At 33.8% G+C, this 123765-nt stretch overlaps 4 protein-coding genes across 4 annotated transcripts in view; 1 reads left to right on the top strand and 3 right to left on the bottom strand.

Annotated features, from left to right (window-relative positions):
* Positions 1 to 6011, bottom strand: part of LOC148622967 (stress-induced-phosphoprotein 1-like) — an 18044-nt gene extending 12033 nt beyond the window's left edge. Inside the window, exon 1 of the mRNA XM_088573355.1 lies at positions 5952 to 6011. Coding sequence (XP_088429481.1) covers positions 5952 to 5970 — 19 coding nt within the window. The 5' untranslated portion in view covers positions 5971 to 6011. The remainder of the gene's footprint in view (positions 1 to 5951) is intronic.
* Positions 6012 to 11353: 5342 nt separating this feature from the next.
* On the top strand, positions 11354 to 47973 carry LOC148622966 (uncharacterized). Its single transcript, XM_088574152.1, has 16 exons — positions 11354 to 11402; positions 11749 to 13040; positions 13624 to 13723; positions 14397 to 14447; positions 16251 to 16442; positions 17073 to 17243; positions 17774 to 17944; positions 18346 to 18516; positions 20946 to 21116; positions 21668 to 21838; positions 27009 to 27179; positions 27730 to 27900; positions 44978 to 45148; positions 46583 to 46779; positions 47021 to 47186; positions 47724 to 47973. The coding sequence occupies exons 1-16, from the start codon at positions 11354 to 11356 to the stop codon at positions 47792 to 47794; spliced, it is 3486 nt and encodes a 1161-aa protein (XP_088430278.1). The 3' UTR covers positions 47795 to 47973.
* Positions 47974 to 62516: 14543 nt separating this feature from the next.
* On the bottom strand, positions 62517 to 83265 carry LOC148622965 (uncharacterized). The gene is made up of 3 exons (XM_088573354.1): positions 83215 to 83265; positions 80631 to 80937; positions 62517 to 64260 (listed from the first exon to the last, which is right to left on the bottom strand). The coding sequence occupies exons 1-3, from the start codon at positions 83233 to 83235 to the stop codon at positions 63536 to 63538; spliced, it is 1053 nt and encodes a 350-aa protein (XP_088429480.1). The 5' UTR covers positions 83236 to 83265; the 3' UTR covers positions 62517 to 63535.
* Positions 83266 to 94583: 11318 nt separating this feature from the next.
* LOC148622964 (gonadotropin-releasing hormone receptor-like) lies at positions 94584 to 96226 on the bottom strand. Its single transcript, XM_088574151.1, has 2 exons — positions 95728 to 96226; positions 94584 to 95291 (listed from the first exon to the last, which is right to left on the bottom strand). The coding sequence occupies exons 1-2, from the start codon at positions 96211 to 96213 to the stop codon at positions 94584 to 94586; spliced, it is 1194 nt and encodes a 397-aa protein (XP_088430277.1). The 5' UTR covers positions 96214 to 96226.
* Between the last annotated feature and the right edge of the window lie 27539 nt (positions 96227 to 123765).

The raw sequence follows: 123765 nt of genomic DNA, 5'->3' as shown, positions 1-123765 counted from the left end.
TCACTAATTTGCATATCATTAAGTGTCAAATTGGTTGGCAAATAAACAACTAAATAAACAATTGACAATTTCATGATTAGAATCCCAATTTTCAAAACTTTATAACTTTGTTATTTTATATCCAATTTTGGTTCTGTAAAATGTTTCATTTAGATAAAATAATTCATGTTTTGTATTTGAATTTATAACTGTTTTACTTGAAAAAATAAGTTTGTAGTGATATTTATATGTAAACCTCTTTAAAATTATAATTAAAATCTAATGCACATATACTCTAATTACTGAATATTTATTTAAAAATTCCATGGATCAAAAGAATTTTATTTGCAATGTTGGGAACCAAAAGAATATTTTAATTACTTTAAAAATGAAAAAGTTATGATGATTTAAAGTTAATACCCTATGCCACTCAATGGATTTTTTGCCAACCAAAACTAAATCACAGGTAAGTGATGACATCACAAAGAACTCTCCTATATAAGAAAAAAACTTCTGTCTGACCCCTATATTCTATTTTTAGTAATGGTGGCCATGTTTGTGGATGAATAAACTAGAGGCTCTAAAGAGCCTGAATCACTCACCTGGTCAAAAACAGTCTTTATAGCTTTCTAAGCTGGACTCTTGACCTTACTGTACTATTGTCACAAAAATCATCAAATCAATACTTAGGTATCCATCCAGTTATCATACAGTACAGCTCGCAGCATAGTCTGATAAATACCGGGAATGCCATTTATTGCTTATTGGCCCTTAATTAACAAGACCCCATCCTCCATCACCTGTATCCAATATACAACAGGAAATGACTAATTAACTGAACAGATACATGTACCTGCTGGTGGTTTTACCTATACAGTTAATTATCACTCACAGGTAGCTCACCTCAGTATTTTAGAATTAGTATACAAGTAGAATAAATTAAAAATAAGTCTTTTTTAATAAAATATAGTGTTTGAAATTGTTAAATTTGTATAATTAGAATTACAAAAATATTTAGTTCTTGAGAAATTTGCAGATGATTTAGTGTATTTACCAGTATTTTAACTAAACATACAGACCTTTCATTAAGAGGCGGTAGCAGGTATATTATAACTTTCAGCCTTCAAAACTACTGAAAGCTACCTCTAGAATTTTAAAATTTCAAATAGTTTTATAAAAGAAAATGATGAAAAGTACCTTGTACAAGAGAAATGGTACCTGAAATTGCCAAAAAAAATTAATGAAACCCCTGAACATACATGTATATTTAGAACTCATTGTCTTTGATAAGTTTTGTCATTTTAATTTAAAACTGAATTATATTATGACATGTATATGATAATTTAAATATTTATTATTTATCATTTTGAAATATTTTGAAAAAATTGTTAACAGTTTAATTATTTTGAAAATTATAATAAGGAAACTATATTTCTGTTTAATGATACACACATTTTTCTGCTTTATGATTTAATATCAAAATTTATTTGAGATGAATTACTGAAACAAGGATATTTGTTTGCAAATTAAGGTAACAACAACAACAAAAATGAAGACTGATTGATTACAGTGGAAATTGTTGTATTTAACAACACATAAAAGCTACCAAAATGTTTTATTTATATTTTTTAAAGTTTACGACATGTCACTTTGTGAATATACCATATATGATAAAACACCTCTACAAAATTTCTAAGTTAAAATAAAACTTTCACTGTGAAATGATATATGTTATAGAAAATAAATATGGTGTTGTTTATTGGTAAAAACCTTATATGACATTATGATAAACAATTAATATCATTTATTATTATTTTTTTTATAAAGTTTTTACTTTAATAGTCTATAATATGCATCTTTTTTCCTAAAAAAATATAAAATAGTCCTGAGTGACATTGTTAGCAATATAACATAGTATGTGAAGTCAATCACACTACTGATTACATGTATCAATCACACTACTGATTACTTTCTATGTACTCTTAATGTTTCCTTGGACATTTGATTTTTATGTTAACTGAAAAAAAAGTCACAGGAAAAATATTGATGTGTTACAATACATGTACTTGAAATCATTCTACATCTTAGTAAGTATGGTTTAATGCACATGTCAATTTTAGCCATATTTTCTCAGCTATTTGCATTGAGGTGTGTAATGACTATTTATTAGCTGTAAAGCAGTCATATTTCCTATGCAGATTGGATCCTGGATATTGTCATCTTCTGGTAGATGTGGCCTCCCCCTTCTTCAATACATGAAATAGATGAATTAAGAAACCAAATGGCTTCCTTGCCAATAAAACAAAACTGTTTTGTTATCATATTTCATATTTTTCATTAATTATTTTTGGATAAAAATGAAACTTGCAACTTTTCAGACATGTATGCAAATATAATATAAAATTATTTAATTTCAGTATTAAATGATATAAAAGGAATGATAAAATACACGTTTTTATCTTTTACAGTTGATATTTTACATAAAACTCCACACTGTACATGTACAAGTATAAACAGTAACTTATTAATATTTCCTGTGACTTTTTCCCTACATTTGAAAAAGGTATTGGAGGTATGCCAGGTATTTATCAGACTATGCTGCGAGCTGTACTGTATTTTAAAATAAATCTCTTATTTTAATTTTTTCTCTTCAAGGGCAATAACTCCAACACTGAGCAACAGATTTTGATGAAAATTTTGGCATAGGTCAGTCTCACTATGTTGATCAATTCCCCCCTAGAAAAGGTTTTCACCAGTTGTTTAATTTTAGTAGTAGTCACCATGTTGTTGACGAATAAAATAAAATGTTATGGATATCCTAACAAATATTCATGCAATGTTTGGTTACAACTTGTCAAAAGGGAGATAAAAGAAAAACATTTCAGGACCAAAAACTCATTCATTTGTCAACAGAAACTTTTGAAAATTTTGCCATAGGTCCATCCCATCATGCTGAACAATTTTACCCCTACAAGATGTTAGCTAGACCCAACTGTTTTTGAGTTATTTGCATATTTCTGCAATTTGACCCCTATGACCTATTTTTAGTAACAGAGGCCATGTTTTATCGCAAGATCAGAAATCTCCACACATATATTGTTAAACATGTTGTACATAACATTCATGCACAGTTTTGTTTCAATCCATTAATTTGTTTTAGAAGAGAAGATTTTTAAAGTTGGAAATGTAAAATCAGGAAATAAATCCATTTCAGGACCCATAACTCATTCATTTGTCGATGGATCTTTCTGAAAATTTCAGCATAGGTCCATCCCATCATGCTGAACAATATTACACCCCCCTCCAATATTTTAACTAAACCCAACTGTTTTTTTATTTGTTTTTTTATTTATTTGCATAATTCTGCAATTTAACCCTTATGGTCTACTTTTTACTAACGGTGGCCATGTTTTTTTGTCAGATCAAAAATCCCCACACAAGGATTGTTAAAAATACTCTAAGGAACATTTATGCAAAGCTTGGTTACAATATATAAAGTAGTTTCAGAGGAAATGATGTTTGAAAAAATTTACAGACGAGGAAGAAGAACATATAGTGATAGCCTTTTGGCAAGGTGAGCTAAAAATCCCCACATCAGTTTATGCCGAATACCCTTCCGAACATTCATATCAAGTTTGGTTCTAATTGGTCTAGTAGTGTCTGAGAAGAAGATTTTTGAAAGTAATATCATTTAAAATAACAAACCAAACCTAGAAAAAGGGTTTTAACTCCTACATTACTAAACAGATTGTCACCAAAATTTGACCAGAGATAGATCTTATCATGCTTAACACTTTCACTCTGTCAAAATTATTAACCAAAACATGAAAACAGGAAACAAAGACAATCTTCATACACAATATACACAAAGTAGACAATAGAATAAAATACAATTATATACAAATGCATTTAAAACTGAAAACAAAGAAAACTGTGTAAATGAAAGTCAGTATTTCAGATATTTAGAGCCAGTGGATGAGTGCCAATATATTCTATATATATTGAGAGATTTTTAAAAAAAATTGTCAGTGATAACAAGATAAATCATGGTTTGAAATATTCAAAAGTGTGAAATCAGGGTTCGACGTTAACTTTTATATCCACTTGTCCAGTCGGGCAAGTGACATATGTGATTCACTTGCCCGAAATATTAAAATACTTGCCCGGAACTTTGTGTCACTATATAGTGTTTATTACAAGTAATTTACAAGTATTCATGTGAGTTTTTATTTCACATCTTTAGTTTAACAAATGGACAACAATAACTATCTTCAATAGAATTTTATTTCTCTTTTTCTCTCATATTTTCGAAGTTTTCGATACAGATTTCTTACAGTTTTCCAAAGTAAGAAATTCCATAAATAAATCGCGATGTTCAATTGGATAACGAAAATAGATGTACAATTGGACGCATCCGATTGGTCGACATTAATATCATACGATCTATTTTTGGCAAAGGGAAAATCAGAAAACTATCCAATGATAATCTAGGTCAGCAAGGTCGGGAAGAATGGCGAACTATACAGAAGTAATTTTCGATGTTTTAGAGCTGCGATGATCAGAAATAATGTAATTTGGGCACATATTTTTTTCACTTGCCCAGTCGGGCAACTTTGATGTCGTTTTTACTTGCCCAGACCGGCGATTTACTTGCCCCGGGCAATCGGGCAACCGTTAATGTCGAACCCTGGATATAAACATAATATTTTCAAGTATTTAAGACAATCTGCTTTTGAAAATCTTGGTGTCTCAGTTAATGAGTGTCAGAGATAAAAACATGTAGATAATCAGTATAAGTTTACCTACATGTACATGTATGGTATGAATGTGTACTGCAGTACAGCAAATACTGAATTATTTGTGCTAGTTTGTGTACTTTTGAAAAGACCGTAAAGTAGCACTATACAGATGGGATTGTGGTGCACTGATTCATACACTTAAAATAAAAGGTGAAACTTGGTGGAAATATTGATTGTGGGTACTAGAGCATTTGTACATGGATGCAATACTTGTGAAGTTAAAGAGGTGTAAAATGCATGCTTTAAGCTACCTGGAAAGATTCAGGTGCTTGCCGGATTGGGTTCTCTTCACTGCACCAACTGGCTGTTTTTCAAAAATGCAAGATTTCTAACTTCAAGAAAATCATGAACCAATGAGCAGAATAAGGTACACTTTTCATTTGGTTCTCTCTTTTTTTCACAATAATACCATGCCCGCTTATTTTTTATGGTAATTTTGAAGTGCCTGATATTTTAAAAACATGTTTTTTTTTAACAATTAATTTTGGGAAAGCACCCAAAATCTGTAAATAAAATCAATATATTTTTTATTATGTGACCATAGCTACAGGTTTTCAATACAAAATAGGAAAGAATACCTATTTATTTTTTCCATGGATCTCCATAATGTAAGGTTTTGAAAAATATATACTTTCTACAAGGAAAAAAAAAGACATATTTACACTTGTGGCTGCCAATGACAAAAATATATTTTCCCATTGTTTTCTTACTGAATTTTCCTTCAACTTAAAGATTAATGACATTCCAATTTAAAATTACATTGTTTCATTGATGTCAAAAAGTTATTCGGAGACAAATCTGGTGTCATTCAGATCAAAATGACAAGTGTAAATTAATGTATTGTTGTATTTGCTTGTTTAAGTGTCTCAATATAGCTTTATTTCCACAAATTGTCATAAAGTTATCTACAGTGACCTATCTATATAGTGGAACAAAATGTAGCAGAGTTACTTTTATGACCATATCGGATAAAATTTTTGAACTTAACAGGTCTGAAACACTTATTTTTATTCTCCCTCAATGTCCCTGGTCTCATCTTCATCATGTTCATATCCTCAACAGCTATGAAAACATACCCCTGTCATAGAAGCTTATTTGACAGTTTACTCAACATACATACGATGTTTAATTGCATTTTTAGAAGACGGAGAGAGTGGAAGAGAATGAGAATACCTGCCTTTTCTTTAGACATTTTACTAAATAATATATGTAATAGTTGTCCCCCTTGTTGCGGTGCGGTGCCGTCAATAAATTTCCTGGGTCCGGCCGGATATAAAATGTTGATGTATAGAGGGCCGGAGGACCCAGAATGTTTTAAAGATTTTGTACCCGCTTGTCTACCCCCGTATGAGGATTGATCCGGTCAAATAGTCTTGCAATAGATCAAATTAAGTACATAATATAAGGGATAAATCATTTATTTATTTATTTTATTTATTTATTTATTTATTTATTTATTTATTTATTTATTTATTTATTTATTTATTATTTTTTTAGGGGAGGGGGCTAGGATCAAAGTGCAATAAGCGAATAAATGCAATATTTGCTGTATTAACACATGCTTTCGTGATTGGTCTCTCTTAAAAAAAAATCCCGACCCAAGTATATATATATATACATATACGCTTCCGTTGATAAAACTCCTGAAGTTATTATAATGTAAATGATGGCTAACTTGACATTTTCTGTTATATAGATATAATGTATGGTTGAATTAGTTCATTTGCACTATGAAAACTGATTTATTAAACGGGTCATAGTTATCCTTTCCTCGTTTGTCTACCTCGGATTTGACTTTTTATGAGCAACTCGGCTGGTGTTTCTAGAAAAGCAGAGGATGCTTACCCTACCGGTGCACCTGGTCCATGCAGTTTTTAGTGGAGTCCGAGTTGCTCATTTGCTTTTGTTACAAAATCAAGTAATATGTAATTGATGGTATGTATGTTTTTTTCCTATAGTTTTAATTATAACTACTGTATGTATGTATATCGTGGCTATACCATTAATCATGTACATCTTTTTTTCAGGAACCCAAAGAACGGAAACGGACACTGCTTGAGATGCCTGAAGATGAATAATTGGACTGACAAAACCTATCTTTGAAATTTCCTTTAGTCTGTTGCTACATCTACAAAATATAAAGAACTTTTCAAATTTCTTATCTCATGTTAGACCTGTTGTATGTGTATGCAATTTTTTGCATTAAAATATTCATAATTAAGATTGTTTCGAAAAAAATGTTATTAAAAAACATTATAATAACATTATAGTGAATGGTTATTGAAAAAGTTATTATAGCATTTCTGCAACCATATATTTTTACTTTTTAAAAACATTTCTAAAAATGTTTTCAGTCTTTTTAAGGAAACGTTTCTAAAACATTTTTATTACGTGTTTGTGCTAGTTGGGAATGCCTTTCAGATACACATAAGGGAAACTGGTTAAAAAATGATAATAAAGTTCTGTAAGATTCACTGTTACAAAAACGTTTGAATTTAGGAATTCAAAGTCAATAATAAAGATCGACATATTAGGAAAATGGATATGGTGAATATGTCAAAGAGACAACCATCCTATCGGTATGAAAAAATTGTCAGCTCAAGGCCACTCACGGGTCTTTAATGAACGACGAGAAAACCCCATACACTGTAGCCGGCCCAAAACAACATTATACAAAGGTACAGCAAAATAGTTGCCCCTACATAAAGTAAACTGAAAGTGAAAACTAAACAATAAAATACAATAAAACTGCTATTTAAACGCTTTGACAACAATGTCATAACTATATCTCTAAAGAATTAGCCTACTCAACGGTGATTAAAAGCCAACTTATTGGAGGAGAATTGAACTTTCTGTGCTTTCTGAAAAATATTACCATAAAATATAGGGCGGGAGATAACCGCATGTATTAATCGTTTACAAGTATATATGTATTTGAGAATCAGTTTCTTGTATCGGTTGGAAAAAAATGTAAATGTTTTTTAGAATACTTTATTTGAAGTAAAGAATACAAATTTGATATACCAGATCAACAACAGCAATCTTCATTCTCACTAACTATTACTTTGATACAGAGGCACATAACAATACAGGCTATACAACTATCAGTATATGTAAATATGTTACACAAACATGCATTACTATAATAAAGGGGTTAGTCACAAGCTTAAAGCTGCTGCTACTCTTTGATACCTGGATCCGTACGGGGCAATACAGGAACAACAAATTAAAAGGATAACAGAGATAATCGGCCATGAGTTACATAGCATCAGCTAACACATACTGATGCAACAAACCAAAACAATAAAAACTAAGACAAATAGAGAACAAACTAACTTCACAAACCTAAAGCAACACTAGCATATTTTTTTTTCTTCCAATGAACACCCCTTAAAGAACCTCAAACATATCTTCATCAAAACATTTTCTAATTAACCAACATGTACAGGTACATTCCTTATCAAAACATTCCCAAGTGTCCAACATACATTTTTAACTTTTTTTACCTGTAATTGGCAAACGTTGGACAATCGGGAAGACACCGTTTTCTTTTTGTTTCAAGTACCAGACAAGTCATAATAAAATGGTATTCTTCCCCTATTTCTAAGTTACACAAATTATAAAAGCGATTTTCCCAGTATCATGTGCAGAAAATAAAAACGCTTTTTCAAAGATGTAGAAAATCAGGAAGGGGTTATAGGTTATGTTAGGAAGCAAGTACTTATACTCGTTCCTGATCAACGTTATCTTTCACGTGTTTTGGAAATTCTTGCTCTTTTCACTCGGTCCGCTACGCTCCACTCGTAAAAAGAATTCAATTTTCAAACCCGATCTTAAATCTTAACTCACGTACGAAAATATTAGTCTTGTGTGACAAACACGAATGATAGAGGCGAAGAATCGATTTAAGACATCATTACAGTTATTGACTAAGGTGTGGAACATGACCTGCAGATGAGATTGGTTTAAAAGTTGAATAAATCAATTGTTTACTCCTTTTACAATTTGGTGTATGTCACGCTACCGGCAACCATTTTTACAGACAGCAACAGTTAGTTCAAGTAAATGCTTGAAACAGTGTCAGTTTTTCGTATGATTTACTGCTATGTTATATCAAGTTCATGATCAAATGTTCTGACGTTTTAGTTGGTAGTATCCCATGTTTCTTGGAGATTTTTTATTAGTTTAATTCAATTTATCTACTTTATATAATTTTTCACCATTTCCGCGTTATTTACTTTATTTGCATGACGAACTTGATATGATATATTCATTTCGCCCAAGTGTGAACTGTTTGCGATTAGACCCTTTTGTGACTTGTGTCACGAGTGTGGGGCTGCATTACTGTTGGTAGACTTTTACCGGATTATACTCACTTGCAGTATGACGGGTGCCGATTGCGAGTTTTTTGTCTGGCAACTTGTTTTCTTTATCTTCAGGTTTTTTTTTATGTTATACAAATATATATATATATTCGTTACATTGTAAGTGTATATTGTTCCCCATTCCATGTACTTGGATTTTGACGGTTTTGAATTGTTCCATTGCTGACGCTGTGTTATTTTTTAGTCGATATTCAGAAATATGCTTATCCGTTTTAATGCCTCACTCTGTTGACCTTGGTTTGGGTGTGAACAAGGCCAGTAATAAAAAATGATTTAATTAGATTATATTGTGAAAGAAAGTTCGTTTTTTTTTTAATTTTCGAATTGAGCTTTGTAAGATTAACATAATACTTTGATAATCCTTGGTAATTCGTTTATGTTATACTGTAAATCAGATTAAGTCTATCTAGTAGGCCTTGATTAATATAAAACTACTATTGGAAATTGTTCTTAACCTTTTTTGACCTTATTAAGGACATTTTACAACGATAGGAAAGACGGAATTGGCTTGGTAAGGGAACGATCATTTGAGTCTAAAAAGGGGGCGGATGGCAGTTTCGGTCGGGACAGAAAAAAGATCTCGTGGCAATTTCATAAATTAATTCATGCCCACCGTAGATATAAGAGTTCAATATCACAAATGGTTGATATATTATTTGACCTTAGAAAAAAATGAAAAGAACTAGAAAAGAATTTTGTTTTTGCCCCGGCGGATAAAGCGGCTAATAATGTAGTTACAGGTATTATATGACGTGGATGTGATACAGAAGTACTTCGGAACGAACTAACCAACTCGAGCACTTTCCAGTTAATAAGTTCTACAGAGCGTGAAGTAACTAAAGAACATCATGAATGAGATGTGTTCTAATACCGATCACATCACTGACCTTTTTACTGGATACCAAAACTTCGCAAAAAGCCGTTCAAATCACGTTTTATTTCATCTTCCAGCAAATGCTTTACAGTTAATAACCCTACATTAACATCTCTTAAATAGTTATTATCAATTATTGCAATTAATGTTATGGTGTAAACTATTTTCTGAGTGTTAAACATTCATTTGAGGTATTAGATGGTCCATTACTCTCAAGATTCGTATGATTTTGTTGATTGTTATTTCTTTTCTACTTTATATACAACGCTGCCATATATGAAAGAACTATGAGAGAAAAGTTGTCATATTTAATTGAATGGTCCTTTGACAAATCTGGCTCTCAATTCGTTTCTTGTAATTTTAGCTCACCTTTCCCAAAGGGCAATGTGAGCTGTGAGCTATTGCCATCAATTGGCACCCGTCGTCGTCGTTAACAATTATTAAACAATCTTCTCCTCTGATACTACCTGTCCAATTAGAACCAAACTTGGTATGAATGTTTATTAGAGTATTCTGCATAGAACTGATGTGGGGATTTTTGATCCGTCGAAAAACATTACCGCCGTTACTAACATAGAATATAGGGGTCAGACAGAATCATATATCTAAAAAACCGTTAGGTTTAGGCAAATTCATACATGAATAAACATGTGCAACATGATGCGATCTTTCTGTGGTCAGATTATCATGTAAATCTGTCAAGTCATGCTGGAGAAGAATTTATATCCAAGAAAAACATCGCCTTTTTTCAAAAATAAAAAGATGCTTATCAAGCCAAATGAGCGATTTAGGCTCTTTAATAATAGATATTTTGATGAAATTTGGCCGTAAATAATACTAACTTCGAAAACTATGTTCAAGATATCCACTTTCTGTCAATAGTAATATGTTTCGTTCAATGTCCTGATTTTTTTCTGTTAGACGGTTCGTTGGTAAGTATGTTACATATAATGTAGGTTTCATCCAGGCCAAACAATAACCTTTGATGTTAAGCCAATACCTAAATTTAATTCTTAGTAAAGTTTGTTTAATCTTTCTATAATACGTCAGGAAATTAATTAATATTAAATGTGTGTCACTGGACCACTTCGTAATTCAGTGTGCAACAGTCTGGCTGCTCATGTATGTGAGTATAATTTAAGAGGAATAAGATGATTGAAGATCAACTGTATTGTTACATGCAAGAAAACAGAAAAATATTTTTTTATCACGTTGTTAATAATAATGTAACATTACAGAAACTTGTATTGTGTTAATATCCATGTTTATCTAAGCATGTTTCTTTACATTTTCTGCAGGTTTCCGAACAGAGCAAGATGCACTTACGGTTCCTAGTATTACTTGGGCTTGTGTCCACTGTTAGTGGTACGTTTGCTATTTTTTTTCCAAGATGAATTCCCTCATAAAATGTTTAATTATGACAGTCATGTTTCCAGCCCTCATTATAGCAGAAACATGGTGTTGATGGCGAATATTCAAAGTGATTTTATTGTTCTTTTAATTCCATTGTATATAACAATTGGAATGATCAGGTTACACGACATAAAAATATAAAACATGTAAAACAAAAAACTAATTATGTATTACACAAACATTCTCCAAATCTTTAACTGTAGTGAAAGATGATGATATTAAGATTTCTTTTTGACCGAATAAGATAAGTCTTAGCATACTGAACAATCTCATTTCGATTTTTTCAATTGTCTTATAGGACAAAATGCTCCAGATAACAGAGGAACTGAGTTTGTAATTGCTTTTATGGACAACTACTTGTCAGATTTTAAGCTAGAACTTTTCGTTACGACGTCACGTACAACAACAGTTAACGTTGAAGTCACGGCTCCAAAGTGGACAAGTCCGAGAGTAAACGAGAAGTTTTCAGTTACCGCTGGTCAAGTAAAACAACTATTTATTGACTTGAGACTGCGTTTAGAGGGTACTGTTAAACAATCAAAGGGTATACTTGTCAAAGCTGACGATGAAATAGTCATATATGGTGTAAATAAACAGAAATACTCAAACGATGCCTTTCTAGGTTTCCCTGTTGATGTTCTTGGCACTGAATATTACACTGTTACCTACTACCCTCCGTATCGTAAAGCTCAAATTTGTGTTGTCGGTGTTGAGGATTCAACAACTGTCAAAATCAAGCTCGGAAGTTGTCAAAAATGTGGAAGCGTTTCATACGGTGGGAAAACGTATTCCAAAGGACAAACACTGACAGTAACCCTTAACAGGTTTGATGCAATCCAACTTCAAAGTTCAGGAGATTTATCAGGTTGTTACATATCTAGTAACAAACCCGTTACAGCATTTAGTGGTAACCGGAAAACCAATACAGGAAGCGGCGGTAGTCAGGACCACTTGGTAGAACAGCTTATCCCTGTTGATACATGGGGGAAAACGTTTGCAACTGTTCCAACACCTGCAAGAACCACTGGTGACTTCTACAAAATTGTTCCAAGTGAGGATAATACTAAAGTTACTTACAAATGTGACAAATCAGGAAGGCAAATCAGTAGTAGTTTTACCATAGCAACAGCAGGCGACAACAAACAGATATCAATTGATTCCAAATACTTCTGCTATTTCACGGCGGACAAGGCTATTATGCTGACTTACATCGTTAAAAGTCAGCTTTCTAGTTCAGAACCTGCAGATCCCGCCATGATTATTATGCCTCCCTTTGAACAGTATGCCGCAGACTACACATTTACCACACCAAAATATTCTGGTGGCAGTTACACCAATTATTTCATGTTTGTTGTGAAAAAGTCCGAGAAAAGCGGTCTCCTTCTTGATGGGAAAGCCTTTCCATCGAACACAGTTTATAACGACATACCCGACACAGATTTCGTTGGTGGTTATACATATGTTTCTGATGGTTCCCACACAGTTCGACACCAGTCTCCCATATCAATCTTTGGTGGCTTCTTATATGGGAAGGCAAATTTGGAGACATATGGCTTCACTACTGGGATGAGAATGGCCAGAGTCAATGCGGTATGTTTTGAAATTATTAAAAAATCATAAAATGTGTATTAAGTAAGGAAACGTATCAGTTAACAATATATAAAGTAATTAGCTTGTGCCTTGTATCAGGAAGTCATGTCCTCGTTGTATTTTTTTTTCCAAAGTATCTATTTATTATTATCAAGATAACTACCGAGTTTTTATGCGGATTTGTCAATGCATACCTGTCGATTTAAGCACAGTAGCCACACACCTTTTTTGAAAAAAAAAGTTTGTCTTGATTTGATTTGAAACACTTGAACAACAAAACTGTGAGAAAATAAATCTTTTTCATAAATTAAAACACTGTAAAATATTTTGAGAAGCGCTAAAATAACCGCGCCAATATTTGCGCATGCAACAGTTTTGTTAATTCATGCATATTTTGTATCTTTCGACGTTTTTGTTCATTCTTGCTTATTTTGTATTTTTCAAACGTCTTTGTTTTGCTTCACATGTATCCCTTTGAGTTAATCGAACTTCTATTTATTTTCCACAATATATATAGGAAACTTAAATTGTATCATTACATAATATAATAATTGTTCTGTCAAAATGCTTATGTCCTCTGTAGGTATGTGTTCCTACAAGTACCGTCGTCGGTGACGGTGTTGATAACGACTGTGATGGCCTAATTGACGAGGAGTTGTGCACCACAGAAAATAAAGGCAAAGGTATATATATGGTATCGAAACAGTAATAAAATGACCACAAGTAGGACAAGTTAAAAAGAACAGTTTAAATGTCTGAAATTTTCATTGAAAATTGTATAAAAAAAACTCAGTGTTTCTTAATTTGTAATGCAAACTAATGTAAAATCAGAAGGAAAAAAATGCAAGAATAAGTAACAGATAATCGAAAAATTGTATATTTGATATTACGGTCTAATATGAACATTTTCAGCCGAACATTTCCATAAAAGCAATTTTCGTTTATTGAAAAATATTGTTTTTTTTTTTCACATTTCGCGATTATAAAGAAACAAATCTTTGTTATCGGAAGGCATTAGTGAAAAGGTAAAAGACATGAACAACATACATTTTAATGGAAAATGAAGAGAGAATGGTCTGTGGCACTTCGTTGTTTAAAAACTGATTTTCCGATTGGAACCTTCAGTAATGATGTTTAATCTTAGTTTTGACATACGATTTATCCTACCTGTTTCCAGCGACAGTTCGTATTTTCAGTATACATTTATAATGAGGCAGTATTGGTCTAGAATAGAATAACAAGGAAACATTTGATTAAATCATGAATTTTCGAAGTAAATTAAATGCAGTGAGCTGCAAGATTCAAATAAATATACATGTCAAGCATGGAGTAATTTTGATAGTTTTTATCCGACAGATGACGATGGAGACGGCGTAGCAGAGGAAGACTGTGCCAAACCACCGCCAAGTGAGTATATACAGTATAATGGTATCTACATACGAGGTTTACAGATGATCAGTGTCATTTTTCAGTTGATATCGGAAAAATCTTACATACCTTTTTCTACTTCGTATCTAGGTCTTATATCTATATAACACGTAATTTAATGAATAACTTGACGATTTTTACTTCCCAATCGTAAACTTCCATCTGCCCTTATCGTCAGTATACCAACATCCCCAACCTATGTAGTATACATTTCACAGTTGATCCGTTACTGTCATTCATGTGATTTGTTGATATCATTACCAGTTAAGTTTTTATTGTGATTGACTGATATGAGGTTATCTTCTAATAGATTTCACCTCTTACCGGAATGACAATCTACCTTACCAGGTTTTGGCTCGGGTTTCGGTCACCTGTGTGATGGATGACGGAGCACAAAATATGTAAATTTCTTGTGGTAATCGACGTCATTCACGTTTTTGTTTGTGGAATTCACATTGTAAGGGCTTTAGTTTTTTTTGTGTGCTGTCTCGTTTTTCTTATCATCAGTTTTTAGAAGTAATTATATTTTATTATGTTGTCTACATTGTATGTGTAGATCGTCGCTCTGGTTCTATTTTTATTCACGTTTTGAATATGTACTTTGATTTTGTTGTATCTGAACTGTCCTATTTTGATGCTTTTCAGTGTCTAAACCTCCCTACACTGTCTAAGCCTCCCTTCACACACAGTCAAAGCTTCTCTTCGCTGTCTAAGCCTGTCACACAAGCTTCTCTGCAGTGTCTAAGCTTGTCTTTGCTGTCTAAATCTCCCACCATTGTCTAAGCCTTCCATCACTAACTAAACCTATCATCACTGTCTAAGCTTCCCTTCATTATCTAAATCTTACATCACAGTCTAAGCCTCCCTCACAGTCTAAGCCTCCCTTCACAGTCTAAGCTTCTCTTAACTGTCTCCGCCTCCCTTCACAAGCTTCTTCACAGTGTCTAAGCTTTTCCTGGCTCTCTAGACCTGCCATCATTGTCTAAGCTTCCTATCACTGTCTTAGCCTTCCTTCAAAGTCTAAGCTTCTTTTCAGTGTCTAAGCCTCCCTTCTATACCTAAGCCTTGAAGTTCAATCACTGTCTAAACGTCCAGTCATTGTCTTAAGCCTCTCATTAATTTCTAAACCTCCATTCACAGTCTAAGCTTCTCTTTCATGTCTACGCCCACTTTACAAGCTTCTCTATAGTATCTAAACCTCCCTTCACTTTCTAGGCCTCCCCTCATTCTCTAAACCTCACATCACGGTCTAAGCGTTCCTTCACAGTCGTAGTTTTCTTCAGTGTCTAAGCTTCTCTTCACTCTCTTAGTCTTAGCTTCTCTTCGCTGTCTAAGCCTTCCATTACTGTATAAGCCTCCCTTCAGTGTCTAAGTCCCCTATCCACTTTGTAAGCTTCCCTTCACTGTCTAAGCCTCCTTCACTGCCTAAGCATTCCTTCACTATTTAAGCATTCCATCACTGTCTATAAGCCTTCCTTCACTGTTTAAGCATTCCGTCACTGTCTATAAGCCTTCCTTCACTGTCTAAGCCTTCTTCACTGTCTGAGTCTCCCTTCCCTGTGTAAGCCCCCCTTCAGTGTCTAAGCCTCCTTCAATGTCTAAGCCTTCCACCACTGTCTAAGCCTACAATAAATATGCTTTCCTTCACAGTCTAGATTCCCCTGCACTATCTAAGCTTCTCTCAGCGCCAAAGCTTCCTTTCAGCTTCAGTGAATCAGTTTTTTCAAAAACAAATCGCAGTTTTACTGTACCATATTAGCCGATTTGTTTTGTATTCTATAGTTGATGGTCAATGGACTGATTGGGCTAACTGGGCTACATGCTCTGTCACGTGTACAACCTCTACAAGTAGTAGTGGAACAACATCCCGAACACGTTCCTGCACCAACCCCGCTCCTAAATATGATGGTAAACAATGTTCTGGTACCGGGACAGTAGAGACTAAAACGTGTTCTACCACATCACCTTGTCCAGGTAAAATACAGATAATTAGTAGTAATACACTGTCGATCTTTTTATTAACAAAAACTAAAAATCCAAGGGAAGGTTCAACATTATAACAGAGAGAAACAAGTTCAGTCATTCGTCTTTGTTTTTAAGGATGTTAGCTGGTCATGTTCAGCCATTTTTGTCAGACTTTCGGACTCATCTAGTTTTATCCATTTCATAGTATTAATATTTTTTGCCAACTTTTCTTTTCATAATTTCATTAACCACACCTTAAAATGTTATTCGGGAGTCTTTATAACATCCGTGTTAGTACAGTTGTTTTAAAAGATAAAATTTACTAAGACAAAACCCGTGGATCCTTTCCCCGCTATAATTTCAGATGCTTATATCTCACAAACGAGTACACTGACCCATCTATTCTTTCTTCTTAATTTTTTCTATTGTGAATGGTCTTAAAAGATTTTTCATAATCCTTTGAAATCCTTTTTATTATCAAATAGACCAGCGAACACCCTTAAAGATATTTAATTACCTTACAAGCTTACATAAGACTAAGGAATGAGACGTTAACTTACTGGCTAACATAAGTAGTGTAGCTTTAAAGTACGAAACATAAACAATGTTTTACTTAAAATATGAAAACAATTCGTTTAGTAAATGGAAATTGGGCTACGTGGTCGTCATGGGCACAATGTTCAGTGACATGTGGTAGTGGTCAGCAAACAAGAACACGAGGTTGTACCAATCCAGCTCCAGCTCATGGCGGAACATCCTGTAGTGGGTCAGGATCACAGAGTATCAGCTGTACAATGCCTTCGTGCGCAGGTAATGGCATTAATATTTACGCTTTGTAACCATTTTAATGACACGATTATTGTTCTCAGTAGCATACGAGAATTTTTATATAAGAAATAAAGGAATATCTATTTTTTTGAAGAATGCGAAAGGATAGTCTAGTTTGACAAGAAGTTAACATCAACCGTTTTCGGCACAACCATAAAATATCTATGCAGCAGTATATACAGTGGCAATGTGACTACCAATAGCAGTCTAAAGTATTTTTTTTATATTTAATTTTAAATATCCAAAATTATTTTTCGGAATTAGTACAAAAACAAAAACAAGTCATACCCATACGCCTACAATGTAAATCTAAGGATCAGGCATTGTGATAGTGGATAAGCAAATAGAGTTTCTTAAAAATAATTAAATGTAACTCAAAAAGAAAAAACAAATAAAATAAATCAGTTATTGATGTACCAAATCAGTAAACATCGCAAGAGAAAATCGTTTTGACATTGTAGGAGCGTGTGATTACAGAGAACATTCAATATTTCATTGATATCTGGTTTCAGTACATGGAGGTTGGGGTCAATGGGCATCTTGGGGATCTTGCTCAGTGACTTGCGCTAGTGGTACAAAGACAAGAATAAGACAATGTGACAGCCCAGCACCTGCAAATGGCGGGAACTTCTGTTCCGGTTCAGGAACTGATTCCATACAATGCACAAAAGTTGCTTGTCCAGGTAAATTCATCTTGCACAGTTCTTAATGTATCAATTACTACTTAGTCATGTCTTAAATAAGGAAATAGTTTTGAAAATCATTTGAAAAATACCCGATTGCAGACAAGACAAGAATACAAAGATGAATCAGACACAAATATATTTGCAACAATCGAAATTTCAAGGGACTTCGAATTTTATTTTATTGTTTGCAATACTGCCTTGAAAATTAACATAAGTCAAAGCTAAAGCCGTCAAGTTGTAATTTTATATTAATTAGATTTAATATGACGTCAAAACTAAGCTTGCATACTGTTGTGATAAGTGTATCTCTAAAAGGGTTGGGTTAATTCCAGTAAAATTTATACTATCAACAATAAACTATGCTATTAACAAAACATTTGTTTCTTGTTTGTAAAAAGTTGATGGAAACTGGGCAAATTGGGGTTCTTGGGGAAGCTGTTCTGTGACCTGTGCTTCAGGTACCAAATCCCGTTCTAGAAGCTGTAGTAACCCAGCACCTGCTCACAACGGGGCAAACTGTGTTGGCTCTACGACATCAACTCAGTCATGTACAATGGTAGCTTGTCCAGGTTAGTATTATTATTTCAATTAAGATTTATGGCAATAACTGATGTGGAATGATATAGTAACTTCTTGCCTTTCTCAAAATTAATAGCCATTTAATAAACACTAAAGTTTGAGGATGTGTTACAACGCTCTTTTTGTCTATGAACATTTACATAATGAAAATGATAAAATAAGGCTACGTTGACTTTTTAACACAGTGGATGGGATCTTGGGCATCATGGGGTACATGTTCAGTGACTTGTGCCAGTGGAATTCAGCAGAGACAGAGGTCATATGACAACCCAGCTCCCGCTCATAATGGAGCTCAATGTTCAGGGTCCACTACCGCAACAAAGACTTGCACTAAGGTTGCATGTCCTGCAATGTTATTTATTCGCAAATATTTATAAGTATATAATAGTTGTTTCTGTAGAGAGCATTATCATGGTACGTTGATTGGGCCGTGGGAAAGTGATATTGCCTGAAAACGTTGACAATGCATGGATCCGAAATGTTGCAGGCAAGGGTAGTCAATTTATTGATAATACGCATTCTTGACATTTTAAGGCACATTTATGAACACTGCATGACCATGTTTTAATCAATACAAATATCCTGCTTTTCTCTATATGAAAATATATGTACATGTTAAACCTAGTTTGTTTAAGGCACCGAAGAAGGTCATTATTTTACTGGAAAATTAGCTCATTTACATTTTCTAACATACTTACGTTATCTTCTTTGTGTCAAATACGATCCAATGAAGCAGTGGATCGAATAGTGTCGTCACATTCTGAGACGTGTATTTGTGTGAGACTCGGAATCGCGATGTGACGCGGAGGTACGATGATCGCGCGAAGTGTGATGGTAAGTGCGTTTGTGATCACGAAACACTGCGATTGTTGACTGTCTATAGCAACGCGGAAATGATTTGGCCATTACACGGAGGTGCATTTTGAATTTCTTTTTGTACTTCGCTGAAATGATTTGAATCTCATGTTTTTCCGTAAATATCGTAAATATACGAAAATCTTAAAATACCTTAATTAATTAACAAAATGATTCTACAGGTAGGATAATAGTCTACATGCAACTAGATAGAACTTTACTTCCATTCTTTTCAATGGCATACTTCCAAATAATTTAGAAAATTATAAAAGCAAAATTTATACTAATTGTACTTTCATTTCTTACTATACTATCACTAAGGAATACTAAAACAGTTACCGAAAAATCCACGATTTTATGTAAATGTCCAGCCAAAATTTTCTTAAACTTTATCTAACTTGATAGTCGTTCCAGGGCACCATGTTTTGATTTTGCGTTCTGAAAATATCTTTTGGTGAAAAATGATCGTATAAAGGCTAGTGATACAGAAAGGAAGTCGTCGATTCCAGTAATATAGATCTTCCATTTACAAAGCTTGTGCACGTACAATTTCGTGGCATCGTTGAATGGGATACCAACGTAGTTCGCTCAATATATTATAAACGAACGCACTTCCGTGTATTATCGTTACACAGCCAACGTACTTCAGTGTTGACCATCGCAGAACAACGCGACCATCGCACTTCGGCGTACCTATCACACATCCGAGTCTTATATATATATATATGTATATGAACCATATGAAAGTTATCAATCATAAAATGAACTAGTATATATATATTATTAGATTATTTAATATTTTTTCAACGAGAGGGCGTTTCTCATGCTTTTCTCGAGACGAAATGAGCATGAGAAATTCCCGCGAGTTGAAAAAAATATTTGATAATCTGTTTATCGCTGTTTTGCTGAAGTGTAAGGTATTAGTTTTCTTTTCTTTTTTATTTTCCTGACCTTAATATATAAGTTTTATAAGCGCTGCAGATTCCTTTCGGGGCTATTTTTCGGAGACGTGCTACGTGACGTTACGTATGTTGTGCATCATTTGAGAAAAAAAATCGGTTAGCTATGACGCTCGCGTTTAAAATTTGTGGAATATTTTAGGGATTTATCAATTCTTATCGGGTAAGTTACTGTATATAATCATTTTCCATTATAGACTAGAAAATAATGCCACAAATTAGCATTTTTTCATTCACACTAAACAAACAGACGGTTAGTTAGGTCGTCAAATATTCCTACGCTGTTGCTTGTATATCACGCGAGGACATAGAAACTAGCGATAATTTTCATTCTCACTGGACTGGCGTGAGATGGAAAATTGTTGTATAGCAAAACAAAGGGATTTTAAATATATACTAGCTCAATTTATGATTGATAACTTTATGGTTATACATGTATGTTTTTTTTCATATTTTTTTTTTATCAATACTCACCTTCACAACGTAATACCGTATACCGCGATTTCTAATTTGATAAGCCATTATTATTAATGGACAGACGCCTATCATTATTTGGTCCATCATATAGGACAATAATAATAGTTACTTTTATTGTAACATTTTAGTTGATGGTAACTGGGGATCTTGGGCATCATGGGGGACATGTTCAGTGACTTGTGCCAGTGGAATTCAGCAAAGACAGAGATCATGTGACAATCCTGCTCCCGCCCACAACGGAGCCCAATGTGCAGGATCTACTACCTCAACAAAGACTTGCACTAAGGTTGCATGTCCGAGTGAGTTATTATAAAATTATAAATGAATATTCGGTTGTTGCTGTATAAGTAAGACTTAGTCTACTAATGCCGTTTAGGTCCATGTCTTCTGTTCTTATGAATAGTTTCTTTTCTTGTAATTCGAGTTCATCAGAGTTTTAGAGTTCGTTTTATTGTTGTATTTTTCCACCACTGTCCCACTTTAAGAGAGGGTTGGGTGCTCACTAACATATTTCCCGCCACATACTTTATGTGCCTGTCCACGTCAGGAACCCTCAGTCCAGTGGTTGTCGTTTTCTTATGTTCATTGTCATTCTATATGGTCAATGTCTATTGTGACGTCATTTGTTTTTGCCCATGTAATCTTGATGCTTGAATAAATTGATCAATTTTCACACTTGAACATTTTTGACCGCTCGACCATGGGTGATTACATACCAATAATTGACTCAATCTTCTGATTTACAACCCACGCAAAGTACTTTATTCTGATTCTGAATACATTCGATATATTTGAGTTTTGAACTATTGATAATGTTTTACCGTTATATCTTTTGTCTATTATTTATCAGTTGATGGAAACTGGGCTAACTGGGGATCATGGGGTAGTTGTTCAGTAACATGTGCTACTGGTACACAGGATAGATCAAGGACGTGCTCTTCTCCCGCCCCTGCTCACAACGGAGCTAATTGTGTAGGATCTGCCTCGTCTACCCAGTCTTGCACTATGGTACCTTGTCCAAGTGAGTAAACTCGTTTATATACTGCTAGAACTACTGAAGAAAAGATCTTGCTAAAGGCGTTACTCAAGTAAGAACGGAGCTTAATACATAAAATATACACAGAAAAAAAATATTAAAAATATTCTAAGAGTGAACTTAACATTTGTTATTATACCTCTAAATACAGGGCGCCGATGGGACTCTTGTGGTTTCGTACTCAAAATTCAATTTTGTACGGACAAAAGTGAATTTTGTTCAACAAAAATAAGTTCAGATTAACAAAATTTAAAACATTCAAGGAGTTTGACTAGAAATATCCTTGGTATGAATTATCGAAAATTTTTACACTGGGAATATTCGGTAAATCACTGCTATCTATATAAAAAATTTTGATATCATAATCTAGGGTACACCTAGATTTGGTTTAAAATGGCAGCCGATGTTGACGGTATGTGCGACAGCTCCCAGATAATTCCAAATTTCGGAGATTCAAACGCCTCGATAGCTACGGACATAGGTTCGAATGGAAATATATGTGATTTCTATGAAAAGGAGACATCCTTCAGGGAGTATTCCCCTCAGAATAGTGAATTTCTTCATGTGTTGACCAATCCACAAACCTCGAAAATGTAAACAATGAGATATGTACCTGTAATACATTGACTGATTTAAATGACTTACCATTGTCTCAAGAGTTCGTCCCAAATCAAAACTTTATTGCTAATTTAGACAATGAACTGTTAAACCTCCCAAAAGACAGATACCTTTCTAAACTTATAGAACTTACACATGAATGTGAGAACACAATTACATGGTATCGAACAATACTCGCCAATCGTGCAAAGTCATTTGATGGGTGTTCTGAAGGGTCCCTTTTTACTAGAAAAAGTACAACAAAAAGCACGTCTACACAAAAGTACGCACGGGATTGTTTCCTTCTGTGCATGTTTCTAAATGGCGACAAAGGTAACATTTATGATGTTTTTCGCAAAGACGAACACAAACAGGCAAATGAGACCCCTCGTCCGAATTGCAACTCTGTTTTGTCTGACATTGAAACTAGAGTTAATCTACAATCAGTACTACAGAGACTTAATGATTTGGAAAAATCAGATCAAGGCAATAAGAAAACATTAGACATCCTAAAGAAACAGAACAACAAACTAAAGGTAGAACTTAGTGAGTTAATCGGAAAGGTCGAAAACTGCAATAGGAAATTCACACGGTATGATGCAAGCCATAAACTTTTGAACCAGCAGTCAAAATCCGTTGGAGAAGAATTCAGTTATCAAGTGTACAATGCCTTTGCCCATAAAGTTGATGATGAACTTTCTCGTCACAATAAGCGTTTTGTTATATGATTGTATCAAACTCATACGCAAACAGTTTTCCCTAAAAGAACCCAGTTAAAGAAACTACTCAAGACGTGAATAGTAATACAACTCGGACCGTTACACCTGATCGTGTTACACATGAGCTCACCCCTTTACAGTTGTCTAGCCCATTGATCGCTAGTAGTAACCCGAAGTCTGATAACGCCACTGATCTTGACGCTAATTCTAATACAAGTACTCAAGCCAATACATACAACATACCAGTTCGAACAAACGGAATTACGGTAAAAGTCATTGCGATCAACGAAGATTCATTCACTGGTGTTACTAGAAACCGAACCGCACGTTATTACTTGTATGGCATCTCGATGAAATCAACTAGAAATGGTATTTGAAACTATATATTTAACCGAACGCGGATTCGTTGCAATTTTTTTTTAGAATATTTGATCCGAAACATGACTATTCTCGTGTTTTCTCAGCTACACTTAATGTTACCTTAGACAGAGTACAACTTGTCGAAACACCAAGTTTTTGGTCGAAAGGTGTTAGTTGTAGGAAGTGGTTGAGTAATCGCGGATGGTACGGTGAGCAAGATAACAATTAAACATTACATCGTGATTTTTAAGCCTTATATTTTTGATTAGTTATTCCTGACTGTATTTATAATTTTGGTAACTATTGGTAGTATCAATATTATGACCTGGAATGTAAGAGGCATAATATCTTCAACTGCATGCCTGTCTAATCTACTTGAAATGTCAAATTGAGACATTTTTATTATAACTGAACACAAATTGAAACCAAACTCATTGCAATATTTGTCTTCTATAGATAATAGGTACAATTGAATTAGTAAAGCTGATGAATTACCAAACTGTTAAAGAGCTATTCATGGAAAAGGTGGTGTTGCCCTTTTATACAATTTAACAATTTCCGAAACGTTCAGCGATATGCATCCAAAATTTTTTGCTAAAATCATTTGATGATATTAATGAAGCAGCAGACTATGATATTCGTCTGTTTTGGAAGTTAATGAAACGTTCAAGGTCTACATCGAAACGAATTTCCCTGAAATAGTGTTCAATGACAAACTTGGTAATACTCCGGAAACAGTAGCTGAAGCTTTCAAGGAATGATTTTACAGACTTGTATAGCGAAAGTGAAAATGATAACTTTGACGCTGAAAACAAAGGTAGGGTAGAAGAGACTTATGAAAACATTCACAAATCTCTAGTGCGTGGTGACACTCTTCCAGGTGGTTCTATCAGAGAAGATGAGGTAGCCAATATAGTTAAAAATCTTAAACGAAGAAAAGCAAGTGGTATTGACCGAATTCAATACGAACATATTTTGTATGGTGGTAAAACTACTATTAAATTTCTAACCTGTTTGTTTTCAATAATATTGTTGAAACCGCTGAACTACCTACAGCTTGGAAGCATGGACTGATTGTTCCACTGTATAAAGGCATCAACAAACCGAAATATTTACCGGATAGCTACAGGCCTATTAGCCGTCTTTCCTGTACTCTTAACATATTTGAACGTGTCTTATACTCTCGAATTCAAGATTTAGTTTCAGAAAACGTTACCTTTCCCAACCCTCAACAACAGGGGTGTCAAACAGGGCTTAGTTGTCTCACTGCATCATTTAATTTGCAAGAAACTGTGTATTTTAACTTAGAATTATCAAGTAAAGTATATGTAGCCTTTATGCATAGTCAAAAAGCCTTCGACTTTTCTTGTCAATGAAGGTTGTTTGACAAGGTGGTGTCCTTTCAGGTTTACGATGTGTAGTGTTTATGTGTTTATTAATGATTTGCTAACTGATCTTCAGAATGTAAACTCAAATACTGGGGTTAATAATGTTGTAAGTTGTGCCCCATCATTAGCCGACGATATTGCTTGTATTTAGTACAACCTTCGTTATGTTACAACGTATGCTTGATGTCTGTTATAAGTTCTCACGAATGTGGCGATTTACATTTAACGCATAAAAGTCATACTTTGTGATATTTACGCTTAACCCGAGGTTGGCTACATCCAACTTCAACTGGACTATAGGACAGGATTGTACTCTTACTTCAGACAACGTAACCCATCTTGGTATAATCCTAAATGCTTACATGCAGACTCACGAAAGAACTATTAAAGCCTGTCAAAAAGGAAAGAACTCGTTTTTTGCATTAAATGGAATTTCTTCGGATACAACAAACCCGAGTGTTCTTGTTAAATTATATTTTGCTGTCATCCTTCCGTCTACATTGTGTGGTTGTGAACTTTGGTCCAACCTCAAAGCGCAAGACTTGTTTACTCTTAACCGATTTCAACACCTGATAGTCAAAAACATTCTGGCACCGAAGAAGGTCATTATTTTACTGGAAAATTAGCTTATATACATTTTCTAACATACTTGCGTTATCTCCTTTGTGTCAAATAGGATCCAATGAAGCAGTGTATCGAATAGTGTCGTCACATTCTGAGACGTGTATTTGTGTGAGACTCGGAACCGCGATGTGACGCGGAGGTACGATGATCGCATACTTCCAAATAATTTAGAAAATTATGAAAGCAAAATTTATACTAATTGTACTTTCATTTCTTACTATACTATCACTAAGGAATACTAAAACAGTTACCGAAAAATCCACGATTTTATGTAAATGTCCAGTCAAAATTTTCTTAAACTTTATTTAACTTGATAGTTGTTCCAGGGCACCATGTTTTGATTTTGCGTTCTGAGAATATCTTTTGGTGAGAAATGGTCGTATAAAGGCTAGTGATACAGAAAGGAAGTCGTCGATTCCAGTAATATAGATCTTCCATTTACAAAGCTTGTGCACGTACAATTTCGTGGCATCGTTGAATGGGATACCAACGTAGTTCGCTCAATATATTATAAACGAACACACTTCCGTGTATTATCGTTACACAGCCAACGTACTTCAGTGTTGACCATCGCAGAACAACGCGACCATCGCACTTCGGCGTACCTATCACACATCCGAGTCTTATATATATATATATGAACCATATGAAAGTTATCAATCATAAAATGAACTAGTATATATATATTATTAGATTATTTAATATTTTTTCAACGAGAGGGCGTTTCTCATGCTTTTCTCGAGACGAAATGAGCATGAGAAATTCCCGCGAGTTGAAAATAATATTTGATAATCTGTTTATCGCTGTTTTGCTGAAGTGTAAGGTATTAGTTTTCTTTTCTTTTTTATTTTCCTGACCTTAATATATAAGTTTTATAAGCGCTGCAGATTCCTTTCGGGGCTATTTTTCGGAGACGTGCTACGTGACGTTACGTATGTTGTGCATCATTTGAGAAAAAAAATCGGTTAGCTATGACGCTCGCGTTTAAAATTTGTGGAATATTTTAGGGATTTATCAATTCTTATCGGGTAAGTTACTGTATATAATCATTTTCCATTATAGACTAGAAAATAATGCCACAAATTAGCATTTTGTCATTCACACTAAACAAACAAACGGTTTTTTAGGTCGTCAAATATTCCTACGCTGTTGCTTGTATCTCACGCGAGGAGATAGAAACTAGCGATAATTTTCATTCTCACTGGACTGGCGTGAGATGGAAAATTGTTGTATAGCAAGATCAAAGGGATTTTAAATATATACTAGCTCATTTTATGATTGATTACTTTATGGTTATACATGTATGTTTTTTTCATATTTTTTTATCAATACTCCCCTTCACAACGTAATACCGTATACCGCGATTTCTAATTTGATAAGCCATTATTATTAATGGACAGACGCCTATCATTATTTGGTCCATCATATAGGACAATAATAATAGTTACTTTTATTGTAACATTTTAGTTGATGGTAACTGGGGATCTTGGGCATCATGGGGGACATGTTCAGTGACTTGTGCCAGTGGAATTCAGCAAAGACAGAGGACATGTGACAATCCTGCTCCCGCCCACAACGGAGCCCAATGTGCAGGATCTACTACCTCAACAAAGACTTGCACTAAGGTTGCATGTCCGAGTGAGTTATTATAAAATTATAAATGAATATTCGGTTGTTGCTGTATAAGTAAGACTTAGTCTACTAATGCCGTTTAGGTCCTTGTCTTCTGTTCTTATGAATAGTTTCTTTTCTTGTAATTCGAGTTCATCAGATTTTTAAAGTTCGTTTTATTGTTGTATTTTTCCACCACTGTCCCACTTTAAGAGAGGGTTAGGTGCTCACTAACATATTTCCCGCCACATACTTTATGTGCCTGTCCACGTCAGGAACCCTCAGTCCAGTGGTTGTCGTTTTTTATATTCATTGTCATTCTATATGGTCAATGTCTATTGTGACGTCATTTGTTTTTGCCCATGTAATCTTGATGCTTGAATAAATTGATCAATTTTCACACTTGAACATTTTTGACCGCTCGACCATGGGTGATTACATACCAATAATTGACTCAATCTTCTGATTTACAACCCACGCAAAGTACTTTATTCTGATTCTGAATACATTCGATATATTTGAGTTTTGAACTATTGATAATGTTTTACCGTTATATCTTTTGTCTATTATTTATCAGTTGATGGAAACTGGGCTAACTGGGGATCATGGGGTAGTTGTTCAGTAACATGTGCTACTGGTACACAGGATAGATCAAGGACGTGCTCTTCTCCCGCCCCTGCTCACAACGGAGCTAATTGTGTAGGATCTGCCTCGTCTACCCAGTCTTGCACTATGGTACCTTGTCCAAGTGAGTAAACTCGTTTATATACTGCTAGAACTACTGAAGAAAAGATCTTGCTAAAGGCGTTACTCAAGTAAGAACGGAGCTTAATACATAAAATATACACAGAAAAAAAATATTAAAAATATTCTAAGAGTGAACTTAACATTTGTTATTATACCTCTAAATACAGGGCGCCGATGGGACTCTTGTGGTTTCGTACTCAAAATTCAATTTTGTACGGACAAAAGTGAATTTTGTTCAACAAAAATAAGTTCAGATTAACAAAATTTAAAACATTCAAGGAGTTTGACTAGAAATATCCTTGGTATGAATTATCGAAAATTTTTACACTGGGAATATTCGGTAAATCACTGCTATTTATATAAAAATTTTTGATATCATAATCTAGGGTACACCTAGATTTGGTTTAAAATGGCAGCCGATGTTGACGGTATGTGCGACAGCTCCCAGATAATTCCAAATTTCGGAGATTCAAACGCCTCCATAGCTACGGACATAGGTTCGAATGGAAATATATGTGATTTCTATGAAAAGGAGACATCCTTCAGGGAGTATTCCCCTCAAAATAGTGAATTTCTTCATGTGTTGACCAATCCACAAATCCCGAAAATGTAAACAATGAGATATGTACCGGTAATACATTGACTGATTTAAATGACTTACCATTGTCTCAAGAGTTCGTCCCAGATCAAAACTTTATTGCTAATTTAGACAATGAACTGTTAAACCTCCCGAAAGACAGATACCTTTCTAAACTTATAGAACTTACACATGAATGTGAGAACACAATTACGTGGTATCGAACAATACTCGCCAATCGTGCAAAGTCATTTGATGGGTGTTCTGAAGGGTCCCTTTTTACTAGAAAAAGTACAACAAAAAGCACGTCTACACAAAAGTACGCACGGGATTGTTTCCTTCTGTGCATGTTTCTAAATGGCGACAAAGGTAACATTTATGATGTTTTTCGCAAAGACGAACACAAACAGGCAAATGAGACCCCTCGTCCGAATTGCAACTCTGTTTTGTCTGACATTGAAACTAGAGTTAATCTACAAACAATACTTCAGAGAATTAATGATTTGGAAAAATCAGATAAAGACAATAAGAAAACATTAGACATCCTAAAGAAACAGAACAACAAACTAAAGGTAGAACTTAGTGACTAAATCGGAAAGGTCGACAACTGCAATAGGAAATTCACACCGTATGATGCAAGCCATAAACTTTTAAACCATCAGTCAAAAATCCGTTGGAGAAGTGTACAATGCCTTTGCCCAAAAATTTGATGATGAACTTTCTCGTCACAATAAGCTTTTTGTTATACGAACGTTACAAACTCATAAGCAAACAGTTTTCCCTAAAAGAACCCAGTTAAAAAAACTACTCAAGACGTGAATAGTAATACAACTCGGACCGTTACACCTAATCGTGTTACACATGAGCTCACCCCTTTACAGTTGTCTAGCCCATTGATCGCTAGTAGTAACCCGAAGTCTGATAACGCCACTGATCTTGACGCTAATTCTAATACAAGTACTCAAGCCAATACATACAACATACCAGTTCGAACAAACGGAATTACGGAAAAAGTCAGTGCGATCAACGAAGATTCATTCACTGGTGTTACTAGAAACCGAACCGCACGTTATTAATTGTATGGCATCTCATGAAATCAACAAGAAATGGTATTTGAAACTATATATTTAACCGAACGCGGAGTCACTGCAACTCTTTTGAGAATATTTGATCCGAAACATGACTATTCTCGTGTTTTCTCAGCTACACTTAATGTTACCTTAGACAGAGTACAACTTGTCGAAACACCAAGTTTTTGGTCGAAAGGTGTTAGTTGTAGGAAGTGGTTGAGTAATCGCGGATGGTACGGTGAGCAAGATAACAATTAAACATTACATCGTGATTTTTAAGCCTTATATTTTTGATTAGTTATTCCTAACTGTATTTATAATTTTGGTAACTATTGGTAGTATCAATATTATGACCTGGAATGTAAGAGGCATAATATCTTCAACTGCATGCCTGTCTAATCTACTTGAAATGTCAAATTGAGACATTTTTATTATAACTGAACACAAATTGAAACCAAACTCATTGCAATATTTGTCTTCTATAGATAATAGGTACAATTGAATTAGTAAAGCTGATGAATTACCAAACTGTTAAAGAGCTATTCATGGAAAAGGTGGTGTTGCCCTTTTAAACAATTTAACAATTTCCGAAACGTTCAGCGATATGCATCCAAAATTTTTTGCTAAAATCATTTGATGATATTAATGAAGCAGCAGACTATGATATTCGTCTGTTTTGGAAGTTAATGAAACGTTCAAGGTCTACATCGAAACGAATTTCCCTGAAATAGTGTTCAATGACAAACTTGGTAATACTCCGGAAACAGTAGCTGAAGCTTTCAAGGAATATTTTACAGACTTGTATAGAGAAAGTGAAAATGACAACTTTGACGCTGAAAACAAAGGTAGGGTAGAAGAGACTTATGAAAACATTCACAAATCTCTAGTGCGTGGTGACACTCTTCCAGGTGGTTCTATCAGAGAGGATGAGGTAGCCAATATAGTTAAAAATCTTAAACGAAGAAAAGCAAGTGGTATTGACCGAATTCAATACGAACATATTTTGTGTGGTGGTAAAACTACTATTAAATTTCTAACCTGTTTTTTTTTCAATAATATTGTTGAAACCGCTGAACTACCTACAGCTTGGAAGCATGGACTGATTGTTCCACTGTATAAAGGCATCAACAAACCGAAATATTTACCGGATAGCTACAGGCCTATTAGCCGTCTTCCCTGTACTCTTAAAATATTTGAACGTGTCTTATACTCTCGAATTCATGATGTAGTTTCAGAAAACGTTACCTTTCCCAACCCTCAACAACAGGGGTTTCAAACAAGGCTTAGTTGTCTCACTGCATCATTTAATTTGCAAGAAACTGTGTATTTTAACTTAGAATTATCAAGTAAAGTATATGTAGCCTTTATGCATAGTCGAAAAGCCTTCGACACGGTATTATTAGTCAAATTAGGTAGATTAGGTATTAAAGGTAAATTATGGCAATTGATAGATAACCTTCATAATAACACATATAGTGCAATTATTGTAAATCAATTCAGTCTGACTTTTTTCTTGTCAATGAAGGTTGTTTGACAAGGTGGTGTCCTTTCAGGTTTACGATTTGTAGTGTTTATGTGTTTATTAATGATTTGCTAACTGATCTTCAGAATGTAAACTCAAATACTGGGGTTAATAATGTTGTAAGTTGTGCCCCATCATTAGCCGACGATATTGCTTGTATTTAGTACAACCCTCGTTATGTTACAACGTATGCATGATGTCTGTTACAAGTTCTCACGAATGTGGCGATTTACATTTAACGCACAGAAGTCATACATTGTGATATTTACGCTTAACCCGAGGTTGGCTACATCCAACTTCAACTGGACTATAGGACAGGATTGTACTTCTATTTCAGACAACGTAACCCATCTTGGTATAATCCTAAATGCTTACATGCAGACTCACGAAAGAACTATTAAAGCCTGTCAAAAAGGAAAGAACTCGTTTTTTGCATTAAATGGAATTTCTTCGGATACAACAAACCCGAGTGTTCTTGTTAAATTATATTTTGCTGTCATCCTTCCGTCTACATTGTGTGGTTGTGAACTTTGGTCCAACCTCAAAGCACAAGACTTGTTTACTCTTAACCGATTTCAACACCTGATAGTCAAAAACATTCTGAAACTCAAAATTAATACTCGTTCGGATATGTGCGAAAGTATTCTAGGCTTCCATCCTATCACAAGTGAGATTGATAAACGCAAATTATTCTTTCTTCAAAAGCTGTGCACTTTGGGCAACAAATATTTATCTACAGCAATCTTCCTGAAGCGATTATTTTCATATTTGATGGACCCCAGTCGTAAACATCTTGGTTATATTCCTGATGTAGTAACCTTACTTCATAAATATAGTTTGCATGAATATTTACTTGGATTAATTCAAGATGGTCACTTCCTCTCAAAACAAGAATGGAAAAGAATCATTAAACGGAACATGTCTAACGTACAAACCAGCGAATGGTCTACAAGCATAAATAACGATAGTGACTTCGTTAAATTTTGCGAAATACATAATACTCTCACATTTGCAAAATATTGGAGAAACTCAAAAAACAATAAATGAAATAAAAAGGTCATACTTTATAAAAAAAAACTACTGACGGACGTTCCCAGTGATTCACCAATGATATGTTTAATATGTAATAGACAATACGTAGACATTTTTTGCCATATTTCTTGTACAAGTTCTGCAACCAACGTCTTGAGACAAATCTGGTGGGACTTGATAATCGAACACTTCGACCTAGAACTGTTTACAAAACTTGACTCATACTCCCAGGATGATCTTTTTTATTATTCTACTCGGGAAATACCGAACATTATACAAATGATGATGCAATCAACTTCACTAAATTGTGCCACGCTCATGTTGTACAATGCGCCGCAGAATACAACCGCCAATTTAGACTTGTTCATGATAACGTTAACGTGGATTGTATTAATACAGACATCCCCGATTGCATGTTTCATGAAATAATTGTAAATATTTGATATCTTTTCCCTTTTTTTACATGTGATAATGTTTTGTTATTTGCTATATATATAAACTGTTCATATATTTCATGTATTTGAGGAAATAAAGGTATGAATGAATGGTTTCAAACTATCATGCTTAATTGTGATGCAAAGCTCCAAGGAGGGAATCAATATTCCTTAAAAAAAATGCCATCTTGATTGACTTGATAAGCACAATGTGCTACTCTTGTAAATAAGGTTTTACGGATTATGATTAATTTATAAGATGAGTATTAATATTTTTGTGCTTTGTAAAGAACATTACCGTAAAAATGGATGAGAAATTCCTGAACTTATAAGATGTCTGCAAGTAGTTTTGAATTTAGGAACGATGCTTTTGTATCGACGGTAATTTGTGTTAAATATTTTGACAAGAAAACCTAGTATTTTTCATTAATAAAAATCCCTTTAGAGATTTTTATCGTTCGGTCTAGACAGATGTTATATTTACCATTTATCCGACTTTACCCGAGTTATATCCACTTATCTAACTTGACCTGAGTTATATCCACTTATCAGACTTTACCTGAGTTATATCCACATGTCTGATTTTACCTGAGTTATATCTACGTTTTTTACCGAAATTTGCAGTATCACAAAACCTCTTAAACATCATGGTTTCATTACATGTACTTGTATTAACCATGGTAGATCTTTCCGGTGCTTGATTTTTTTCTTATTTGGACATTTTTCCTTTTTATTACTTCTTGTTATAAATTTTTCGAAACTTGATCTTTTTCTGTACTTTTGATGAGAAGACACGTGTACAGCACAACAAAATTGGAATAAGATTTGCATTTTGTAAATAGCGCAAGTTTCAAAGACTGACAAAAAAAAAAAAAGAAAAAAAGACGGAATTCGAAATTCACTTTATCAAGTAAAAACGTTTTAATGAGTTTATTATAATGTAAATTGTTCTATCAGGCGTAAACTTATTTACAAGATATTGTACGTGTAAGCTTTTATTCCGCCGACGGAGCAAAACATACTTAATACCCTTCCAGAGCACCTGATGTCACTTCTGTTTTTTGTGGGAGTTCATATTGCTATTGCCTTAGTTTTTGGTGTTACATTAAGTGTTTTCTTATCTTAAGTTTTGATATATAATTTTTTTTCGGTTAGATACGTTGTGTTAGTAGTTCGTCTTTGTTTCCTGTTTCAACGTTCTGGTCATGTATTTGAATTTTGACGCATCTGAATTGTCCCATCAATGTTCACGCTTCGGTTTTTTTTTACCCATATTTTCCCATACTTTACCACACACCAAACCACGAATGTTTATGTAAATATATGTTAGAACAGTACACCGGAAGAACTCAACTGACCTTGAATTTTATTTTGCGCATATTTGGTAAAAATTTTCGCATCCATGAAAGCGAGTAATGTGTTAGGTAATAACAGCGTAATCAAAGAAATGAAATCAAACCCAAACTATTTTCAGGAAAAGATTAATCGTTCACAGTTTCAATATTAACGAAAAATCGTAAGAAAAAGTTTCGTTAAGGTGTTTTATCAAACTAGATCTTACAGATGTATAATAATTTGAAAAGTGCTTTTACTCGTATGTCAATATCAAGTTGAAAATAACGTTTTAGCATAATAAAATATCTTTGCCGAATAGTAAAGTGCAAATTAGAAGTTCAACTTCGCCTTCTTTCCAGCAAAAACAATGTTTTAAAGCTTCTTGCTAAACGTTTTATAACCAGAAAACTATTGTCACCTCTCCAAATTGTTTCATTTATTCTTCGTTGCCTAAGAATAATGTATTCTAATGGTTGGTGACAAAGGCCAAAAAGATAAATAGAAACAATAAATCTATATTGTGATGCATGTTATTTGAATCTCAGGTTCATTTATTAATAAAGGTTTTTCATAGAAACGTCCCCCCTACATCTGTGAATAATTACCTTCACGGGATTGTACGTATGTACTCCCTAAAGTGTGTTTTTTTTTAATCAATTTTGGTCGAAGATCGGAATTGATATAGCAGTTCCTAGGGCCTTTAGATTTGTAAAGCCTGATAGTAACCGTAATTATCGTACTCTACCGCAGAAAATAGTCCCATTGGCATATTCCACTAAGGTTCAAATGCAGATAGTTAGGTCCACTTTATAGGTATTTCTAATATATAAAAATTGATTATATATTTTACGTCAATAATCAAACCCAATAAACAACTTTAAGTGCGAACTAAATATGCTGATTAATTTTGTCTGTATTAACCACGGTCCAATTGAAAAATAGTTCACTCCTATACTCTTATCGGTACCTGTTTATTTCTATGCATTTACCCGAATAAACCAGTCGTCGATATATTCAAGTTGCCTATTCATTTTTAGAAGCTTCAAGAAACATCTGATGCTTATCTAGAAATGAAAACCCTGCGAGATTATAAATAGTCATCAATCATATAATTGAAATATAAGGAGGAATGCTGAGCTGAGTACCAACTGGAAGAGCTGTCTTCAGATATTTCATGCAGGCCCTGGCGGATAATAGGGGCAGTGGTTACGATCAAGAAATTTGTATAAAGAAAGGGGTTTCAGGATATTATTTGCCACTTATCTTTTGTCCATTTTGTTTTAAAGGGAGCATGAATTCTGGTCATAATGGCACTTGTTTATAACGGCACTTGGTCAAAATGGCACTTGGTTAAAATGGCACTTGGTCAAAAAGACACCTGTATATAGTTAAATTGGCACCCGTCATAAATGTATGGTTAATCATTTAATGATATAAAACAAATCCTCTAATATAATTAGTAGTCTTCCTGGTATTTTTTGGAGGTCTTTATTTTGGATAGACATAAAATAAAAGTCTTTTTGCAAGACATATCATGCATTACTTGCGATGAAAAATGTTTTATAATTTCACCTGAATAATTGTTTTTTTTTTCATTTACAATATAAATATGTTCACACACTTTATATATCATTTTCACTGAATTATTTATAAAAATGGGAAAATATATAACGCAATAAAAGTACTTTTTGAAATTAAATGAAATACCCCCCAAAAAATAAGGCGTGAATTATATCACAAATAAAAACTAGATTAAAATACAGAAGTAGATATCACATTTATTACTTTGTAAATAATCTTATAAAACTTATAAATTTTACAAAAGTAATGTTGATATCAGGACATATCAAGATGGTAATTGAAGAATGTAGGACGGAAAGTCACAGGACAAAAAGTCACGGACGAAAAGTCACAGGATAAAAAGTCACAGGACAAAAAGTCACAAATCATAAAATGTTGATAATTTTTAAGGCAAATATGAAATAGAAATATTTTATTTTAATTTTTGGGGGGATTAATTTTTAGTTTTGTATTTTTTTTTCAAATATTTTTTTTTCAATTATGGTAAAATAATAAGAGCTTTGCTAAAGTTTACATTCATTCATTCATTCATTCATTCTTTAATTCCTCAAAATAGAGATTACATGAATTGCAATTACATAATTACAAATTAATTAACACACAAATAAGAAGTATTAAATAATAATAATAATGAATTGTATTATTAATTCATATCTATATACAAGTAAAGTGAGCAAGACATGTTCGTGTACTGGTGACATTACATGCATTAGCTACAAAAATGTATTGCAACAACGTAAGCATCTTAAATATTCGCCTGTTGACTTTACAATATGGATGTAGCAGAGTCGTCTGAATTCATCTATATCGGAATCACAGAGTTCAGTGGAAGTTTTTCTACCGAGGAGAATTCGGACAAGCGATTCATCATCATACTCGCTTAGTTCTACGTACAACTCTAGATGAAAATGTTCAATTATAAGGTCCATCCAAACATTAAACAACTCTGAAGTACTTGTACGGTTTTGCGTAGCATGGACAAGCATGTCGGTGAATATTTGATCACATAATTTACATGATTGTTCGATTAGGTTTGGTACAGAGGAAATGTATTTAGCAATAATGTGAGCGGTACGCAGATCAAAGCAGTTTGTAGGGTACTTCCCGATGTCAGCAACAGCAATGGAATTGTGGATTTCTCTGAGTGGACTAAAGCCACTATGTGAGTCTATACGTGTTTTCCAGTCATTATCATGTTTTGTATGAACCGCATTTACCACCATGTGTTTCCATTCTAATTTGCCAGGAAAGTCACCGTCTCTGATAAAGATCGCAAGGCATTCGTACAGGTTATATTTGATTAAGATATCTAAAATATCCGGGATAAAGTCTATGCGATTTCGGTTGTCTGTTAGGCATGTAAAAAGTCTGTGTAGGACGATAGTTTTCGCCAAGCAGCTATTATCCAACTTGCAAAGTTTGCCGAAGAAATAAAGTTTGCGTTTTTCGATTTCACTTGTTATGCTGCGTAACCCAACCATACTTTCGCAAATGTCCGATCGTGTGAGTGTGCTGAACTTTTGTGCATGTTTTACAACAAAATGTTGAAATCTATTTAGAAGTGCTAGCTCGGTATTCGTTAAATTGTTCCATACTTCACAACCGTATAGAACGGTGGGTATAACAACAGATCAATATAATTTTATAAGCACTGACGGATTTGTATTTCCACATCTGATATTGGCAACTGCAAAATAAATGTTTCTACCTTTCCTACAAACGTTCGTTGTCCTTGAGAGAGACTTAAATTTACCATTGAGTTCAATCCCTAAATGCACATGGCTTTCTAAAATTGGAATTATTTCCTGGCTAACTGTCCATTTTAAGTCTGATTTTACGAACGATTTAGAAAATTGTATCACACACGATTTCTTGCCATTGAACTGAAACCGCCACTTATTCGCATATTCGGTGCACACATCAAGCATTCGTTGTAATGCTTTTGGTGTTGTAGCAATGCATGTAATATCGTCAGCAAGCGAAGGGGCACGACATTTTATACTATTTACACCTGTTACCTGATTAGAATTACACAGCTCATTGATTAAATCATTAATAAACATAAGGTATAAAAGACCAGATAACACACCACCTTGCCTTACACCTTCATTTACTTCAAAATACTTCGATTTGCATTGATTTACAATAACCGAACTTTGTGTATTACTATATAACATATTTATACAGGACCAAGCTTTACCTTTAACACCTAAGTTACAAAGTTTGACCATAAGTGCTTTGCGCCATACCGTATCAAAGGCTTTTCTACTGTCTAGGAATGCGGCAAATACTTTACTGTGTTGTTCAATGTTATTATAAATTGTTTCAAGAAGACAAAAGGACGCAGTCAGACAACCCAGACCTTTCTGAAACCCGTGTTGTAGTGGATTTGAAAACGTTCCTGGTATTATCACGAATGTTTGTATACGTTGGAGTAGGAGTTTTTCAAATGTTTTCAACACACTGGACAAGAGACAAACGGGTCGGTAACTGTCAGGGTGTGACTTAGGCTTGCCACCATCTTTAAATAACGGAACCAAAAGACCCTTTCGCCAATCACTGGGTACTTTACATTTAGATATCATGGTATTTAGAAAAACTGTGAGGCATTCAATTAGTTTCGGTCCGCCAAAAATTAAATGTTCATTTTGAACCAAGTCATTTCCACTTGCTTTTCTACGTTTTAATTGTTTGATAACCGCCGCAACATCTTCGTCAGTTATGATACCACCGGGTAAGTATTGTTCTTTAACAACGTCACACACAGTTTCAATGTCGTCATACATTTTATTCACTTCACGGAATGTTGATTCGTCAAACATAGAAGTATCGGACGGTGTATATAAGTCTTTGAAGTAACTGGCAAACGCATTACAAACCGATTCGGGGGTATTATGAACAGTGTCATTAAAGTTTATCTCATGGCACACCTTTCACTGTTTTGGTTTCTGTCGCTTTATAAGTTTCCAAAACAACCTTATATCACATTCATCTGCATTGTTTATATCTTCATATGTCTTCCATATATTGATCATGAGCAAGTTGCTGTATATTCCTAAAATTACGTTTCGCTCGTTTATAATTAAAGTAAGACGGATATTGCATACCCCTTGGTCTACCATCCTGCAACCATATTTTACGTATTTCACGTTCTTTACGATGCGCTGTTTTAACGTCTGCATTCCAATACGGTTTCGTATATGGATTGAATCTGTTACATGGTATTGATTCTTTTGCCGCATCAAGTATCGTAGTCACCAAATCCGAATAAAAGGAATCTATGTCTGTCGTTGTGTTGAAGATCGTGTATAAGTCTATTTAACGGTTCACGAAGACTGTCTTGGTATTTACGCACATGCTGATCGGTGACTTTGTGCCATGATGGCAACTTCGAAAATTTGTTTGACTCAATATGCATATTTTCTTCTAGCACAACGGATGCAATAACGGGCAGATGATCCGATGTCGAACTGAACGTTCCTTCTTCGAGAATTTCGTATTGTCTTAATTGTCTGACTAGCGTCTCTTCAAGTAAAATATAGTCTAACATGGTGTTCATTAAGAGAAATGTGAAGTCTGGATCTTTCCGCAAAGCTTTAAATGAATCAGTAAATGGGTGATATAGAAAATGTCTTTTTACGAAATTTTGTAGTTCTTTTGATTTTACTGTGTTTGTAAGATTCATGTGTTTACTGATGCAACTAGCGTTTAAGTCTCCTGCAACAATGATTTTACCATAATTAGTGTAAAACGAACACAGGTCATCAAGGGCATTCAGCTCTTGCCTGTAATTATCAACTGAACTATCTGCAGGTAAGTACACGCCAAAAATAAAAATTGATCTAGAATTTTTGCATTTCACTTCAATACCTACAATTCTATCAGAGTTTGTATCTACAATTTCTTTAACTGAGAATTGTAAAGTAGATTTATACATTAAAGAGATACCACCTTTTCCATGTGTATAGTAGTATGGTTCATGTAACTTGTCAGTTTTTGATATACTACGATACCTTTTATCAATACTTTCCATATACGAAAGAAAGTTTGGTTTAAGTTTATGCTCACATATAATTGCAATATCACAATTTGTATGATTAAGTAAATTTGCCAAGCACACAGTGGATGACATTATACCTCTCGCATTCCATGTTAATATGTTAAGGCTCATTATAGCAAAAGCAATACAACAAATATTAAAAATAAACATTATGAACAACATGGGGACTAGTTTATTGTATATACCAGACTAATTTTCTGGACTTTCACTCCATTTCTGTTGCCAGTCGCGGTTGCTTAACCATCTTCTACATCGTACACCGGACGGCCAATGAGTATTGTTTTCAATAAGGTCAGCGCAATCTTCTGATACGTTCAATTTTGCGGAAATACGAGACGATCCATATTTGCCATGGAAGAGTTGTAAAAATGTAGGTTTTACTCCTTTTAATTCGAGAAATCGTAGAATACCAGACCTCATGGACTTATTGTCAATTCCAGATAAATAGAACCTTGCCGAACGTTTTCTGGGAGACACACCAACGAATACATCAGAGTTGGTCGGTTTTGTTTCCTCGGTATTTCCATGCACACGAACAGGAATTCTAAAATTTACTTGGTCTTCATTCGTATTAATTATATTTATATTGTTCGATTCGGAGTTTAACAAAGTTAGTTTAACACCACTTGATTCTGATGGTAGCATGTCATCGCTGTAACTTACAACTTGATTCGTACCGTTACTTTTGCCGGAAGATATTCTTGTGTCTAACTGTTTATTGATCTGCGGCGAAACTGTACTCACTTTTTCGTGTGTATTTGCCGACGTGTTTTTGACATATAAATCCGTAGAGGCTCGCTCCGGGGACAACTTCGAAGCATAAGACGGCTTGTTCAACACTTTTAACTCGTTTAATGTTTTTTGCATCATAGCTTGTAGCTTGACATGTCTATCCAGATCTGAGTTTATAAGATCTATGTCCGTTTTAAATTTGTTTAAGTCAAAATCATCCAGTGGTTTGATTTGTTGTGAGATTAATTTAAATTTAGTGTCATTTTGTATTGACTTTCTTTCACATTCACTCAAATGTGTATTGAATCGATCTTTTAGATCGCACAATTCTGAACGTAGCTTACTGTTTAACAACTGTAGATTCTTAATTGTTTTTTCTTTCAATTGCTCGGATTTTTCCAAAAGAGCATGTAAACTAACACGCATCTCGATAATTTCAGTATTAAGGGACTCGCTAAAAGTTTCGGCAACAATGGATTTACTGTGACCATCGTCTTTTCTGAAAACTTCTTCAATTTGAGTTTTATCGCCTTGTAGAAACATATATAATATATGACAATCTCTAGCATACTTTGTTAATGAAGAGCTTTTTGTAGTCGTTTTTCTTGTAAATAATTTCCCCGTGGGACACCCTTGTAATGATTTTGCTCGACTAGCAAGCGAACTTCGATACCATGTAAGGCAATCTTCCGAATTACTTGTTAGTTCAATAAGTTTTATTATGTATGCATCTTTAGGGAGATCTGCAAGATCCCGATCTAGTTTTGCAATGAATTCTTGTTGAGGAACATAATCCCTTTGAAAAGTTTGGTTTATGGTGGAGTTGAGTTCATCTTGGCCATTGTTTACCTTTTGTTGACTTGGTGTACCAATGTCGGTGAAAACTCTGATAAAGTCAGTGTTTTGGGATGAATACTCTCCAGAAGTTCCATTTAACTGAGAACTATCAATAACACTCTGATCCATGGGAAGAACAGGCGATGAATCCATAAATACATCCATAGTTTGACTGATTTCAACACCCGGGCAAATGACATGTCCACCACTATCGGTAGCCATCTTTGTCATCAATTTTTATGAAAAAGGTATTAAGATTGTTTTGAAGTATTATTTTTTTTTTCTTTTTTGTTGGATATACATTTGTAGAAGTGAAATTTCCAGTAGTTTTCTAATGACCAATGAATGTGCTACAAAATCTGTATGACTTGATAGGAGGTGCATAGTGAAAGTTGTGAGTTTTGTTTGACCAATCAATGTGTGATTTTAAAGATGTATGGCTTCCAAGGAAATGCATGAACATCTGGACAGACCTGTATGTACTAATTAAAACAACAATCTAATTGCTAAATAAACAATTTGGGGGTGATAGTTAGTAATTAGTTTTTACAACATTTAACGATTTACAATCAGTGGGATAATTTAGGGCTCCTCTAGAAAGGAAAACAATACAGAGGAAACAGCTAACTTTCATTTTTTCCAAAAATATATCTCTGTCCATGGTATGGCTTTTATGAGTAAATGTCTGGCTTTTTGCAAAATTGGCATAAAAAGGACAGGCTTTGTTGCCTCGTCACTCAGTTCCAAATGGAAATCCTAAAGAGCAACAAAGGCGGTTCAAAGCTTTGCTTTGAAGGTTACACCTACACAAGACATGCTTTACGCAAGACCAAACAGTGGTGGAAGTGCACCTTAAAGTCCAGTCAGGGGTGCAGAAGCAGCCTGTCCACAGACCTACACAATGAGAATCCAGTACCAAGTCAACCACATAACCATGCACCACAAGAAGACTCAGCAAAACTCATAAGATGTCGCAACAACATGAATCACAAAGCAGAGTCCACTTTCAACAAGCCCAGCCAGATCTTCACAGAATGTGTATCAACTACATCCAATGCAGTAAAAGCCATGCTTCCTACAGAAGACAACGTTAAAAGATCCATCAGACGTCGCAGACCTCAATTTCCTGTTCCAGCATCTCTACAAGAGCTTACAGTGCCACCTGAGTTAAAAGTTACAGTAACTAAACGCAGACCAACAACCTCAGCTGACGATGCGCCGTACACCGCCTATGTTTCAGACTTTCAACAGTGTTTGCTAAAACAGTGACAATAGTGAAAATGAACTCATGTGTTTAAACAAAATGCTCAAAGTGATATTGTGTGTTTAAAGAAAACCTTGCTAAACTTTTTATTTATTGACTTTCTGTGCTTATATTGTTGTTTGTTTATTGTTTTGTATAAAATGTCTATGGTGCTATATAAAGTATTGTGACTTTTTGTCCTATTCATGATTTGTGACTTTTTGTCCTGTGACTTTTTGTCCTATTCATTATTTGTGACTTTTTGTCCTGTGACTTTTTGTCCTACCGAAATTGTGACTTTTTTCCTGTGACTTTTTGTCCTTTGACTTTCCGTCCGTTTACCTAATTGAAGTAGTGAAATAATCTAATTAAATAATTATAATACCTGTATCACCTATTAAATATACATAGCCATACATTATAGGTAATTAGCAAAGCCATAAATCATAATCCAATTCCCAAACTAATTTGCTTGATGAATTTGCAATCAAAACTTGAATGATATTTTATTTTCTTAATGAAATTAGCTCTTCAAAATAAATAATAAATAAAAAATATTTTATTGGTAATATTTATGACTAAATATGTGTGTGTGTGTGTGAATCCATATTAGTATGTTTAATGAAAATAAACATTTATTCTGTCATTGGTCATTTTTTTTTTCAGCTACACTTCAGTTGATTGTGTTCATTGCTTGTTCTGTTTATTCTATACAGCATTTAATAATAAGATAAACAATGTCATGATCAGTTATTTTTTTTTTCATTCAAAAAGTAAACCAAATAAATGCTAATTTGACTATATTAGGTGCCATTTTAACCAAGTGCCATTTTAACCAGGTACCATTTTAACTATTTACATAGGTGCCATTTTGACCAAGTGCCATTTTAACTAGCACTGGGTAGCATGACCCCCAAAACCATCCTGACGTATTTTTATTACGATTACCGCCTCGTGACATCAGAAGCCCTGATCTGACGAATAAAAATGAAACTTTGCATAGACGATGCCATTGAAATTTTGATTGTGCATTTCTCTTGAATTGTGTCATTTTTTTGTCTGTTGTTATTGTTTTTTGCAAATTTATAATCATTCTATCTGGCTAATTTGGTCATGTGTATGTTATTATAATAGAGATGTAGGTGCTCCATGGCCCTAAATGTTTCCTGCACCAGCCACGATTGGTTAAAACATATTCAAAGACTTTATCGGTAATATTAATGTATGAGTCTCTGAAACTAGGTGCCCAGAAACGAAGTGCATTTACACATAGGCGTCTATGGACTAACTTTTAGAACTTGAGTATAAAGCTTATCAACCGAGAAATGTAGCTAGTTTAGAAGAACATATATCTAAGGATATGATTTATTTCAATGTTTGTGGCTTAATTTTGAATGACTTAAGAGACAGTTTCGACTTGGACGTAAATAAATTGAACATATTTCGACCTGAAAATTTAAAAACTGGGAATGACCAACTAGTAGTTTGTAGTTCAAAAATGTACTATGTCGGAGAGTTTTGAGTTCATTCATCTAGGTGCTCCATGGAAACCGATATAGAACTTGAATGTTACGCAAACTGGCGCACTGCTACGATGCATCATGAATTTTGGTGTGTGTGTGTGTGTGGTTTTTAAATGTAATTTATAAAGAATGGTGAAATTAAAAATAAAAGCAAAGAGTTCAATATTAACCATTTATAACAATAAGCTTGTGTTAAGATACGTTTGAATTCGATCCCCGTACTTTCCAGTTATCCTATATTTTGCAATTCGACGATTATTTGAGGCGTAAAAATTCAAACGATCGATATAAATTGATTCAGTACATGAGTACTTTGATTCTAATGAGGTAAACACGAGAGAACAAGAAACATAGATATTATGACATACTATACCAAATTCTCTGAATGGTCAACGTTCAAGTCAAATTTTCAAGTCAAATTTAGTAATCGCGAGTCTCGTAGACGCAGGTTTCCGATTACTTCGAGCAAGGACATATCGCATGGATGATGATCTAATTTGCAAAAGTAATACCTAATAAAGTATTACATGTACTTACTTTTGCAGAATAGCGCATCAACCATACGATATGCCCTTACTCGAAGTAATCGGAAATCTGCGAGACCCGCGGTTACTATATCCAATGAGAGGCCTTATTACAAAATCGTAATGAGAGAATTCATTTGCATATCCGAAGAATTCTGTAAACTAATTTGCATTCAAAATTGAAATATATATATATTTATAAAAAAAAATATAAAATTGAATTTTGTGACACAAAAATAAATTTTGTCTCACGAAATTTATTTTTGTGACACAAAGTTGACTTTCGTCTCACAAAATTGACTTGATTTTTGTGACACAAAATTGGCTTTTGTGACACATAATAGATTTTTGTTTCACAAAAATGATATTTTATTACAAAAAGATCAAGTCCCATTCGGCGCCCCGTACTGCAAAAAATTTTGGGAGAAATTCTGGTATTACCCCGCCCGTGTGTCTGCCGTCCGTCCATCCGTTCTGCTATCTACATATCTCTATAAGCGCAACTCCTCCTACAAGGAATCAAGGTTACGATCCCTTGATGGTAGTGTTGTAAAATTTGTGTCAACAGTAAATTTCCCTTCCTTTATGTTTAAACTTTGTTTATTTAGTTGATGGAAACTGGGGTAGTTGGACATCATGGGGAACATGTAGTGTCACGTGTGGTGGTGGACAACAACAAAGAACGAGATCATGTAATAATCCGACACCAATGTATAATGGTGCAACATGTCCTGGTACAAACCAAGAGGCCCAAAACTGTAACACTCAAGTCTGTATAAGTAAGTACTCAAATATGTAACACTCAGGTCAGTATCAATACATACTCAGGGTTGTTAAACTCAAGTCTTAAACAATACTTACAAAGAACTGTAACACTCAAGTCTGTAACAGTAAGTTATCAGGCTTGGGTTTAAAAAAATCTAAACTTTGAAATATGTAACAATTAAGACTGTAACAGTAAGTGCTCAAATATGTTACACTCAAGTCTGTATCAGTTAGTAATCAGAATTGTGACCCCGACTCCTGTATCAATAAGTACACAGAGTGTACAGAATTTGTAACTCTCAAGTCGGTAGTAGTTTGTACTCAAATATGTAACACTTAAGTCTGTATCACTAAGTACTAGAATCAGTAACTCTAAAGTCTGTATCAGTAAATACTGAAATATGTAACACTCAAGTCTGTATCAGTAAGAATTTAATATGTAATACTCAAGTCTGTATTAGTAAGTACTAAGATCTGTAATGACCAAGTCTGTACGTAAATAAGTATTCAAAATTGTTACACTCAAGCCTGTATCAATAAGTACATGTACACAGAACTGTAACACTTAAATATGTTACACTTCAGTCTGTATTATTAAGTCCTCTCATACGAACTACTCAAGTCTGTACCAATAAGTACTCAGATCTGTAACAACCAAGTCTGCATCAATAAGTACTCAGGACTGAGACATATAAGTCTGTACCAATAATTACAGAGAACTGTAGCACTCAAGTCTGTATCATTAAGTACTAAGGCTGTAACTCTCAAGTCTGTATAAGTAAGTGCTCAATTATGTAACACTCAAGTTTGTATTAACAAGTACTCAGGACTATAACACACAAATCGATATAAATTAGTACACAGAACTGTAAAACTGAAATTCAGGTCAGTGTCAGTAAGATCTTTGATCTTTAACAAAAAGTCTGTATCAATAAGTACTCTGAACTGAAGCACACAAGTTCCTATCAATAATTTAGAGAATTTTGACTCAAGTCTGTATCCGTAAGAACAAGGGCTGTAAAACTCAAGTCTGTATAAGTAAGAACTCAGATCTGTAACAACACAGTCTGTGTCAGTAAGTACTCTAGACTGTAACACTCAAGTCTGTATCAATAAGTGCACAGAATTGTAACATTTAAATCTGTAACAGTAACTACTCGAGACTATAACACTCTTTATATGTTGGTACACAAACGGTAACATTCAAGTCTCTATCAATGAGAACTTGATATACTCAAGTCTGTCTTAGTAAAAGTACACAGAACTGTATAACTCAAGTCTCTATCAATAAATACTCAGAAATGTGCCTGTCCAGTAAGTTAAAAAGAGCTATAATTACAAAAAGTAATATCGTTAGATAGACGTTTTGTTTTAGAAGTTTGGCTTGTATTATTTTTTCTATAAGTATGCCAATGTTATGGACCTTTAAAAGGAATACATTCTTCCAGTTGACGGTAGCTGGGGTCAGTGGGCAGCATGGGGCACCTGTTCAGTCTCTTGTGGAGGAGGGAAGAAAATGAGGATGCGAGTATGTGATGACCCAAGACCACAGAATGGCGGTCTACCATGTTCTGGAATATCATCTGAATCAGCTGACTGTAGCACACAATCTTGCCCAACAGCAGCACCAGGAGCTTATGTACAGGTAAATTATATTTGACAGTGTTTATATATTTTGAATATTACTATAAAAACGAAGACAAGTGAACAAGAACTGAAAACTAAATTATGCGAAAACAATATCAAATAGTGTCATATTCATTTTCGAACACCAGCATTTACGAGTATTCATAAACAAGACTACATTAATAATATTTATACCTAAAATATGAATTTGGACTGGAAATTTCAATGTGTCATGTTTCATATCTGTTAATTATTTGCAGAGATGTCCTACTGGATATTTTACCTGCCAAAGAGGAGCTGTATCGTGTATAGATGAGGCATTTAAGTGTGATTGTGAGAATGATTGTGATGATGGTAGTGATGAATCTGTATCCTATGCAACTTGCGACCCTCTTGTTTTGTCATCGTGTCCAAGTGGTGCTCCAAGTAAGTATAAAATTTTTATTTGTATCCATCGAAGGATCTCCAAGTTAGCCCAATTGTGCCTTCGACTCCATTATATGGCAGGTGTCTCTTGCAGAGCTTTTTGGAAGTCTTAAAACATTTCATGGTAGCTTATGTGCCATAGGACAATTAATCAATTTATTAGTCAATCAGCTTTACAACCTGGCTACCTATTACTTTATACGGGACCAATCAATCAATCAGCTAGTCGTATACAACCTGGTGTCCTATTGACGGGCAGTCCACGGTCAGTTATTCCACAACTGTCTGTTCCCGGTTAGTTCTAGGACATATGAGAAATAAGATTGTTGGGTGTCACCGATGATTTTATAGTATATATATATTTAGCAATGGGGTGACAATGATTGTAATGCTAAATAAGCCAGCTTGACATTTTCAACTTATTTCAATTCTATCTGCAAAAATAATTACCACACTGCATTCATATCCAATGATCAATTTTTAAATGTTTTGTATTATAATAAGTTTAATAAATAAATATGGATTATTTTTTTTTAGAATTGACAACAGTATCAGTGACAATTTTTGCCATCATTGGTGCGGCTCAAGTGTTGTTTAGGTGGATATAATAAAGAACAACGAACGAACGAATTTAAAGCTGGACTACGGTACTATGTTTTATCCATATTTTCATTTGAAATCTGTTTTATTTCATTTTGTTGTTGTTGTCCTTTTTATTGTCGTTGTAACTTTAAAATGTATGTTTATCAAATCTTTCATTAAATATGGCAAGCAATGCTTAAGTTCATTTATGTATTATTTAAAATGGATTTCTCAGCTGTTCATGCTTTTATGGAGACCGGTAAATGTCGGATATGTCGGAGGTGGTCGGGAAAACGTTCGTTTGTCGTGCAATAAAAAACCGTTCACAGCTAAATGTGCGTTTCTTTATATCTTTATATTTTGCAGTCGCATTTGGAATTAGGAGGATTCAAAATCCAGGCGAAGGAAGCTTATAAACAACCCCCCCCCAAAAAAAAACAAAAAAAAAAAACAAACAAAAAAAAAAAAAACAAAAAACGGGACTACCTGTATGATAATTATTATTTTTCACTGATAGTTATCACGATTACACACTATCTTTATTATTTTATATTTAACGCACAAGTCCTATATCCTTTTGATTATGTCTGTTTTTTTTAACTAAAAACTAAAGAATGAATGACCCGTAGAGTAAACGACCTCTGCTTTTCTAGAAACTCAAGAAAAACAGAGAAAATGTTCAAAACGAACGGGGAATGTGATAAAGAGACAGCAAAACTAGAGCTTGAAAAACAATTTAAAGGTAGTTTATGGCCCTTCAATGAACGATGAGAATTTTCTCATACCCGGGATCTGCATTCAACTGGACCTTAAAACGACAAAATGTACCACTTAGCGAAACGAACATCACTCTATACCAAAAACATTCAGGAAACAAAATTCCTAATCACACAAGATTTTGGAAACGTCGTGTTATCGTGTTAATGCGTTTTGAGATACATTTTATTTCTTTTGAAATCTTCATGTAAAATTTTGTCCTATATTAATTTTTATTGCATGATTTATTGCTTTTTGAAATTAAGTTCAAGATCTAATTCCGGCGGTTTAAAAAGATAATATTGATAATGGCTTTTTTATTGTGATTTTGTGTTATCTTAATTTACCTTATTTTGATCCATTTCGGATATGCTTCCATGGAGTTATTTACTCCGTTCACATCATATAGTGTATGATTTCGTCCAAGTGTTTGACACGTATCAGGGAGTTGCATATTGTTGCTAGATTATTACTGGATTATACTCACTTGCAAAGGTGTGGCTGACGGAGCAGGACATGCTTACTAACCTTCTGGAATACCTGATGTCACTTCCGGTTTTTGCGGGAGTTCATTTTGCTAGTGCTTTAGTTTTTTGTGTGACGTCTTGTTTCCCTTATCTTCAGTTTTAATGAGTAATCTTTTTATTCGGTTGGCTACATTTTGTATGTAGATCGTCTCTGTTTAACATGAAGGCAATATTTTTGGACTCTTATGTTTATGAATCAACTCGATGCTGGCGCTTCGGTATTTGTTTTTGCCCGTATTTGTAAAGACCAGAGATTCCTGACTTAACTGACTTACAACAGTCGCAGTTTAGCTAGTTTGATGAAGCACAACTCTTCCCTTCGTATAACAAATGCAGACAATAAATCATAATGACGCAGAGGTCTAAAAAGGTCTGTGTCCAATATAAATTATTGAACATAAAGAACTAAGCATCAAACATAGGACTACTGGCAGTTAATGGAATGCTAACTCCATATATTAACTGAATTGACCAAAAGATTAATTATGCCTCAACCATCACATCTTCTTGTGCGTCAATTCAAATTGGAAATATATCAGTTTTCCCCATGTCCAGAAATGGGTTTAAATTAGTCATTTTCAAACTGTTAGAACAGGATAAGGTCATGTAATATAATTAAATCATTATTATTCACCGTCTTGCAACCGTTTATGGAGGCCTTAATCTTTATTACTTTACAGCTCTATGGAATCCCCTGAATAATTCTATAATCTAAGGTCAGTAACATTAAACACTGCACTAGTTTTTTGCTCTAGAGATTACCCAAAAGGTGGGCAATAAAAATCGATTTAGTACAATAGCTTCTTGAAAACTACTCCATAAATTGTTACTAAACAAATGGGCCGGTTATGATGATAAAACGTGGTCGCCATACAAATTTGGGAGTTCAGAATGTTCTGTTTAACCTACTCTCCTGAAATAATAATAAAAAAAACAACGTCGTTTAGCACTTTTTAGTTAATATATTGAAAATTAGTAAGAAAGGAAAAACTTTTAATTGATAAAATGATGCTTGTTATAATGCGTGCTAAGTCTCACTTAGGTTGAAATTGTACGTCGGCCACACCACTCCATTTACTACCACTGAAATGCCGAAAATGACGATTTTTAAGATTTTTAGGTTTTATCATGAAATTAATATTAATAGTTTTCTGTATTTGTTGGAAATGATGTAATGAGATATTTGATTTAGGTAAAGAAAGACCACAATATGAAATTTAGAGGGAAGATTACCTTTCTAATTACTCAGGTGGGACTATATATTGTTACATGTATGCACTACTCTTAGAAGACTTGCTTAGTTTATTGCTTCATTGCTTTGACAATAAAATGAGTCAAAGAAAAAAGCCGAGACCTGAGAAAAAACTCTTTGATGGCTTTAGATAGGAATATTATTTCCTATGAAATTTTAAAGTTGCAATGTGTAATAACTCATTACATTCCATAATAGATCGTCATAGACGTCCTATAAGTGAGATGGATGGATCAAAATTGTTTTGTTGGAAGTGAAGTATTTGGGAACTGATGTAAGCAGTCTTTCTACGCAGGCGCACGGGGTGTGTTTTAGGAAATCTTGCGTATTCCCGTGGCGGATCCAAGGGAGTTGGGTTCTGGGGTCGGAATACATACAGTGCGTGTCATAGATACATGTAATCTCGTATATTCTCGATGGTCTAGACATCACAAATAACAAAGTCGGTATTCAAGTACAAGTTGTTTAAGTATAAGGTCTTTGTTTTTACATTAGTTCTAGTTAAACAGTTCTCTATCAGAAGAGAATAAAAATGCCAAACTGTAAAGTTTTCCCACTTACAGTTACGTACTCAACAGAAAACATTAAAAATTCTTATGAATCATAATTACGATACCGGTATATGAAGGACTTTAAGGCTAAATTCATCGATACTGGCTCACAGTTTACACTTCAAAGTCAATATTCAACTATAAAATCTTGTATCAAACAATTTTATCAACTCCTAAATAGCATGAAAAATGTTTCCTATACCATAGTACTTGTTTTTCAGCCGTATACAATATATCCAGAGGCACTGCCAGTATTATTTGGTTTCAGAACCAACATAACGTGTATGTACATTCAGTACTTCACAATACTCACAATACTGTCATTTACTTTAGAATCTGTATTTCATTAAATCATGTAAATCTTCTTCACAATTTAACAAAATTTAGTTATTTTAACGTGTGTAGTATCAATGTCTTGATAATAAGATCCTAACCCTTTTAACAATTGTTCAAGTACGAATATGACTAAAATATTTTTATGTACATGTACAAACTTTACTTCATTGGCATGAAGTCATGAACAAAAAATGGTTTAATCAAAAATCATATTAAGAGTTGTCAGTTTTGGCAGTCTGACATATACGTATATAGCAAAACTAAAAATGGTTGGAGCTTCTCAGGAATGTACTTACACGTACACTGTACTTCTACGTGTACATAATGTCTATATGTATGATTTGGAGTCCCCGAAACGTCATGTTACAGTAATGGGCAGCTAATTGGACTACCCCAACTCAACAGATTTCTCAATGCCATGTGTTTTACAACAAAATAGCTTGCCAGACAACCTCTAACACTGCTGGAGTAATAAATAGACCTTCCTATTAGGCCTAAAATATGTTATGATCCGGTCACCTTACCGACCCTATTTCAGACCCCCTACTCAAAAGTTTTTATTTATTGTTTTGAAAAAAAAAATTATAAAGTCTGCCGATTGTCTTTCAGAAAAAAAGTAGAAAACAATGCCATAGATGTTTTTTTTCTATCCTAGATGGAAAAACAAAGAGAAATATTGGTTGTTCATATTGTTGTAAGAGTAATCAAATGAACCAAGGTTATAGAGGTAATCAAAAGAATGTAATCCAGAGACAAAGACCAGACATGGAAAACAGACATACACAACAAAGAACATAAAGTAACTAAAATCATATATACAAAGTAACAAAAGCAAATGAACAACTCGGACTAAAACTGGGAGCATGGACCAGGTGCACTGGTAGGGTAAGCGTCCTTTGCATTTCTAGAAACACTCGCCAAGTTGCTCATAAAAAGTCAAGTCCTGGGTAGACAAACGAGGAAAGGAAAACTATGACCCGTTGAATAAATCAGTTTTCATGGTGCAGATGGATACACTATAACGATCCACAAGTTCATGATGACGACCATAAAACTTCTGACTTCAATTACCATAAAAATAAACAGAAAATCTCACAAGCTAACAAATTTGGGAAAACTTCCTACCTTATGTTGAAAAAAATATTAACAATTCAGCTGAGTATGCCAGATAAGTTCCCGTTTGATGGTATGATGATATAAATAGTAAACAAAACGAGAATATAGATCGCCTGCAACATCGGAAAACAAATATTCCACTGCGCAAAGATAATATTAATCCAAGTGTGTCGTAAGTATAACGTCTCAATTATATTATTTGTTTGTTTGTTTGTTGGGGTTTAACGCCCGAGCAGCAATATTTCAGCTATATTCAGGCGATGAACATGAAGTGGATGATAAAATGAACATAAAATGATGATGAAATGAAAAATGGGATGGGACACAAGGATAATGGGGTCGACAAATTTTGATTGCCACTGGAAATGGGGAGAGATGGGTAGGGTCGGGCAATTTAGCCTCCTGTGGCGGAGTCCTATGGTTCTTACTCCGGGATAATACCACAGTAGGGTTTTTTACTAACGTGCGAGGAACGTGGCATCTTTCCCAACACGGTGCACAACTATAGTTTGCGGTCAGGTTTTCCGTATTACCTAGTATATCAAGCAGTTTTACTAGTAGTAGATTTTAGATAAACCCCCTTAAAGAACCCCAAACATGTCAGTCTCTTTTTGGACATGTTTGCCACTTTTTGGATTTGATAATTAAGACAGTCAGATCGGTATTCAAGCTTCGGTTCCATCGTTTTAATTAGATAGAAAAAAATAATATTTTGTGTGGGATGTTATACCAATATTAGGTTGTCTATCTAGTAGTTCTTGATGGACTTTCTTCCTTAAACTTTAATATAACAGTATATGTGCAGGTCAGTTCAGCAAAATTGTATCAATAGCATCCTTTGTGCTGTTTCAAAATGGCGTCAAGAAGAACTTCATTGGACATAAACAATTCAGGTAACTGGACTATATCGAAATTAAAGGAAGAGCTAAACAAATTAGGAATAGTAATTAGTGGTTCTATTAACAATAACTTGTTCAAACGAATTTATTTGAATAATGTCAACAAGGATTGTGCCATCAGACGATAACCAGGCTAGTGTCCCTCAGACTGATCAAGATGGCATTCCATCCATAGCTAGAGACATTTCTAACTCAAGAATAGAAATTTCGGTGAAATTGCGACAGCGCGGATGAATATAGCAAGTGAGACAACACCCGTAGTCAATGCGCATGCTCCTTTCAACATGGCTTCGCATGAAAACAACAGTATTTCATAGAGTCTCCTGCATAGTACTATTCAATTATGCAAACAGTCGTTACAACAGTTAAACTTCAAATCAAACGATAGCGACCGCAGTTCACGTTACGACTTACAAACTGCGATTAGATCATTAAATGCTTCAGCGGTGACTTCTCTGCCGTCTAGCCATCTATGCACATGGCTAATTTGCATTACAGCTGTGTGCAAACATTGCCGATTTATAGCCCTTAAGTTACTTTTGTCATGAAAAAAATCATTTTTGTATCACAAACTTTCCTTTGTTACCTAATTTTAATATTGGGTAACAAAAGTCAGTTTTGAATGGAATTAGTTTAGTTTGGATTCCGTGAACTAATTTGCCTAAAAAACTGAGGAATATTATGACAAAATTAAATTTTGTCATAAAATTCAACTTTATGTTTAAAAAATTGAATTCAGTCATAACAAAATCCCTTTTGCTTGCAATTTAACACAAATTCAATTTTGTGTTATAAAATTCAATTTTGTGAGACAAAATTGAATTCAAAATTGAAGTAATCATAAAACAAGTCTGTATCACATCATTTTGTACGACAAAACTTATTTTGTTATGACGGAATTCAATTTTGTGTACACAAAATTGATTTTGATCACAAAAAAGATCAAGCCCCATTCGACCGCCCGTTCATACGGGTATCTCTCACGCTTTACGGTTATATTCTACACAAAGCATGGAAACTCGATACTCGTCAAATAAGTTAACTAAACCGTAGAATAGGTTCATTTGTAAGGGATATCGTTGTCCAATCGGTAAGGATAGCATTTTTTGGTATCAAGATTGATTCGCTCGTAGAGTTTTCACACAGAAATTAAAACACTATATTTAAAAGCAGTTTTTGCAAGCCATGGGTTGTTTCCTTATTGTATGACTTAGGATGTACCGTGGTTCTCAACCCTGCATGGGAAGAATTGAGATTGATTTTACATACGATCGGGACATAACTTTTTGTAGCTTTAAACAGGTTTGGAGCTGAGTTAAATGTAAGTAGCCCTTAGTTTGTATTGTATAATTGTTATTCAGTTTCTTTATTTCCGTTGTAACAAGGGACTCTTTCGTTTTTGAACTGATTTTAAGGTGTGATTAATTTGTGATATTTTCCCCACAGTGACCAGATTTTGAAGGGGGAGGTTTGGGATCAAAGTTCTTTAGCTCCACCGCATTTTTTGCGCCTGTTCCAAGTCAGGAATTTCCGGCCTCTGTATGTCTCGCTTCGTTTTCACCTTTAGTTCATTTTTATGTCACTTGAGTATATGAGGGCAAATGTTTCGCTGTACCTATGTATAATGATGTTTTGGGTCAGCAACAGCCTGCCCTGTGGTGTGAGTGTTTACTCTTCGTTCATTGAAGACCAATGGGTGACCCTGGGCTGACATTCCCATTCCAATAAGGTTGTTGCCTCCTTGAAATATTCACCATACCTATTATCGTTATATGAAACACGTGCCTACTGGATTCGCTTGCAAGTTGTAGGCCTTGCATTGGATACTTCAAATTAACCTGTTGTGAACCCATAAACATGACAGGCAGCCACTGCAATCCCCCCTCAAAAAGGTCACTCATTGTCACATCTGTAACCAAGAGCTTTGTCAAGATCGAGTTCGAGACTATTGTCACGTGACAGGTACGTTTAGAGAGGAGCGGCACATAACAAATGTAATTCAAACTATAAATGTACAGGTAGAATTCCTGTAATGTTCCACAACTTACATGGTTTCGATTCTTATCTTATAATGCAAGCCATTTGTAAAGTTACCAAACAACTCAAGTGTATTCACTTTAACATGGAAAAATATGCCAATTTTTCTCTTGGGTGCATGGATTTCATAGATTTATTACAGTCCATGTCGTCTTTATTGGAAAACTAGTGGGAAATTTAGCGACTGAGGGATCCAGTATATTCAGCCATATGAAGACCTAATTTTCAAAAGACAAGATTGAAGTATTATTAAGAAAAAAAAGTCTAACCGTATGATTACTTTGTTTCCGAAAATATTTTTGAAAAAACAACATTTATCAGCCATTTCCGATTTTACAGCATTTTATCTGGAAAATATATTTCATATCATGATTATGCACATGCTCAGACGATCTGGAAAGAATTCAATTTGACAAATCTTGAATAATACCACGATTTAAACGTTGTAACAGACGTCATAGCCTTAACTGATATGTTTGAAAATTTTCGAAATACTTTTCTGAATTATTATGGATTAGATGCTCTAATTTTATATCTCATCTAGACTTGCTTTGAAAATGACATCGACATGCATTTATTCATAGGAAAAGTACGAGGTGGGGTCTCATTTATAACTTATCATCACGCGAAAGCCAATTACAAAGACATACCCGATTACGATCCATCTGGACCAAGTATATTTCGACACCAAAAACCTGTATGGATGGGCGATGATACAGGCACTTCAGATGAGGAAGTCATCCAGTCATTTACTGACGACAGAGACAATGGATACATTTTAGAGGACCAGAATTACATGATTACCGCAAAATGATGGTCAGAGAAGACATGCTTTTTGTATATGCAAATACATTCTAGAAGACTGAAACCTCAAAGGATCGACAAAAGATCGACGAAAGAAATATATGTAGGTCACTTCAGAAATTTAAAACAATACCTGTCTCTTAGACTGCATTTAACTAAAGTTCATCTAGTTGAACTTTCGACAGAGTCAGTGGCTGACGACATATATTGATTTCAGTGCAGAATAAAGAATGTTGGCGAAAAATGACTTTGAAAAAGATTTTTTTTTTCAAATTTATGATTAATATCGTCTTTGGAAAAACCATGGAGAATTTAAGAAAGAGAATCGACGTTCAGCTCGTAAACAACCAATCAAAAGCAAGAAAATTGACCAGTAAACCAAACTTCCGTGCATTCAAAATATTTAACGAAGATCTAGTTGCAGTACATATGCTCAAGCTAAAATTGTATTTATACAGACCTATAAACGTTGGATTTTCAATACTGGGTGTATAAAATTTTCATTATAATTTCACCCAGCTTCTATTCACCCACACAGACGCTCTTTGTTATAAAGTGCTAACCGAATATATATATATATATATATATATATATATATATGCAGATATGCTACACGATAAACATTTGTTTGATACCTCAGAATATAATACCAAACACCCACTCTACAGCACTGACAACAAGAAAATTTTCGGTAAGGTGAACGACGAGACCAAGATCTTAAAATAATTTAAAATCCAAAATGTACTTACTGATCTTTTAAGGAGACAAATTAAATCAGAAGAAGACAGCCAATGGAATTAGGAAGACTGTCATCAAATATCATAGCAGTCACAATGATTAAAAACAATCTTAAAGAATTCATATGGTATCCATGAATAAGATAAGATAATATGACCACCAGCTGTACAAAATTTCTATCAACAAATAGGAGTTTGAGAAGAGGTACATTTTAGACGACCAGTAGTTTGGCGTATGGACATTGGAGAATATGAATTACAACAACATATTAAGTCATTCTACATCTGGTAGTTAGACATATTTAATAAGCTATTCAAAAACATGTTCAGACCGTAACATGGATTTTTCAGAAGATATTTAATGTTGAAAAAAGAAGAATTGATTGCATCTAAGGGTATTTTTTTGGGATGAATTAGGGCTTGTGTGAAAAGAAGGTTATTTTTTCAATAATTCACTGATAAATTGAAACAAAATTCACCTGTAATCTATATCAAATAATGAAAATTAGATCTCTAACATAGATGTTAGTACTACAATCGTCCACACACACACACACACACACACACACACACACATTCAGCAGTCATTCTGTGAACATTACAAGAAAAACTTTATTGATTATGAACTTTACAAAACTGTGTACAGAATTCAAATATAAGTAAAGCACGTATTATGCAGATAAACAGTATTGACATAATGTAGTAATGAACTGCATGACTGTTGAGTATTTGTCTATATCTTTGTCATATTGGTAAGACAGCCTTTTAATATACTGAACTTACACTTTTCTTTGCATTAATGTCATCTCCACCATTTCTGCATTTTTATCTTTTACACCAAGCAGCTTCATGAATTAGTTGGGGTACAGCAGTATCATCAAAATTTCTTGATAGCCTTTATAAGTTTGCCATTTGCCTCACAAACGTTTTGTTTGCAGTCTCCAGACTTCTTTTTTTTTCTTCATTTGACAAATTCTTTTCACTTTCTCTTTCTATTTTCCAACTTTTTATTACTGTAAGTCAACTTAAGAATATTAAAACAAAATGTGAATCATATTATCTTAACTGATTATGGTGCAATTCATTAGGTAACTGCTGAATCTATTTGCTCGTGACTGTATAAGCAACATCCAGTAGATATTAAGCAGTGTCTGAAAGTGCTTTAGCTAAAAATACATTAATATGATAGATATCTGATTAAAATGTTTACTACAACTGAACAAAAATACAGAAGTTTAAAAAGTAGGAACTTAAATTATAAATAAGGCAATTTTAGGGCTACCTCAAAAAAGGAGAAAAACGATTCTAAAACATCCATTCACCATGATTTTGGCTAGGACAACCGGTTCCGGAAAAAGTTGTTGGATTGATATGGTATTGACGCGTGAAAAGACTTTGATAAATCCACCACCTGAGAGGATCATATGGCGTTATAAGAGATGGCAACCGTTGTTCATTAAGATGTAAAAACGATCTGAAGCGTATTGTTTTGCGAGGTGTTCTTGACAATCTGAACGATGATTCAGTACGAGAAATCCGAGTTTAATCGTCATCGATGATCTTATAAGAGATACTAGTAAAGCCTTATGTGATCTGTTTGTAGAAGATAGCCATCACAGGAATATCAGTGTCGCATGCACTATTCCGAATGCTTTTGCTAAAGGAAGAGAAAGCAGATCAACAGTCAATACATGGTCTTGTTCAAGAATCCACGTGACTAGATTTGACCTTCCATAATTGTCAGACTGATGTATCGAATGTTTATGCTCAGGTATGTTTAGGCTACCAAAGCATCTAATGAGTATTTATTTATATATCTAAAACAGAATACACCGAAGGAAGACCGAGGCTAGAAAGCACAAGTTGCAAGATCTACCAAAATAGTGATATGACCGGTGGCACAATAAATAAGTATATAAATCGAGATTCGTCATATTCTTATCAGTTTGAAGATAAGTCTCGAAGTAAGCAAATGTATTTACAAGAGGGAACCATTAAAACATCTTCAACTACGCCTTCTAGTGACGATTGTGGTTTAGTATTTGAAAGTGCAAAAGACCTGGCTAGACATATGAATCGCTGATAAGAAAGATCATCTACATTTAAACAAACCACAATTAGAAATAGAAGATGACGAAGACGTAACGTTTATGATATTAGCTCACTTTGCTAGGGAAGTCAATGAGGAATTGTTGAAATTACATCGACGATGACTTGTAACAAGCCGTTTTAGAAAGCAAAACCGAGAAAAAATTGACAGAGGAGGACATGAATAAATTAAAAACCAAATATGGAAGTTGCTTAAATACTTATTACAGGTACAAAGCGGTAAAATCCATTGAAAGGTCTTACACTTCTTGAGACGTTTAGGTTTCCCGCACGCAGGATACCCAAAACGCACACCAAACGCACGATAAACGAAAGCTTCTATCGTGCGTTTAAACGAACGCGTCTATTGTGCGTTTATCGTGCGTTTAAACGAACGCAAAGCGATGTGTAAACGCACGATAAACGATGCACGAACGCTAAAATGGGAAACGTGAACGTCAAGGAGTGTAACACTTGTCGAAGAACCGACCTTTGAAAGTATTAATTATAAAAAAAAGTAATTAAAATGGCAACACTAAACATTACCTTTAAAGATATTTGGACGACATAAGTGAGGACGAAGAAGAGAACAGCGAAGACGAGCAAAGTGAGGAGAACACAGAAGATGGGGAAAGTGACGAGTAAAGATGGGGAAAGTGAAGACGGAGAGAATTATGGAGAGGATGACCAATAAATAAGTTTAAGCATGTCTTAACATTACAATACATCTGCAAACTTTATATAATACAGACGGCTACATATGAAAGATATTTGAATAGAATTTATTACGACCCGTTTAGATCTACTACTTTGCAGGACCAGGCAATGTATATAGATTCTTTCGCAGAGAATGAAAAACTCGACCTTAGTAAATATACGAACATGTTTACAGTGATAAGAACCATGAAGTCTGCGGCGACCACTGAAGCGATATTTTTAGCTATACGACAAACGCAATAACTTTTCATTCCGTATTGTCAACTTTCCTTTCATCTGTGGCAACATCATTTCAGCGCCTGCGTATGGAGTTTTCATATCACAACATATGATACATTATGCAAGAGCTTGTCGTAACTACGCAGAATTTGTGTATCGCCGTAGAATTCTTACAATTAGGCTGCTTCTGGAACAAGGTTATTTTGTTACAAGATTGAAGTCATCACTATAGAAGTTTTATGGTCGCCAATATGAACTCGTGGATCGTTACGGTGTATCCATCTGTATCATGAAAACTGATTTATTCAACGTGTCATAGATTTCGTTTCCTCTTTCGTGAACCCTGGACTTGGCTTTTTATGAGCAACTCGGCGGGTGTTTCTAGAAAAGCAGAAGACGCTTTCCGTACCGGTGCAACCTAGTCCATGCTCCCAGTTTTTAGTGGAGTCTGGGTTGCTCATTTATTTTTGTTACTTCGTATGTATTATTTTTTGTTATTTTATGTTCTTTGTAGTGTTTCCCTGTTTTCCATGTCTGGTCTTTGTCCATGGATTACGTTCGCTTTGATGATACCGTTTATCGTCAATTTGTTGGAATTTCCATGGAGACAAATTGTTCACCACTCATTGCGGGCCTTTTTCTGTATTGTTACGAATCACAAATTATGGTTACTACTGGTGGGTATCTCCCACCCTGTATTTTATGGTAATATTATTCACAAAGCACGGAAAGTCGAATACTCATCATACGAGTTAATTGACTAAGCCAATGAATATGCCCATTCGTAAGGGATATAGTTATGATATTGTTGTCAGATCGTTAAAGGTAGCAATTTTGTTTGGTATCAACATTTGATTAACGCATTGGGTCTTCACATAAAATGTCTATATTTAAAAGCAGTTTTCGGCATGACATGGGTTGTGTCCTTCATAAATTAATGCACCGCGGTTCTCAACCCTGCATGGGAAGAATTGGGATTGATTTTACATTCGATGAGGACATAAATTTTTCCTAGGTTTAAACTGGTATCGAGAAGGTATGTCAGTTAACTGGTGGTAGTCCTTGGTTTGTGTATTTGTGTCACGTATAATGTTTCTTTATTTCTATTTTAACAAAGGACTCTGATTTGCACCGATTCTAGGTGTGTTGAATGTAAAACATTTTGTTTTCACAGAGGCCGGACTTAAAAGGGGAGGGTTGTGATCACGCCAAAAAACTTTAGACCCGCCACACTTTTTTGTTCCAGTCCTAAGTCAGGAATTTCTGGCCTCTGGAAGTCTTGTTACGTTTACATATTCAGTTTACTAGTATATTGCTGGCGTATGTAGAGGCAACTTACAGTACCTATGTGTTATGTGGTTTTGGGACCAGTTGCAGCCTGCCCTGTGGTGTGATATTTCCTCGTCATTTAATGGATACCCGAAAGTGGCATTTTCCACCCCGGCTCGGGGTTGACTCTCTGAAATTGTCATATCCATTCTTGTCCAGTAGTAATCTAATTGCATATTGCTCTAAAATAATTAACGAGCGGATTTAGACAAGACGTAGTCCTTGGACTATTTCCGTTCAATGAACAAATTTGATTGCACTGTTGCAATGCGTATTAGTGGCTTTTTATTCGGTATTTTTTTTCTTTAAATAAGTACTGACTTCAAGCTAAAGATCTATCATCTTATATATTCTTATACTTCCATATGCTGCGCTTACTTCAATAATGAACTGATTCATTGCCACAAGTTAAATGTATTAAATGTTTGATAGAGTAATCAAGGGAACCAAGGTTATAGCGGAAATCAAAAGAATGTATTCCAGGGACAAAGACCAGACATGGAAAACAGACATACACAACAAAGAACATAAAGTAACTAAAATCATACATACAAAGTAACAAAAGTAAATGAACAACTCGGACTCCACTAAAAACTAGGAGCATGGACCAGGTGCACCGGTAGGGTAAGCGTCCTCTGCTTTTCTAGAAATACCCGCCGAGTTGCTCATAAAAAGTCAAGTCCGGGGTAGACAAACGAGGAAAGGAAAACCGTGACCCGTTGAATAAATCAGTTTGTTTTCATGGTGCTGATGGATACACCATAACGATCCGCGAGTTCATGATGACGACCATAAAACTTCTGTAGTGATGACTTCAATCTTGTAGCAACATAACCCTGTTCCAGAAGCCTATTCGTTAGAGTTCTAGCGCGATACAAAAAGTCTGTGTACTTTCGGCAAGCTCTGGCATAACGTATGAGTTGTAATATGAACACTCCATACGCAGGAGCCGAAGGGATGTTGTCACAGATGAAAGGAAAGTTGCCAATTCTGAATGAAAAGTCATCAAGTTTGGTCAATAGTTTTCCTTTACCATCGATTTCTAAGTGTAAGTCAAGATATGAGGCTGATATGAGTATGTTGCACTTCCATTTATCCGGATTATCAAAATACCTATAGCGCCAATATGTATCTTACATATCGGCGATAAACAAAACAAAAACGGATACATGGGATTACTATGTGTACTTTATATCTTAAGAAATTTTCCTTCTAACACTTTACCATTGTTGTATGATTCTTTATACTTAGCCTGGTCCTTTTGTCTTTTATCAACAACATAATTCAAAGGTTTCATGCATTATTGAATACATCAGTGGGTTGAAATACACAAATAGTCTACCCTCAAACTGTAAATTACCATACTCTTAAACAGTGTAACTAGTTTTTAAAAACAGTATTTATTTTCAGGATAAATCCAATCAAAATCAAATTATTTATTGGATTAAGCAAAGTAAGCATAGTCAGTTACAGTATACACAGTAGTGTTTTCCAATACATTACAGAGATACATGTTCCTGTAAACATACATAATAAACATAGAAGTCATTGTCATTTCACATTCAACAATGATAAGTAATGTGGTACTACTCTCTTGTATCCTTTATAGTAAATACACATTTTATTATTATAATTATTTGAAAAGAATTTAAAAAAAGTCGAAGCATTTTTTTAAATAGGAATCCCTGTGTGAATAAGGTTCTTTTAAATACATTCAAATGTGCTTAAGAGGAACTTCGGGCTGAGGAGAGGGATTCATCGAATAGAGAAATAAAGATTTTCCTAAGTTTTCGACTATTTTCAAATTTCTAAATAAAAAAAAAATACTTCAGTCTTGAAATTTAAAAAAAAAACTCATTTAATACTTGTATTGATTGACTGATTGATTGATAAAGTTACAACGTTCTACAGTATATATTTCAAGCATTTCAAAATGAGAACGGGTGACCACTCGAAGAAGATCCTGTTTTGTACTAGTCCAACAGACTAGGTAAGATTCATTGCACTTTATTGCACTAGCTCACAGAAGCAACAGACGACAGGTAGGCATACCAACCCACTTGGACACATTATTCTGACACCGAGCCAACATTATATTCGCTAATTACTGCAGAGAAGCAGTGACTACCAATTTAGACAAACGAGGAAAAGAAAAATATGACACGTTGAACAAATCAGTTCTCATGTGCTGATGGATACACCGCAACTGAATATAATCTTAATCTGAAATTACTATTAAGTAAATAGGTCGTTTGCTGTTATCGTAAAAATATTTTTTTCTCCAGTAGAAATGTTAATTGCTATTATTAATGTCCTTTTGAAAAAAAAGAGGTGTTTCATCAATTCAAAGGGTCCGTTAACTATGATGGAAGATCCCGATGTACTTTAGTAGTTCTAGGTTATTTTTTCAGTTGACTGTACATCCAATAAACAGCCGTAACCATATCTCCAACCATTTTCAATAAATAATTTACCTGAAATTTATCATTCTTATCTGGTGCATAAAACTTGTAACTAGGAAATTCTTTCACAAAAAGTCTATTGGTCCTTACACATTTCACCATATAAACAAGACTAGCAGTTTTACAGCAAATCTGTAACCCAAAGATTTCATCCTGCCTCGACATATGGGATGCCATTTCTAACTGCAACTGCATTAAACTTTCTTCCTGAAATCCTTTTTTAATAGAAATTATCATTAAGATTGATGGTGGCTCTGAGAGTGTATAATTTTTACAGATAATAACATCGGGTACAAAAATCTTCCTGGCATATGAACAATCCATAGTCAAAGGTGTGCTAAGTTGTCTTGTAGTCTGTGGCACAACAAGTGGGGTAAACTTCCTGATGCACGCTTCAGCTGATTCATTTTTGTCCCCTTCACCTTTACCTTTTGGTGAGCTATAATCAGATGAAGATTTCACTTCGAATTCTAAATCTATGATTTCTCCATACCTACTTTTTTTTGAAACACCACCAAGCTGAAGGACATCAATGTCTTGTATGTTTATCATGTCAAGGACTTCCCTACAAAGTTCCCTTAAAGCTATTTTCCCCTCTGAATCAAGCATGTTTCGCTCAAAAGCTATCAGAAGAAACTTTGCAAGTCTGTCTGATGGCAAATCTGAAACGGAAGGAAAATGTACATAAACTTTAAAATAAATTTTATGTCGCTTCTAAAATTGTGCTGCCAATTAACAACCATACATAAAGATTTCAGTGGCCAAGTAAAAACATTATATGGCATAGATTTTTCCAGTGAAATTTAAACAGTGCAGTTTATTTTGCTTTATGTTCTGCTCAATTGATCTGTATCTTAAAGCAGGAGACAACAGAATAAGAACTTAGTCCGACCCTAAGCACTGTCGATGATTTTATGCATATTCAGACTGTGCAATCAAGTTGGCGTCTTAGAATTTAGAATTGTACAAAAATGTTAAAAGGAAAGTCGCAAGTAATAATTCATTTAATAACGTTGTAACATGAGGAAGGGTTCATTCATTGTCTTCATAAATGGTTTTGTCATTAGCAGTTGGCCAAAGGTCAAAACAGGTAGACATTAACTTTGAAAGATAAAAATGATTTAATTTGGAGTAGCTTTCAGGTACATACCATTTGCTTCTTAAGGCGGGCATGGAATTTAACGAGGAGTCTGTTTCGCGCAAGCAAGATTATTTTTTTACAGCAGCAGCCAGACTTGAAAATCTACACTGTGAAATAATGGTGGAAATATTGAATCAATGGTTTGATTTCTGTCTGTGGCAAAGTAATTTTTTTGGGCCATAACTTAATTTTTTTTCTTCAAATAATCAAATAATAGGTGCCTAAAACAATAAGCCCCAGACAAATAAAACAAGAGACTCCCAGGAGCCTGAATCGCTCACTTGGTTAAATGTTTGCTTTTCAAGGACAATAGCATGAAATTGTTCAACAATTTGGTTCCATGAAGACTGGTAGGACTTATCATGAGGATCATTTCATCAATCGAAAGTTTCATTCTATCTATTATAATTTCAAGATATTGACTGAAAACTGCAAAAAACGTAACTTTTTGCCCTTCAAGGGCAATATCTCTACTATGGAGTCGTGTGACAACTTTGATCACTGGAGACTTTTGTAGGCCATATAATAAGAATCATTTCAGCAATTGAAAGTTCAGAAAAAAATAACAAAAGTCAGTGAACCATGAAAAGACTGATAAATATGTGGACCTAATTATTTGTGGATACTGAGAAATGGACCCAAACAAAAAACACTGAGGCAAAGCTGTCACTTTTCATTTCGGTAACTGCAAGCAATACTTCCATTGTTTGAGTTTGTTTTCTTGGCACCAGGACTGATCTTATAGAGCAAGTTGATTTTTTTGTCCCTTACATATTCAGAGCAGTCAACGACCTTTAGCTAGGAATTTTTCTTTTTTCAAAATATCTGAATGCGCTATTTTGGCTCTTTTTTTAATTGGACAGTGATCATCATTTAAATCTTAACACTCCGTGATATTTTTTTAAGCTGGTTATATTATAAAATAGAAAGTATCAGAGGGAATAAGCAAGGACGGACTCGTATTTTTGTTTCAAATAGGAAAAGCGACGATTTTTGTTTTTGAGAGAAAATGAATCTGAAAAAAAGTTTAATTAGCGTGACACCAAAGATAGTAAACGTGAGGGTGTTATTTTGTGCTTGAAAGTGTGACTCTCACGCTAATAGCGTAAGACTTGACAGGTTTGCATACTTTATGTTGTTTTGTTTACTGTTCTCTTGTTCTACAATGACTCAGATAGGAGAGGAATGACTTATTCACAAAACTATTTTAAACTGCCACATACATTTGTGTCCGTCCTAGGTTGTCCACGGCCTGAGAGGGTCTACCATGCACCCCCGCTCATCAACTTCATGGCGATTCTCAGGTACATAATAATTATACCTCCCATTACCAAATTAATTTGTCCCCAAAGAATATTCTCGGATTCTTTTTCAGTACAAGATATAATTGTACCCAATTGACACAAAAAGCCATGATTTTTATATTCAATTGTTCGAGCGCCCAAGTCCTCCTAAGACATCATGTGTAAGGAGATTGAATATATATAGGTACCATCAAGTAGTCACATTTCTCAGCTTTTAAATGTTACCAATTAATGTGCTGTAACATTTAGGCTTTTGGAGAAAAGGGAAAAAATGCAACCCTAACCTACCGAAAAATCGCTTAAATTGACATATTTCTCAATGTCAAAGATTAAATAATGCTAGTCTTTGAGAAAGGGAGGAAAGTATACAGACATTTTGAGACTTAAAAACTGATATTTTTCATGTGAAACGGTAATCAAGGGAACCAAAGTTATAGCGGTAATCAAAAGAATGTAATCCAGGGACAAAGACCAGACATGGAAAACAGACATACACAACAAAGAACATAAAGTAACTAAAATCATACATACAAAATAACAAAAGCAAATGAGCAACTCGGACTCCACTAAAAACTGGGAGCATGGACCAGGTGCACTGGTAGGGTAAGCGTCCTCTGCTTTTCTAGAAACACCCGCCAAGTTGCTCATAAAAAGTCAAGTCCTGGGTAGACAAACGGGGAAAGGAAAACTATGACCCGTTGAATAAATCAATTTTCATGGTGCAGATGGACACACCATAACGATCCACGAGTTCATGATGACGACCATAAAACTTCTGTAGTGATGACTTCAATCTTCTAGCAACATAACCCTGTTCCAGAAGCCTACATGTATTTGTTAAGAGTTCTAGCGCGATTCAAAAAGTCTGCGTAGTTTCGGCAAGCTCTGGCATAACGTATGAGTTATGATATGAACACTCCATACTATTGATTAATACGTATAAAGGGTGAAACTATACAAAAAACATGCCAAAAGTATAAAAGATATACCAATACATAATAAAATTCAAATGGGGTCAACAGAGAATGAAACAAATTATAACCACATGCTTGTACAAAATCAAAAAGGTGTTACATGTACATATGAGATACCTGTATACAAAAATAAGAATACAACCATTAAGATGACAAGTGTACATGAGGAAAATGGTAGCTGTAAATGTTCTTATACAAATCATATGGTAATATCAATAAATAAATGACAAATAAAAAGAGCGAATAAACAATAATAATAAATAAATCATTATACAGGAACAGGTGGTTTCACCAATACATACATGTAGTAAGCTCACTTGGCGTCCGTCGTCGTCGTGGACAAATTTTCGAAAATCTTCTTCTCTGAAACAACTAGACCGACAGGATGTAAACTTGGCATGATTGTTTCTTAGAGTATTGTGCACAAAATGACCGTTGGGATTTATCACCCGTGAAAAATCATGGCCCCCGTTACTAAAAATACAACATAGGGGTTGAAAGCATTTTATTTTTTACAAAAACTCAAAAGTCGGTGCCTTTAGCAAAATTCTGGCAGGATAATATTGTTCAGCATCATAAGAGGCCTATGCCAAAGTTTTCAAAACAATTCATTTGATGAAAGAGTTACGGCCCCTGAAACAATTTTGTATCATATTTAGCATGTACAACCTTGAAAATCTTCTCTAAAACCATTGTACAGAATTCAATGAAAGTTGGCACATTTGTTTCTATGCTATTTCTATGATATATTTTTAACCTTTACTTTAAAAAATGAAAATATTCCACTGACAACGTCTCATAAGCACTTAGGGGTTACTTATAGCCGCGATGGCAAATGGAATAATCATATTGAAAATATATTATCTAGTATAAAAAAAAACATGTGAATATTCTTCGAAAATTAAAATATACACTTTCTAGGGAAAATTATATCCTGCTTTTATTAGACCGATATTCGAGTATGCTTGCGAAGTTTGGGACAATTGCGGGAACAGAAATTCAGTATTCAAAGTACTACCAACTACCCCCTTCGGAATGGACAAGATATTATTGTACCATTCTGTAGACTAACACTATCTACTGAATTCCTTCAACTATAAAGCAATGGAATCAACTTGACCCAATATTAAGAAGGGTAGACTCAAAATACAAATTTAAAAGTGGATTGAGAAAAGATAAGCCAAATGTTTCATCGTATTATTCATTTGATCCCAGAAAGCTTAATATTATTTTGACACAGTTAAGATGTTCTGCTTCTTTTCTAAACAACGATTTATTGCGTTGTAATATTATAGCAGACCCGTCCTGTAGTTGTGTAGCTGTAATTGAAAACGTAAAACATTTTCTATTTGTTCAATATATGATATGCAAAGAAATACACTAATAAACGATCTAAACTGACTTCCAGAAAACTCTTTAATTAATGTTGAACTTCTAGCAAAAGGTGATATGAATTTAACAAATGACCAAAACAATAGAATTTTCAAACTAAGTCAAGACTATATAAAAGCATCAAAAAGATTCCTTGTAGTGTAATATTCTTTGTGTTTTGTTTCAAGTATTTGCTCACCTATTGTTTCTAAAAATATTACTACATGTATTATACATATGATGCATGCACATGCATGCTGTAATTATTATATTGTATATTGGAGAAGACATCCAAAGTGTGATTCACTTCTGTCTAATCTGTTGTGCTTTGGGCAATAAAATATGTTTAAACTGAACTAAACTAACCTGTGAAAAAAACAGGGCCACCGTGACTAAAAATAGAACATAGGGGTCAGAAGGCAGTTTTTGCAAATAAATCAAAAACCGTCGCCGTTAACAAACTTTTTGCAGGGGAAATATTGTTATGCATCACGACACCAAATTTTCGATACGATTCGTCTACTGATGTAGGAGTTAACTAAAGTCTCCTGAAACAATTCTTAAATTTTTTTCTCACATGTACAACTTTGAAAATTTCCTCTAAAACCATTTCAGATCATTTAATGGAAATATGCATATCGGTTCTTTAGTGTATTGTACTCGAAATGACTTGTGATTTTTAATCCGTGAATAGATATGGCTATCTATACTAAAAATGGAATATATGGATCGGAAGACAGTTTTTTTTAATAATTCAACAACGGTTGCCTTCAGCAAAATTCTGGATCAGGTCATAAAAAATGTTATTAAAAGCATTTCATGCATTTGACAATTCAGTTAATTTTAACAATTCAGTTAATTTTAACTTAGCCCGTCTCTTTCCTCAAGTGTTTTTTCAAATAAGCAAATAGTAAAGCAGGTGAGCGATTCAGGCTCTCTTGAGCCTCTACTTGTTTTACATAATCATTAGGCAAAAACATGATGGAAACGTTTAATTGTTTTCAGAAAGTTTATTAACTTTGGCTGAGGAAGCACTTGGAGATCTCCCGTGGGAAATTGATGAACGTGAAATTTTGGAATTTTTATTGCTGGTTTACTAGAAGATTGATTGAAAATTCTGCTGATTTTACAATAGTGTAAAGAGTGCAACTTAATAGAACAACATTTAAGACAACGATTTTCATAAAGTACAGTTCAGGTTCATCATTGGCCTCAGTCGCGTTATTCTAATGCTAGGAATCGCTCTGACAGGCACGACAGGCGTCCTTATAATCACGATGTTGATCATGAAGAACCCTTACACGAATCCATTTCAAATGAGTAATAAGTATAATAAGTTTGGACATAATACGAGATTTTGTAGATCTTCAACTGCAATTCAATGACAGGTCAACCTCAAAATTTTAGAAATAGCTATATAGACGAGAGGAGTTTGTACAAAAAGCAAATGTATCTTTACATAATCAGAATTTCCAAGACCACAGATTCAAAAATGGGTCAGATGTTCCTTTAAAAAATTCAAATGTCCCTGCTCAGATATTCCAAAATCAGACTTCGTTAAAATGCTATCGATGTCAGAAACCTGGTCATATTTCCACCAATGGTCCACTTCCACCACCTCAGGGAACTCGGTTAAACTAAAACCTTCTCTTTATACTGGAAGCGATAAAGGGAAGAAAAAGCATGTAAAAAAATTTAAACAAGAAGCTCCCTGGAGCCTGAATCGCTCACCTAGTAAAAGTTTGTCTTTCACGGGCAATAAATTTAACAAGGAGTTGTCCAACAATTTTGACTCATAAGACTTTGGTAGGACTATCATAAGGATCATTTCAGCGATTGAAAGTTTCTTTATATCTATTATAGTTTTCAAGATATTGGCTGAAAATAAAAAAAACGTCATTTTTCATCTTTCAAGGAAAATAACTCTTACAAGGAGTCGCCTGACAACTCTGATCCCTGAAGACTTTTGAAGGCCTTCTAATAAGGGTCATTTCAGCAACTGAAATAATTTTGTTTAACCTAACAGTTAGGGGATATATGCAAAAAAATACTGTCTGACCCCCATGCTCTATTTTTAGAAACGGTGGCCATATTTTCGACAGATAAAAAATCCCCACACCAGTTCTATGCAGGATACCCTAAGGAACATTCAAACCAAGTTTAGTTCAAATTGGTCAAGTAGTGTCAGAGGAGAAGATTTTTGAAAGAAATAACATTAAAAATAGCAAAAACCGCCGAAGAAGGACGATAACTCCAACATGGCTCAACAGATTAAAATGAAAATTTGACCACAGATAGATATCATAATGCTGAACACTTTTTTATCGTCGTTTTATCGTCAGAATTTGGCTAAACCTTACGGTTTTGGAGATACATACAAAAAACTACTGTCTGACCCCCATGTTCTATTTTAGTAACGGCGGCTATGTTTTTAAAGGGTTCAAAAATGCCATTCATACTAAGTTTTTTTTCCAACTGGTCAAGTAGTATCAGAAAAGAAGAGTTCTGAAAAATTGTTAACGACGACAACAGACGCCGATTGATGGCAATAGCTAACATGGCCTTCGGCTAGCTGAGCTAAAAAATTGAAGGTTCCAAATTTTTTAAAAAATTATTTAGCGGGTACACCAAGTTTATGTTTAATTCGAATTCCAAAATCGTTATCTTCGTAGTCTTACAGACACGGAAGCTCACACTTCCCCCTTTTATTCTAGAATTGGGAATAGTTTAGTTCAAATACGTAAAAGTAGACGTTTTCCAGTTATGATCACGAACAATACAAATCAAACGGTACATCATACACGTGGGTGTCTTTGGGGGTTACGCCCATCCAATATCCGATGAAATTATATCGGAAACGGACATGTCAAATTTTGTACCACGGTGCGAGCCGGGTACACATACTGAAATCAATGCGGTTAGCAAATCTGAATAAGCGAATCATGTCCATGTATCAGACGAATTTAGCGATTTAATTAATGAATTGATTATGGCTAATGAGGGTGTGTTCACACAAACTGATAGACGTAGCGTACGGTGTTGGTGTCATTTTTTGGTAACGTCGAAATCGGCAAAATTTGACGTCTTTTTTTTTATATTTCGACGTACATCGTTCTATAACTGTTACGTGTAAAAAGAAGTGTGCTTATTTAATTTTTTACATATAACACACGCGAGATGTTTTATTATTTAATTATCCGATTCGATATCAGTTTTCCGTACGTTTGGTCAATTGGAGTGATCAGATTACATCCTGATATGGTAAATAGTTTGGCATTAACCATTTAAAAATGATTTGAAGGAAATTTTATCCTATGAGAAAAATGTTAGGAGTTATGAAAACAAATTTCGTGATGCGCTAAAAAAATTAAAACACCCTCACTAAAACAGTAAGCTAACAAACCTACAAGCAAAAAAGTCAGTAGCACCACCCCCCGGTTTAAGTTTGGCAACGCCTAAAAACATTTCCATAATTTTTTATTGAGGGGGTCCGATTTCGATTTTTTTTTTTTATTTTATTGGATTCTTCATTGGATTAATCATTAATAATCCTGCCTGCATTTGTTAATCTGATTTCGGATATCTCTTACGGTTTTCGATTTATAAGGGGTCAAAAAGGCTACACCAGAATAAATAATTTATTTGTTTTGTTTTTGGTGCGATTTGAAAAGAAATAAAAAAAATAAAAAAAATATTTTTAGCAATATTTGTACCGCTTTTTATATCTTATAGCTAAAACAATTACCAAGAGGTAAGTAGACGATCATTAAATACGTAGATTTCACAATATTTCACTAGCGCACGTGCAAGCGTGTGTCTACACATTTCAATATACTTTGATGCATGCACGCTGATCCCAATTTCACCAGGACATCATTGCATATGAACAGACAAGAGTGCGCGCAAGGCGGGGGGGTTTCGTTTCAAAAATGTTGTTTTCTTTTCAACATTTCTTTCATTATTTTATCAGATTCGCTAAAACGTTTTTTTTATTCATTACGTCCACAGTCGTAATAATTTAGTATCGTAACTTTTCAATACTTTTTTATTGTTTTTGAAAATTGACGTTAAAAGAGTTTTTACGTCGCAAAACAGAACGTTACTTTGGAAACGTCAAAACTGCGCTTTGTGATATTTTTGTTAGACACGGTTTTACATATAAAACCCATTTGTTAAGCCAAAGAAAAAATGGAAGGATAAAACCATAGATGAGGATGAATACATTCTTAAGTATATGAAGAAATCGACTCAACAAAATTTGACTTTTTAAACAATTCGTTCGAATTTCGCTTGGTGTGCGCGTGAATAAATAAAATCTACAAATTTTATATGTTGTGACATTTTGGTTAGACACAGACAAAATGCTGCGCTAAGATACATGTTCAACCAAGTACTATTATTTTTAGAATATACTATCTGCAGCATATATATATATATACATGTAAAATTTTAAATTTCATAGTTATTAGTTCGCTCAAAGCTAACGAAAAAAGCTTTTGATAAAGACCGGGTAGCACGCAATGTGTAGAAAACGTCGGGAAAAAGACAACGTGACATAACATCTGTGCGTATTTATCTACTATTAGACAATAAAACTCAGTATTTCTTAGAATAAACATGATATTCTGAATATTTATACAGTCCTTTAAGCGTGAATATACATTGGTAAAAATACTATTCGTTGTTATATTTTACAACCGTATGCAAGAAAGTAGCCAATGGCCAACGTCGAAAAAATTAAGATTTGTGACGTAATTGAAATACGGACAAAAAGGCTTTAAACAAAAAGACTGATTGAACATTTTATATATTTTTTCATTGGGGTTATGTAATAAATTGTCAAAATAGTCAATAAAAGTCCCGATTAAAAAAAGCTGTTCCCATAACTTAAAAAAAATGTCTAACATTTTGTCTTCAAATCGGTTTCTTTCCATTTTTACAATGTCCACACCAAAGGGGAGACATTTGTGATATCGTAATACCCTTTGATCTTATGATTACGTCATGAAAATTATGACATCGTCTGCAGCACACACTGCTTTTTCCAAAAAAGTTTGTTTTATCAAAATACGCCGAGAAAAAACTTAGATATATAGGCAAAATGGGAAGCAAGCATTTCTTAATGTTACCCGTCCACATATGAAAATGGACGTTCTTGTGATCGAATAATGCTTTCCCTCCACAATTAACGGCATCTTTCAAAGATTTATGATTGTAATCCGCTGCTGGTGGATTTTGTCCCCGAGGGTACAATCAACCCAGTAATATAATTTTATGGTTTTAACGAGGAATGGAAGAAAAACTAACTCGAACGTCGCCCAGTATAAAAAAGGTCCGAACCTGACAGCAGATCGGACACACTGTTTTCTTGTAAGACTGTGGTGTCCTCAGATATGAATCTTAGCACGTTCACATCTGGTATGGATAGTGCCCCGACCATTCCAACAAAAAGTAGCCAATCACACGTTCAGTCTGCAGACCATCTATTCCAGTACAAACAAAACCTTCCATACAAGAAGTCACGATGACTTATCAACAAACTTAATATATGGATTAGAATGCAACTTATGCAATTTAATATGTCGGTGAAACACAAGAACGATTAAACAATAGGTTCGGGAATAAATACCACCAAATTCCCGACAGTTTATCAACATTTTAATCAACAAGATCATTCAATCCTCTCTATGAAAGTTCGTATTTTAGAAAAAAATTTACCATCTACAGAAGAAGATGTTTACAAAATGCTTGAGTTTTTAATAGAAAAACATATTTGTTTTTCGTGTTGTGGACGCGTTTTTAAACAAACGGTCGGCATTCCAATGGGAACAAATTGTGCTCCTCTACTGGCTGACCTATTCCTTCACTCTTACGAGGCTGACTTTATAGCTCATCTGATCCGAAAGAAAAAAATATCGTTTAGCTAGATCCTTTAATCTCAGTTTCTGCTATACAGATGACATATTATATTTAAACAATCCTAATTTGGGGGATCTGATACATCGCAACCACCCCAAAGAACTTGATATAAAGGATACTACAGACACTGTGGAGTCAGTCTCATATCTTGACCTACACTTAGAAATCAATGGTAAAGGAAAACTATTGACCAAACTTTACGACAAACGTGATGACTTTTTATTCAAAATTGTCAACTTTCCTTTCATCTGTGACAACATCTCTTCAGCACGTACATATGGAGTGTTCATATCACAACTCATACGTTATGCCAGAGCTTGTCGAGACTATGCAGACTTTTTGTATCGTGCTAGAATTCTAACATATAGGCTTCTGGAGCAGGGTTATGTTGCTACAAGATTGAAGTCATCACTACTAAAGTTTTATGGTCATCATCATGAACTTGTGGATCGTTACTGTGTACTCATCTGCACCATAAAAAAACTGAATTGTTCAATGTGTCATAGTTTTTCTTTCCTCTTTCGATTACCCAGGACTTGACTTTTTATGAGCAACTCGGCGGGTGTTTCTAGAAAAGCAGAGGACGCTTACCCTACCGGTGCACCTGGTCCATGCTCCCAGTGTTTATTGGGGTTCGAGTTGTTCATTTGCTTTTGTTACTTTGTATGTATGATTTTAGTTACTTCATGTTCTTTGTTATGTATGTCGGTTTTCTTTATCTGGTCTTTGACCCTGCATTACATTCTTTTGATTACCGCTATAACCTTGGTTCCCTTGATTACCCTAAAACAACAACCATTTTCAAACATTTTGATATCAATATTGCCTTTGATATCTCCACATCCTATTATCAATATTTTGGTTTTCGTAACCAGCCCCAGTTTAATTGAATGTGACACCAACAACGTACGCAACTTCATAGGGATTAAGGTAGGACTAAGACTTTGAAAATGTCCATACACTTTCCTCCCTTTTTCAAACTAACATTATTCAATCAAGAATGTCTAACCACTGTCCTATCACAGAGAGGTATAAGGGTACCTGAAAATCATATTTAGGTTGATGAATGGGGTGAGGTGCACAAGGGATATCTCAGCCCACATACTAAAGTCAGGATCTTTCGTCAAAGGTTGTCATTTATTAGATACTTCATTGTCTTGGCTAAATTTATTCAATTAAAGAACTTAAGTGAGCACGCTCACATACCCCACGCATCCCGATGTTGGATACTCAAGTAAATTTGTTCATAAGAGAAATACATGTAGAAGAACCACAATAAAAAGGGGAATAAGAATGTTTTTTAGGCTTTAGACCTTTATCTTCTAACTAAATTCTACCACTCAGAATGGAAGTTTCCACTCCAGACTGTGATTTCTTTAAGTTTTAGTTTATCCAAAGTAAATATCATCACAGCAGAACACAACATTCACTTGACCTGTAACTTATCTTGGTGAACTTACATATCAAAAATCATGTCATAATCTGCAAGTGTTTAGAAAAAAAGAAGTCCAAAAAATGGTTATTTCTGTAAATTTAGCTAAGTTCAAGGCCTGTAATTTCGGTAAAAATCATCAGAGCAGAACGAAACTTATACTTGACCTATAACTTATTATGGTGAACTTATATATCAAAAATCATGTCAATATCTACAAGCGTTTAGAAAAAAAGTCTGGAAAAGTGTTATTTCTGTGAATTTTGTTAAGATTAACGCCCATAATTTCTGTAAAAATCATTGCAGCAGAACGAAATTTAAACATGACCTATAACTTATCATGGTTAACATGTATATCAAAAATCACGTCAATATCTGCAAGGGTTTAAAAAAAAAGTCAGGAAAAGTGTTACTTCTGTGAATATTGTTAAGTTCAAGGCCTGTAATTTTGGTAATAATCATCGGAGTGGAACACCAGACCTGTAACTTATCATTTTGAACTTATATACCAAAAATCATGTCTATATCTGCAAGTGTTTACAAAAAAAGTCCTGAAAACTGAAGATGGATTGACTGACGGGTCAAAAGCATTATACCCCTCACAACTTCGTTGCGTGAGATATAATAATTTTCATTTCAGGGGCATTTAGAGCTTGCAATGAATAAAATGCTTCACATGACACAGCTTAATATGACTGCAGAAGTCGAAACCTGAAAAATTGGAGAAATTTTTTACTAACCATTCCAACGTGATACAGCTTTGAATTTTGATTATTATTAGATATTTGACAAATGATTGAAGCAGTCTCTTTTTGGCCTCTTATTCCTAAATGGTTGAAATCAAAACCTCTAAAATCAATCCAGACATTCCTTTGGTGTATGGCACTTGTGGAACAGCACAGCTCCCAGCATAGTCTGATAATTACCTTACCTGGCATACCTCTAATACCTGGTATGCCAGGTATGCATCCTTTAAAATTAATTATGTTACTTGTAATATACAACTCACTAATTGATAAATAAATTCTGGTGTCTCAAGTAAAATTCACTGTCCATAAGGACAGCTGATAGTAGAAAAGTAAGGTAAAATCTGACTTTTAATTAGTTCTTAGAAACACACAATTGTGTATATAATAATTAATATAACTTGTTATTGGTATTAAATTAGTAATTAGACTGATGCATGTTTTACTGAAATACATGTGTACATGTGTTCCACCTTAAAAGGACTTTTTAAATTATACATTTAAGTTAAAAGAATACAAAAAATGCAGTTTCTGGTGTTCTTTTCTAACATGCAAGAGCAATCAAGGGAACCAAGGTTCTAGTGGAAATCAAAAGAAAGCAATCCAGGGACAAAAACCAAACATGGAGAATAGACATACACAACAAAGAACATTAAGTGATTAAAATATTACATGCAAAGTAACAGTTTATACATGTACAATGTATTTGAGGCTTTTATGGAAAATATCAACTGTAAAAGATAGAATAATGTATTTTATCATTTATTTTAAATCATTTAATACTGAAATTATATTTGCATACATGTCTGAAAAGTTGAAAGTTTCATTTTTATATATAAAAAAAAAGTAACAAGAGGCTCCAAGGAGCCTGAATTGCTCACCTGGTAAAATTTTGCCTTTCAAAGACAATTAATTTACAAGAAGTTGTCCAAAAATTTTGAATCAATAAGACTTTAGTAGGACTTATCATATGGATCATTTCAGCAATTTAAAGTTTCTTTCTATCTGTCACAGTTTCCAAGATAATGGCTGAAAACTGTTAACAAATGGTCATTTTTCAGCTTTCAAAGGCAATAACTCTTACAAGGAGTCATCTGACAACTTTCATCCCTGAAGACTTTTGTAAGCCTTATAATAAGGATCACTACAGCTACTGAAAGAATTTGAATAAACCCTACAGTTTTGGAGATATAAGCAAAAGAACTTATGTCTGAACCCTATGTTCTATCTTTAGTAATGGCAGCCCAATTTTTTTGATGGACCAAAAATCCCAATATCAGTTCTATGCAAGATACCCCAAGAAACATTCATACCAAGTTTTGTTCCAATTGAGTTTTGAAAAATTGTTAACAACAATGACAGATGCCAAGTGATGGCAATAGCTCACATAGCCCTTGGCCAGGTGAGCTAATAAAAAGAATGAAATATGAAATATGATAACAAAACAGTTTTTTTTTTATTGGCAAGGAAACCATTTAGTTTTCTTAATCCACTTATTACATGTACTGAAAAAGGTGGAGGCCACATCTACCAGAAGATGACAATATCCAGGACCAGACCTGCATAGGAAATTTGATTGCTTTACAACTAATAAATGTGCATTAAACCATATCTCAAGGATGTAGGAGAAAATATGGCTAAAATTGACATGTGCATTAAACCATACCTCAAGGATGTAGGATGTTTATGACATGTGCATTAAACCATACCTCAAAGATGTAAGATGTTTTTGACATGTGCATTAAACCATACCTCAAGGATGTAGGATGTTTTTGACATGTGCATTAAACCATACCTCAAGGATGTACAATGTTTTTGACATGTGTATTAAACCTGAAGGATGTAGGATGTTTTTGACATGTGCATTAAACCATACCTCAAGGATGTAGGATGTTTTTGACATGTGTATTAAACCTCAAGGATGTAGGATGTTATTGATTATTATGTATCATTGTAACACATCAATATTTTTCTTGTGACTTTTTTTCTTATGACCTTTTTTCAGATATTATAAAAATCAAATTTCCATGAAAACATTAAGAGTGCATAGAAAGTTAATACAGGTAATTAGTAGTAATTGACTTCTCATGTAAATATTAAATGATATATTGACTGTTTATCATAATGTCAAATAAACAAAACCATATTTACTTTCAATAACAATATCATTTCAAAGTGAAAGTTTGATTTTAATTGAAATCATTTTGTATACTGCATGTAGCAACTCAAAGTTAGGTAGAGGTGTTTTATCATAAATGGTATATTCAATGTTAAATGTACCTTTAAAAAATGTAAATAAAAACATTTTGGTACCTTTTCATATGGGAATCTTTTTGTGCTGTTATATATGAAGATTTCCAGCGTAATAAATCAAATTTATCTTTAATTTTTTGTTGTTGTTACTTTAATTTGTAAACAAATATCTCTGTGTCAGTAATTATATAAAACTGAATTTAACTACATCTCAAATTAATTGTAATACTAAATCATGAAGCAGAATAATGTGTTACTACAACTGAAAAAGTACCAAAATATAGTTTCTTAATTATGATTTTCAAAATAATTCATTACACTGCAAAAAAATTTTTCAAAATATTTCAAAATGATAAATAATGAATATATAAATTGTCACATACATGTAATAACACAATTCAGTTTTATATCAAAATGCCAAAACTTATCCAAGACAAAAGATTTTTACATATACACATATGTTCAAGAGTTTCATTATTTTTTTCAATTCAGGTACATTTTCTTTTGTAGTGTACATTCCATCATTTTCTTTTATAAAACTTTATGAAATTTTAGAATTCTGGAGGTACCTTTCATTAACTTAAAAGGGTAAAATTACCTGCTACTGTCTCTTAATAAAAGGTCTGTATGTTTAATTAAAAACTGGTAAATACACCAATTCATCTACAAATTCCCTAAGAACTGAATATTTTTAAAATTTTCATTATACAAACTAAATAATTTCAATCCCTATATTATATAAAAAAAACTGACTTATTTTTTTATTTATTCAATTTATATACTAATTCTAAAATACTGAAGTGAGCTACCTGTGAGTGATAATTAACTGTATAGGTAAAACCACCAGTAGGTACATGTATCTGTTCAGTTAATTAGTCATTTCCTGTTGTATATTGGATACAGGTGATGCTGGGGGATGCAATGAAGAATTGGATGCCAGGTATGAGGTATGCCAGGTGTTTATCAGATTATGCTGAGAGCTGTACTGTACAATTTACATTCCCTTTTACTAAAATTATTCAATATCCAGAAATTAAATAATAACTTGTTTCTAGTCCCTGTATGGCCCCTTATTCTTACTTAGCTCAAGTCACAACCCAAAATCAATCCCAGTCGTCTCCCTTTGGTGGTACATGTAAGACACCTTGTGGTGAAATTTTAATGACATCATTTTTAATCAATTATTGTCCTAACATAAGAAAAATGCTTGTTTCAGACCCCTTTTAGGCCCCTAATTCCAAAAGAAAATCCAGTTAAAACACTAAAAATTCAATCCCAGCTTTCATTAGGTGGTATGGCACCTTGATATACAATTTCAAAGCAATCCATTTATTAATAGTCAATACTGTCTGGAGATCAGGAAAATGCATGTTTCTGGCCCCATTTTGGCCCCTAATTTCTTAAATGTTAAAGTCAACCCCCAAAATCAATTTCAGTCTGTAGTATAGAATATTGTGAAAAAACATCATAGACATTCATATGCTTTTACTGGACTTATACCAATGTATAGCTAAATTCTATGAAATGCTTGTTTTAGCCACCCTTAAGGCCCCTAAACAGTTGGATCATAACCCCAAAAATCAATACCAACCTTCCTTTTGTAGTTTGGAACCTTGTCATAAAGTTATATAAAGTGGTGCACAACGGCATCATCTGATGAAGAATGTGTGCAAGTACCATCAAACTGCATTCAGTGGTTTCAGTTGAATTATGGATTAGAGGATGGTCCTCCCAGCTGAATCACTATATACCTGTACCTCCAGCTTTTTATGTTGAAACGGGGGTTACCCCCCCCCCCCCCACCAAATACACACATACAAAAACATGCGTCAAAGACCATTGTGGCATATGCATAATGCCTGAAAACTGGTCAGCTGAATGACAACACTTACTATCATCTGTTGAATACCACTTCAAAAATCTCATATGAAGATCTACTGGTATATGTAAAGTTGACAGTGCTTCTAATCTCTGATAAAGTATTTCCTTCTTCTCTTTACACATTTCTGGAACTTCAAAGTCAAAAGTTTCTTTTCCAAAATGTATCCAGTGCAAAGTCATCTCTTCTGACTGATTATCTGGATTTTTGTAAGATAATGCAAATGGTTTCATATGGATATGTTTTTCTTTACATGCATAGTAGTTTTTTTTAATAGTTCCTTGAACATACACCACATCTGATTTTTCAATGGACCATGCCTAAAAATTAAACAAAAAACACAGTCTCAGTAACATTTTCAAGAATGTAAAAAAATATGTCTTTCCAATGTTGAGAAAATTTGTAGAGGCAAAGTATAAGTAATAATCTTCTATCAATTCTTGTCTACTCATGACTTTGACATTGTTTGTGATAACTACAGAGAATGCTTGTACAAAGTTTTTATGAAATGCTTATGGATTATGAGAACAATTAGTCCGACACCATACAAATGGGATATTTGACAAGACGCTCCAATAAAACAACATACACTATTCAATGTTAATTTTATCAACAAAATTATACTTTTAGATCTCAGTGTACACAGGAATTTACTTGTACACTCAGGCCAAAATAAAGTAAAGAGCTTTGTCCAGTGCAGCATGATACAACCACAACATACTGTTCATTTGGGGCAAGTGCGGTCACATTAGTTTTTGACACACCTGAAATAAGGGACTTACAGTTCATTGTGGACGCAATAATTGGTTTGGATGGAGTATAGCACAATATTTTGAAATTCAATTTAATTCAGTAACAGTATGTAAGGGTATTGACCACTTCACAGTTCAGAGTTTAAACCACTTTGACTTAGAAACACTAAATGTTTATTATTAAGCCTCTATAGAGAAGAATAATAAGAAACAAAATCTCTAAAATCTGATGGGAAAATAAAACTAGAGGTTCTAGAGAGACTGAATGCTCACCTGAGCAAAAATAGTCTTCCTGTGGGGATATGGCAACTTGTAGCACAATTTCAAAGCAACCCATTCCCTTTCACTCAAGTTTTTGTCCAGAAATCATAAAAAAAATTGTTTCTGGCCCCATTGTGACATTTTTTTTCTTTTTCTTTCAATTTTATTTTTAAAAAATGCAACAGTTTCCATTATCTTTTAAACAATCCTAATTTTGGGATTTGATACATCGCATCTACCCCAAAGAACTTGAGATAAAGGATACTACAGACACTGTGAAGTCAGCCTCATATCTTGACCTACACTTAGAAATTGACTGTAAAGGAAAACTATTGACCAAACTTTACGACAAACGTAGTGAGTTTTCATTATGAATTGACAACTTGCCTTTCCTCTGTGGCAACATCCTTTTAGCACCTGCATATGGAGTGTTCATATCACAACTCATATGTTATGCCAGAGCTTGCCGAAACTATGCAGACTTTTTGTATCGCGCTAGAATTCTATCAAATAGGCTTCTGGAACAGGGTTATTTTGCTACAAGATTGAAGTCATCACTACAAAAATTTTATGGTCGTCATCATGAACTTGTGGATTGTTAGGTGTATCCATCTGTGCTATAAAAACTGATTTGTTCAATGTGTCATAGTTTTCCTTTCCTCTTTCAACTACCCCAGACTTGACTTTTTATGAGCAACTCGGCGGGTGTTTCTAGAAAAGCAGAGGACGCTTATCCTACCGGTGCACCTGATCCATGCTCCCAGTTTTCAGTGAAGTCTGAGTTGCTCATTTGCTTTTGTTACTTTGTATGTATGATTTTATTTACTTTATGTTCTTTGTTATGTATGTCCGTTTTCCATGTCGGGTCTCTGTCCCTGGATTACATTCTTCTGATTACCGCTATAACCTTGGTTCCCTTGATTACTCTTTCACTGACATTCCTTTTTGCTGATTTATCTAGAAAGACCTAATTTTGAACTTAAAATATTAACAATCCTTTTACTTTAGATAAATAAAAAATACATGTTGCCACTCTCCAATCCTTTATCTCTAATGTCATCAAAATCCATCCAGTTGATTTTACAAACATCCTTAGCAAAAATACCCTATTTTCAACAGCTAAATAGCAATGGAAGTGTTATATAGATTATCACTAGTGACTTCTCCCTCTAATATACATGTACACTCCCTGCTGATACCAAGGACTTGACTGCAAACACCAGTATCAAATACTTTTTGCAGCATCCCAATGTTACTTCGAAATTTTGTTATCATTTTCAATATTGTTTTCATTTCCTTTCCTTGAAACAAAATCTTTTTTTCAAAAGATATAACGGGCGAACTGACTGAAAGGGCGTATGGACCTGGGACGAACGAACACATGGGACGAACACGTTACTAGGACGAACGGATCCGATACCAAAAACGTTTTTAGCGATGCTCTACGCCTCTAGTTTGATTATTCGTAGAAGCAAATCTAACTCAATATCTGAAAGTTTATATACGACTCATACGCAGTAATGAACAAGCGTTCCATTGTGCGTATTTGTGATTGTTATTAAGGTTAGTTTTGATTTTATTTACCTCAGCTTGCCTTCTCGCCATCTTGATGTTTCGGTTTATTGCAAAATCGGCCCATGACAAAATCGACCCACTAATTATTTATGACCTTTCTTTTCATAAAAATGATTATGTATGTTTTTATTACTTTGATATAAAATTCCCTTTTTATTTACATGTGTATATATATAAAAGACTACTATAACAATAAAGTTGAAAAAGATAGCACTTTCCGGAAATCCGCTACACCCATAATTTCGTGCATAATAAAGTTAGGACATCGTTGCTTCCAGCAACTAACTAAAATTATATCACTATCAATTATTATATTTTCACTTCACCTTCGGATATTCACTAAACCACACCCATTTGACTCTAAAACGCATACACTATTTGGCAATATAAATCACACAGTTCTTTCTCCTTCTGGGTCCGACTGGTTGTCCTTGGCTCTTCTCTATCCAACTTGGCATTTTCCTCCTTTACATGGTCCAATTTCAATTTTATGTTCACTTTTCAAATCGTGCAGTAAATTTGTATTTAATAACCATTTCAATAATTCACAATTCATATTTCCTTTTTTTTCATTACAATTTTCTACTAAACATTTCTTTATTTACATTTACTTTTATTATTTATTTATCAACTTATTTATTTCTTTTATTTTGTTAAAAATACAATTAAAATAAATATCAAATTATTTAAAGCCCACCAAATTGGGCTGTCCATGCGAGACCCGACAGGGTAGTCAAGGACGTTAAAAACCCCCTTAGTATTAACTTCTAGCAAATAATTTATAAGTCCTTTTGGATATAAACCACTAAAATCCCGAAAAAAATCTTTCGTTACACAGTGTTAGCCATCAGCTGCACGATATGAGTGAGGCTGACCCCTACCCAAAAGTTTTTCGCTGTGATTTTGAAAATAAAATAATTAAAAAGTCTGCCGATTGTCTTTCAGAAAAAAAAAGAAGAAAAAAAGGCCACAGATGTTTTTTTCTTCTATCCTAGATGAGAAAACAAAGAGAAATACTGGTTGTTTATAGTTATAATCGATTGTAAAATATTCATGCCGTGAGTGTGCTTTTGGTCGTGGATTACCTCTTTAGGGATTCGGTGCTTGGGATATTTTTTTTGTTTTGACCACCACCGTCAAAATAAAAAATATCTCCAGCGCCAAATCCCAAAAGGGATTAGACCGTGGACTAAGTCTATAACATGTTTAGTCTGCAGATTTGGTTTTCATTGTATTCTGAGTTTGGTGTCACTATGACTTATTTCATTTTAAAATTTAAATAAGAATAAACATAAATTCCTATACCTATCGACCCTGCAAAATTTTAGAATGGTGATCGGAAACATAACATTATGTTTTCGGCCTTGGAGATTTCTCAACAATTGACTGGCATGCACCAATCTGTCTTACGTGCACTGGAAAGTGTTGATTTTATCCCGAAAAGTATTTTTCTGGACCAAAAGATTCGGCAAATTAATGTTGTAGGCTGTATAACGTGCAAATCACAAATTGGATCACTAGGTCACGGTGTAACCACTTGATAATGCATTTAATGAATGAATGAATGAACGTGGTTACATGATTACTAATAACTAATTTACCCGAATACACCATGGCCCACATTCATGTGTATGGCTATGCCCGGTGACTGTGCAACACGCTTTGATGTTTTACACCGTCCGTGAGGGACCCTAAATGATAGCCAAGGCGCGCGTGAAGAAACCCCTCAGTCGTCATGTATTACAAATACCACATATAAGTGCAAACAGAGTCTAACAGTATTGAGTATATTTAAGAAATAATTTGTGGAGTGGTAAGATTTGTACTCATTTTAACATGGGTACGGCATTAATATCCGATTATGAGAATATAAATGGCAAACCCATGTTAAAATGAGTACAAATCTACCCCCTCCACAAATTATTTCTTCTCTAATATGACAAATACGGTAATTTTTGCGAAAAAAATCCATAGGCATAGCCAAAATAACGGCTGTAACAGTTCTATTTAACCTCCCCCGTATGGAAGCTGGATTATATTTGTATATTGATATCATCGTATGTGTTAAATGTGTGTATTTATATAATTGATTTCAATTAGGTAACCTCTCAGCCGTTAAATCATCGCGTAAACGTTTTTAAATGAGTTTTTTTGTCTGGAAGCGACAGCGAAAGAAAAGAGACAGTGCGCAGGTGCTAAAGGTGGGGTTGTACCGACATATACATGTACTGTTTGACGATATGAAGACGACCTATTAGAAATGTTAGCACGAAAACGACAATTAAACCAAGTATAGGATCAATCAGCTGATGGTCAGCCTCGCTCATATTGTCTGGCTAACACTGTTACGAAAGATTTTCTTTGGATTTTAGTGGTTATATACAAAAAGACATAACTTATCTGCTAGAAGCAGGGATGTCCTAGCTTTATAATGCATAAAATGAAGGTTGTAACGGATATACGGAAAGTGCTATCGTTTTCAACGTTATTGTTATAGTGTTACATGTATTTAATTATTATTTCTTCTTGTACTTGACGCATCTTCCAACCAAAGTTAAAGACTTTTTGAAGCTCGTAGCTAGGATTTACACCATGTTTATTGTATTTGGTTCTTTTTATTTTCAATTATTTATTGTTCATCTTGATAACTGGTTTTACCTATTATGACTGGTAGCAATTTAATGCGTGTTGAAATATACCAGAAATAATGAACCGTAGTGGAAGCGGGATTTTAGCGCTGTGAAACCTGGTTTAATCCATTTTTCATTTGAAATGCCGGTCCCACGCCGGGACCATTGCGGTGATTTTCTAACTTTCCAGTTTTTGGCCTGATATTTCCATTTGTTATACGGACTTTCCTTTTAGATTATTCCTTTTGACTACTGTCTGGATTTTATCAGTTCGGTATTTTTTTTTACTACCCTTCATTTATCATACTTTAAATAGGAATCTGAACTGAATCTTTATCTGATTGCCAATGATTTATGTCTTTGAATATTCATATATTGAAATGTCCTATTGGAATTTTTGCATGCCAAATAGGAACTTTATATCTGTGTAATTGTGAGAATGATTGTGAGACGGTAGTGATGAATCTGCTTCCTTTGCAATCTATGACCCTTTCGTCCTGTCAACGTGTCCAGGTGGTGCTAAGATGCTCTTTTTTTTAAAAAGATTTTTTAAACTAATTCTCTAATTCTAATTGATTTTCACATGTCTGGTCGATATGGGAAGACATTTCTCGTCTCTATATTAAGATTTAAGTTCTCAGACGCTGATTGGTCAAGTACATAGATGTGATATATTGTCGTGTGATTATGTCTAAAGTATACAGATAAATATTACAACAAATATATCAATGATTCAGTACCGATGATATGCAGCATTTACTGCAAATCTTAAATATTTGCAATTTGTTTAACAAAACGGGCAATAAAGATTCCTTTATAAACCTTAACACTGTAGATAAACAACAAGCCAGCCATTTTAATTACATATACATGTGGATTTATCGTGTAATAAGCATATACAATTTTATTAAATTAACTAAAGTCTCATTTGTACATGTAAACAATAAATGAAGTTTATCACCTATACCATTGCTACATAGAGTACACATGCTTTCTTTATTGACATTGGTCCATCTTCCTGTTTTATTGGAATTTTCAAATTTGATGTTCTCAGCTTTGTTATACATACCCTGCTTTTTTCCCCAGGTAATCTAATCAAATAATTTTCAAGCCTAAACTCTTTTTTGAATAAACGATAAATCTGAGCACAGGATGAGTTTGAAATTTCACTAAACCATGAAGTAATGAATTGATCAAATAAAATGTTATTAGTGTAAGTTGTTCTTATCGAAATATAAACTTAAATATAAACTTTTTTCTTTTTGATTTCTAAAGGCAACCCCTCTATATTTATAAAATAATCCTCAGTTTCATTAAAAAATATGGAAAAAAACATTATTAAAAAGATTTTATATCTTGATACATATTGAAAATTGCTGTGAAGCATTTTCCCCATATGTTATTTATCTGTATTTTTTGCCACAAGGAAGATCTGGAAGAAGTATCAAAAGCTTCAAAAGAAAAAAAAATACCGCATGAAGAACAAAAATGTCGCCGAACGTTGACTCTTTTCTTAACACCTGACTGATTCTCAGAAATAATTGAAATTTATTTCCCAAAATATGTTAACTATGTGTTTATATTTACCCAGACAACTTAATCAGAGTGATTGGTCTAAAATTACGGAGATCAACCTTTCTTTTACAAATATAGTAATGACACGACTTGTCCACGAATAGGGAATGATTCAAACACAACATTAAATAATTTTAAATAGTTGGAATTAGATTTTTTCATGAGTCCCAGGAAATTTGTTATCTTTAAAATTTTAAGTACTTTTAATACCTCTACTCTGTAATAATTCCATTAATAATTTCATTATTAACAATCCTCACAAGATGTGACATTTCATACGTTATACTCATATAACACTGGTGACGCCATAGACAGACAATAGCTAGAATTTCCACCTTTCAGGTAGCAAATAAACGTCTAAGCTATTATGAATTTTACTGGTGACCTTAATCATCCACGAAGCTATTAGTAAAAGAGAAAATGTTTGAATGATGTCTGTTTGAACCCTAACACAATCTATTGTTGTTATGTCAATAATAATTAAAACCAATGACTTCAAGTTAGTTTTTTTCCAGATTATTTTCTCCGAAATTGATTGATCATCTTATAAAGTCTTTCCAAACAGGGGTATTGGTATAGAACTTTGATTTTCTCGACATTTTACAAGATAAATGTGAGCCCAGAGTGCCCTAAGTTTATTGCATTTCTATCAATCTTCCAATGCAATTAAACCAATATTGTAAAATACATGATAACCCCTTGAATGGCGTCCTTGGTCTGTCAAATGTAGATTTAAAAAGGTTATAATAATTGTGACTTGCTAGAGTTATTCACTCCGAATGTTTTCAGTCCTCGAGAAAAAGTTAATGTACTGTTTCAAACGATTCTTGATATCTTCCAAGTCTTAGACAATGTCATGACTCTATTGTTATTTTGTTATTCAGTAAGGAACAGGTTGACTTGATCAGTTAACTAGCTTTCCTGCACTATAACTACAATAGGTTTGTATGGTAACAAAATAAACTCAGTTTAAACAACTTTTTAATTAAAATTGGCCCCCATGCACCGATTTGCTCATCTCAATACATCTGAAGGAAGACTTGATTGCTGTAAAAATATTTTATGTACCAATCCTTTGATACAAGACATGTTACGTGTATGCATATCACAGCCGGATTATATACATCCCTGGCTTATCCGTGATTATTAATGACCCCAAAACTCGGTGTGTGTTATACATAATCACTGATTACTGTAAGAGACTGTAAATTCTCATGAAAAATAAGACTATATTATGCGTATTTTGTAAAGTGAACATAATCGCAGGTATCAATTTTCTCAGTTTCAGTACAAGATTAGCATTAGTATATAAAGTAAATTTCGCTGGTAATATTTTTTTGCAAGAACATAACAAAAACTTATTCACCGCGAAAATTAATACTATTACAGTATTTTAAGGAAAAAACCTTGGATTTAAGTTAAAGTATAAGAAGGAAAATAGCCATGGGAAAATAATATTCTTATTTTTACATTAAGATGCATCTTAAAGGTCATGATTTAGAATGATATTCTATGGATAATTATTTAATCATTCATAATCAAAATCATCTGAAATTGAACGAACCTGTTGATTTAGATTACTTTCAAAATATCCTTCAGTCAAGTTCCTTAATAAATGAATTTTGATACTGTTACGTGTACTGAAGCATGGGAGCAAATTTAAAATCAGAGACTGAAGTCTTGGAAGTCGCTAATCGTCAAATATTCTCTGTCAATGATTTTGGCTTACTTTCAACATCCAAAATGGCACGAATGCGCTATGCTTTAAAATCGGGCGACTTCCATTAAAACATTGGTTCCCTTGATATGATTGCGTACCCTTTTGTAACCGTGATGACCCAAATGTTTTCAATCACCGGAACAAGATTAAATAACTGACAATGGCTATATATATACAGATATCGTGGTCCTGTTAATATATATGACCTATAAATATATAGTCAGTTGTAAAAAAAACAAAAACAAAACAAAAAACAAAAACAAACAAAAACAAAGCAAAAACAAAAACAAAACAAAACAAAAACAAAAACAAAAACAAAAACACATAGACATAGACATATAGTCATGTGTATGATATGTCTTGCTTAGGATCTTCATGCATATTTGATTTTAATGCTGCTGATGTGAGGTTACTCCTTGAAACACGTGTACAGCATATCGAAATTAACAATATATAAACTGGTATTTTTTGTATCTTAAAAGAGGTACGTGGTAGCGATCTTCGGATTTCCTATGATATTTTTATCTCGTATGAAGCTAGAACTATATGATGCTATAGCAGTAAACACGGCGAAGATCTGCAACATTACATGGCGTATGACTATATGTTTATGCAAATCATATGCGAATATTAAGTACTGAAATTACGAGTGCAAGAAGTCGCTAACAATTTTAGCGACTTAAAAGGTAGATTTTAGCTGCGTTTATTATCCAAGTCCTTGAATATTAATTGTACCTAAGATTTTTTTTTTGAGAAATAAGGTAAAAGAACTAAATATAACAATTCAGGGTTTTTGTATGATTTACTTTACAATGTACAGTGATTATGTAAAATTCCTGACTGTTTTAACGATTATAAATAATCTAACATCATGAAAGATTATACATTATTTCTGAAATTTTCATTATACTTAACCCTTAATTAGAAAGGAAATCAAGGGAACCAGGATTTAAACGGAAATCCAAAAGAGTATTTATATAGGGATAACGACCGGATAAAGACAATAGACTCAGCAAAGTACATTTAACATAACCAAAATAACTCGCTCATAGGAACAAAAGTAAATGAACAACTATACTCCACTAAAAACCGTGAGTTTGGACCAGATACACCGGTAGGATAAGCGTCATCTGCTTTTCTAGAAACACCCACCGAGTTGCTCATGAATTGCAAGTCTTGGATAGCCGAAAAAGAAAAGCACATAATTATATACATCAGTAAACAAACGGCTTTGACGTATTTCAGGAAACAATAACCTTACACAAACTTTTTTTGCACTGTTGTATCACACCACAAATGCGTGTATCGTTATGGTGTATCCATCAGCACCATGAAAACTGATTTATTCAACGGGTCATAGTTTTCCTTCCTCGTTTGTCTACCCATGACTTGACTTTTTATGAGCAGCTCGGCGGGTGTTTCTAGAAAAGCAGAGGACGCTTACCCTACCGGTGCACCTGGTCCATGCTCCCAGTTTTTAGTGGAAGCCGAGTTGCTCATTTACTTTTGTTACTTTGTATGTATGATTTTAGTTACTGTATGTTCTTTGTTGTGTATGTCTGTTTTCCATGTCTGGTCTTTGTCCCTGGATTACATTCTTTTGATTACCGCTATGGCCTTGGTTCCCTTGATTACTATTTCTAAGAATGAACAGACAAATAAGAAAATACTCGGTTGGGAATATTAGTGGTATATAATCGATTTACTTGTTATAATAACGTACTTTGTGACCAGCTAGTCTTTTAAATTATTTGTCAATCGTGCGATACTATTCTGAGGCACGTTTAGCATCATAGGTTTGGTAATGACAGTTGTTGTATCATTGATTTGATACAGGAAGGAAGGAATGTCCGAACTTATCATGACGGTTATACGTGACAAAGTGACAATGAATGTCTCTGAAAAAAAGAAAAAAAAGTGTAATATTTATTTGGCTAGTGAGATGAAGGGTTGTGGCAATGGATTAAAAAAAGAAGACATATCCAAAAGTACATGAGATTGTTTGGCACGAATGTAAGATTTTGTGTAAAACTACTCAAGTTGTTTCACACAATTAATTACTCATCAAAAGTTTCATTTTTTTCGTACCATTTGTTAGTTATCTAAGATTCGCTTGTACTGAATGAATGTTTCTTTATTCTTCATTTATTACCGGTTTGTAACACGTAATACTTTATTTTTTTTAAATTTTTGATAGATTGTGAAATTCCATGAGGACTATCATTCCTCAAATTTGACTATCAAACATTTCATTTTGTTACAAACATGTGTAAGTGTCCTTCGCTAGCAAGGAAAAGTCACACACGCCAAGAGGACAAATATCTATGACAAATAAAGGGTGTTAGTTGGATTGATGAAGAAGGAGAAGAAGAAACTTTATTGCATCAGCATAAACAGCTAAAGCATTTAAAAACATATCAATCATAAGCAACATGACATAATATGAATAAAGAAAAGACTTGCGTTTAAGAAATGTTATACATTTAATCAATTATACAGTGTGGTTAGTTTTATTTACATACACATACAAGTGGTTGATCGTCTAAAACTGCGCTTGTCATACATTTCAGGAAGGTTTCATCGATGGAATAAAATATAAAGAAAATTATAATGTAGAGAAAAAGAAATAAGATTAAAAAGAGCGAAAATTAAAAACGTAAAAAAAGGGCAATAAGTCCCAACTTTGTACAACAGATTATCACGAAAATTTGACGTGACGACAGATAGATCATGTTGAACACTTTTACCCCAGAATTTTGCTAAACCTAACTATTTTGAAGATTTATGAAAAAAACAAGGTTATATTTTTAGTAACATCAGTCATGTTTTTTTCCCACAGATCAAAAATCCTTACATCAGTTCTATGCACAATACCCATACACTCATACCAAGTTTCTTTCTAATTGGTCCAGTAGTTTAAAAGGAAAAAAAAACAAAAGAAAGCGAAAAAAAAAGCAACAACTCTAACATTGCGCAACAGATAAATACGAAAATTTGACCAAAGACAGATCCCATCATACTGAACACTTTTCTCCAGTGTGAATGTGATTAAACCTGACAGTTTTGGAGATATATGCCAAAACTGTCTGTTTGACTTCTATATTCTATTTTTAGTAAGAGCAGCCAAGTTTTCCAATAAATCAAAATTCCCCACATCAGTTCTATGCTCAATACCCTAAGAAACGCTCATATTTAGTTTGGTTCTAATTGGTCGAGTAGTTCTAGAGAAGATTTTCTGAAGAAATAAAATTAAAAAGAGCAAAAAAAAAAAAAAAAAAAGAAAAACGAAACGTTTAATTTTTAGTAACGATGGCCATTTTTGTTTTCATGGATAAAAAATCCCAAAACTCATTTTGTGACGATATCCTAAGTAACAATCATTGAAACCTTAAAAGTAGTGTTTGAGGAGAAAATGTTAAAAAATAGTAACATCATAATTGAAAAAAGTCCAAAAAGGGCAACGACTCCAGCATGAGCCTACAAATTTTCATAAACATTTGACCACGATAGATGTCATCGTGATAAACATTATTATTATTATTCTATGTCAGAATTTGGCTTAACGTAACAGTTTTGACAGTATATGCGAAAAACTGCTGTCTGACCCCTATGTTTTATTTCAGTAACGGTGGCCATTTTTTTCAAGGATCAAACATCCAAACGGTCATTTTGTGCACGATACCCTAAGAAACCATACCAATTTTTACTGAAATCTGTCCAGTAGTTTCTGAGGAGAAAATTATGAACAGACGACGATGGACGCCAAGTGATCTCCGAAGCTCAACTGGCCTTTAGTTGCAAAGCAGTTGTTTGTAATTTCTTCAATTTTTGTATTCAGATTTTGGTACTGTGTGTTTAATTACATTTAGGTTATCATGGATAAGACTAATGAACGGCATTTTTGTTTTTGTTTTGATAGAAAATGAAATCTATTAAACAATTACAAAGATAAAACCTCGTTGTTATACATGTGGAGACTGTGTATTTAGCTAAATCAGATGATTACAGTGTTTCGTATAAACATGTACATCCTTTCATATTTAAAGAAACTTAAGAAAAGTTTATCTAGATATTCCATAAAACGGGCGTATGACTATCTAACTTATTAAGCATTTTACCAACAACATACCTTAGTACAGCTGTTTCTCCGCAAATTATTATAAATTATGATCAATATTTCTTTATAATTGATCAGGAAGTTAACTGATGTTCGTATGTTTTATTCTGTGTTGAAGACATCCCTCACTTTGAACAAAATATCGTATTAGAAATTCAATATGTTAAGTGATGTTTGTTTCATGTGATATCAGTTGTACGTTTTTTTTATTTAGCAAACTGGAAAAAAATCTTCGGATGTTTCTTATTTTCTTTAACCCGGTAGATTTACATACATATATAATTTTTGCTGGAGTGTTATGTTCAATTTTACACTGAATTTAATCTTAACTGCATGAGAAATAATTATGTATTTGTAATTATTGTGATGATGTGACATATAGAATAAGAAAATAAAACATGATAGAAAACATTTAAAAACGATTAAGAATTTATTGACGTTATTGACGAATAAAGCAAAAATGAAATATCTCAAAAATACCAAAACTCGCATAAACGGGTCTAATATCGTGATTTATTGTAATAAAGAACATAAATTTGACTGATAATGAGCACAGTGTTCTGTGATCATAGCAAGGTTAACCTATAATTACCAACTGACATTATTCTAAACCCTACTACACTGACTAATAATTTATATGGAAAGCATGCTATTTGTCATAAAAGTGAAAATGGTCTATAATTAATTTAATCTGCGAAATTCCGATTGCAGGGTAAACCCTCTGATCATGCTGAATTATTTTAATAGTTTGTTCTAATGAATACTTCGTTCTTCTAAAGTATTTTTGTGCTCAGACACAGGAAAAAATGTAACACACGCTTTCAAATGTTTTAAAACATATGGAAACATATAATTAGGACCGATATGGCGATAGACAATTTTTTGCCTGTTTAGTAACATGGACACAATTTTTGCCATAATTATAGCAAAACAATGTATTTTCCTTAAATTAATTTTAGTGAAACTTTACTACCATATGATGCGCTTATTTTTCATGAGTTAATTTTTCAATTCTAGACGACGGTTTTCATGGCGGTCCTGAAAATATGAAAACACATGAGAAATATTTGTTTTTCAGGTTTTTGCAACCTATGAAAAAAATATGTTGCAATTTTTAGAATTTTAATTATATACTTTCTGAATATTTTAAGTTTTTATGGTGTTATCAAATCAAAGTTAAAAATATTATTTTCAGATATAATGAAAACCTATTCTCTGTCATAAAAAAGTTTTATGGAAGAAAGCTTGGGAGTGATATCCAAAATAAATTCAACAAACATAATTACCCTTTCTCAATACTTAGTTTCAAATAATTACATTCAACTGTTGAATGGTTTTACTCCCTTTCAAACTGACTCTTTTCACACATCTCTATGTCATTTTCCTTAAAAGAAACCCATTTGTAATTAACAGATGCAGGTTTTGAATCGTGCACTGTCCGCGTGCTCACTGTTGAATACACACATATGTTCTGCATCGCATTTCGATCCGAGGAGTTTCTGTCTAAGTACGACCCAGTACACTTTATGTTAAAAAGTAAAAAAACGTACGGGTTAGCTACGGAGTTTGCTGCTGCCAGTCCTCCTAAAATACCATAAACAAAGGGAGAGATGATACAGTGATCTCCGTACGACATTATCATCTCGGCGATAAAATATGGTAGGCCGCAAACGGCGTACACAAGCACAATGACAAATGTCATTTTTAATGTCTTAGTTTTCGCCCTGGGTAACGAATTTGACGGTGTGCTTTTCAATTGAATTTTGCCAGGTTTCAATGCTTGTTGTGATTTCTTTCCTTTTGACGCTTTTTGAGCAATTTTCAGAAATATTCGTGTGTAACAGAATATTAAAATAAAAATGGGTATTAGAAAAACGATAATAGCAACATATGTCAGAAATGCTTGTCTATGTGACTTAGGTTTTGTTCGGAAGATATTTTCACATTTACTGCTGTCACCATAATCCACCAAACGAAAAACGTAAAACATCGGTAATGATGCAAAACCTGCGATAGACCATGCACATCCTGATATCTTCCAGACCTAAAATGGAGTCATAAAAGATCTAAATTAAGACAACATCAATAAGAATAGATAAATTCATGTCACATCCAAACAAGTTAACAATCTTGTTTTAACTTTTAAAGGTATCTAAATAAAACAAATGTAATTATGTCTGTTAAAAGAAAAAACGGTTAATAAAAATCATTACTATTTTCTATATTAGTTACGATAAAGGTTGATTGTCTAATTTAATGATGACAGCAGTGTTCAACTGTTGAATGTTGTTATGACCGCTTTAAAATCGATTATCAAATCTTGCGTTAAAATTTAAATAACTTTTTTATAAACACACCCAAATCCCTGGAAGAAATTAATTGACGTTTCTCGTGAGGAAATGTGTACAAATTGTCACAATATGGCATGTACTTTGTATATAAACAATTTTCAGACAAATCTAATATTCTACAATATTTACCGACAGCTTCCGGAGCGGAGTCCTGATGGCTTGATGTCTATCCACTGCAATTATTATCACTGCATTGGTGCTGGCCATCATTGTAAAACTTTGTAAGTACTTTATAAATGTACACATAAAGGCACCAGCATGCCATTCTCTGTTGTCCTGGTACTCCCAAACTAGCTGTGGAAGAACAGCCAGTAAGACAACCATAAGGTCTGCAACAGTCAGGTTCAGGATAAATGTGTTCACACGAGAAATATTAGACATTCTTCTGTTCAAACGTCTATTAGTCCACATCCATGTAAGTACTAGAACCCCTCCAAGCGATCCCAGAACAATCATGATGTAAAGCGAAGCAAGGCGTATGGTCTCGTTGTAAGTTTTATCATGAACATTACCACATCGATGATTAAATGTATTGTTCGTAACATTTAATTCATTATTTGACGGTTGAGTTGGTGAGCTGTTTGTATTTCGCCAAAAGACTCCTGGATCATCCATTCTTATTGTTAAAATTAATCTCTACAATAGAAAATCATTTGCCTGAAATTGTTGAGAAAGTTTGTAACTATTTGGGAACGTTTGATTAGACAGAGCTACACTACTGTGTTTAAAGCAATTATCAAATTCTTTTAATTACGTTTCAAAAAAGGAAACGTAACCTTCTCAGAATCACTTCAATTTTCTAATATCTAGTGTATCTAGGTTTACCTTCAGGTTACATTGAATAACCTATAGCATAATTAACTTTCAAGTGTCTTTAATGTTTAATTTAAATGTAACTAACTTCTTTCAAGATTTTTAATAATGAAGTACTGCACCGGAGTAACAACTGCTAAACTGTAATGAATAATTTGTCTACTAAGAATTCCCTTACTCTAGAAATAAAATCAGAAACTACAAAGCAGTTTTGATAAGTTTGATAAACGTCTGAACGAATAGCATGAATGCAAATATGAAATGATCAACCGAATGTTTACAAAAAATCCTAATATATAATGATACAAAAAGGGTCTTTTGTTTCGGAAATCATATTAAATAAAATGTATGAGTCGAGACTTTGATGGATTCTTTGAACATAAAAACAAAAGATATCCCTTTAACACTAAGAAAATGAAGTCCAATTGTACTTGTAAGGAAGAGTAATTAAGGGAACCAAGGTTATAGCGGTAATCAAAAGAATGTAATCCAGGGACAAAGACCAGACATGGAAAACAGACATACACAACAAAGAACATAAAGTAACGAAAACCATACATACAAAGTAACAAAATGAGCAACTCGGACTCCACTAAGAACTGGGAGCATGAACCAGGTGCACCGGCAGGGTAAGCGTCCTCTGCTTTTCTAGAAACACCCGCCGAGTTGCTCATAAAAAGTCAAGTCCTGGGTAGACAAACGAGGAAAGGAAAACTATGACTCGTTGAATAAATCAGTTTTCATGGTGCTGATGGATACACCATAACGATCCACGAGTTCATGATGACGACCATAAAACTGCTGTAGTGATGCCGTAGTTTCGGCAAGCTCTGGCATAACGTATGAGTTGTGATATGAACACTCCATACGCAGGTGCTGAAGGGATGTTGCCACAGATGAAAGGAAAGTTGAAAATCCTGAATGAAAAGTCATCACAGTTGTCGTAAAGTTTGGTCAATAGTTTTCATTTACCATCAATTTCTAAGTGTAAGTCAAGATATGAGTTTGACTTCACTGTGGCTGTAGTATCATTTATCTCAAGTTCTTTGGGGTAGATGCGATGTGTCGAATCCCCGAAATTAGGATTGTTCAAAGATAATGCGTTACACTGTACCATAATATCAGACCATGAAATTAATTGTCTTTATGTGAGTATAGATACAAAAATATAAAATGTGACAAAAACATTTCTGTACATACACGTTATGATTTTTGTTGTGTTCTACCTTAAAGAAGATAATACGTCATATCTAAGAACATTAACAAAATAATTTCAGATACATTATGGAAGGTACTTATTATTGGGGAAAATAATGACAGATGTGAACACTTTCTTGGTAGTCATTTATGTTATATGGTTAAGTTATATAGAAGATATCATTAGTGACTACTGGAAAGTACAGTTAATTGTAAAAGGTTAAGAACATAAAGGTGAGCCATTAATAGAGATAACGAATCTTACGAAAACAGTTTCATTATGTATAATGTTTAAACCGTTTTAATTCAGAATTTATTACAAATATGGTGTTGGTATTGATACATAAGCATAATGTTGGTCAACGAAATTGCATTAAGAATAGAAAATAAAAAGTAAAAATCGGAATTACTCATCCACCATACCATATTTGCTTGCCTACTTGTGCTTTGAAACATGAAACACATAGGTTAATATACTGTTGTGTTGAATGGATTCATGTAAATGAGATTTTATATTTGTAAGTGTGGACACAGAATGATAATGCCCGGGTAGCAATTATAGATATAGACGGGTATTACCCGAAGAGCAAATTTGTTTTGTCTTGAATGTCTTTGCATTGGTTAGAAAACAGAATTTTGTTGTATTTAACGGCAATGATGCCGAAGGGACGGGTGATGGAGCACCCATTACTTCTTTAATAGGGTTGCCGCTGTGATTCAGTAACCCCACCCTATTCAAATGCAAAATATCCAATTTTAGCAACTAAAAGAAAATTTCATTAATTTCCATTTAGTAATGTAGGAGTAAAATTAATATATGGGAACTCATCTCCCTAACGGAAGGAAGGAAGGATGTAGACATCTTCCACTTTAAACCCCACTAAAATTAGGGGTTAAATGATTGAGGATATTTGCTCTGCTATTAATAGAGGAAATGGAGAGTACTTGTTTTTTTGAGAGTTTAAGTCTTATTTCCCAGAAACTAAGGTTTATAAATTTATAAGACAAGTTATATACATATACATTACAATTTTTCTTTCTGAGAGTGTACTTGCATGGGTGTGTTGAACTTTGCTATGTCATGTTAAGAATTGACCATTTGGCTTAATCTTGGTTTGTTGTTTCAAATCATGACTCTAAGTTTTTAAGTTTATCAGAAACTAACAGTATGGTATTTATCAGTTACATTGAATGAGGCTATTTCTGTACTATAGTTTGTAAGTCCAACGACTCTGAAAGAAAGCTGCATAGTGGTTATAGATTACATAAAGCTAGATATAATAGAACCTTTCTTACGATCTTGTGTAAAAAAAAGCAAAGCAATAAAGTTGATGCTATCCTCCTGACATTTTGTATCTTTAGAAGAAAGAAAGAAACTTCTTACAAGCAATAATTTATTTCAAGCAACAATTTACTGTTCATTTCATCAATACTGGCTCTTCCGAGACTGCAAAATAAATAATTAAATTAGTGTAAGATAGTATATTGTTCGATAGCAAATGAATGTGTAAACGTTGGGACAATCAATGGGTCCACACAATCAATGCCAATATGTGTAGTTATGTGTTTTGAGATTTTAAGACAGTTTTGTTGTGTAAATTTTCCATACATTCGGTTGCATTTGAACTATTAATATTACTACAAATATTTTAAAGCAATTCATGATATATAATTAAAAATATAATTTGGATTTTATAGTAAATTTAATTCAAAATATACTTCAATTTAATTGATTGAAAATATGAAACTGCTCTGTTAACATAGAAACATACCTCTGTAGGACTCTGTCACTTTTAATCAAATGACTTAGTAATACAATGATAACTATCCTGGAATTCCATGCAAAAAAAATCATAACACATCTACACATTATATGTCATACAGTTAAATATATATATATAAAATAGAAAAAAAAATAAAATCCAATAACCCAGTAAAATACGTCCTCTACAACAGCTTCATATGACTGCAGGGTTGAACCTTGAAAAAGCAGGAGTTGGGCAAGAATGGAAACACTGTTCAAAGTTGATACAGCTTTGAATGTTGATAGCATTGACAAAGATGATAATTTCACCAGAATCAACATGGCCTTTTTTAAACCTTATTGGGTTCAAATTAATCCGAACTTTTTTTCGGAGAAAATGAATTCCACCAGAATCAAGGTGGCCCTTTTTGCTTTTCATTTGGTTCAAATCAGTGTGAACGTTCCTTTGGAGAAAAAGCACATTATGGTAAAATTTCTAAGAGATCAGTTCTATTTTACTCATGGCATCTAGACATCAGGAAAATGCTTGTTTTTGACCCCTAGTTCTTAATCAGAACTCCAAAAATGGCACCTTGTAGTCCCATCATCCTTAAAGGTTCAAAACCAGTCCAACCTTAGTAGTAAAGAATATTGTCGAGCAATATCAGAGACATTCATTTGAGTTATAAGTATATAGTTCAATTCTATGAAATGTTTGTTTTTGGTCCCAAGTGTTTAGGTCATATCTCCCAAAATCAGCACCAACCTTCCTTTTGGATTTGAAAACTTGAGCAACCAACTAATACTTATATTACATGTAATTATCACACTAAACTAAGTGTCTATGGACATGCATTGACAACGAAGTGTCAAATAATTATGTGACAGCAAATTTTTCTTATTTATAAAAAACACAATTAGTCAAATTTTATTAACATTGGTGGAAGAGTTTTCAAGTTATTGAGTGTAGTGTAAACAAAGACAGGGTTCTCCAACTTTTATCTTGAACACCATGCATTACACTTTTAGTACATGCTGTAGCTTCGTGTATGGATAGACTGAACCCTTTCAGTTGATAATATGATTCCTGTGATAGGGTAATATAGATATGGATATTACAAAAAAATTCAGTTTATTAGGATTGGTCTCAGTAAATTAACAAAAAATGATCTGCTGGAACAACTAAACACATTTTGAATAACAAAATAACTTACATATTTTTTCCGTAACAGATAACTTTAGGAACATTTGTGGAAATAATGCTATACTGAGACACTTAAACAAGCAAATCCAACATTTGTTTTCCATCTGCACCATGAAAACTGATTTATTCAACGCGTCATAGTTTTCCTTTCCTCGTTTGTCTACCCCGGACTTGACTTTTTATGAGAAACTCGGCGGCTGTTTCTAGTAAAACAGAGGACGCTTACCCTACCGGTGCACCTGATCCATGCTCCCACTTTTTTTAGCGGAGTTCGAGTTGCTCATTTGCTTTTGTTACTTTGTATGTATGATTTTAGTTACTTTATTTTCTTTGTTATGTATGTCTGTTTTCCATGTCTGGTCTTTGTCCCTGGATTACATTCTTTTGATTACCGCTATCACCTTGGTTCCCTTGATTACTGTTCCTGTAAAAGTATATATTTTTCAAAACCTTACATTATGGAAAAAAGATAGATATTCTTTTCTATTGGGTCATGAATATATGTAGCCATGGTAACAGAATAAAAATATATACCTGTTTTCATAACAAATTTTGGGTGCCTTCCCAAAATTAAATTGTCGAAATACATGTTTTCTAAGACATCATGCACTTTAAAACTTCCAGATAAAGTGAGCAGGCGTGGTATTATTGTAAAAGAAAGACCAAATAAAAAGGTTACCTTTTTCTGCTACTTTGTTCATAATTTTAATTCTTAAAGTTCGTGTGAAATTTTGCATTTTTGAAAAACAGCCAGTTGGTGCAGGAAAGAGAACCAAATCCGGTGAGGACTTGAATCTATTTTGGACAGCTTAAAGCATACATTTTACATCTCTTTACCTTCACAAGTGTTGCATCTTTTTATATACGAATGCTCTACTACCCACAATCAATATTTTCACCAAGTTTCACCTTTACTTTTATGTTTTTCAAAATAAGACCGGGTCAGTTTTGTTTATGAAACAGTGCATCTCAACCCCATCTGTATAGTGCAACCCTAAGCAAGATAGCTTCGGGGATATAATTTTACTGTCTTTATGGATATTAACCACAAAGACAGTAAAATTATATCCTCGTTGTCCCCAAAAAACCTTTATGCTCCTCCTTCCTATATGCGAGGTAGAGATTTAATCATAGGGGTATGTAACTGTTGCATTGCTACCATTTCCAAGTTGTTTCATTTGACTGTGTCTCTGACAATGTGTTGGTATTAAAAGTGTATGCAGCAAGCTCAGTTTGCTTTTCTTAAGACAAAACATAATTAAATGAAACAAACAACTTCAATTTGACAAAATTTGCGCAACGCTTTTGGCATTTCATTTTAAACCCTTAACAAACATATGAACAAACAGAAACAACTTTTGAATAATCAAATAATAATGTCGTGAAACGAAAAAATGGGGATCAACTATTTGTCACAGAATTGGGCTACTAGAACTAGAACACAAACTATATTTAGTAAATATTCCAGCAACTGATAACTTGATACATTATGTAAGGATCTCCATCGGAAATTAAATGTGTCACGTTAGCTTTTTAAAGAGTAATCAAGGGAACCAAGGTTAAAGGTTATAGCGGTAATCAAAAGAATGTAATCCAGGGACAAAAACCAGACATGGAAAACAGACATACACAACAAAGAACATAAAGTAACTAAAATCATACATACAAAGTAACAAAAGTGAATGAGCAACTCGGACTCCACTAACAACTGGGAGCATGGACCAGGTGCACCGGCAGGGTAAGCGTCATCTGCTTTTCTAGAAACACCCGCCGAGTTGCTCATAAAAAGTCAAGTCTGGGGTAGTTGAAAGAGGAAAGGAAAACTATGACACGTTGAACAAATCAGTTTTAATAGCACAGATGGATACACCTAACAATCCACAAGTTCATGATGACGACCATAAAACTTTTGTAGTGATGACTTCAATCTTGTAGCAAAATAACCCTGTTCCAGAAGCCTATTTGATAGAATTCTAGCGCGATACAAAAAGTCTGCATAGTTTCGGCAAGCTCTGGCATAACATATGAGTTGTGATATGAACACTCCATATGCAGGTGCTAAAAGGATGTTGCCACAGATGAAAGGAAAGTTGACAATCCTGAATGAAAAGTCATCACGTTTGTCGTAAAGTTTGGTCAATAGTTTACCCTTACCATCGATTTCTAAGTGTAGGTCAAGATATGAAGCTGACTTCACAGTGTCTGTAGTATCTTTCATCTCAAGTTCTTTTGGGTAGATGCAATGTATCAAATCCCCGAAATTAGGATTGTTTAAAGATAACACATCATCTATATAGCGGAAACTGAGATTGAAGGATCTAGCCAAACAATATTCGTTCTTTCTGATCAGATCAGCTATAAAGTCAGCCTCATAAGAGTGAAGGAATAGGTCAGCTAGTAAAGGAGCACCATTTGTTCCCATTGGAATGCCGACCGTTTGTTGAAAAACACGTCCACCACACTGGACAAATATGTTGTCGATCAAAAATTCCAGCATTTTGTAAACATCTTCCTCTGTATATTTGGAAGATGATTTGGAATTATTTCTTACAAAGTATGAGGAATCTCTACCAAGAACTATATATTTGTGTCTAGGTGTACCATCTTTTTTGGAAAAACAACGATGTATAATGTTTTTAAGTCGGGATTTTAACTGAGTATGGGGAATAGAAGCATACAGTGTTGAAAAATCATAGGTTTTAATGCTATTATATTCAGATAATAGTCTTGAACTGATTGTCTCCAAAAGATCTTTCGAATTTTTCAGGATCCATATTGAATTAATACCACTACGGGTAACAAGTGTTGTGGTAGGACTGTAGACCGTCTTTGACAGTTGTGAGTATAGAAGTTAAAAGTTCTGAAAGAGGTTTGGTGGTGCATTTTGCAGATCCAGCTATGAAACGTTGTTTGTATGGATTCTTGTGAAGTTTAGGAATCCAGTACATAGACGGTAAATCACAATCATCGTCCTTGGTAGAGAGACCAAAAGAGGATAGCACAGATTTATGGTTTTCCGCAATATCTTCTTTGGAGAGAGTGGTAGCAGTGTAAGTTTTATCACTGCTATTATTTTCTACGTCTACCTCTGATAATAAACATTGGATATAAAACAGAGTAACTCGTAAAGTACAACCGTGTTTACTACAAAATGCGTTCCAACAATGTAACATGTATCTTTATAAACAGTCCAGCAACAGTTAAATGTAGTATCCGTAAACCAGTAAAACTTGACAACTTTTGTTAATTAGATCATAACACTAGCAGTCTCGATCATACATTTGAGGTACAACACAGTTCATGGTGTAACAGATGCGATTTCGTCCATAAATGAAATCTCTTGTATACTTCATAGCATCAACTGATAATAGTCCATAATATTTAAAAAGTTCCGTCAATAAAATATCACAAATTTGACAATTATAAACATCATTAAATCACAGAACAGATAGTTTGCAAATGACCGTGTGAAAGGTCACCTCACGCGCATGCCTTATTATACATTCTTACATTGCCGTTTTTGTGTTAAGAATATATACTCAATACTTTGTATTCATGTGGTAACGTTGAAAAAAAATGTACTTTAGTGAGCGAAACACATAATCACAGTTTGACAAATCCATTAGAAGCCGTAATAGTGCTGTAATTCTTCAATGCTCAATTAAAGGTTGATACATTTCTAGTATTTTGATAGTGAAAACTATTAAGTGGTTGATGGGTTTTCGTTTTGAAATATTGAACCGAATTATTCCATTGTAATTTTTTTACAGAAACTGCTAAACCTTAAACCAAAAGAAACAGATCAATTTCTTCGGAAGATTTTAACATTATAGATAACTTTTGTCCAGCAGTTAAGTTTCTACTGGTCCATGTGGGTAAAAACCGTGTTTGATTTGAGCGGTTGAAGTTTAAATAGCCTGCTCTGTAGGCAATGTATGTACGGAAAACATTATTAACTTTAAAATAAAACATAAAACGCAGCCTTTGAATTGAGAGATAGAGGGCAGTTTGATAAACCGATATGACATTTAGACTAATATGTCATATGTAGAATATCTATCAGTAAAAAGTTTCCAGAAATCCTGTCATTGTGAATTAAATAACAAGTCTTTTCTGGTTATCATGTACCTTTTGTGGAATAACTCACCCATATGTGATTTAACTTTTTTCTATTTCTTTCATCAGTTTTTCTTTATATCGATGAATATTGACCAAGTTTTAGATTTATGATTCTAAATTTATTCATTAATTTTCAATTCGACGTATGAAAACTATCAATACCTTGAATATTGCCAATGTGTTGACCAATATGTAAAAGCCGTGAGTATCAAAGACAGTTTTATTACAAGTTCTAGTAGTTTGGTTCTAGATAGATAGCACCATATTATTACCGCTTCTATAACGTGAACACCTTAACATACACAATGAAAATGTAAATCCAAGAAATCAGGCACAAACCCAAATAGAAAATAACACAAATCTAATAGGTTAGAAATAATTGAAAATTGGCCTAGTCACGCCTGCCCAAAAAGATGCATTAAGGTAAAGAGTACCATAACTAAAATGTATATACTAAGATTGTACCCAAATATGGATTGAAAGAAAAGATGTTTGAAATATGATTAATGCTTTTATGCAGTTGCAAGACTCTACGATCTTATATTGGTATTGCGCGGTTGCAGTCGTCCATAGAAACTTGGTTTTCGTGCGATAATTTAAGTATCAGTTAATTGATCTTAATAAAACAAGATTCCAAACCACAAAAAGATGTCAGTTTTATTTTTAGGGGATGATGGCCTAAACCGTTTTAGACGTAGGGACCCAAAAGGGTCTTCAAATAAGCATCTCACAGAGTTAACTTCGGGAATGTCTAAGATACTGTTCCACAATATTCTATATTACAGTGGTCAGATTTGGATTGATTTTTCGGGTAACGACTTGAACTTTTCAGAAATAGGGACAAAAAAGGGGTAGATGTCCAGAAAATAACTTAAAGCACACACACACACACACACACACACACACACACACACACACAACAACAACAAAAACAACAAAAAACTGGAATTAATTTTGAGGATTAAGATTTGACATTTGTAAGATTTACGGGCCAAAAAAGATGTCAGAACCAAGCAACAAGCATTTCTTTCATGTCCGTATGAGTGAAAAGGAAATGGATTACTTTGAAATTTGAATTTGCCGGTTTTGACTGGAACCAATTAGGAATAGAGCCAAAAACTCAAGTTCCAGTCAATTTTTTTTTTTTTTTTTTTTTTTTTTTTTATAAATGTCTAATCGTAATCAAAATTAAAAGCTGTATCAAGTTTAAATGGGTTGTCCCGACAGTTCATGGTTCGACCTGTGCGCCAGCGTTACAAAGCTGAACAACGTTATAGTGGGGTAAATAATCCTCCTAGTACAATCATGTTGCAGACAAGTCAGTTCAAATTGGTGTGGTTGAGGTGAAATGCAGTGAATAAACCAAGTAAACAGAAAATTTAAATAAATCTTAGTACCTAGACAGTAGAAAAATAAAATCATTGTCTTTCATTTACGTCCTTAATACAGAACTCTAATTTTTATTCTACATGTGATTTCGTTTGCTCTCTATTTATGTCCAATAGAATTGTATAACATATAATGATGTATTTCCAGTTGCCTGTTATATACAAATTTATTTCAAGTTTAGTCAGTCTACGTTAAGATTTACTACACGTTTCAGGTATAATATTGGAATCACGAGGTTAATTGGTACTGTTTTTAACCTTTGTTGTTAAACCTACTTTGATCTATCGATAAATTCTATTGTACAGTGTAGAAAAAAGGTTTTCGTAGTACTATCGTTTACATTAGCATGATTGAAGGGTTTCATGTTCCTATATCTGTCTTCATTTATAGTACCATCTCTTTATTTTCAAAAAAGCCCAGTGAAAAGTAAATTGTTCTTTATAAAATATTTTGAGCTAAATATAAACTAAATATAAAGAAGAAAATCATTAAAAAAATCAGCATTTCTAAATTTCCGTATTGTCTTTAAACAATCCTAATTTCGGGGATTTGATATATCGCATCTACCCCAAAGAACTTGAGATAAAAGATACTACAGACACTGTGAAGTCAGCCTCATATCTTGACCTACACTTAGAAATCGATGGTAAAGGAAAACTATTGACCAAACTTTACGACAAACGTGATGACTTTTCATTCAGAATTGTTAACTTTCCTTTCATCTGTGGCAACATCCCTTCGGCTCCTGCGTATGGAGTGTTCATATCACAACTCATACGTTATGCCAGAGCTTGCCGAAACTACGCAGACTTTTTGTATTGCGCTAACTCTAAAAAATAGACCTCTGGAACAGGGTTATGTTGCTACAAGATTGAAGTCATCATTACAGACGTTTTATTGTCGTCATCATGAACTCGTGGATCGTTATGGTGTATCCATCAGCACCATGTAAAACTGATGTATTCAACGGGTCATGGTTTTCCTTTCATGGTTTGTCTACCCCGGCCTTGACTTTTAATGAGCAACTCGGTGGGTGTTTCTAGAAAAGCAGAGGACGCTAACGCTACCGGTGCACCTGGTCCATGCTCCCTGTTTTTAGTGGAGTCCGAGTTGCTCATTTACTTTTGTTTCTTTGTATGTATGACTTTACTTACTTTATGTTCTTTGTTGTGAATGTCTGGTCTTTGTCCCTGGATTACATTCTTTTGATTACCGCTATAACCTTGGTTCCCTTGATTAATCTTCCTTCACATGTACACAGCTGTCATGACAGGCAAGACAAAAAAAGAAAAAACGACCAACCAGCCAAACAAACCAAGACAAACAAACGACAACAACAAATGTTAATGACGATAAAGCTCATACTTGTATGCCGAATAACTCGAAAGCCATATCACAAAATTCCAAATACATATAACACTGAGACTTGTATTCCTTCATTCCGTGTATTAAATATGGGCTACTATTTTTTAGCTCCTTTAACATCCTTTAGAGGAACTCGTCGATGCTAGATATGGCTCCTAATTTCCATATTTGTGGTTTTGATTTCATCTTGTATATGATTTATTTTTGAATCTTTAACGTTCTAAGTATCTGATTCTAATGATTCAACTGATTCTTATGGTAGTTTGAAACAAGTGTATGTATATCGTTGATAGTGTTGTATTCAGCATCGAATTGCAGCATATGTGACTGTCACATGACGTCGAAAAACTCGAAATTTTCTACTACATAGTAAATAAAAGTATATTTTTACAAGATAATGCTAGTGGCTAGTTAATGTGTATAGAACAAACAATGGTCATAAGTTATTTTAAAAAAACACCCAATGACAATATTTTGTCTAACAGTATTTCAGTGTGAAGCTATGATTTATATTGTATTAAGAACAAAATCAAGATTATTATACTTTTTTTTAAGAAATGCATTCATTTTACAATTGATTAAGGAGATGTGAAAATCAAAATCAATGTTCCAACAGTAACACTCAAGACAAAATTATTCCCGTCACTAAACGCATTCATCAGCAACAATTATACTGTGTCATATACGCGAAGATAAATTTCTAATGAGATTTATATGAACGATACGACGAACAGTTTTCATATTCACAGGCATGTTAGGAAAAAAGGAATTAATAAAAATCATGTAATAGATGAAATCTTTTGAGTCCACTAACAAGACAAAAAGTAATTTGATGTAATCTAAGAGTACAAAACTATTTTCATTTATCATATCTCATTAAAGCATTGCAAAATACAATTTATCGAAACTACAATGTTGTAACAAAATACTAGCTGTCACAGACCATTGTACTGTCTGAAATCGTTTAAACTGATAATGATGTAAAATGAAAAGGAAGCCACAAATAAAAGTTAGCTGTGATTTGGCAAATTGTTTTAAACTTGTCGCGTTATTTTTTTTCTCTTTTTTTGTTGGGATCAACTGTTAATAATCATCACGAAAAAAGAACACATCCTTTTCAAGTTATGCTATTTTTGAAGCTGTGCGAGTGAATTTTGTGTTCGTTCATAACTGTTTTAGCTGTCATACAGAATTATTGTAGGCTAACTTAATAGTGAATTAAGTAGTACTCCAGCCAAAAATCATGCCAAATGTGATACATGGTTGGAAAGCCTACATATTATTATTTTTGATATATATTTTTTTTAAAATGTTATGGTAAACAGAAATTGATATGTGGATTTCATAGAACATTTTTTCATAAGAGACAAAATTGATATAAAATGCACTGTAGAATTCAAACTCTGTAAATGACAAAAAGACAAAAAATAAGAAAGAAAGAAAAAACAATAGGAAGTGGATTATCTCCTAAGAGCAAAGAGATTGGAATGAATACTTATGTATTTCATCAAATAGCCATATAAAGCAACTTGATAACAAAAATGAAAATGTGTAGCCTTTTCCGGGGTGTATCACATTTTACAGAATTTGCATGGTTCTTACAAAGACTACTACGTAATAATTAGTGACAAATGCATTATCAAAGGAGAAATTTGTGAACGCGGGTTTCATAAAACAACCACGCGGCGAAAAAGAATCTACAGATTAAGTAAACTAAAATTACAATAAGTACAATATCAAATATTCTTTTCCTTGTCTACTTTCATCAAAATACGTACATAAATTGTATATGGCTGAAGATTAAGTTAAGTTTCTACGAAATTCAATGATTTGGATGGAACTTACTACAATACTGGTGTCTGATATACTTGAGTCTACTCTTTTAATTGAGGTTGATCATATAGGCGTGCTTAATAGAGCGAATTTAATCCATATTATCTTCTGTAAACAATACCAGTTGCGTTGTTATTTTTGTAAGTAAAGCAATTATATATGACCAAAGTATTCAAGAACGTATATTTGAAAGAAAACAATATCGATAAATGCAGTTTTCTTTTGTTGAATGAGTAAGGAAGATGTTTTGTATATACAGTTGAAACTTTCTAAACCGAACGACTTTTAGGCCTTAAAATTGGTTCGATTCAGAAAAGTTGAAAATACGTTTAAATTTATATGAAAAAACTGTTGTGATTTAGTCAGGTGTTTGGTTCAATATTTGATTCAGATTGATTTCACTGTAATAAACAACAATAACAACAAAACAACAACATAAAGGCAAAGAGCACAACAATTCTGTCACTTAAAATGCATTTTCGGTCGTTATATGTTATTTAGCATTTGATATCCTTTTTGTATACAGATCAATATTTTTTTTAAATTACGCGTTCACCTCCCGCTTAAATTGAACGATAACTCTTGTAAAGTTCCAATTATATACACATTAAAATCAAAAACACATTAAGATTGGGTTTGTGATCCATAAATATTTCCGAATTAGAAATACAACACCGCAGAATATAATATTGCTATAAAAAGCTCATTTAATATGATATCATCTGCCGGAGACAATATTTACCAATAAAAAGTACAATAACCCTATACTCTTGTACTCAGGAATATATAATAACCTACTGATATTTGTATGATTAGTTTTATATAGTGCATGAGCTTCAGGTGTATTTCATGAGGTATAATATTTTCAATAACTATTAACTTTAAACCAAAGCAAATTTAAACTTTTGGTATATAAGATGATTTTTTTGTTGACGTCATAAATTGGACGTAATATATGCATTATTGGAGTTAATTTTGGACAATGGTTTTCCCTTACCATCGAGTTCTTAGTGTAGGTCAAGATATGATCCCCGAGTAATGGTGGTAATGATAGTAAGAATGAATGTTCAGTTTTCATCATAACTGTTTGATGACATGTGTCCGAAAAAGAAATGCCAAAGTAGATACTAGAACATGGTTGCTCAACGTGTCATTAATACGATATCAATAGCAATATTTAAAATTTTAATCATATATTGGCGGCTATTTACTTGGCCGCAGTTTAATTGTTTAACTACCTAACTAGAAAAACATGGCTACCATAAATTCGGGATATGTCATAGAACTAAAAAATAGCAAAAACTTACGTTTAAATACGTCCTATACTATATGGACATTAACCGATCATTAAAAACTATATTTATTACAACTGCATCTGTAGGTCATCTGATGACATCATCCTTTTCATCACGACATGCACTTGTCTCGCCATCGATAGATTTGACACTGTCCCTTTATTAAATCAAATTGTATCCCCATCTACTATAAATAACGATCATGATACATAATACCTTAAAGATGTACAAACATGTTTAGGGTTATTGCCTTTTTATTTGCTCTCCTAAATGGTAGGCTTACAATTCCACATAGATAGACAAAAGATGCCAGCAGGTTTTATCTGTATCTCTTTTCTCATATAATTAATGTGTTAAAGTGACGAAAGGACTCATTGTTGTTCTGTGAATTGGTTCATTTCTTTGTTTGAAATGAAATCTAGATGGCCATCATTTTATTTTGAACGTTTTGATAGATGATTCAATATTACGGTTTGGCTTTCTTTACACGAATGGATAATGAAGGTTTAAGTTGGCGAAATGTCGAACAGCTGAATTAGCAACATATCAAAGCGTCATACAAGTCTTTTCACGACTGCGTTAGTGATTATGACAAGTGGATTTTTTACAACATTTCACTTGAACATTGAATTATATTTAGAATCAACAATTGTTTGCATAGGGCAACACGAATGCTCATAAGTACGTCTTGTTTTATTTTCCGTTAAACCCCCCCCCCCTCCCCAAAACCAAACCATGTTTTATCTCATCAAAAAGAGAAGGATATTTCATAAGAGTCAAATAGTACTATCGCTACCCTAAGAATAAAAGAAAAAAATAAATGTAAAATAGTTAAAATAAGTAAAGTATATACCTCTGTATATCATCCAAGGAGGATTGCAATGTGCAAAAAAAAATATACAAACAAAACAAACAAAACAAAACAATAAAAGAAAAGAAAAGAACAAAAACCCAATATTATCTGGTTTTCATTTGGAGTTATATGCTTAGAGAATCCGTTATAACGTTTGGTAATAAACACAGATAATACTGAATAGAAGATACATATTCAAATCCAATTATAAATCATAATTATGTGTCTTGTCTGATGTGTAATTGTACAAATAAATTTTAGATACATTACCCCTTTTCATGTAACGTACATTTTAGCGAAATGCAACACAATGTGCTATTCTTAGCTATAACAAGTTTACGAAAAGTAATATGACGTTACTTTCATCTCTGTACATTGGATTCGAGACAGAACCCAGAAACTATTATACATTGCTTAAACGTGAAATCGTTGAAATATCAAATTGATACTTATGTAATGTGTTATACCTTTTAACCTTTCATAATTGTTTCAAATAGTGTCTCAAAAAAGGACAGCGTAATGTAAGAAACTATAGTACGACGTGAAAATACTTTTATAAATATTTTTCCACATCTAGTTGAAACTGTGTGAAATTAAAAATATCTTTTAATTATAAAAAAACGTGGTGTAACGTTATTCTATTTTAATCATTACTAATTATCACTTTTTTTTTTTAAATCTTGCAAAATAAATAAAACACTTCTTATGAACTTTATCTTACCTTGATGTTAATTGGATGAACTATGTCCGGTTTATATTTAACAACAAGTTATTATATTAACTCATTCGTTCAACACAATGTACAATTTGTTCTTTCCAGTCAACAAACGATTCATAGGAAATGTCACAAAAAACGAAAAAAGATAATTGTTACTTCAATAGCCAATCAGGAAAGCCCTTCCAATGGTCACCACCAAAACAATTGTATTGTTTTCTCTTACACAGCTAAAGTAAAAAGTTGATTGATACAAACTAATCCGCGTATTGGTCATTTAATGATTCTTTTCTTAGAAATATGGATCATATCACCAGACTTTGTAAAATTCATCTTGTATGGTGTTAATTTTGATCTAAGCTTTATATTTTGTTTATCTGTTTTGACCTTAATTTTTGACTTTCCAGATTTACATCTGAAACGTATTCATTAACAAATCTTATGTATACACACAACGTCCACTTATATCAACGATGGAACAAAATGTTGCTTCATCATGCATTGTACATCTTGCATAGCGTTATTTTGGGAATCTATTTATAACCTCAATGATATAATAATCATAAATTATAAATTCTTTATTGCCACAAACACAGTGATAATAATTGTCTATATGCATTGTTTTTAATCTTACCATTTGATAACAAGAATTATTGAAAAATAACTGTCTTTTTCTTATGTATGTGGGTATCAAAGATGTTTCTTTCTTAAGAGGCGATCAGAGGAAGGTAACAAAGACAATTAATTACATAGCATAACCAAAATATGATCACGAGTTCCGACGAAAGCCCAAATTGTACAGATCGTTTCTCGTGCACGAGTTTAATCTTCAAGCCTTCTCGGCATTGGCACGAATAACATTTTATATTTTGGCTAAATACGATAACCAATTGATTATATTATTTTATCATATTAGGTTAAAAAAAATAATAATTGATTATCGTCAATCCTGTCGAGTTCTAATTGCAAGTTTGCGATGTTTCTTTTTATTTGGTACTAGGAAACAAATATAAGAAGTGATAACCCTCCTATCAAAATTGTTTGAGCTTCCTCTATATTGATGCTGTGAAGCTACATCAACAGCTGAACGTGTAAAATTGGGATGTTCTAATATGCGGGTGTCGGAGGGCCTAGTTAGATAAATATTTAACAAATCTAGTATCTCTTTTTAAACCGTACATCACACTAAATATTAGGCGATATAATACTAGGATAAATATAAAATATATATTTATATAAATACTCAACTTTCTTAAAAGATATTTACACAGAGTGTAATTTAAATAAACTCACCGCAGAATTGTTTTAACCGCTTCCAATTGTGGTGGACAGATGTACCGCGGTGTCCCAACTTTTCATAATAGAAAAAATGTTGACCAGTGTGTTGTAAGTAGTACACAGATGTATAACATTGAAAACTTGTCAACTACTCGTAAAGGTAAATTATTCGCATTGAAATCATGTTCAACTAAAGTATTGATACGCAATGATGAAAAATATAGAAGTCATCTTTTTATACCCCTTTTACTTGCATAAGCTCTCTTCCAAGTATTGCTTTACGACAAAGAGAGAGAGAGAGGGTTACGCGAGGGTTGGGGTACATTTCATCCATATTTAAAAAAAAGTTGCTACTGTGATAATGTAAAAAATGTTTCTCTTAATAAAGTACGTAAATGATTTGAATGAACAAATAATAGCCGAGGACGTTAACAAATCCCTTCGCCAGTCATGATCATATATTACAAAACACATATGAGTGCAAAGTGCAAAGTATTGAGCATATATTCATAGCACGAAAACGGCAATTACACCAAGTATTGGAACAGTCAGCTTATTGTCAGCGTCACGTATATCGTGCGTTTGATTGGTTAACAATGCCTTACGAAAGATTTTTGGAGATTTTTGTGGGTTAGTTAACTTTGAGTATGTAATCCATCTGCAAAAATACTACTTCCACTAATGTGTTTTTTACCATCAGCTTAAGTGGTCGTAAACTGTAGACTGTAGATGTATTTCATTATACAGAGAAAGTGTGTAACTTTAAGAAACTGTATACTTGTTCTTGCTCTGTCAAAACTGATCATGTATAAATGAAAGTGTTAAATTTACTCTACTATGGATTAATTTTTCTTTGATCACATTTAACAACATAGAAAATGGGGAAAATCACCAACTATTGCAAGTATTTCTTTAAAAGTTTACGAACAATTAATTTAAAGGCAACATAAATAACACAATATACTTGGCCTATTTATTGTCGAATCACGCATGCTCTATTAATTAATATGTAAGGGTCACGAGTTTTCAAACATCTTTGGAATGTTACGGTGCACATATAATGGAATTGCTTTTTTTGGAAAGCTGATAATTGCAAATTTTATTACGGTAAAGGAGCTACAAAAATAGAGAGGATTATTAAACTGACAGTAAGTCAGTGCGCATGCCTTACATAATGAGCGGGACAAAATGGGTAAGAGTCACGAACTTCCAATCATCGAAGAAATTATTCTTAAAATTGTTTGACGGATTGACAATAAAAAAATCAGTGACATAAGAAAAAGCATAAAGTGTTGTGACGTTTTGATGGGAGAAAGTCCGAGAGTGAAATTGCATAACTTATTTCTTAATCTGATTCATTGAAATTTATTACATAATTAAAAAAATCATTGCTATCTATAGAATGATTTATTTTGTTCTTCTTGTACACAATTATTTTCCTATGAATTTGATTATAATGCTGCTGATGAAAGATTACTCCTTGAAACACATGTACAGCATATCGTAATTTGTAATATAAATATGATTGGTATGTCTGAATCCAGTATTTGTTTAATCATTTATCCTCTCTTTCTTTGTTCAGTATTATAGCATATTCATCAAACGCCCATTCTTCTTAATTTTGAAGTTTAATTTCTGTTCCCTAACCATATTTTTCTGATAATAAAGTTAATTAGTTATGAAGACAGATACTCTCGGGCATATTGTTTCTGGCAAATTATTCCACAGGCATTTTTTTACAATTAATGTTTTGTTATTAAAATTGTCATCAATGGTTTGACACTGTATAGTGAACTAATAAATATCAACTTGAGAATTGAAAATTGCAATTTGCATTTGAGCCTTTCCCTTCAGATAAATTTGCTATTAAGAGGTTTTATAATTCAGAAGTCAACCATTGCTTTCTTTAATTGAGGCCATAGCCACGAATGCTACCCGTTTATATTGTAATATGTCGCGAATAATTAAACGTAAATAAAAAGGGAGGTTTAGTTCGTATTAAACCTGGTTTGCCCAACCATTTACATAAGAAATTCTTATTCCAAGTTAGTACCATTGCAGCAGTATTCTATTTTCCGGTTTTTACCTTGATATCGGCTTTGACTATCCAGTCTTGAGTTTATCACAGTTAATTGCTCCGGTATATTTCAACACACATAAAATTGCCACCGGGCAAAGCTGTAAAACATATCTAAGTGACACAATTCAAAAGATGTACTAATGATATAAAAATCCATCGTCTATAACATTTTTGTCAAAAACAGAATTTGTCTAGATAATATCTCTATGACAGGGAAATTTATTTTAAAATCAAAATCGTCTCGTTTGTCATATAGTTTTTACGGAGAAGGCTACTTTCTTCGAATACGAAGTAAAGGGGTAAAATGATACAGTGTCCGTTGTATATCTACTCTCATTGTTTTCTTGTTCAAGTAGATAAATGAACGGAAGCCATTCTCTTATTTTAGAATCACCAATATATCGAAATTTGCAATTTAAGAATCTTGCTTCTTGTCCTTCGACAGATTTTGAAAAAAATTCTCATTCAAATAAAAAAAAGGAAACAGATCGGCTAGGAGAGGGGCACAATTAGTGCCCAGCGGAATACCGATAGTTTGCTGAAGAAGTGCTCCTCAAAACAGTAATAAATAATATGTCAAGAAGAAACTCTAGCATACTTATCACATCTTATTCGTCATAGCAGCTTTTAAATTGCACTGCAGCTAAATTTGTGGAATTGTAGTCTACAACAACTTATTCGTAAGAATTTCCTTTCTTGCAGGTGGATTTTTTGTGGGTGATTTATTTCATATGGGTTTTCAATTTTCTGTAGGTTAAGGCAGTATATATTGTTAAAATGTCAAAAGATTTAATTGAATTATCTCCAGGAAAGGAAGGAAATTTAACATGTTAAGAATTATACTAAGGCTTGGTATACATGTACATGTTTGGGTGATGTTCCGGAATGACCTACCAATCAGGCAATGAGGTTCACGAATACGTCATTATTGTATGTTTACTGAAAGTTGTTCTCGCGTGTTTTAATTATAAGGTTCATTTTCGGTTGATTTTCCTGAAAACTTTCATTATTGTCTTCTAACTGACATACAATTTTATTGTATAAAGCAATATTTTCATGAGCAGATTTTGGCTGTCAATACATTATTTAGTAAATAACAAGTCTAGCCTACATAGAAAATGCTTAATCAGGTAATTTCGTAAAAGTAAAATTCTACCGTGAGAGAAAATTTCCTTCTATTTGTAGGTGAGCAAGAATCGATAGAATATTATACATACCAAAAATGTTATCGACATATAATGGAATTAGAGCACAGTTTTATTATAATTTTTCACATTGACAACTGTCAATATAACTAGTAATTAAAGTGATTGGTCATTTTGAAAACACGTGAACGGGCTCTATTATTTTGGTCCTTATTTGGCCTAAGACAGGTGACATTCTGAAGTACTTTAGAATTCTAGTGTTCTCGACCTGTTTAACATTATCTTTGAAATCTTTTACGCTCTTGAGAATCCACAGATGATTAAACCATAACGTTACACAAAATTGATTAGTCCATCCTTCACTCTGGACAAAATCTTGGTCAGCCGCAAAGACAATTATTTTTTAAACAAGTAGATGATCCTGCCATGCACCTTTCTTTGTACTTTTTGCATGTTGTTTTGTAATCCGATACAAATAAGGTAAGTCTAGACTTCTCGCTTAACTGAATATTCAACGACTCCTTAAAGAAAATGCATTCAGCTAGGATTTCATCCTTATCGAACGTACTGTGTTTGTATACAGGTTTACCCGAATTTTCGTTGATTCTTAACTCTTTTACCAAGCATCCATTGAAATGTGCTATACATACAAAATAAGTTTGTTAAATGCTTTGCCCAAGGGGGCATCGCTATATTTCCCATGAAGCTTATTCTGCAGCTTATTCGTTGTTAAATGTTGTTTTTGTCGCTGATCATTTATCGGATCAATACAACCCTATGATACCGTTAGAATGAAATAAGAAAGGGAATGTTATAAAATACACTTTGTATGATATACATGCAGTCAATCTTTAGATTAAAACGATGCTTTTAACAAAACCAATTATAAATTGATAGCGATTAAAAAAAATAGATTTTGATTCTTAGAATTATCCTTAAAATTTCCTTCTATTTGTAGGTGAGCAAGAATCGATAGAAATAATAACTCTTTAATATTGATAATTGTTCGATTAAAAAAGTATCACCGACAAGTGGAAGGCTACGAATGCTATCACACACAGATGATGAAGAATTTGCTAACAGGTTTCGGCATTATTTCCTCGGTAAGATCGAAACAATGCGCGATAACCTTTACGTGTCTGGAGCAAGTCTAGAAACAACAGATGTTCTAAATGCTGATATTGAATTCAGCGGCTGCAATTTGACGCAATTTCGATTATCGTTGATAGAGGAAATCCGTAAAATAATACAGAAATCTCCCGTGAAATCGTGCGAGATGGATCCTTTACCAACTTTCCTATTGAAAGACTAATTGGAAAGTTTGCTTCAGGTCATTACAAAAATCGTAAATAAATCTCTAATTGAGGGCTATGTTCCATCTGCATTCAAGAAGGCAATCGTCCGTCCGTTATTAAAGAAGCCAGGACTCGACATGGATATACTTAAAAACTATAGAGACAAGTGTCGAATCTTTCGTTTGTCTCTAAAATACTTGAAAAAGTGGTGGCAATCCGTCTTGAGGAACAATTAGAATTCAACTCACTGCATGACAACCTTCAGTCCGCGTACCGCGCATGCCATTCAACCGAGACTGCGTTGTTCCATGTACACCACGACATCTTAATGGCTCTAGCTAATAACTCGTGTGCTGTAGTTGTTATGCTTGACTTATCCGCTGCCTTTGATGTTATAGACCATCCAATTCTAATGGTACGACATTCTTATGGAATAACCGGACAAGCGTTACAGTGGTTTCAGTCTTATCTACACAACAGATCTCAAAGTGTTAACATCGGGAATGTGCAATCCGTCGATAAATTTCTGTCTTTTGGTGTCCAACAAGGATCTGTGTTTGGACCACAGAAATATTGTATGTTCTCCAAACCAATCGGCCAGATATGCAAACGCCATATCATGAATTATCATTGCTACGCGGATGACACGCAGGCGTACTTGGTGATCAAACCTTCAGACAACTGGACCAACATAGCTACTCGCAAGGAAGCTTGTATTTCTGACATTAGTGCATAGATGAAATCAAACATGCTCAAACTGAATCAAGATAAAATGCAGTTAATTATTTTCACCACAAAGCAACGCTCCAAGGAATTTGCGAACTGCAGTATTAGATTTGATGGCTATATTGTTAACGAGGCTTCTGTAGTAAAAACCGTGGGTGTCTTCTTTGATAAAAACCTAACTATGGAGAAACAAATCAGTGCAATTTCAAAATCAATTCGGAAAATTGGACGAATTAGATCATATAGATCATATACAACGAACGATGCGTGTAAGACATTGGTCAACTCATTGGTAACCTCCCGCCAAACTATGGGAATGCTCTACTTTATGGTATAAATGCGAACATTATATCAACAGCGAATGCAGAAAACAGCCGCACGTTTAATTTATCGAACACGGAAACACAATCAGAATACGCCGGTATTAGTCGCCCTACATTGGTTGCCTGTTAGATTTCGAAGCCATTTCAAAGTTCTGTTGTATACGTACAAGGCCCTTGATAATTCAGCGCCTGTTTATCTTCTAGAAAGAGTAATCAAGGGAACCAAGGTTATAGGGGTAATCAAAAGAATGTAATCCAGGGACAAAGACCAGACATGGAAAACAGACATACACAGCAAAGAAAATAAAGTAACTAAAATCATACATACAAAGTAACAAAAGCAAATGAGCAACTCGGACTTCACTAAAAACTGGGAGCATGGACCAGGCGCAGAGACAGTCAGTGTTTTTAAGAGGCCCCTAAAGACACATCTTTTTAGAGTCGCCTACGGAGAGAATGGTTAACTGTAATCACTAGGGTATATAGTACTGTGATATTTTAGGTGCTTTTTGTTTTTATTTGAACTGTTTGTGAATACATATTATCGGTTTTTTTCGGTTCTGTATATTTTTAAAGGTATAAATTAACCCTTAAATATTTTTGGCGTTTGTTGGCTTCCATATTTTATTAATCTTATAGATATGTTTTTTTTTTGTTTTGTTTTTTTTTTTTATAAATTCCAAATTTTACTTGTCTATATTAACTTGTAAACGTGATTTTTCCTTTAAATTTTTTAGATTCGCATGCAATTTTCTTTGTTTTAATCTTGAAATCCATTTTTTAAAATATTATTATTATTATTTATTTTACAAATTGTGTTTATTTGTAACTTATTTTTATGTTATTTACGGCGCTTAAAGTAATTTTAGTATTAGATATGCGCTTTATAAGTATTGTATAATTAATAAAAAATAAAAATAAATTTATATTTTCACAAGATTATCTTAGTTTCTTAATCTGTATACTATAGAAGTAAGTTGCAAAATAAAAGGTAAAAATTTCGTCCTTCAGTCCTTGATTAATATGGTTGACGTTTTGTTCTTGTGTAACCTGTTTTAAACTCTGAATAATCTGTCGAAATCTTTGAAGGTTTTTACCGATTTAAATACACTTTGATTGTGTTCCTCTACTTGCTGACCTATTCCTTCACTCATATGAGGCTGACTTTATAGCTGGTCTGATCCGAAAGAAAGAATATCTAGCTAGATCCTTTAATCTCAGTTTCCGCTATATAGATGATGACGTATTATCTTTAAATAATCCTAATTTTGGGGATTTGATACACCGCATCTACCCGAAAGAACTTTAGATAAAGGATACTACAAATGCTGTGAAGTCAGCCTCATATCTTGACCTACACTGAGAAATCGATGGTAACGATGGTAAAGGAAAATTATTGACCAAACTTTACGACAAACGTGATGACTTTTCATTCAGAATTGTCAACTTTCCTTACATCCCTTCAGCACCGGTGTATGTAGTGTTCATATCACAACTCATACGTTATGCCAGAGCTTGCCGAAACTACGCAGACTTTTTGTATCGCGCTAGAATTCTAACAAATAGGCTTCTGGAACAGGGTTATGTTGCTACAAGATTGAAGTCATCACTGCAGAAGTGTTATGATCGTCATCATGAACTTGTGGATTGTTACGGTGAATCCATCTGCACCATGAAAACTGATCTGTTTAACGTGTCATAGTTTTCCTTTCCTCTTTTGTCTACCCCTGACTTGACTTTTTATGAGTAATTCGGCGGGTGTTTCTAGAAAAGCAGAGGACGCTTACCCTACCGGTACACCTGGTCTATGCTCCTAGTTTTTAGTGGAGTCCAAGTCGCTCATTTGCTTTTGTTACTGTGTGTGTGTATGATTTTAGTTACCTTAAGTTCTTTGTTGTGTATGTCTGTTTTCCATGTTTGGTCTTTGTCCCGGGATTACCGCTATAACCTTGGTTTCATTGGTTGCTCTTGAACCTGTGTAACCGGAACAACATGTGTCCAAAAGGAATTCGGTTTGGAAAGGTGTCACTGTATACAAAAAGAAATATCTAAGAGCTCTCTTCCTTAAAAGTGCCAGCAGATGAAAGACTGAAAAAAACTTTTTTAACCGTACTAAACATGAAATTGAATGAACATTGTTTAGCCAGATTCTTAGATCGCAGCTTACGCTATATACATAACGTTTTGTCTTTAAAAGTTCTTGATTTTGAGATATCATACTTCGCATCTACCACAAAGACCTTTATATAGAGGACCCTACAGGCAGTACCAAATCATCTGCATATCTAGACCTACTCTTAAAGATCGGTGGAAAGGGGAAATTCATGACCAAACTGTACGACAATTGCGATGACTTATTATTCCGTATGTATTATTCGTATAGTCAGCTTTCATTTTATCTGTGGCAACATCCCTTCAACACATGTGAATATGTCCATATCATAACTCAAACGTTATTCCAGAGCTTGCCGAGACTTGTTTTGTACACTCCTTACAATAAGGTTTCTGAAACAGAATATTGTTTCTACAAGATAAAAGTCATCACTACAAAAGTTTTGTATCTGGTGCATCCATCTGCACTAAAGAATCTTTTGTTCTCCATGTTATAGTTTTTTATTCCTTGCCTCATCTCGTACGTGACATGAGTTATTCGTCTGGTATTTCTAGAAAAACAGAGTCCTGATGCTTACCTTATCGATGCACTCAGTCCGGATTACCTATTTACTCTTGTTTCCTTGTTCGTGTTTATTTTATTGATTATTTCATACTCTTTGTTATAATAGTCCATTTCCCTGTTTAGTCGTTATCCTTGTGCTATATTCTTTTGACTACCGTTCGAATCCTGGTTTCCATGATTTCGCTGCACGCGTTGTCCCTCTTGGTATACGCACGCTCGTAAAGCTATATACAGTCAAATAACAAATTTGAAATCAATCCATCCGTTGTTAGTAAAGACAATTGCGACTAAATTCGGAATATTGGAGGGACCGACAAGGTGATTCACGTGATTCAAATGTATCATCCTTTGTATAAGTGAGGATATTAATGTAAGTATTCGAATCTAAAACAAAAAATTCTTCATCTTAAGAGTTAAACATGTTTAGATTAAATCTAGGGTTTCCATTACTGGGGAAAACATGAAAAGATTTAGATATAATTATACTTTGACATAGAAAATAGAAAGACAAGTTTTTCATTTAAACTTGAATATTGATAAAACAAGCCATCGTGGCGATAAAACCCCGCACAACGAATTTCGTGTCATGTTGGGCACTTTTCAATGAAGATTCATTTTGGAAATAATACAAGCACAATAAAAACCCGTAACCCGATTGTTCAGTCTATATTAGTCCCAACTAGTGGGATAGAAACTGACGTGGTCTTTATCCAAATATGAAATATGGTAATGTTGTAGACTTTTTCATGTAATGTTTGAGGTTGTGAATACGACGTTGTATCTGGTAATGTTGTAGACTTGTTCATGTAGTGTTTGAGGTTGTGAATGCGACGTTGCATCAGGTAATGTGGTAGACTTGTTCATGTAATGTTTGAGGTTGTGAATGCGACGTTGCATCAGGTAATGTTGTAGACTTGTTCATGTAATGTTTGAGGTTGTGAATACGACGTTGTATCAGATAATGTTGTAGACTTGTTCATGTAGTGTTTGAGGTTGTGAATGCAACGTTGTATCAAGTAATGTTGTAGACTTTTCCATGTAGTGTTTGAGGTTGTGAATGCGACGTTGTATCAGGTAATGTTGTAGACTTTTTCATGTAGTGTTTGAGGTTGTTTTGAATGCGACGTTGTATCAGGTAATGTTGTAGACTTTTTCATGTAGTGTTTGAGGTTGTTTTGAATGCGACGTTGTATCTGGTAGTGTTGTAGACTTTTTCATGTAATGTTTGAGGTTGTGAATACGACGTTGTATCTGGTAATGTTGTAGACTTGTTCATGTAGTGTTTGAGGTTGTGAATGCGAAGTTGCATCAGGTAATGTTGTAGACTTTTTCATGTAGTGTTTGAGGTTGTGAATGCGACGTTGCATCAGGTAATGTGGTAGACTTGTTCATGTAATGTTTGAGGTTGTGAATGCGACGTTGCATCAGGTAATGTTGTAGACTTGTTCATGTAGTGTTTGAGGTTGTGAATGCGACGTTGTATCAGGTAATGTTGTAGACTTGTTCATGTAGTGTTTGAGGTTGTGAATGCAACGTTGTATCAAGTAATGTTGTAGACTTTTCCATGTAGTGTTTGAGGTTGTGAATGCGACGTTGTATCAGGTAATGTTGTAGACTTTTTCATGTAGTGTTTGAGGTTGTTTTGAATGCGACGTTGTATTTGGTAGTGTTGTAGACGTTTTCATGTAGTGTTTGAGGTTGTGAATGCGACGTTGTATCAAAGTCTTAAACATAAATAATATTCTGAAACAAAATACACAATGACAGCTCAATATGTGGGTATAAGATATTTGATTCATTAAATTTCCTCCCGCCTTGTTCATTGGAAAATACTTTATTATTACTGAACTGATATCGAGCGCCTTAACATCACTGATAAGGAGCTGTTCCATCTCATTAAGCTACAGTATATGTCAAACCAAATGGGAGAATATAGCACTAATATCCTGACAAATTCCACCACTTGAAGACAATTGAACACAATTAAACTCAATATTCATACAAAACTACCTCCTTAAATGATGCTGACTATGTCCCTAATTATTACTTATGTTCAGCAATCCAACAAAAATAAAAACCCTGCAATCTCTTAAAGAATAAACTAGCAGACATTGCC

The sequence above is a fragment of the Perna viridis genome, chromosome 3, assembly GCF_037379345.1.
Source record: "Perna viridis isolate PV_CMFRI_1.1 ecotype Kerala chromosome 3, ASM3737934v1, whole genome shotgun sequence".
NCBI lineage: Eukaryota > Metazoa > Mollusca > Bivalvia > Mytilida > Mytilidae > Perna > Perna viridis.
The sequence above is the reverse complement of the archived record's forward strand: the minus strand, read 5'-3'. Positions and strand labels throughout refer to the sequence as shown.

Coding starts and splice junctions, on each gene's coding strand:
- LOC148622966 (XM_088574152.1), top strand. CDS start 11,354: ATGCACTTACGGTTCCTAGTATTACTTGGGCTTGTGTCCACTGTTAGT. Junction 11,403..11,748: donor GCTTGTGTCCACTGTTAGTG/GTACGTTTGCTA, acceptor ATTGTCTTATAG/GACAAAATGCTCCAGATAAC. Junction 21,839..27,008: donor CACTATGGTACCTTGTCCAA/GTGAGTAAACTC, acceptor GTAACATTTTAG/TTGATGGTAACTGGGGATCT.
- LOC148622965 (XM_088573354.1), bottom strand. CDS start 83,235: ATGGCGAGAAGGCAAGCTGAG. Junction 80,938..83,214: donor TGGCGAGAAGGCAAGCTGAG/GTAAATAAAATC, acceptor TTTAATTTTTAG/GCATGGTCCATTGAAAAATC. Junction 64,261..80,630: donor GTGGTATTCAACAGATGATA/GTAAGTGTTGTC, acceptor CTTCCGTTTCAG/ATTTGCCATCAGACAGACTT.
- LOC148622964 (XM_088574151.1), bottom strand. CDS start 96,213: ATGGATGATCCAGGAGTCTTTTGGCGAAATACAAACAGCTCACCAACT. Junction 95,292..95,727: donor CTCCGCTCCGGAAGCTGTCG/GTAAATATTGTA, acceptor ACTCCATTTTAG/GTCTGGAAGATATCAGGATG.